The following is a 144,179-nucleotide window of genomic DNA, read 5'->3' as shown; positions in this document are numbered from 1 at the left end:
TTTATCTCGTACAATGGGGGGGCACCGTGCAAATTAGCTTGATAAGACTAATGAATCAGATCTCCAGAAAGGATAATCTCCTTAAAAGATCAAAAATCAGCTTTTAAGACTGATATTACTCAATCCTTGAGATTGACTTTAAAGATTGAGAATTACAAACTCATGGAATTCGATGATATCTAAACTCGAGCTTGAACGAGAAAATATTTTGATCAAAATTACAAACCGATTTGTTTTCTGAAAACCCTATTTTCAATGCGTTCATTACCATTGAACGTAAAATCCTAGAAATTCACCTGGAATTCATTAGGTCACCTGAACCAAATCGGGTGTCAACCGTAAGAATGGTGGTTGCATAGCATGGTCAAAGACAGGACCTTGTGCCAGACCGAAAAATCATAAGGGTGAGCTTTACTATTGCTCCTACCAAGGATAGTAATTGCGTCCGACACGTTATAGACCATAATTAAAAGCATGTCAGGGGACATTGCCTTAACAGTTGCTTGTTCAACGCTTTCCTTTACAACCGGACGGTAGTTTATCGAAAGGTAATATACGGGACAAGTAAACTGGATGTGTTGCTTTCCAAATACAAGGTTAGCAAGTGGGTGACACAAAACCGCAAGTTTTGAGCTAAAATTTTCAAATCTAAAACCCACCAAACCCACAAAAATATTTTGCAAACACCGGTAAAGGGTTATTCCGGAAAACTTATCTAGGGTAAAAGCTAGCTTGAATTTTCAAAAGATCAAATATTTTCATAAAGATCCAATTTCCTTAAGGATCTACATTTTCATAGTCATGTGGGACTGTAAACCGCCTTTCAAATGTGCACTTTGCTTTGGAAACCGAAAGTAAATCGGCTATTTGATTGCAAGTGTCGTTGACCTAAACCCGAGGCAACTGTGGATGACACACCCACCTTTAACCATGGTTCTATCGTTACTATCATTGTTTATACCGCCGTATAGAAATCACTGATGTACAAAGTGTGAAGAATAAAGAAGTGATTCTAGTATTTCAAGACGATATTGCTTGAGGTGTGGGAATATTTGATAATGCTAAAAACGAACATATATTTCATAGCATTATTCCTCAAGAAAGACAAGCTTTTAGTTGCAATTGTTCTATTTACAAGTGATATTCGTTTAAATAATAAAAGGTGAAGACAAAAGACAGATTCGACGAATTGAAGACGCAAACGACCAAAAAGCTCAAAAGTACAAAATACAATCAAAGAGGTTCCAATTATTGATAAGAAACGTCTCGAAATTACAAGAGTACAAGATTCAAAACGCAAAGTACAAGATATTAAATTATACGCAAGGACGTTCGAAAATCCGGAACCGGGACCAGAGTCAACTCTCAACGCTCGACGCAACGGACTAAAAATTACAAGTCAACTATGCACATAAATATAATATAATATTTAAATAATTCTTATAATTATTTGATATATTATATTATTTATAAAACCGTCGGCAGAAGAAAACAACCAAAAATGAGCCTCCCCAGCTGGCCATGCGATCGCATGGCCTGGAAGGCATAAATCCATGCGATCGCATGAGCCCCAGTTCCAGCCCACATGCCTATAAAAATCGAGCTTTGGTGCACCAAAAATATCCATCTATCTTTCTCTTCTCTCCATATATACGTAAAATATATATTTATAATTTATATTTTAATTTTAATTTTAATTATAATTCTAATAATAAGGGTATGTTAGCGAATATTGTAAGGGTGTAAGTCGAAATTCTGTCCTTGTAACGCTACGCTATTTTTAATCATTGTAAGTTATGTTCAACCTTTTTACATTAATGTCTCGTAGCTAAGTTATTATTATGCTTATTTAATCCGAAGTAATCATGATGTTGGGCTAATTACTAAAATTGGGTAATTGGGTTTTGTACCATAATTGGGGTTTGGACAAAAGAACGACACTTGTGGAAATTAGACTATGGGCTATTAATGGGCTTTATATTTGTTTAACTAAATGATAGTTTGTTAATGTTAATATAAAGATTTACAATTGGGCGTCCCTATAATTTACCATATACACTCAATCGGACACGATGGGCGGGGTATTTATATGTACGAATAATCTTCATTTAACCGGACACGGGAATGGATTAATAGCCACTAGAATAATTAAAACAGGGGTGAAATTATGTACAAGGACACTTGGTATAATTGATAACAAAATATTAAAACCTTGGATTACACTCAGTCGACATCCTGGTGTAATTATTAAACAAAGTATTAAAATCTTGTTACAGTTTAAGTCCCCAATTAGTTGGAATATTTAACTTCGGGTATAAGGATAATTTGACGAGGACACTCGCACTTTATATTTATGACTGATGGACTGTTATGGACAAAAACCAGACGGACATATTAAATAATCCAGGACAAAGGACAATTAACCCATGGCATAAAACTAAAATCAACACGTCAAACATCATGATTACGGAAGTTTAAATAAGCATAATTCTTTTATTTCATATTTAATTTCTGTTATTTTATTTAATTGCACTTTTAATTATCGTACTCTTTAATTATCGCAAGTTTATTTTATCGCACTTTTATTATTCGCAATTTCATTATCGTTATTTACTTTACGCTTTAATTTAAGTCTTGTATTTATTTTTAATATTTTACATTTGGTTTTAATTGCGACTAAAGTTTTAAAATCGACAAACCGGTCATTAAACGGTAAAAAACCCCCTTTATAATAATAATATTACTTATATATATATTTGTATTTTTATAAAAGTAAACTAATATAGCGTTAAGCTTTGTTTAAAGATTTCCCTGTGGAACGAACCGGACTTACTAAAAACTACACTACTGTACGATTAGGTACACTGCCTATAAGTGTTGTAGCAAGGTTTAAGTATATCCATTCTCTAAATAAATAAATATCTTGTGTAAAATTGTATCGTATTTAATAGTATTTCCTTGTAAAATTTAATAGTATTTTATACCACTCCGCTACCACATCAAGTATTTTTGGCGCCGCTGCCGGGGACCTCTTAAACGCCAGAAGCGCAACGCTAATATATAAAAAAAAGATTTTTAGTTTACTTTTATTAAAATTCGTTTTTGTAAAAATACGTTTTAAATATTCGAAAATATAAAAAGAAAAACAAAAATATAAATATTTTTAGGAGTTTGATAAATATTTAAGTTTTATAAAGTTTCTTTATTTCCATTTTTTTTTAGTTTGTAAAAATATAAGTTTTATTTAATTAATAAATATATTTTATATTTTACAGCAAAAACAGAAAAAAAAAAAATTTTAATTCGGCCCGAACACTGTAGCAGCCCAGCTTTTGGCCCGAAACCCTAGCCCATGCGATCGCATGGCTGGGAAACTGAGGACTCATGCGATCGCATGAGCCCTGCTGACACGCCAACTGTAGCCCTGAATAAGCATTAATTACGGGTATTATTTATTATTATAATTATAAAACCCTATTTAGTTTTATATTTAATATTAATTAAGTTTAGTTTTATTATTTAATTTATATATTTAGTTTATTTAGTTTAATTAAATTTTAAAATTAATATTTTTATAAAATAAATAATATAAAAATAATATTTTTATAAAAATTATACTTTTTACAATTTTTAGTATATTTTTATATTTTGTACCCTTTTAGCGTAATTTTTGTATTTTTCGCTCGTATTTAGTTTTAAGTCATAGTTTTTGCCATATTTATTTTTATTTCTAGATTTTTAGGATTTGCCGTAAAATCTCTTAAGTGCTTTTTCTTTAAACTAAGATTTAAGTGCTTTAGAATTTTGCGACGCCTTTTTAAGTTTTAGTTTCTTTTTAAGTTAATTCCATTTGGGATATAGTTTTACTTGTAAGCTTTAATATTTTTAGACACCTTTTACCTATGTATCAATTATCATTCCAATTAGTAATCTCAATTTGCGATTATAATTTTAAGTTAGTTGTAGTAATAAGGTTAGGTTAGTCAAGTGTTTTAAGTTTTATAAGTTTCTTTTATTTTTCCGTCACCTTTTATTTTTCAACCATTTTTCTTTTTCGACCTTTTTCGACGAGCTCTTTTTCTTTCTGATTTCTCGCTATTCTAGTTTTAGAACATAGATTTTTATTCTACTTCTATTCTAAATTTCTTAAAATTACGAAAATTTATTTTAAGTGTTTAAATTGATAGACATCAAAATTTTCTGGTTCGTAGTAATAGTTGGATTTGTACGTGGACCGGGTTATTGGAGCCAAACAGTCCTCAATTATATTGAGACCAAACGAATCCTGCCCCTCTGCTGCATCTTTTGGCTATTCGAAACGTGGGCAAAATCAGAAAAGTCTATTGATTGGATAACTTATTATAATTTTTCTTTCCTTTTTAAAACTAATAGGATATTCAGTGAATGCACCGAGCAAGACGTTCACCACCTTTTGTACGTTCACCACCTGTAACTAGATCAAGACATTTAGCAAATATTCCCACACTTGATTTTTCTTTAGAAACGTCATCCAGTCGACCAAGTACTTCAGTTCAAATTTCCAATAATCCATTTTTTGAACCCGACCTCACAATTGAGAATCCGGAGAATATTCAGGAACGATTCGTAGATCCCGAACCACTAAACTTTCCCCCGAAACCACCAATCATTCAAACAGAGATTGTTGAGGAACGAACCATTAAATCAGAATCCTCTAGTGATTCCGATTCAACAAATTCAATTATGGAGAATCTGGAACCTTTAAGTATGGAAGATCGAATGAGAGCTAAACGCACTGGCCAAGGTCACGCAATTACTCATCCAGACATTAATGCGCCAGATTATGAAATCAAAGGACAAATTCTACACATGGTGACTAATCAATGCCAATTTAGTGGTGCGCCGAAGGAAGATCCAAATGAACATCTACGTACCTTTAATAGGATCTGCACACTATTTAAAATCCGAGAAGTGGAGGATGAACAGATATATCTCATGTTATTTCCCTGGACTTTAAAGGGAGAAGCCAAAGATTGGTTGGAATCGTTACCTGAAGGGGCGATCGATACATGGGATGTTTTAGTTGACAAATTTCTTAAACAATTCTTTCCTGCATCTAAAGCCGTAAGACTTCAAGCAGAAATTGTTACGTTTACACAGAAGCCGAATGAAACTCTATATGAGGCGTGGACAAGATATGGAAAGTTATTAAGAGGATGTCCGCAACATGGTTTAGACACCTGTCAAATAGTACAAATATTCTACCAAGGATGCGACATCACTACAAGAAAAGACATAGATATAGCAGCTGATGGTTCTATTATGAAGAAAACCGAAACTGATGCTTACAAAATTATTGATAACACTGCTTCCCACTCACATGAGTGGCACCAAGAAAAAGACATCGTTAGATCATCTAAAGCAGCTAGAGCCGATTCTAGCCATGACTTAGATTCCATTTCCGCAAAGATAGATGCTGTGGAGAGACGAATGGAAAAGATGACTAAGGATATTCACTCAATACTTTGACAAAAGATTGTCTCAGTATTGAATTAACAATGGAACAAAGAGAGAATATTTCATACATAAACCAAAGGCCTGGAAATAATTATCAGAATAATTATCAACCGCCAAGACCGATTTACAATCAAAACCAAAATTATAACCGAAATATTCCATACAACAACCAACAAGGTCCTAGCAATCAACAAGTATCCAATAATACTTACAACCAGCAAAGACCTAATTTTCAAAACAAACCACCACAACAAACCGATGATAAAAAGCCGAATTTAGAAGATATGATGACGAAGCTAGTTGAAACTCAAACGCAGTTTTTCACCTCTCAGAAACAAACTAATGAACAAAATGCTCAAGCATTTAGAAATCAACAAGCTTCTATTCAAAATCTGGAACAAGAAGTAAGTAACCTAGCAAGGTTAATAGGTGAAAGAAAACCGGGAAGTCTACCTAGTGATACAAATGCTAACCCCCGGAATGAAACAGCTAAAGCCATTACCACAAGAAGTGGTACAACACTTAAACCACCTGAAATACCTGTAACTTCTGATGAAACTATTCCTACTCCACAAGAACCACAACCTGATCAAGATAAGGAAAAAGAACCGGTAGTTGAAAAGGTTAATGAAGATAACACAGTTAAGGATAAACCTTATGTTAAACCATACCAACCACTACTTCCTTACCCGAGTAAAATGAAGAAAGAGAAACTTGAAGCCGAGCAATCCAAATTTTTGGATATGTTTAAACAGATAAATGTAAATCTTCCTTTCATTGATGTGATTTCAGGAATGCCTAGATATGCTAAATTCTTGAAAGATCTAATTTCAAATAGAAAGAAAATGGAAGAACTCTCGGCTGTTACTATGAATGCTAATTGTTCAGCAGTGCTGTTGAATAAGATACCAGAAAAATTATCTGATCCAGGAAGTTTCACAATTCCATGTTTTCTGGGTAGTCTTAGTTCAATAGAAGCATTGGCAGACTTAGGTGCTAGTATAAATTTAATGCCGTATTCACTATACGCTAAACTAGACCTTGGAGAATTGAAACCAACCAGAATAAGCATACAACTAGCCGATAGATCAATAAAATATCCTAGAGGGATAATGGAGAACATGCTAGTTAAAGTTGGTAATTTAGTATTTCCAGTAGATTTTGTTGTTTTGGACATGGAAGAAGATTCTCAAGTTCCTCTCATATTAGGAAGACCATTCTTAAACACGGCTAAAGCAATGATAGACGTGTTCGGTAAGAAATTGACCCTAAGTATAGAGGATGAGAGTGTTACCTTTTCAGTTGATAGAGCAATGCAACAACCACAATCTGCAGATGATACATGTTATTATATTCAAACTATAGATGCACATGCAGAATTATTAGAAGAATTTCCAGAATTACAAGGAATAGGAGAATGTTCTTTAGGAGAAGGTAATGAACCAATTGATGAAGCTGAAATGTTAGCTACACATATAGCTAATGGATATGAACCAACAACAGAAGAAATTCAAATGCTAAAAGAAGAAGACAGATATCGATACAAATCATCGATAGAAGAACCTCCGAAATTAGAGTTAAAGCCACTTCCAAACCATTTGGAATACGCTTATTTACATGGTGAATTTGAATTACCTGTAATAATATCGTCTTCTCTTACTGAAAATGAGAAATCACAACTCATTTCTGTGTTGAAAGCTCATAAACCATCCATTGCATGGAAGATTCATGATATTAAAGGAATAAGTCCTTCGTATTGCACACATAAAATCCTTATGGAAGAAGGTCATAAAACGTATGTGCAACGCCAACGAAGACTAAATCCTAATATGCAAGATGTAGTTAAGAAAGAGATTATTAAACTGCTAGACACAGGTCTAATTTATCCAATCTCTGATAGTCCATGGGTAAGCCCAGTTCAATGCGTGCCTAAGAAGGGTGGCATGACTGTCATTACAAATGAGAAAAATGAGCTTATTCCTACTAGGACTGTAACAGGATGGCGTGTGTGTATTGATTATAGAAAATTAAATGACGCCACCAGAAAAGATCACTTTCCCTTACCTTTCATAGATCAAATGTTGGAAAGATTAGCCGGAAATAGTTACTATTGTTTTCTAGATGGATTTTCCGGATATTTTCAAATTCCAATAGCACCCGAAGATCAAGAGAAAACCACATTCACGTGCCCTTATGGTACTTTTGCTTACAAACGCATGCCATTTGGACTTTGCAACGCCCCTGCAACCTTTCAAAGGTGTATGATGGCGATTTTTCACGACATGATAGAAGAATGCATGGAAGTTTTCATGGATGACTTTTCAGTCTTCGGTGATACATTTGAATCATGTCTAGTTAATCTGGAACGAATGCTCCTTAGATGCGAACAATCAAATCTAGTACTTAATTGGGAGAAATGCCATTTCATGGTTAAAGAAGGCATCGTTCTTGGACATAAAATTTCAAAAGAATGAATTGAAGTGGATAGAGCTAAAGTAGATGTAATTGCTAAACTTCCACATCCCACCAATGTTAGAGGAGTTAGGAGTTTTCTAGGGCATGCCGGTTTTTACCGACGTTTCATAAAAGATTTTTCTAAAATTGCCACTCCTATGAATAAACTCCTAGAAAAGGATGCTCCATTCATCTTTTCAGATGAGTGTATCAAATCTTTTAATATTCTTAAATAGAAACTCACTAATGCACCGATCATGATAACACCAAATTGGAATCTACCATTTGAACTAATGTGCGATGCAAGTGATTTTGCAATGGGAGCCGTTTTAGGACAAAGGATTGAAAAACGATTTCAACCTATATATTATGCTAGTAAGACGTTACAAGGAGCACAAACAAACTATACAACTACTGAAAAAGAACTCCTTGATATTGTCTTTGCTTTTGACAAATTTCGATCATATCTCGTTCTAGCAAAAACGGTGGTCTATACCGACCATTCTGCTCTTAGATACCTATTTTCAAAACAAGATGCTAAACCAAGATTAATCCGTTGGATCTTACTCTTACAAGAGTTTGATATTGAAATCCGAGATAAAAGAGGAGCAGAAAATCTCGCCGCTGATCATCTTTCTCGTCTTGAAAATCCCGAATTAGAAGTTCGAAATGAATCGGCCATACAAGACAATTTTCCTGATGAATATCTATTGAAGATAGATTATAAAGAAATCCCATGGTTTGCAGACTATGCAAACTACTTAGTTTGTGGATTCCTTGAAAAAAGATTATCGTACCAAAAACGAAAGAAATTCTTCAGTGATATAAAACACTATTTCTGGGAAGATCCACATTTGTTTAAAAGTTGTCCAGATGGAATAATACGCCGATGTGTATTTGGAGATGAAGCTAGTAAAATATTAAACCATTGTCACACAGGACCAACAGGAGGGCATTATGGGCCTCAACTAACAGCAAGAAAAGTTTATGATGCTGGATTCTATTGGCCTACAATTTACAAAGACGCACACCTTCTTTGCAAATCCTGTGATGCATGTCAAAGGGCCGGAAAAATAAATCAACGTGATGAAATGCCACAAAATGTCATCCAAGTATGTGAAGTATTTGACATTTGGGGTATTGACTTTATGGGTCCATTTCCAAAATCTCATAATAATCTATATATACTCGTAGCTATTGATTATGTATCTAAATGGGCGGAAGCACAAGCTCTCCCAACTAACGATGCACGAGTTGTAGTCAACTTTTTAAAACGTCTTTTTGCAAGGTTTGGAACACCGAAAGCTTTAATAAGTGATCGGGGTACTCATTTCTGTAATAATCAACTTGAGAAAGTTCTTAAAAGATATGGAGCAACTCATAAAATCTCCACCGCATATCATCCACAAACAAGTGGACAAGTTGAAAATACCAACCGAGCTTTAAAACGTATTCTAGAGAAAACCGTAGGATTAAATCCAAAGGAATGGTCCATTAAATTGGAGGATGCACTCTGGGCTTTTAGAACAGCCTACAAAACTCCAATTGGAACCACACCTTTTAGACTTGTTTATGGAAAAGCATGTCATCTTCCAGTAGAAATTGAACACAAAGCGTTTTGGGCTTTGAAGACATGTAATCTTGATTTACATGAAGCCGGACGTCTACGATTAAGTCAACTAAACGAATTAGAAGAATTAAGACATGAAGCATACGAAAATTCGTTAATCTATAAAGAAAGAACGAAGAAATGGCATGATAAAAGAATCAGAAGTTCAAAAGAATTTAAAGAAGGAGACAGAGTTCTTCTTTTCAATTCACGATTCAAGCTATTTCCTGGAAAATTGAAATCAAGATGGTCTGGACCATTCATAGTCAAAAGAGTTTTCCCATACGAAACGATAGAATTAATAAATTCAAATGGGATTGAATTTAAAGTTAATGGTCACAGAGTTAAACATTACATACATGGTCCGATGGAAGTCGACAACGAAGTTAATCACAATTTCGACCCCACAGCTAACTAAGTGTGGGGAGAATCAAGTCTTTAAAGGATAATATGTATTTCTGTTAGAGTTAGATTGTCTGTTTTCGTGTAGTTCTCGAAAATGGAACCCGAATGGTCTTTCCCTATCAGACCCTAAAGAACTAGTCTTCTCCCCCCATTCTGAATTTTTATTTTTTTTAGGTTTTTACGAAATGAAGACTGCCTGTGAACTAAACCATGGTCTAATGCTACACGCTTTGATCACTAAACGTAATAATGACATACTCCCGAGTGAATTAGTATCAGTAATCAGAGAAAGAATGGACGGAGTTAGAAAAGAATCCAGATGCGAAGAAAATAAGTTACAATTTGGTAAAGGAAAATCAAAATCCGCAGCGAAAAGAAGAGCACGACACCTAGAAAGATGTCACAAATGCGGAAAATGGTCACATGGAGGTAAATGTTCAAATAATCAAACCTATTCAAATACCGAATTTGTTACTTTATGCAGAGACGGACCGTTCATATGTTTAGAAGAAAAGACACTGAATGCTCGAGGTTACGCTTATGTAGCTATGGAAAACCAATTAAACCGACTATCTTATGAATGGGATAGATCATATAACTAAGAAATATATTTCACAGGTATGTTTGTACAGTTTTTATTTTATTTTTTTTATTTTTAATCTTTTGATAATAAACGCTAATTTGTTCGCTAAAAAGTATTAAATTGGTATTAAATAAAATTAGGTTTGGCGACCGAAATTATTGATATCATACAAAAATTTATTACATCACTGCGAAATTTAACGTTTATTCTTAAGGTATAAATATCTTTAATCAATCAACTCAAAATATTTCAAAAATTCGTCATGAGTTAAATTAGGTCTTGGAACCGGAATTACTTTACCGAAAAGAGGGGCGCATATTTTTGATAATATTTGATTGATTAAAGTGGGATAAAAAGTCAAAAAGATTTTTAATTTTATTTTTACCATGTTTTTTAAAATTAATATTTAAATCTTAAATTAATATTGTAAACTTTGTAAAAACAATATTTTTAAAATTGTAAATATTTGAATTTTTAAATTAAGTTTGGTGTGAATTTTTAATTTTTAAAATATGAATTTTTAATTTTATGCATTTCAAATTTTAAGTTTGGTGTGAATTTTTAAATATTAATTTTGAATTTTATATTTAAGTTGTGTGAATTTAAAAACAAAAATTTACTTTATCTCATTAAGTTAAAAATATGATTTTTAAAATTCGTCGTAAGTTGAAGACTAGGTCTTTAAACCGAAATTGCTTTACCCGAGGAAGGGACGAGAACTTTTATTATCATTATTTTTAATCTTTTTGAATTAAAGTATGCCAAAAACATTAAAAAACCCAAAAATCTTTACTTCTAAAAAAAAAAAAAAAAAACCGCGCTTTGATTTGACAAATTTTAAAATTTTGTCGAGGGACAGACTAAGACAACGATCCGAAACGCCCTCGCTCCTAAAGGAAACCAAATTTTTAAAATTTAAATAATTATAAGTTTTATAAAGTATAAGGTTTTATAAAAAAAAAAAAAAAAAAAAACCTGAAAACACTGTACCCGGACCCCCATGCGATCGCTTGGGTTTTACACTTCAACTCCATGCGATCGCATGGAGCTGAAATCTAGGCCTGATACATACAGCAGCGGGTCTGCTCTTCATCCACAAAACACACACACATTCACGAACCAACTCCAAAAATTCACCAATTTTCGCCATTTTTTCACCGTAATTCATCAAATTTCTTGCTCTAATCATGCCTAGATTCTCATTCCTCAGCAAATTGGTAAAAATTACACCCCTAAACTCTATAAATTCCTAGTTTTTGTGATAATTACCAATTTTTTACCTAATGCAATTTTGTTAATTTCTAGTGTAATTAGTGTTAAATTGTTAGTATTTTATGCATGTATAACCTAGGTCGATGCTATTTAACATAATTTGAAGCCAAAAACTTCAAAATTTTTAGAAATCTAGGGTTTGTGTTCTTGAGCAATTTGGGGCTTTTTGATATAAACAGGTTATGGCCGATTTTTGTCATGAATTATTGCTAAATTGAGTAGTGTAACATGTTTAGATAGTTAAATGATCCAAACAATGATCCTAAACATGATTTTTGGAGATTAAAGTGGACTTTTTATGTCCAAAATTCATGAACTTGATTTATTTGATATATTTGCCATTTGAGACTTGTTTAATTATTAGTAATGAATATTTTGACATGTTATTTGAGTTAAATGCTTATGAATTTTGTATACATTTTCATATGTGCTTATTTGAAAAGTGTAGAATTGTGAAAAATTGTGAAAATGTGTATAAGTTTAATTTTGATTTAACATGTTATAGTGATTATTTTAAGTTGTTATTTTGCTAACACTAATGCATATTTGGATGCACAATTTGTGTGTTTAATGCATTTTACAGAGAGCCGACACTGGAGGTTCAGGAGCATCATCATCTAGACGACCAGCACCAGCACCAGAACCAGAACCAGAAATGCAACACGAACAAGAACCGCAACAGGAACAACAACAGTCTGATCAGCACATACCTTATTATGATCCAGTACAGTTTGTTGATGAATTCATAGTATTCCCAATGAGGCCGCCAGTAGAATTCCCAATGATTCCTGAGCACACTCTACATCCTAATCTGAGATTTGATAGAAGATGGAGAGATTACGAGACATATCAAAGGAACAAATTCAAATTGGTAACAAAAAATGTAGAGGTGCCAAGGGTAATTGATTGGGCCCCTTTGGAAACGGTCCATCTAGCTGACCGTGTTAGACAGCTTTTAGTTCAAAGGTATGGCAGTTCTTCTTTTACAGATTGGGAACGTCTTTTCACCATTCGTAGACCTGTATATAAGGAATGGTGTGTTGAGTTGATGAGTACTGTATCACTTGATACAAATATAGTTAGGATAGATGATAGAAGATTTCTTAGGTTTATCCTTGGCGGTAGGATGTACAGAATGTCCATGCTGGACATGGTCAGGGCCTTACAGATATATACTCCTGGTGAGTTGCTATTACCCGATTGTACAAACTTGATTCATTATGGTGAACGGGTAGATAGTAACTTTGACGCTGACGCCATTTGGAGGCGTATGTCACATTTTGATGTTTTTACACGAGCAGGAGGACACTCCTATACACATATTGACAGAGCCGAGCTTCATATTATTCATAGATTTTTGGCCAACTCGATTACACAAAGAGGTCATAATAAAGAAAAAATTACCTTATATGATTTATTCTACCTAAAGTGTATTCGGGATCCTAGAAGCTTTGTCAATATCCCTTACTGTGTTGCTTTTTATTTATCTAAAATGGTAGAGGGAATGCAGGACGGGAGTATAATACGAGGAGGTATTTTTGTTACTCTCATTGGAGAGTATTTAGGTGTTGATAGGAACCAAGGGGGTCCATTACAGATTTGTAGAGAACAGGTTGAGCCCTTAGGATTGAAAGTTTATGTGGGTGCTAAGGTATTGAAAAGTAGACGTAACCAGGCAGTACCCTATGAGGGATCTCATCCTCAGGTAGAGAGAGGCTCAGATGAGGAAATGGAGGAGGCGGAAGACATTAGGGATGTCTTTCGAGATGCTATTCTTGACGTCCACGTTCGTATAGATGAGGAAGCAATGACGAACGCGGTAAGACATAGTATGTATGAGCAGTGGAACTCCGAGCGAGTATACGAGGATTATAGGCGACGCCAACACGATAGCTGGTTAGTTCATCAGCACCAAATCATGAGCCAGCTATCATATCAGGTACCAAATAACTATGTACCTACTCGACCTGCTCATTTTCCGCCACATAGCCCCGATATCCGACCACCCTTTAACCGGTATGACTATGACCAAGCCTATCAGAACACCTATAACCAACAATGGAACCCACCTGATGAGATGAACTGGAACCCCTATCCAGACTGATTTAGTTCCATTTGGTTATTTTTATGATTTTTATGTTTTTATCTTTTGACTTTTTCATGTTTAAACTTATGTTATTGGATATATTTGTGTAATTTTTATTATTTTATTATTATTGTGTACTAATATTTCATATTTAGAATTTGAAAGTGAGATATTAAGTCCCATTTCAAATTGCCATGCATGATTATATTTGTATGTATGTATATTGTCGATTGTACAAAACAGGGTAAAACAGCGCATTTTCAAAGACTGGCATTAAGTTCAGCAAAAGCTACTAATTTTGACGACAAGATGACAAATAAATGTGATGTAACAACAGACGAAATGAACAAATGATATGCACCATTTATCATTCAGCAAACAAACGCCAATATGTTTGGAAACTTTGGTAAAATTTAATCATTTCTACGCTAATCACCCTCAATAATTTAAATTGTACTGATTTCTTGCAAATGAGGGCATTGCAAGATCTAAAGTGTGGGAAGGGGTTAAATTCTTTCGGATTTTTAAAATTTTTATCTTTATACACTTGGTTACCATTAAAAATACTAGTAATGTAGTAGTTGTATTAGAATCTAGTGCTCTCTGATAATAAAGAACAGCCCTAGTCTTATATACTGACTACCCAATTCTAGTAAAATTTTTCAAAATTTTCAATTAAATGAACTCAAAATCATGTTTATACATATTTATGAACGATAAAACTAGGTGTTAACACCGAAATTATTGTAACCTCGGAAAGGACATAAATTGAGAAACAAACCAAAATGTTGAAATTCATTTAAAATGGAATAGAGGACGATAAAAAGGAAAATAAAAGCCAAGTGTGGAAAAACTTACCAAGTTATCTTAAACATATGTCACATATATCTGTAACAAATAACTGAAAATACTTTTGCTTTGGACTAAACTAAACCATTTTACCCGATGAAAGAAAAGAAGAGATGGATCTACACGATGAATCAATTCCATCATTAAAAGGAAGTAAAGTCTTCCGAAAAAGACACGCGCTTCTTGATTTAGGTCAAGAAGTTGTCGTCCAGACCAGCTGTAGGTTGACGAAAAATATAGAAAAGTCATCTCTAAAATCAGCAGGAAATCCACGGACCTCAGCATCAAACAGGGTCGCCAAGTGGTCAGATTTATCCTAACCATGAGAAGGATTTATCCCGTACAATGGGGGGGCACCGTGCAAATTAGCTTGATAAGACTAATGAATCAGATCTCCAGAAAGGATAATCTCCTTAAAAGATCAAAAATCAGCTTTTAAGACTGATATTACTCAATCCTTGAGATTGACTTTAAAGATTGAGAATTACAAACTCATGGAATTCGATGATATCTAAACTCGAGCTTGAACGAGAAAATATTTTGATCAAAATTACAAACCGATTTGTTTTCTGAAAACCCTATTTTCAATGCGTTCATTACCATTGAACGTAAAATCCTAGAAATTCACCTGGAATTCATTAGGTCACCTGAACCAAATCGGGTGTCAACCGTAAGAACGGTGGTTGCATAGCATGGTCAAAGACAGGACCTTGTGCCAGACCGAAAAATCATAAGGGTGAGCTTTACTATTGCTCCTACCAAGGATAGTAATTGCGTCCTACACGTTATAGACCATAATTAAAAGCATGTCAGGGGACATTGCCTTAACAGTTGCTTGTTCAACGCTTTCCTTTACAACCGGACGGTAGTTTATCGAAAGGTAATATACGGGACAAGTAAACTGGACGTGTTGCTTTCCAAATATAAGGTTAGCAAGTGGGTGACACAAAACCGCAAGTTTTGAGCTAAAATTTTCAAATCTAAAACCCACCAAATCCACAAAAATATTTTGCAAACACCGGTAAAGGGTTATTCCGGAAAACTTATCTAGGGTAAAAGCTAGCTTGAATTTTCAAAAGATCAAATATTTTCATAAAGATCCAATTTCCTTAAGGATCTACATTTTCATAGTCATGTGGAACTGTAAACCGCCTTTCAAATGTGCACTTTGCTTTGGAAACCGAAAGTAAATCGGCTATTTGATTGCAAGTGTCGTTGACCTAAACCCGAGGCAACTGTGGATGACACACCCACCTTTAACCATGGTTCTATCGTTACTATCATTGTTTATACCGCCGTATAGAAATCACTGATGTACAAAGTGTGAAGAATAAAGAAGTGATTCTAGTATTTCAAGACGATATTGCTTGAGGACAAGCAACGCTCAAGTGTGAGAATATTTGATAATGCTAAAAATGAACATATATTTCATAGCATTATTCCTCAAGAAAGACAAGCTTTTAGTTGCAATTGTTCTATTTACAAGTGATATTCGTTTAAATAATAAAAGGTGAAGACAAAAGACAGATTCGACGAATTGAAGACGCAAACGACCAAAAAGCTCAAAAGTACAAAATACAATCAAAGAGGTTCCAATTATTGATAAGAAACGTCTCGAAATTACAAGAGTACAAGATTCAAAACGCAAAGTACAAGATATTAAATTATACGCAAGGACGTTCGAAAATCCGGAACCGGGACCAGAGTCAACTCTCAACGCTCGACGCAACGGACTAAAAATTACAAGTCAACTATGCACATAAATATAATATAATATTTAAATAATTCTTATAATTATTTGATATATTATATTATTTATAAAACCGTCGGCAGAAGAAAACAACCAAAAATGAGCCTCCCCAGCTGGCCATGCGATCGCATGGCCTGGAAGGCATAAATCCATGCGATCGCATGAGCCCCAGTTCCAGCCCACATGCCTATAAAAATCGAGCTTTGGTGCACCAAAAATATCCATCTATCTTTCTCTTCTCTCCATATATACGTAAAATATATATTTATAATTTATATTTTAATTTTAATTTTAATTATAATTCTAATAATAAGGGTATGTTAGCGAATATTGTAAGGGTGTAAGTCGAAATTCTGTCCGTGTAACGCTACGCTATTTTTAATCATTGTAATTTATGTTCAACCTTTTTACATTAATGTCTCGTAGCTAAGTTATTATTATGCTTATTTAATCCGAAGTAATCATGATGTTGGGCTAATTACTAAAATTGGGTAATTGGGTTTTGTACCATAATTAGGGTTTGGACAAAAGAACGACACTTGTGGAAATTAGACTATGGGCTATTAATGGGCTTTATATTTGTTTAACTAAATGATAGTTTGTTAATGTTAATATAAAGATTTACAATTGGGCATCCCTATAATTTACCATATACACTCAATCGGACACGATGGGCGGGGTATTTATATGTACGAATAATCGTTCATTTAACCGGACACGGGAATGGATTAATAGCCACTAGAATAATTAAAACAGGGGTGAAATTATGTACAAGGACACTTGGTATAATTGATAACAAAATATTAAAACCTTGGATTACACTCAGTCGACATCCTGGTGTAATTATTAAACAAAGTATTAAAATCTTGTTACAGTTTAAGTCCCCAATTAGTTGGAATATTTAACTTCGGGTATAAGGATAATTTGACGAGGACACTCGTACTTTATATTTATGACTGATGGACTGTTATGGACAAAAACCAGACGGACATATTAAATAATCCAGGACAAAGGACAATTAACCCATGGCATAAAACTAAAATCAACACGTCAAACATCATGATTACGGAAGTTTAAATAAGCATAATTCTTTTATTTCATATTTAATTTCTGTTATTTTATTTAATTGCACTTTTAATTATCGTACTCTTTAATTATCGCAAGTTTATTTTATCGCACTTTTATTATTCGCAATTTCATTATCGTTATTTACTTTACGCTTTAATTTAAGTCTTGTATTTATTTTTAATATTTTACATTTGGTTTTAACTGCGACTAAAGTTTTAAAATCGACAAACCGGTCATTAAACGGTAAAAACCCCCCTTTATAATAATAATATTACTTATATATATATATTTGTATTTTTATAAAAGTAAACTAATATAGCGTTAAGCTTTGTTTAAAGATTTCCCTGTGGAACGAACCGGACTTACTAAAAACTACACTACTGTACGATTAGGTACACTGCCTATAAGTGTTGTAGCAAGGTTTAAGTATATCCATTCTCTAAATAAATAAATATCTTGTGTAAAATTGTATCGTATTTAATAGTATTTCCTTGTAAAATTTAATAGTATTTTATACCACCCCGCTACCACATCAAGTATTTTTGGCGCCGCTGCCGGGGACCTCTTAAACGCCGGAAGCGCAACGCTAATATAAAAAAAAAGATTTTTAGTTTACTTTTATTAAAATTCGTTTTTGTAAAAATACGTTTTAAATATTCGAAAATATAAAAAGAAAAACAAAAATATAAATATTTTTAGGAGTTTGATAAATATTTAAGTTTTATAAAGTTTCTTTATTTCCATTTTTTTTTTAGTTTGTAAAAATATAAGTTTTATTTAATTAATAAATATATTTTATATTTTACAGCAAAAACAGAAAAAAAAAAATTAATTCGGCCCGAACACTGTAGCAGCCCAGCTTTTGGCCCGAAACCCTAGCCCATGCGATCGCATGGCTGGGAAACTGAGGACTCATGCGATCGCATGAGCCCTGCTGACACGCCAACTGTAGCCCTGAATCAGCATTAATTACGGGTATTATTTATTATTATAATTATAAAACCCTATTTAGTTTTATATTTAATATTAATTAAGTTTAGTTTTATTATTTAATTTATATATTTAGTTTATTTAGTTTAATTAAATTTTAAAATTAATATTTTTATAAAATAAATAATATAAAAATAATATTTTTATAAAAATTATACTTTTTACAATTTTTAGTATATTTTTATATTTTGTACTCTTTTAGCGTAATTTTTGTATTTTTCGCTCGTATTTAGTTTTAAGTCATAGTTTTTGCCATATTTATTTTTATTTCTAGATTTTTAGGATTTGCCGTAAAATCCCTTAAGTGCTTTTTCTTTAAACTAAGATTTAAGTGCTTTAGAATTTTGCGACGCCTTTTTAAGTTTTAGTTTCTTTTTAAGTTAATTCCATTTGGGATATAGTTTTACTTGTAAGCTTTAATATTTTTAGACACCTTTTACCTATGTATCAATTATCATTCCAATTAGTAATCTCAATTTGCGATTATAATTTTAAGTTAGTTGTAGTAATAAGGTTAGGTTAGTCAAGTGTTTTAAGTTTTATAAGTTTCTTTTATTTTTCCGTCACCTTTTATTTTTCAACCATTTTTCTTTTTCGACCTTTTTCGACGAGCTCTTTTTCTTTCTGATTTCTCGCTATTCTAGTTTTAGAACATAGATTTTTATTCTACTTCTATTCTAAATTTCTTAAAATTACGAAAATTTATTTTAAGTGGTTAAATTGATAGACATCAAAATTTTCTGGTTCGTAGTAATAGTTGGATTTGTACGTGGACCGGGTTATTGGAGTCAAACAGTCCTCAATTATATTGAGACCAAACGAATCCTGCCCCTCTGCTGCATCTTTTGGCTATTCGAAACGTGGGCAAAATCAGAAAAGTCTATTGATTGGATAACTTATTATAATTTTTCTTTCCTTTTTAAAACTAATAGGATATTCAGTGAATGCACCGAGCAAGACGTTCACCACCTTTTGTACGTTCACCACCTGTAACTAGATCAAGACATTTAGCAAATATTCCCACACTTGATTTTTCTTTAGAAACGCCATCCAGTCGACCAAGTACTTCAGTTCAAATTTTCAATAATCCATTTTTTGAACCCGACCTCACAATTGAGAATCCGGAGAATATTCAGGAACGATTCGTAGATCCCGAACCACTAAACTTTCCCCCGGAACCACCAATCATTCAAACAGAGATTGTTGAGGAACGAACCATTAAATCAGAATCCTCTAGTGATTCCGATTCAACAAATTCAATTATGGAGAATCTGGAACCTTTAAGTATGGAAGATCGAATGAGAGCTAAACGCACTGGCCAAGGTCACGCAATTACTCATCCAGACATTAATGCGCCAGATTATGAAATCAAAGGACAAATTCTACACATGGTGACTAATCAACGCCAATTTAGTGGTGCGCCGAAGGAAGATCCAAATGAACATCTACGTACCTTTAATAGGATCTGCACACTATTTAAAATCCGAGAAGTGGAGGATGAACAGATATATCTCATGTTATTTCCCTGGACTTTAAAGGGAGAAGCCAAAGATTGGTTGGAATCGTTACCTGAAGGGGCGATCGATACATGGGATGTTTTAGTTGACAAATTTCTTAAACAATTCTTTCCTGCATCTAAAGCCGTAAGACTTCAAGCAGAAATTGTTACGTTTACACAGAAGCCGAATGAAACTCTATATGAGGCGTGGACAAGATATGGAAAGTTATTAAGAGGATGTCCGCAGCATGGTTTAGACACCTGTCAAATAGTACAAATATTCTACCAAGGATGCGACATCACTACAAGAAAAGACATAGATATAGCAGCTGGTGGTTCTATTATGAAGAAAACTGAAACTGATGCTTACAAAATTATTGATAACACTGCTTCCCACTCACATGAGTGGCACCAAGAAAAAGACATCGTTAGATCATCTAAAGCAGCTAGAGCCGATTCTAGCCATGACTTAGATTCCATTTCCGCAAAGATAGATGCTGTGGAGAGACGAATGGAAAAGATGACTAAGGATATTCACTCAATACGAATTAGTTGTGATCAGTGTGGAGGACCACATTTGACAAAAGATTGTCTCAGTATTGAATTAACAATGGAACAAAGAGAGAATATTTCTTACATAAACCAAAGGCCTGGAAATAATTATCAGAATAATTATCAACCGCCAAGACCGATTTACAATCAAAACCAAAATTATAACCGAAATATTCCATACAACAACCAACAAGGTCCTAGCAATCAACAAGTATCCAATAATACTTACAACCAGCAAAGACCTAATTTTCAAAACAAACCACCACAACAAACCGATGATAAAAAGCCGAATTTAGAAGATATGATGACGAAGCTAGTTGAAACTCAAACGCAGTTTTTCACCTCTCAGAAACAAACTAATGAACAAAATGCTCAAGCATTTAGAAATCAACAAGCTTCTATTCAAAATCTGGAACAAGAAGTAAGTAACCTAGCAAGGTTAATAGGTGAAAGAAAACCGGGAAGTCTACCTAGTAATACAAATGCTAACCCCCGGAATGAAACAGCTAAAGCCATTACCACAAGAAGTGGTACAACACTTAAACCACCTGAAATACCTGTAACTTCTGATGAAACTATTCCTACTCCACAAGAACCACAACCTGATCAAGATAAGGAAAAAGAACCGGTAGTTGAAAAGGTTAATGAAGATAACACAGTTAAGGATAAACCTTATGTTAAACCATACCAACCACCACTTCCTTACCCGAGTAAAATGAAGAAAGAGAAACTTGAAGCCGAGCAATCCAAATTTTTGGATATGTTTAAACAGATAAATGTAAATCTTCCTTTCATTGATGTGATTTCAGGAATGCCTAGATATGCTAAATTCTTGAAAGATCTAATTTCAAATAGAAAGAAAATGGAAGAACTCTCGGCTGTTACTATGAATGCTAATTGTTCAGCAGTGCTGTTGAATAAGATACCAGAAAAATTATCTGATCCAGGAAGTTTCACAATTCCATGTTTTCTGGGTAGTCTTAGTTCAATAGAAGCATTGGCAGACTTAGGTGCTAGTATAAATTTAATGCCGTATTCACTATACGCTAAACTAGACCTTGGAGAATTGAAACCAACCAGAATAAGCATACAACTAGCCGATAGATCAATAAAATATCCTAGAGGGATAATGGAGAACATGCTAGTTAAAGTTGGTAATTTAGTATTTCCAGTAGATTTTGTTGTTTTGGACATGGAAGAAGATTCTCAAGTTCCTCTCATATTAGGAAGACCATTCTTAAACACGGCTAAAGCAATGATAGACGTGTTCGGTAAGAAATTGACCCTAAGTATAGAGGATGAGAGTGTTACCTTTTCAGTTGATAGAGCAATGCAACAACCACAATCTGCAGATGATACATGTTATTATATTCAAACTATAGATGCACATGCAGAATTATTAGAAGAATTTCCAGAATTACAAGGAACAGGAGAATGTTCTTTAGGAGAAGGTAATGAACCAATTGATGAAGCTGAAATGTTAGCTACACTTATAGCTAATGGATATGAACCAACAACAGAAGAAATTCAAATGCTAAAAGAAGAAGACAGATATCGATACAAATCATCGATAGAAGAACCTCCGAAATTAGAGTTAAAGCCACTTCCAAACCATTTGGAATACGCTTATTTACATGGTGAATCTGAATTACCTGTAATAATATCGTCTTCTCTTACTGAAAATGAGAAATCACAACTCATTTCTGTGTTGAAAGCTCATAAACCAGCCATTGCATGGAAGATTCATGATATTAAAGGAATAAGTCCTTCGTATTGCACACATAAAATCCTTATGGAAGAAGGTCATAAAACGTATGTGCAACGCCAACGAAGACTAAATCCTAATATGCAAGATGTAGTTAAGAAAGAGATTATTAAACTGCTAGACGCAGGTCTAATTTATCCAATCTCTGATAGTCCATGGGTAAGCCCAGTTCAATGCGTGCCTAAGAAGGGTGGCATGACTGTCATTACAAATGAGAAAAATGAGCTTATTCCTACTAGGACTGTAACAGGATGGCGTGTGTGTATTGATTATAGAAAATTAAATGACGCCACCAGAAAAGATCACTTTCCCTTACCTTTCATAGATCAAATGTTGGAAAGATTAGCCGGAAATAGTTACTATTGTTTTCTAGATGGATTTTCCGGATATTTTCAAATTCCAATAGCACCCGAAGATCAAGAGAAAACCACATTCACGTGTCCTTATGGTACTTTTGCTTACAAACGCATGCCATTTGGACTTTGCAACGCCCCTGCAACCTTTCAAAGGTGTATGATGGCGATTTTTCACGACATGATAGAAGAATGCATGGAAGTTTTCATGGATGACTTTTCAGTCTTCGGTGATACATTTGAATCATGTCTAGTTAATCTGGAACGAATGCTCCTTAGATGCGAACAATCAAATCTAGTACTTAATTGGGAGAAATGCCATTTCATGGTTAAAGAAGGCATCGTTCTTGGACATAAAATTTCAAAAGAAGGAATTGAAGTGGATAGAGCTAAAGTAGATGTAATTGCTAAACTTCCACATCCCACCAATGTTAGAGGAGTTAGGAGTTTTCTAGGGCATGCCGGTTTTTACCGACGTTTCATAAAAGATTTTTCTAAAATTGCCACTCCTATGAATAAACTCCTAGAAAAGGATGCTCCATTCATCTTTTCAGATGAGTGTATCAAATCTTTTAATATTCTTAAATAGAAACTCACTAATGCACCGATCATGATAACACCAAATTGGAATCTACCATTTGAACTAATGTGCGATGCAAGTGATTTTGCAATTGGAGCCGTTTTAGGACAAAGGATTGAAAAACGATTTCAACCTATATATTATGCTAGTAAGACGTTACAAGGAGCACAAACAAACTATACAACTACTGAAAAAGAACTCCTTGCTATTGTCTTTGCTTTTGACAAATTTCGATCATATCTCGTTCTAGCAAAAACAGTGGTCTATACCGACCATTCTGCTCTTAGATACCTATTTTCAAAACAAGATGCTAAACCAAGATTAATCCGTTGGATCTTACTCTTACAAGAGTTTGATATTGAAATCCGAGATAAAAGAGGAGCAGAAAATCTCGCCGCTGATCATCTTTCTCGTCTTGAAAATCCCGAATTAGAAGTTCTAAATGAATCGGCCATACAAGACAATTTTCCTGATGAATATCTATTGAAGATAGATTATAAAGAAATCCCATGGTTTGCAGACTATGCAAACTACTTAGTTTGTGGATTCCTTGAAAAAGGATTATCGTACCAAAAACGAAAGAAATTCTTCAGTGATATAAAACACTATTTCTGGGAAGATCCACATTTGTTTAAAAGTTGTCCAGATGGAATAATACGCCGATGTGTATTTGGAGATGAAGCTAGTAAAATATTAAACCATTGTCACACAGGACCAACAGGAGGGCATTATGGGCCTCAACTAACAGCAAGAAAAGTTTATGATGCTGGATTCTATTGGCCTACAATTTACAAAGACGCACACCTTCTTTGCAAATCCTGTGATGCATGTCAAAGGGCCGGAAAAATAAATCAACGTGATGAAATGCCACAAAATGTCATCCAAGTATGTGAAGTATTTGACATTTGGGGTATTGACTTTATGGGTCCATTTCCAAAATCTCATAATAATCTATATATACTCGTAGCCATTGATTATGTATCTAAATGGGCGGAAGCACAAGCTCTCCCAACTAACGATGCACGAGTTGTAGTCAACTTTTTAAAACGTCTTTTTGCAAGGTTTGGAACACCGAAAGCTTTAATAAGTGATCGGGGTACTCATTTCTGTAATAATCAACTTGAGAAAGTTCTTAAAAGATATGGAGCAACTCATAAAATCTCCACCGCATATCATCCACAAACAAGTGGACAAGTTGAAAATACCAACCGAGCTTTAAAACGTATTCTAGAGAAAACCGTAGGATCAAATCCGAAGGAATGGTCCATTAAATTGGAGGATGCACTCTGGGCTTTTAGAACAGCCTACAAAACTCCAATTGGAACCACACCTTTTAGACTTGTTTATGGAAAAGCATGTCATCTTCCAGTAGAAATTGAACACAAAGCGTTTTGGGCTTTGAAGATATGTAATCTTGATTTACATGAAGCCGGACGTCTACGATTAAGTCAACTAAACGAATTAGAAGAATTAAGACATGAAGCATACGAAAATTCGTTAATCTATAAAGAAAGAACGAAGAAATGGCATGATAAAAGAATCAGAAGTTCAAAAGAATTTAAAGAAGGAGACAGAGTTCTTCTTTTCAATTCACGATTCAAGATATTTCCTGGAAAATTGAAATCAAGATGGTCTGGACCATTCATAGTCAAAAGAGTTTTCCCATACGGAACGATAGAATTAATAAATTCAAATGGGATTGAATTTAAAGTTAATGGTCACAGAGTTAAACATTACATACATGGTCCGATGGAAGTCGACAACGAAGTTAATCACAATTTCGACCCCACAGCTAACTAAGTGTGGGGAGAATCAAGTCTTTAAAGGATAATATGTATTTCTGTTAGAGTTAGATTGTCTGTTTTCGTGTAGTTCTCGAAAATGGAACCCGAATGGTCTTTCCCTAGCAGACCCTAAAGAACTAGTCTTCTCCCCCCATTCTGAATTTTTATTTTTTTTAGGTTTTTACGAAATGAAGACTGCCTGTGAACTAAACCATGGTCTAATGCTACACGCTTTGATCACTAAACGTAATAATGACATACTCCCGAGTGAATTAGTATCAGTAATCAGAGAAAGAATGGACGGAGTTAGAAAAGAATCCAGATGCGAAGAAAATAAGTTACAATTTGGTAAAGGAAAATCAAAATCCGCAGCGAAAAGAAGAGCACGACACCTAGAAAGATGTCACAAATGCGGAAAATGGTCACATGGAAGTAAATGTTCAAATAATCAAACCTATTCAAATACCGAATTTGTTACTTTATGCAGAGACGGACCGTTCATATGTTTAGAAGAAAAGACACTGAATGCTCGAGGTTACGCTTATGTAGCTATGGAAAACCAATTAAACCGACTATCTTATGAATGAGATAGATCATATAACTAAGAAATCTATTTCACAGGTATGTTTGTACAGTTTTTATTTTATTTTTTTTTATTTTTAACCTTTTGATAATAAACGCTAATTTGTTCGCTAAAAAGTATTAAATTGTTATTAAATAAAATTAGGTTTGGCGACCGAAATTATTGATATCATACAAAAATTTATTACATCACTGCGAAATTTAACGTTTATTCTTAAGGTATAAATATCTTTAATCAATCAACTCAAAATATTTCAAAAATTCGTCATGAGTTAAATTAGGTCTTGGAACCGAAATTACTTTACCGAAAAGAGGGGCGCATATTTTTGATAATATTTGATTGATTAAAGTGGGATAAAAAGTCAAAAAGATTTTTAATTTTATTTTTACCATGTTTTTTAAAATTAATATTTAAATCTTAAATTAATATTGTAAACTTTGTAAAAACAATATTTTTAAAATTGTAAATATTTGAATTTTTAAATTAAGTTTGGTGTGAATTTTTAATTTTTAAAATATGAATTTTTAATTTTATGCATTTCAAATTTTAAGTTTGGTGTGAATTTTTAAATATTAATTTTGAATTTTATATTTAAGTTGTGTGAATTTAAAAACAAAAATTTACTTTATCTCATTAAGTTAAAAATATGATTTTTAAAATTCGTCGTAAGTTGAAGACTAGGTCTTTAAACCGAAATTGCTTTACCCGAGGAAGGGACGAGAACTTTTATTATCATTATTTTTAATCTTTTTGAATTAAAGTATGTCAAAAACATTAAAAAACCCAAAAATCTTTACTTCTAAAAAAAAAAAAAAAAAACCGCGCTTTGATTTGACAAATTTTAAAATTTTGTCGAGGGACAGACTAGGACAACGATCCGAAACGCCCTCGCTCCTAAAGGAAACCAAATTTTTAAAATTTAAATAATTATAAGTTTTATAAAGTATAAGGTTTTATAAAAAAAAAAAAAAAAAAAAAAAAAAAAAAAAAAAAAAAACCTGAAAACACTGTACCCGGACCCCCATGCGATCGCATGGGTTTTACACTTCAACTCCATGCGATCGCATGGAGCTGAAATCCAGGCCTGATACATACAGCAGCGGGTCTGCTCTTCATCCACAAAACACACACACATTCACGAACCAACTCCAAAAATTCACCAATTTTTGCCATTTTTTCACCGTAATTCATCAAATTTCTTGCTCTAATCATGCCTAGATTCTCATTCCTCAGCAAATTGGTAAAAATTACACCCCTAAACTCTATAAATTCCTAGTTTTTGTGATAATTACCAATTTTTTTACCTAATGCAATTTTGTTAATTTCTAGTGTAATTAGTGTTAAATTGTTAGTATTTTATGCATGTATAACCTAGGTTGATGCTATTTAACATGATTTGAAGCCAAAAACTTCAAAATTTTTAGAAATCTAGGGTTTGTGTTCTTGAGCAATTTGGGGCTTTTTGATATAAACAGGTTATGGCCGATTTTTGTCATGAATTATTGCTAAATTGAGTAGTGTAACATGTTTAGATAGTTAAATGATCCAAACAATGATCCTAAACATGATTTTTGGAGATTAAAGTGGACTTTTTATGTCCAAAATTCATGAACTTGATTTATTTGATATATTTGCCATTTGAGACTTGTTTAATTATTAGTAATGAATATTTTGACATGTTATTTGAGTTAAATGCTTATGAATTTTGTATACATTTTCATATGTGCTTATTTGAAAAGTGTAGAATTGTGAAAAATTGTGAAAATGTGTATAAGTTTAATTTTGATTTAACATGTTATAGTGATTGTTTTAAGTTGTTATTTTGCTAACACTAATGCATATTTGGATGCACAATTTGTGGGTTTAATGCGTTTTACAGAGAGCCGACACTGGAGGTTTAGGAGCATCATCATCTAGACGACCAGCACCAGCACCAGAACCAGAACCAGAAATGCAACACGAACAAGAATCGCAACAGGAACAACAACAGCCTGATCAGCACATACCTTATTATGATCCAGTACAGTTTGTTGATGAATTCATAGTATTCCCAATGAGGCCGCCAGTAGAATTCCCAACGATTCCTGAGCACACTCTACATCCTAATCTGAGATTTGATAGAAGATGGAGAGATTACGAGACATATCAAAGGAACAAATTCAAATTGGTAACAAAAAATGTAGAGGTGCCAAGGGTAATTGATTGGGCCCCTTTGGAAACGGTCCATCTAGCTGACCGTGTCAGACAGCTTTTAGTTCAAAGGTATGGCAGTTCTTCTTTTACAGATTGGGAACGTCTTTTCACCATTCGTAGACCTGTATATAAGGAATGGTGTGTTGAGTTGATGAGTACTGTATCACTTGATACAAATATAGTTAGGATAGATGATAGAAGATTTCTTAGGTTTATCCTTGGCGGTAGGATGTACAGAATGTCCATGCTGGACATGGTCAGGGCCTTACAGATATATACTCCTGGTGAGTTGCTATTACCCGATTGTACAAACTTGATTCATTATGGTGAACGGGTAGATAGTAACTTTGACGCTGACGCCATTTGGAGGCGTATGTCACATTTTGATGTTTTTACACGAGCAGGAGGACACTCCTATACACATATTGACAGAGCCGAGCTTCGTATTATTCATAGATTTTTGGCCAACTCGATTACACAAAGAGGTCATAATAAAGAAAAAATTACCTTATATGATTTATTCTACCTAAAGTGTATTCGGGATCCTAGAAGCTTTGTCAATATCCCTTACTGTGTTGCTTTTTATTTATCTAAAATGGTAGAGAGAATGCAGGACGGGAGTATAATAGGAGGAGGTATTTTTGTTACTCTCATTGGAGAGTATTTAGGTGTTGATAGGAACCAATGGGGTCCATTACAGATTTGTAGAGAACAGGTTGAGCCCTTAGAATTGAAAGTTTATGTGGGTGCTAAGGTATTGAAAAGTAGACGTAACCAGGCAGTACCCTATGAGGGATCTCATCCTCAGGTAGAGAGAGGCTCAGATGAGGAAATGGAGGAGGCGGAAGACATTAGGGATGTCTTTCGAGATGCTATTCTTGACGTCCACGTTCGTATAGATGAGGAAGCAATGACGAACGCGGCAAGACATAGTATGTATGAGCAGTGGAACTCCGAGCGAGTATACGAGGATTATAGGCGACGCCAACACGATAGCTGGTTAGTTCATCAGCACCAAATCATGAGCCAGCTATCATATCAGGTACCAAATAACTATGTACCTACTCGACCTGCTCATTTTCCGCCACATAGCCCCGATATCCGACCACCCTTTAACCGGTATGACTATGACCAAGCCTATCAGAACACCTATAACCAACAATGGAACCCACCTGATGAGATGAACTGGAACCCCTATCCAGACTGATTTAGTTCCATTTGGTTATTTTTATGATTTTTATGTTTTTATCTTTTGACTTTTTCATGTTTAAACTTATGTTATTGGATATATTTGTGTAATTTTTATTATTTTATTATTATTGTGTACTAATATTTCATATTTAGAATTTGAAAGTGAGATATTAAGTCTCATTTCAAATTGCCATGCATGATTATATTTGTATGTATGTATATTGTCGATTGTACAAAACAGGGTAAAACAGCGCATTTTCAAAGACTGGCATTAAGTTCAGCAAAAGCTACTAATTTTGACGACAAGATGACAAATAAATGTGATGTAACAACAGACGAAATGAACAAATGATATGCACCATTTATCATTCAGCAAACAAACGCCAATATATTTGGAAACTTTGGTAAAATTTAATCATTTCTACGCTAATCACCCTCAATAATTTAAATTGTACTGATTTCTTGCAAATGAGGGCATTGCAAGATCTAAAGTGTGGGAAGGGGTTAAATTCTTTCGGATTTTTAAAATTTTTATCTTTATACACTTGGTTACCATTAAAAATACTAGTAAGGTAGTAGTTGTATTAGAATCTAGTGCTCTCTGATAATAAAGAACAGCCCTAGTCTTATATACTGACTACCCAATTCTAGTAAAATTTTTCAAAATTTTCAATTAAATGAACTCAAAATCATGTTTATACATATTTATGAACGATAAAACTAGGTGTTAACACCGAAATTATTGTAACCTCGGAAAGGACATAAATTGAGAAACAAACCAAAATGTTGAAATTCATTTAAAATGGAATAGAGGACGATAAAAAGGAAAATAAAAGCCAAGTGTGGAAAAACTTACCAAGTTATCTTACACATATGTCACATATATCTGTAACAAATAACTGAAAATACTTTTGCTTTGGACTAAACTAAACCATTTTACCCGATGAAAGAAAAGAAGAGATGGATCTACACGATGAATCAATTCCATCATTAAAAGGAAGTAAAGTCTTCCGAAAAAGACACGCGCTTCTTGATTTAGGTCAAGAAGTTGTCGTCCAGACCAGCTGTAGGTTGACGAAAAATCTAGAAAAGTCATCTCTAAAATCAGCAGGAAATCCACGGACCTCAGCATCAAACAGGGTCGCCAAGTGGTCAGATTTATCCTAACCATGAGAAGGATTTATCTCGTACAATGGGGGGGCACCGTGCAAATTAGCTTGATAAGACTAATGAATCAGATCTCCAGAAAGGATAATCTCCTTAAAAGATCAAAAATCAGCTTTTAAGACTGATATTACTCAATCCTTGAGATTGACTTTAAAGATTGAGAATTACAAACTCATGGAATTCGATGATATCTAAACTCGAGCTTGAACGAGAAAATATTTTGATCAAAATTACAAACCGATTTGTTTTCTGAAAACCCTATTTTCAATGCGTTCATTACCATTGAACGTAAAATCCTAGAAATTCACCTGGAATTCATTAGGTCACCTGAACCAAATCGGGTGTCAACCGTAAGAACGGTGGTTGCATAGCATGGTCAAAGACAGGACCTTGTGCCAGATCGAAAAATCATAAGGGTGAGCTTTACTATTGCTCCTACCAAGGATAGTAATTGCGTCCGACACGTTATAGACCATAATTAAAAGCATGTCAGGGGACATTGCCTTAACAGTTGCTTGTTCAACGCTTTCCTTTACAACCGGACGGTAGTTTATCGAAAGGTAATATACGGGACAAGTAAACTGGACGTGTTGCTTTCCAAATACAAGGTTAGCAAGTGGGTGACACAAAACCGCAAGTTTTGAGCTAAAATTTTCAAATCTAAAACCCACCAAACCCACAAAAATATTTTGCAAACACCGGTAAAGGGTTATTCCGGAAAACTTATCTAGGGTAAAAGCTAGCTTGAATTTTCAAAAGATCAAATATTTTCATAAAGATCCAATTTCCTTAAGGATCTACATTTTCATAGTCATGTGGGACTGTAAACCGCCTTTCAAATGTGCACTTTGCTTTGGAAACCGAAAGTAAATCGGCTATTTGATTGCAAGTGTCGTTGACCTAAACCCGAGGCAACTGTGGATGACACACCCACCTTTAACCATGGTTCTATCGTTACTATCATTGTTTATACCGCCGTATAGAAATCACTGATGTACAAAGTGTGAAGAATAAAGAAGTGATTCTAGTATTTCAAGACGATATTGCTTGAGGACAAGCAACGCTCAAGTGTGGGAATATTTGATAATGCTAAAAACGAACATATATTTCATAGCATTATTCCTCAAGAAAGACAAGCTTTTAGTTGCAATTGTTCTATTTACAAGTGATATTCGTTTAAATAATAAAAGGTGAAGACAAAAGACAGATTCGACGAATTGAAGACGCAAACGACCAAAAAGCTCAAAAGTACAAAATACAATCAAAGAGGTTCCAATTATTGATAAGAAACGTCTCGAAATTACAAGAGTACAAGATTCAAAACGCAAAGTACAAGATATTAAATTATACGCAAGGACGTTCAAAAATCCGGAACCGGGACCAGAGTCAACTCTCAACGCTCGACGCAACGGACTAAAAATTACAAGTCAACTATGCACATAAATATAATATAATATTTAAATAATTCTTATAATTATTTAATATATTATATTATTTATAAAACCGTCGGCAGAAGAAAACAACCAAAAATGAGCCTCCCCAGCTGGCCATGCGATCGCATGGCCTGGAAGGCATAAATCCATGCGATCGCATGAGCCCCAGTTCCTGCCCACATGCCTATAAAAATCGAGCTTTGGTGCACCAAAAATATCCATCTATCTTTCTCTTCTCTCCATATATACGTAAAATATATATTTATAATTTATATTTTAATTTTAATTTTAATTATAATTCTAATAATAAGGGTATGTTAGCGAATATTGTAAGGGTGTAAGTCGAAATTCTGTCCGTGTAACGCTACGCTATTTTTAATCATTGTAAGTTATGTTCAACCTTTTTACATTAATGTCTCGTAGCTAAGTTATTATTATGCTTATTTAATCCGAAGTAATCATGATGTTGGGCTAATTACTAAAATTGGGTAATTGGGTTTTGTACCATAATTGGGGTTTGGACAAAAGAACGACACTTGTGGAAATTAGACTATGGGCTATTAATGGGCTTTATATTTGTTTAACTAAATGATAGTTTGTTAATGTTAATATAAAGATTTACAATTGGGCGTCCCTATAATTTACCATATACACTCAATCGGACACGATGGGCGGGGTATTTATATGTACGAATAATCATTCATTTAACCGGACACGGGAATGGATTAATAGCCACTAGAATAATTAAAACAGGGGTGAAATTATGTACAAGGACACTTGGTATAATTGATAACAAAATATTAAAACCTTGGATTACACTCAGTCGACATCCTGGTGTAATTATTAAACAAAGTATTAAAATCTTGTTACAGTTTAAGTCCCCAATTAGTTGGAATATTTAACTTCGGGTATAAGGATAATTTGACGAGGACACTCGCACTTTATATTTATGACTGATGGACTGTTATGGACAAAAACCAGACGGACATATTAAATAATCCAGGACAAAGGACAATTAATCCATGGCATAAAACTAAAATCAACACGTCAAACATCATGATTACGGAAGTTTAAATAAGCATAATTATTTTATTTCATATTTAATTTCTGTTATTTTATTTAATTGCACTTTAATTATCGTACTCTTTAATTATCGCAAGTTTATTTTATCGCACTTTTATTATTCGCAATTTCATTATCGTTATTTACTTTACGCTTTAATTTAAGTCTTGTATTTATTTTTAATATTTTACATTTGGTTTTAACTGCGACTAAAGTTTTAAAATCGACAAACCGGTCATTAAACGGTAAAAACCCCCCTTTATAATAATAATATTACTTATATATATATTTGTATTTTTATAAAAGTAAACTAATATAGCGTTAAGCTTTGTTTAAAGATTTCCATGTGGAACGAACCGGACTTACTAAAAACTACACTACTGTACGATTAGGTATACTGCCTATAAGTGTTGTAGCAAGGTTTAAGTATATCCATTCTCTAAATAAATAAATATCTTGTGTAAAATTGTATCGTATTTAATAGTATTTCCTTGTAAAATTTAATAGTATTTTATACCACTCCGCTACCACATCAGTAGCTAATATACAATTCAACTACTACAATTCTATATGAAAAACTGATTATAATAATATTTCGCGTTCAAACTTTTACACAATATTTTACAAACTTACAATACTGCTTATTTTACATATAGCATGAAATATAGCACACAATAAATTTGATACAAGATGGTTGTGAAGATAATTCTAGCTAGTACACAAGTCGTTCAGCAAAGGCAATAAAGACACGTAATTCATACGTCCAGAAACAAGTCATGCATTCTGGTTTTACTAGGATTACTTCCCATCCTTGGTCTTGTGGAACATAACCGTTATGGCCGTTGATAAGACAGCGTGTTGTAACGTCGTCAAAGGGACGAGGGTTACGTAATGTCCAACAGTCACGTAACAATCTAAAAACCTCATTTCTTACCCCAATTACCGACTCCGTCACTTGTGGGAATGTTTTGTTTAATAGTTGTAGCCCGATGTTCTTGTTCTCACTTTGGTGAGAAGCGAACATTACTAATCCGTAAGCATAACATGCTTCTTTATGTTGCATGTTAGCCGCTTTTTCTAAATCACGAAGTCCAATATTCGGATATATTGAGTCAAAATAATTTCTTAACCCATTGCGTAAAATAGCATTTGGGTTCCCCGCAATATATGCGTCAAAGTAAACACATCGTAACTTATGGATTTCCCAATGTGATATCCCCCATCTTTCGAACGAAAGCCTTTTATAAACCAAGGCATTCTTGGAACGTTTTTCGAATGTCTTACAAACTGATCTCGCCTTAAATAGTTGTGCCGAAGAATTCTGACCGACTCTAGACAAGATTTCATCAATCATGTCTCCGGGTAGGTCTCTTAAAATATTGGGTTGTCTATCCATTTTGTGTTTTTATACTGTAAAATAGACAAGAGTTAGATTCATAAAAAAAAAATACTTATTAATACAAGAAATTTTTACATATATCATAAAGCATAAGCACACTATATTACATATATTACACCACACGAATACAACTATCTTATTCCGACTCGCTTGTTTCTTCTTCTTCGGTTTTGGTTCGTTTTTCCAAGTTTATAGGGATATATGATGTTCCCCTAATACGAGCCGTCGTTTTCCACATTGGTTTAGAAAAACCTGGTGGTTTAGAGGTTCCCGGGTCATTGTTACAACTTAAGGACTTCGGGGGTTGACGATACATATAAAGTTCATCGGGGTTGGAATTAGATTTCTCTATTTTTATGCCCTTTCCCTTATTATTTTCTTTTGCCTTTTTAAATTCAGTTGGGGTAATTTCTATAACATCATCGGAATTCTCGTCGGAATTCGATTCATCGGAGAATTGGTAATCCTCCCAATATTTTGCTTCCTTGGCGGAAACACCATTGACCATAATTAACCTTGGTCGGTTGATTGAGGATTTTCTTTTACTTAACCGTTTTATTATTTCCCCCACCGGTTCTATTTCTTCATTCGGTTCCGATTCTTCTTCCGGTTCCGATTCTTCTTCAGGTTCCGACTCTTCTTCCGGTTCCTCTTCGGGAACTTGTGAATCAGTCCACGAATCATTGCAATTTACATTTGACTCTTCATTATTATTAGGTGAGTCAATGGGACTTGTTCTAGAGGTAGACATCTATCACATAATATCAAACGCGTTAAGAGATTAATATATCACATAATATTCACATGTTAAAAATATATAGTTTCCAACAAAATTTGTTAAGCAATCATTTTTCAAGTAAACACGGTCGAAGTCCAGACTCACTAATGCATCCTAACAAACTCGATAAGACACACTAATGCAAAATTCTGGTTCTCTAAGACCAACGCTCGGATACCAACTGAAATGTTCCGTTCTTATTGATTAAAAACGTTCCATATTAATTGATTTCGTTGCGAGGTTTTGACCTCTATATGAGACGTTTTTCAAAGACTGCATTCATTTTAAAACAAACCATAACCTTTATTTCATCAATAAAGGTTTAAAAAGCTTTACGTAAATTATCAAATAATGATAATCTAAAATACCCTGTTTACGCACGACAATTACATAATGGTTTACAATACAAATATGTTACAACAAAATAAGTTTCTTGAATGCAGTTTTTACACAATATCATACAAGCATGGACTCCAAATCTCGTCCTTATTTAAGTATGCGACAGCGGAAGCTCTTAATAATCACCTGAGAATAAACATGCTTAAAACGTCAACAAAAATGTTGGTGAGTTATAGGTTTAACCTATATATATCAAATCATAATAATAGACCACAAGATTTCATATTTCAATACACATCCCATACATAGAGATAAAAATCATTCATATGATGAACACCTGGTAACCGACATTAACAAGATGCATATATAAGAATATCCCCAAAAATATTAGATTTTAAAAGTGGGACTATAACTCACTTTCACAGATTTTTACTTCGTCGGGAAGTAAGACTTGGCCACTGGTTGATTCACGAACCTATAACAATATATACATATATATCAAAGTATGTTCAAAATATATTTACAACACTTTTAATATATTTTGATGTTTTAAGTTTATTAAGTCAGCTGTCCTCGTTAGTAACCTACAACTAGTTGTCCACAGTTAGATGTACAGAAATAAATCGATAAATATTATCTTGAATCAATCCACGACCCAGTGTATACGTATCTCAGTATTGATCACAACTCAAACTATATATATTTTGGAATCAACCTCAACCCTGTATAGCTAACTCCAACATTCACATATAGAATGTCAATGGTTGTTTCGAAATATATATAGATGTGTCGACATGATAGGTCGAAACATTGTATACGTGTCTATGGTATCTCAAGATTACATAATATACAATACAAGTTGATTAAGTTATGGTTGGAATAGATTTGTTACCAATTTTCACGTAGCTAAAATGAGAAAAATTATCCAATCTTGTTTTACCCATAACTTCTTCATTTTAAATCCGTTTTGAGTGAATCAAATTGCTATGGTTTCATATTGAACTCTATTTTATGAATCTAAACAGAAAAAGTATAGGTTTATAGTCAAAAAAATAAGTTACAAGTCGTTTTTGTAAAGGTAGTCATTTCAGTCGAAAGAACGACGTCTAGATGACCATTTTAGAAAACATACTTCCACTTTGAGTTTAACCATAATTTTTGGATATAGTTTCATGTTCATAATAAAAATCATTTTCTCAGAATAACAACTTTTAAATCAAAGTTTATCATAGTTTTTAATTAACTAACCCAAAACAGCCAGCGGTGTTACTATGACGGCGTAAATCCGGTTTTACGGTGTTTTTCGTGTTTCCAGGTTTTAAATCATTAAGTTAGCATATCATATAGATATAGAACATGTGTTTAGTTGATTTTAAAAGTCAAGTTAGAAGGATTAACTTTTGTTTGCGAACAAGTTTAGAATTAACTAAACTATGTTCTAGTGATTACAAGTTTAAACCTTCGAATAAGATAGCTTTATATGTATGAATCGAATGATGTTATGAACATCATTACTACCTTAAGTTCCTTGGATAAACCTACTGGAAAAGAGAAAAATGGATCTAGCTTCAACGGATCCTTGGATGGCTCGAAGTTCTTGAAGCAGAATCATGACACGAAAACAAGTTCAAGTAAGATCATCACTTGAAATAAGATTGTTATAGTTATAGAAATTGAACCAAAGTTTGAATATGATTATTACCTTGTATTAGAATGATAACCTACTGTAAGAAACTAAGATTTCTCGAGGTTGGATGATCATCTTACAAGATTGGAAGTGAGCTAGCAAACTTGAAAGTATTCTTGATTTTATGTAACTAGAACTTGTAGAATATATGAAGAACACTTAGAACTTGAAGATAGAACTTGAGAGAGATCAATTAGATGAAGAAAATTGAAGAATGAAAGTGTTTATAGGTGTTTTTGATCGTTGGTGTATGGATTAGATATAAAGGATATGTAATTTTGTTTTCATGTAAATAAGTCATGAATGATTACTCATATTTTTGTAATTTTATGAGATATTTCATGCTAGTTGCCAAATGATGGTTCCTACATGTGTTAGGTGACTCACATGGGCTGCTAAGAGCTGATCATTGGAGTGTATATACCAATAGTACATACATCTAAAAGCTGTGTATTGTACGAGTACGAATACGGGTGCATACGAGTAGAATTGTTGATGAAACTGAACGAGGATGTAATTGTAAGCATTTTTGTTAAGTAGAAGTATTTTGATAAGTGTATTGAAGTCTTTCAAAAGTGTATAAATACATATTAAAACACTACATGTATATACATTTTAACTGAGTCGTTAAGTCATCGTTAGTCGTTACATGTAAGTGTTGTTTTGAAACCTTTAGGTTAACGATCTTGTTAAATGTTGTTAACCCAATGTTTATAATATCAAATGAGATTTTAAATTATTATATTATCATGATATTATCATGTATGAATATCTCTTAATATGATATATATACATTAAATGTCTTTACAACGATAATCGTTACATATATGTCTCGTTTAAAAATCATTAAGTTAGTAGTCTTGTTTTTACATATGTAGTTCATTGTTAATATACTTAATGATATGTTTACTTATCATAGTATCATGTTAACTATATATATATCCATATATATGTCATCATATAGTTTTGACAAGTTTTAACGTTCGTGAATCACCGGTCAACTTGGGTGGTCAATTGTCTATATGAAACATATTTCAATTAATCAAGTCTTAACAAGTTTGATTGCTTAACATGTTGGAAATATTTAATCATGTAAATATCAATCTCAATTAATATATATAAACATGGAAAAGTTCGGGTCACTACAAGACTGACTTTTTCTGATGAAGGAATCTCATCCAGCCAACGCAAAGTGTCATTAGAATTAATCTCCCCCTCACTTGTGTGTTGGGGGCCATAATAATATTCAGTCTCAAGAAAGTCACAATTCATTGTAGTGAACATGTGACGTCTTTTCGGACTATAACATCTGTATCCTTTTTGGTTAACCCCATAGCCAACAAAGACACATTTTTCAGCACATGGGTCAAGTTTGGTGCGTTCCGCTTTAGGTATATGAACAAAGACAAAACAACCAAATATCCGAGGTTTGAGGGTCAAAACGGAGGGGAGTTCATGAAATTTGGACAGTTCTTGAAGGGGGTTTTGAAGATCAAGAACTCGGGTCGGAAGTCGGTTTATAAGATCCGTGGCCGTGGCAATTGCTTCCAGCCAAAAACTTCTTGGAACATTTGACTCTATTAGTAAAGCTCGAGTAATTTCTAAAATAATACGATTTTTTCGCTCTGCTACCCCATTTTGTTCAGGTGTATGAGCACACGATGTTTGATGGATTATCCCTTTTTCTTGACAAAATTGTTTCATGGAGGAATTAACGAATTCCCCTCCGTTGTCAGATCGTAAAATTTGAATATTTTTTTGAATTGAGTTTGAATCATTTTATAAAATAAAGAAAATTTCTCAAAAACTTCAGATTTATTTGTCAAGAAATAGGTCCATGTCATCCGTGTACAATCGTCAATAAAGAGTAAAAAATATCGGAAACTTTTTCCCCCATTAATCTGAGCGGGCCCCCACACATCTGAGTCAATCAACGAAAAATGAACATTTTTTCTTGTATTATTTGGTTTGAAAGTATTTTTATGACTTTTTGCTAAAATGCATGTTTCGCAAGATAATACGGAATTCGGTGGAAATAATTTTGGAAATAAAAGATTTAAATAACTTGCAGATGGGTGACCGAGCCTTCTATGCCATAACCAAGCTTCCCTCTCAGGTGTTCCGTGTGCTAACATCACGGTACCTTGTTGGTTTACTTCGTCCACATAGTATAACCCTTCCCGCTCAGTGCCACGCCCAATGATCACCCCTGTCCTAATATCTTGTAAGATACAAAAAGTGGGGTGCAGTAAAACAGAACAATTTAACTCTTTTGTAACGTGACTAACTGATAACAGTTTATGAGACAAAGTTGGAATATACAGGCAATTAGACAATTTGATGGTTGGAGTAATTTTAATGGTCCCACCTCCTTCTACTTGGACAACACCTCCATTAGCGGTTTCAATTTTATTTACCCGAGGTTTGGATTCAAAACTAATGTCGGATTTTTCAAAAGTCATGGTGTCGGTAGCACCACAATCAAGAATCCATTCATTACTTTTTATTTTACTTGCAACTACATTTGCTTTTCCTAAAAAATGTTTGTTTTTTAATTCAAGAGGTTTATATTTTAATAGGCTTTTATTCTCAAATGTTTGTCTGGTAAAAATATTAGGCGTAAAAATATTAGATAAAGAGAAGCTAGTTTGCAATATTTGATTATTTAATGTTTATTTGCACCTGTTACATGGTCATGGTCAAATAGCCCTTTACGCAATTTAAAGTGGTCATTATTAGAAGGCCTTTTACGCAATTTAAAATTAATAGGTGTTATTTTTGTGAAAGGTAAACCACAAATGGGACTTATACGCAATATAGAATTTGTATAAGGTGTTGAATAAAAAAAAAGGGAAGAAGGAGGGTTTGAGACTAAACATCTAAACCCTTTACCTGATTTATACGTATGGTCATTTTCGTTTTCACCAGCCGCCATTCTTTTGATATCAACAGCAAGATGAACTTCATCTTTATCATTTTTAGCCACAACCCATCCAACCTCTGCACCACCGTTCACCGTCGATGGAAACCCCAATATTTTGCTTCGATGGTGCCCGCCGCTGCCGGAGACTTTAGAGTTTCCCACGACTGCCGCCGTCACTTTTATTTCGTTAAACTTTTCATGTGATTCGTCGATTTCGAACAGGTTTGGTTTATGGGTTTTGGAATTGAGGTTTGGGTTGCTTATTTTGAGACCGTTATTGGTCATTCTGTTGTTTAGCCCACCGTTTAAAAAGTGAGTATTGGTTGAGCTACCGTCAATTGACATGGTAGCTTGATTTCTGGTAAATGATGATTAAGAGTGGTTGTTTGATCCTTGAATCGTTAACACTGCTCTGATACCATGACAACAATTGAAAATTTGAATACTAATTATTTTATTGAATAATACTGAATTGGTATTTTACAATTACAATTGAAGCACCTTTTATAGTGATAAAAGAGCTAAGTATGGAATGGAGCCTATACATATTTTTGGTAAATATTCAAAAAGATTACTAGCCGTCTTTCTTGCTGTAATCCTATGGAATGTGCTGTCTTCTTGATCTTGGTTCCTTTTATTTTCTAACAATAATATGAGAAGTTTTAATGTAATTGTATTGTATATGTGTATATTATATGCTTTCAAAAGGTTCAGGTTCGAATCCCATATAGATACGGGCAAATATTTAGTGGTGGTTAGGGCTGTTTTTGGAAACAGCCCGAGAGTAATCCTGTTGGGCTGCGTACATCAGAGAATGGGGTCGGATTACTCGCCCTCTCGGGTAGTCCGAACAGGGTAAACTCTTCTACCTTTTTAAGCGTTCAAATGTGATAATTATCTAGACAAATTTCATGAATCGTATAGGGGGACAAGGGGAGCGATGATGAGGGAATACACTATCTTCCACCCTTTACGCCCAGTTTCTGATGAACACTTGCCCCCTAATAGAAAAATATGCAGACATAATTACAAGGACAACCTCTCTAGTATATTTATGTAATAGTACCCAGAAACTGTGTATATTTTGCACATATTACACTGAAAGTCATAAACCCGTTAGAAAATCCCGTTAAATCCACTCACATGCTAGACACGTGAGAGCAAAACCGACAATTTTTCCGTTGTTCACTGATTATTATATGTTTAATGTCAATACCCAAGAACATTTTCATAATCTTGTCCTTACTTAATTGGTTACTGGACAACTAAGATAGATAACAGAACTTAATCACAATCCAACTAGACAAAAAGAACAACATATTCAAGTACTTGATACGCGTTCACGATGACTTGCACAATTTGTGTGCTATAGCCTATAGCAGAGCTTAGAATCCATGAATCTTGATATTTTCCTTCTTCAGTATGCCTGCCTGCAAGAAACAGACTATTCATTTAAATGGACAACAAGTTCTAGCAAAAGTTCATATTGGTGAGTAGTAGACATAGCAATTTCAACCCATTTACAAGTAAATAGGTCTGTTTGTAATGTGTTCTGCCTCAAACGGGTTACATATGCAAAATAAGAATCTAGTTTAAAGAAAAAAGGTTGAAAGACAACGAACTCCAAATTTATGCATACATCCTATGTCTTCTACTCAATTCTTTATACACTTACTGTAATAAACATGGTCTTATCTACCATTTAAGGCATAAAGTTCAAGTAAATGGTGCAATTACTGATATTGAAACACATAGCAACAGAATTACCTGCGTAAGAAAACTAGACACGTTCTTTCTCTGATCACCTTAAAGCTGGATGACCTTCAAAACAACACAAAAATGTGAGAAATACAAATTTAGAAGTAGTTGTTAAAAAGAGACTGCAAGGTTCATGACAAATACCTGGCCTAGTTCAGGGTCCTGAATGAAATGTCCCGTTCATATTGATTATAAATGTTCCATATTAATTGATTTCGTTGCGAGGTTTTGACCTCTATTCAAAGACTGCATTCGATTTTAAAACAAACCATAACCTTTAAAATATTACGACGATTATCAAATAATGATAATAAAAAATATAGCGTTTTCACACGACCATTACATAATGGTTTACAATAATATTACACAACAATATATGTCTTCGAATGCAGTTTTTAAACAATATTATACAAGCATGCTGACTCCAACTCTTGTCCATAAATTAGCATGCAACAGCGGAAGCTCTTAATAATTACCTGAGAATAAACATGCTTTAAACGTCAACAAAAATGTTGGTGAGTTATAGGTTTAGCCTATATATTTATCAAATCGTAATAATAGACCACAAGATTTCCATTTTCATTTCTCAATAACATGCAATCTGCATAAAAATCATTCATATGATGAACACCTGGTAACCGACATTAACAAGATGCATATAGAATATTCCCATCATTCTGGGACTCACATCGGATATGATAAATCGAAGTACTAAAGCATCCGTAACTCGGATGAGGCTTGTTGGGCCAAATAGATCTATCTTTAGGATTTGCGTCAATTGGTGGCAATTATCATAAACACCAATTCTTAGGCTACCAAGCTAAAAAGGGGCATATTCGGTTCGATAATTCAACATAGAATGTAATTTCGATCACTTGTGTCTATTTTGTAAAACATTTATAAAACTGCATGTATTATCATTCCAAAAATAATAGATTTCAAAAGTGGGACTATAACTCACTTTCACGTATTTTCACTTTGTTGAAAAATAAGACTTGGCCACTGGTCCATTCACGAACCTATAACAAATATGTACATATATATCAAAGTATGATCGAAATATATTCACAACATTTTTATTACGTTTTAATGATTTAAGTTTGTTAAGTTAACAGTCCAACGTTAGTAATCTACAACTAGTTGTCCACAGTTAGATGTACAGAAATAAATCAATATATATTATCTCGAATCAATCTACGACCCAGGGTATACAAGTCTCAGGCTAGATCACAACTCAAAGTATATATATTATTTTGGAATCAACCTCAACTCTGTATAGCTAACTCAAGCATTACTGCATATAGAGTGTCTATGGTTGTTCCGAAATATATTATATAGATGGGTCGATATGATATGTCAAAACATTGTATACGTGTCTATGGTATCCCAAGATTACATAATATATGTTAGAATACATGTGTAATACAATATAAGTTAGTTAAGTTATGATTTGTATAGATTTGTTACAAATTTCACGTAGCTACAACAAGCAAAATTATCAAATCTTGTTTTACCCATAACTTCTTCGTTTTAAATCCGTTTTGAGTGATTCAAGTTGCTATGGTTTCATAATGAACTGAAATTTATGAAACTAAACAGAAAAAGTATAAGTTTATAGTCGGAAATACAAGTTACAAGTAATTTTTTTAAAGGTAGTCATTTCAGTCGAAAGAACGACGTTTTGATGACCATTTTGAAAAACATACTTCCACTTTGAGTTTAACCATGATTTTTGGATATAGTTTCATGTTCATAAGAAAAATCATTTTTCCAGAAGTATAGCTTTTAAATCAAAGTTTATCATAGTTTTTAATTATCCAAACCAAAACAGCCCCAGATTTCGCTACGACGGCGTATGTCCGGTTTTACGGTGTTCTTCGTGTTTGCAGGTTTTAAATCATTAAGTTAGCATATCATATAGATATAGAACATGTGTTTAGTTGATTTTAAAAGTTAATTTAGAAGGATTAACTTTGTTTGCGAACAAGTTTAGAATTAACTAAACTATGTTCTAGTGATTACAAGTTTAAATCTTCGAATATGATAGTTATATATATATGAGAGTAATGATGTTATGAACATCATTACTACCTTAAGTTTAGTAGGTAAACCTACTGGAAGTGACAAGAAATGATCTAGCTTCAAAGGATCCTTGGATGGCTTGAAAGTTCTTGAAGTAGAATCATGACACGAAAACAAGTTCAAGTAAGATTTCTACTCGAATTAAGATAGTTATAGTTATAGAAATTGAATCAAAGTTTGGATATGAGTTTTACCTTGAATAAAAAAGATAACCTACTGTAAATAACAAAGGTTTCTTGATCTTAGATAATTACTTGGAATGGATTAGAAAGCTTGGAAGTATATTTGCAAACTTGAAATGATTTTTGAAGTGTTCTTGAAGTGTTCTTCCTATGATGATTATAGCTTGATTCTTGAAGTAGTTTTTGATGAAAATGATGATTTGGTTACTGGAAAAATTCATTCATGGGTGTATGTGTGTGTTGAGAGAGAATTAGAAAGGAAAATGGAAATGAAATGAAGTGAATGGTGAGTGGTGAGTGGTGAGTGGGGTTAAAAGGCGTTCTTGTTAGTTGACTAGTTCATGGTAGAAGTTAAACATGATTAGTCATGCATGACATAATCAAGAGTGGAATCTCATGCTAGTTCCTATTGGTATATACCCATAGTAAGTACGTCTAGAAGCTGGGTATAATACGATTACGAAGACTGAATGAATATGATTAGAATTGTTGATGAAAATGAATGAGAATGTAATTGTAAGCATTTTTGTTAAGTATGAGTGTTTTGATATATGTCTTGAAGTCATTCAAAAGTGTATTAATATAACTTAATACACTACATGTATATACATTTTAACTGAGTCGTTAAGTCACCGTTAGTCGTTACATGCAAGTGTTGTCTTGAAACTTTTAAGTTAACGATCTCATTTAATGTAGTTAACTCATTGTTTATTATATCTAATGAGATGTTAAATTATCATATTATCATGATAACATGGTGTATGAATATATCTTAATACAATATATATATATATATATATATATATATATATATATATATATATATATATATATATATATATATATATATATATAAAACATCGTTACAACGATAATCGTTATATATATAACTCGTTTCAAAACTCTTAAGTTAGTAGTCTTGTTTTACATATGTAGTTCATTGTTAACACACTTAATGATATATTTAATTATCATTTTATCATGTTAAACATAGTGTAACAATATCTTAATATGATTCATATGTATTTAGTAAGACGTTGTTATAACGATAATCGTTATATATATCGTTTCGAGTTTCTTAATTCAATAGTCTCATTTTTATGTATATAACTCATTGTTAATATACTTAGTGTGATACTTACCTATGATAATTCTCATGTTAACTATATATATATATCCATATATTTATCATCATGTAGTTGTTACAAGTTTAAACGTTCGTGAATCGCCGGTCAACTTGGGTGATCAATTGACTACATAAACTCATTTCAATTAATCAAGTATTAACAAGTTTGATTGCTTAGCAACTTGGGTGATCAATTTACTATGTAAACTCATTTCAATTAATCAAGTATTAACAAGTTTGATTGCTTAACATGTTGGAAACATTTAATCATGTAAATATCAATTTCCTTTAATATATATAAACATGGAAAAGTTCGGGTCACTACAGTACCTACCCGTTAAATAAATTTCGTCCCAAAATTTTAAGCTGTTGAAGGTGTTGACGCATCTTCTAGAAATAGGTACGAGTATTTCAACTTCATTTGATCTTCACGCTCCCAGGTGAACTCGGGTCCCCTACGAGCATTCCATCGAACCTTAACGCTCGGTATCTTGTTTTGCTTGAGTCTTTTAACCTCACGATCCATTATCTCGACGGGTTCTTCAACGAATTGTAGTTTTTCGTTGATTTTGATTTCGTCTAAAGGAATAGTGAGATCTTCTTTGGCTAAGCATTTCTTCAAATTTGAGACGTGGAAGGTATTATGTACATTGGCGAGTTGTTGAGGTAATTTAAGTCGGTAGGCTACTGGTCCGATACGATCTATAATCTTGAATGGTCCAATGTATCTTGGATTTAGTTTTCCCCGTTTACCAAATCGAACAACACCTTTCCAAGGTGAAACCTTAAGCATGACCATCTCCCCAATTTTAAATTCTATATCTTTTCTTTTAAGGTCCGCGTAGCTCTTTTGTCGACTCTGGGCGGTTTTCAACCGTTGTTGAATTTGGATGATTTTCTCGGTAGTTTCTTGGATTATCTCTGGACCCGTAATCTGTCTATCCCCTACCTCACTCCAACAAATTGGAGACCTGCACTTTCTACCATAAAGTGCTTCGAACGGTGCCATTTCGATACTCGAGTGGTAACTGTTGTTGTAGGAAAATTCTGCTAACGGTAGGTGTCGATCCCAACTGTTTCCAAAATCAATAACACATGCTCGTAGCATGTCTTCAAGCGTCTGTATCGTCCTTTCACTCTGCCCATCAGTTTTTGGATGATAGGCAGTACTCATATCTAGACGAGTTCCCAATGCTTGCTGTAATGTCTGCCAAAACCTTGAAACAAATCTGCCATCTCTATCAGAGATAATAGAGATTGGTATTCCATGTCCGGAGACAACTTCCTTCAAGTATAAACGCGCCAACTTTTCTATTTTATCATCTTCTCTCATTGGTAGAAAGTGTGCTGACTTGGTGAGACGATCGACTATTACCCAAATAGTATCATAACCACTTGCAGTCCTTGGAAATTTTGTAATGAAATCCATGGTAATGTTTTCCCATTTCCATTCTGGGATTTCAGGTTGTTGAAGTAGACCTGATGGTTTCTGATGTTCAGCTTTGACCTTAGAACAATTTAAACATTCTCCTACGTATTTAGCAATATCGGCTTTCATACCCGGCCACCAAAAGTGTTTCTTGGCGTATATGCTTCGGAGTTTTCGGGGTTTCCTAGTTTTCAACGGTTTCAATCTTTGACGGATCAACCTGAATACCTTCTTTGTTCACTACGTGTCCGAGGAATTGAACTTCTTCCAACCAAAATGCACACTTTGAAAACTTAGCGTACAGTTTTTCTTTCCTCAACAATTCTAGCACTTTTCTTAAATGTTCTTCGTGTTCTTGATCATTCTTTGAGTAAATAAGTATGTCATCGATGAAGACAATGACAAACTTATCAAGATATGGTCCATACACTCGGTTCATAAGGTCCATGAACACAGCTGGTGCGTTAGTCAACCCAAACGGCATAACCATAAACTCGTAATGACCGTAACACATTCTAAAAGTAGTCTTCGGAATATCATCCTCCTTAATCCGCATTTGACGATACCCAGAATGTATATCGATCTTCGAATAAACTGACGAGCCTTGCAGTTGAACAAATAAGTCGTCGATTCTTGATAGTTGTAACGACCCGGATTTTTCCGACCGTTTTATACATATGAGATTAATATCTACATAAATTAAACATTACCAACATGATAAGCAATCTAAATTGTTGAGTCTTGTGTTTTTGAAAAGAGTTTTACACAACGTTTGACCGTCCAATTTGACCGATGATATCACGAACTATATAACATACGATAATTATACGATTGTGTACATATACGTATTTATACATATTTAACATGACCTAAGGATGGTTTAACATATCATTGTGTACTAATAACAATGAGTTATAAGTATACTTTGAGACTACTAACTAAAGTTTTCAAAACGGTAACTATACTTAACGTTCTTTGATATATATACCTATAACCTATAATGCTTATACAAGTATCGTATAAATACGTATTTAATTACTTTTAAAGGGCCTAAATACATAAAAAAATATAAGTATATTCACAAAAGATAGTTATATTTGAATTCTCGTTCCGTTTCCTCAAGATTTTTACACGTATACCTAGGGTATATGTAACCGTATTGTACGCAGCTTCTAGATGTATTTACTAAAGCCATCTTAGAGTCAAAAACATGTGGAACCATTATTTATCAACTTGTATGACTAATGAGCTAAAAAATAAACTTAAGGATTTTTTTTTTCTATATAACAAGTAAATTCGTTTTTATGATTTCACCCCATTTTTCCATTCCATTTTCTCATACTTACACTCCAAATTCTCTCTCAAAATACTCCTAACATCATACTTGATCATCTCCAAGCATTTTCACCATCTTTTAGCTTCATAATCAAGGTAAAACTATGTTTAAACTTTGATTCAATTCATGTAAGTTATTTATCTTAAATCAAGATATAAACTTACTTACAACCTTTGTTTCTTTTCATGATTTCACTTCTTAATCTTCCAAGTCATCAAGAACACGTTCGTATCTTGTTTATTCAGTAACTTTCTTCATCATACTTGAGGTATAACCTTGGTTCATCATCTCGTTCAATTCATATATGACTATCTTACTACGAATATATATAACAACAAGAACATAGTTTGAATGATTTCAAACTTGTTCGCAAACTAAATAGATCCTTCTAACTTGACTTTTAAAACACTTCAAGACCTGTAATATATCATAATGATATGCTAATTTAACAAGATACAACTTGATTTTACAAAGAACACCTTAAAACTGAATCTACGTCGTCGGAGTGCAACCGGGGGCTGTTTTGGGGTGGATAATTAAAAACCATCTTAAACTTTGAATTGGAAGTTTATATTCTGGAAAAATGATATTTCTTATGAATATGTTAATATATAAAAATCTCATGGTGCAACTCAAAGTGTAAGTATTTTTGTAAAAATGATCATCTAGATGTTGTTTTTACGACGGAAATGATCACTTTCATAAGATTCACCAAAGTTTGACCTATAACCTGTGATTTCGAATGCAAACTAACGTATTTACAGTTCATATTCATAAATAATGGCTCGATCCAAGGAAGTGGCAAGTTGAACCAACAAAAACGGAGTTGTATTGAAGAAACTACGGCTAAAACAAAATTGGGTATCCGAAGCTAGTTTAGCTACGAAATTAATTGGAGTAAAACTAAACTAATCATATCTTTGCTAATTAATATGATATTTTATATATATTTACTTATGATTTGATTTTATATATTTCAGGACCACCCGTAAACAACGTGAGAAGATTAATTATAAGACCTCATGATTGTACGCAACACGTCATTTGACAACACGGTACTTTCTGTACGCAACACGTCATTTGACAACACGGTACCATGGCTCAAGATTAATTCTGATCAATACGAATACGATGGGGTCTTTATTTATTTTATTGAACAACTAATTGTGGACCACTAACATCGGACTGCTAACTATGGACTATTAGATATTAAAAGTATTACAAGTATACATGTAACGATTATTTGAAAAGAAAATATGTTGATATATTATATATGGTTAGGTTCGTGATATCTATCGGAGACCAAGTCGTATATCTTCAAGACAAAAGTGAGTATATAGTCCCACTTTTAAACTCTAAATATTTCGGGATGAGAATACATGCATTTTATGATTTACGTTATGGACACAAGTGATTAAAAATATATATTCTACGTTGAGTTGTACCACTGGCATACTTCCCTGTAACTTGGTAACTACTATTTACATGAGGTATTGTAAACGCGAATCCTGTTGATAGATCTATCGGGCCTGACAACCCCAACCGGACTGAACGACCAGTATTCAACGATTGCACAGTACTTCGCTTCCGCTGCATTATGCCGAATTTAAGCAGGATTTGGAGTATGCATATTTGTGTCAAAAATAAAACTGCATATCGGAAGATTTGTAATGTGAAATATGTTGAAAATCGTATTGTTATTATCAAATGTAAAGTTTGTAAAACTAAGATTATTGCTAAACGATAATCATTATTATGCTGTTTGAACCTTTGATTATAATAAAGGTTATGGTTTGTATTATAAAAACGTATGCATATTTTGAAAAATGTCACATTTAGAGGTCAATACCTCGCAATGACACCAATGAGTACGTGACGTTTATGTTCGATATGAACGGGACGCTTCAATAGTGGATAACAGTTCTTGATGGTAAGTTTGTTCAACTCTCGGTAGTCGATACACAACCTGAATGTACCATCCTTCTTTTTGACAAACAAAACAGGAGCTCCCCATGGTGATGTGCTTGGTCGAATGAAACCACGCTCTAAAAGTTCTTGCAATTGGCTCTGGAGTTCCTTCATTTCACTGGGTACGAGTCTGTATGGAGCACGAGCTATCGGTGCAGCTCTTGGTACAAGATCTATTTGAAATTCAACGGATCGGTGTGGAGGTAGTCCCGGTAATTCTTTCGGAAATACATCGGGAAATTCTTTTGCGACGGGAACATCACTGATGTCCTTTTCTCCGGTATTGATTTTCTTGACGTGTGCTAGAACAGCTGTGATGACCCGGAAATTTCTGACCAAATTTAAACTTAATCTTTGTATGATTAACATTTCCGACACGATAAGCAAAGTCTGTAATATTGAGTCACGACAGTTTTGGAACTATATTCATATAATCAATTATTCTTTGACTGTTCTCTATGATTCACGAACAATATATATATAACTTAATGTGCATATATATATATATATATATATATATATATATATATATATATATATGATTTCAAGTTATTTAGTAAACGATAGTAACATTCGTTTGTTAATTCGATTGATATTTAGATAAGTGAATTAAAACGTTTAAAATAAACAAGTAAAACACCAATTTGCTACAGTATTTTCGAATTGCTACATTACCCAAAATGCTACAGTGTTTTCGAAAATTACTATTTGCTACAGTAAAAATTGACTTTGCTACAGTGAATTGCTACAGTAAAAATTGATTTATAGAAGTAAATGACCAAAACACTCGAAACTTTGCTACAGGAAAACACTATTTCAAAATAAATAAAAAATGTATATATGTATATGTATATACTACGAGACGATGATTTATAGAAGTAAATGACCAAAACACTCGAAAGTTTAAGATACACTTTGAGTGATATAATTTAGGGATAATTTAAGGCTATATTTTGACAAATGTACGAGTCACGAAATGTAAAGTGCCAGTTTTCTCAGTGTACGAAAGGACGTTCGAAAAACCAAAACCGGGACATAAGTCGAGTAATGACGTACGACTTATCGGAACAAAAATTTCAAGTCAACTATGCACGTGAATTTAATATAATATATAATTAATTATATAAATTATATATTATATATTAATATAAAAATATGTCGACAAACGTTGAGACAAAAGTTTTGTGAGCTGGAAAAGGACCTCATGTGATCGCATGGGAATCCTTCTACCCAGCCATGCGATCGCATGGCAGTGGGAACCAGGCCAGGTCTATAAAGCTCGCAGTTTTGTTCGGATTTATTTACTTTTTCTCTTCTCAAATCTCTCTGTCTCTCAAATATATATATATATATATATATATATATATATATATATATATATATATATATATATATATATATATATATATATATATTATTAAGATTAATATTATTATTATTAATCTTATTATTTTTATTAGTAATATTATTAGTATTATACATAAAATACTATGACGAGGTTATGTCCAAACGATTTCAAAACGAGTTTACGAGCAAGCTAGAGTTAAGGAAATTATGGGTTATTGCCAAGAAGGTTATGGGTAATGTTCGGGGGTATATTTGTGAATCAAACCTAGTGTTTATCATCTCCGTTACGTCTACGTACTTTTCTACAATATTGAATCTCAATATTGATACGTTGAGATCTACGGTTATTCGATACTCTGAGTTTTGATCACATTACGATGAACGACTTTATATGCTGATAAGGTGAGTTCATTTAATCCCTTTTACTCATTACATTTTTGGGCTGAGAATACATGCAAAATGCTTTATTAACTGTTTTACAATATCTATATGCGTGAGTTTCATTTGCTCCCTTTTTAATTACTTTTGCAATATATATTTTTGGGCTGAGAATACATGCAATTTATTTTAAACGCAAGGGATACAAGTACATACTAAATTCTACACCGAGTTTAAACCGAAAATCCCGTAGCTTTGGTAACTAGTAACTGCCGGTTATAAAAACTGGTAGGCGCGAGTAGTTGTATATGGATCCATAGGGCTTGACATCCCCGTCTGTTCCAGGTATAGAAACCCTAGCCTGAACTATAAAACAGACGTATGCTATTTGAGTTTAGTACACGTTGGTTTGCGTGTATTGTACATGTTGGTTGCATGTATGTTAAAACAGGGGTACTTATTATAACGTTAAAGTTTAGCTACCAGGGTGCTCAATCTTGTAGAATATTTTTATAAACGTTTCTGGATAAAACAACTGAAATCTTGTGATCCACCTTTATAAACAGATTATACGAAATATTAAAACTATGAACTCACCAACCTTTGTGTTGACACTTGTTAGCATGTTTATTCTCAGGTTTTCTAGAAGTCTTCTGCTGTTTGCTTAGATGTTAGACAAGCTATGTGCATGGAGTCTTACATGACATATTTTTCAAGAAAATGTTGCATTCACCAAATCATCACCATGTATCTTATTTTGACTGCATTGTCAACGGATGTACTGTTGTAAACTATTATTTATGGTGATTGTCTATATGTAAAAATCATCAGATGTCTAAAACCTTTGATTTAAATATTCATTTATGGTGTGCCTTTTCAAAAGAATGCAATGTTTACAAAACGTATCATATAGAGGTCAAATACCTCACAATGAAATCAATGAATGACGTGTTCGTCCATATGGATTTGGAGCGATCGTCACAACAGCATAGCAACCTTTTCTTATTAGTTTCTGCACCTTCAAATTACTAATAAGATTTAGCTTCGCGTTGCTCTCTTCTCCGTACACCATTAAGGGTTTTCCTTTTTCTCGTACAATGCGAATTGCATTTTTGTAACAAACGATCTCTGCTTTCACTTCTCTCAACCAGTCTATGCCAATTATCACATCAAAACTCCCTAACTCTACTGGTATCAAATCAATCTTAAACGTTTCGGTAACCAGTTTAATTTCTCGATTTCGACATATATTATCTGCTGAAATTAATTTGCCGTTGGCTAATTCGAGTAAAAATTTATTATCCAAAGCCGTCACTGGACAACTTAATTTAGCACAAAAATCTCTACTCATATAGCTTCTATCCGCACCCGAATCAAATAAAACATAAGCAGGTTTATTGTCAATAAGAAACGTACTCGTAACAAGCTATGGGTCTTCCTGCGCTTCTGTCGCATTAATATTGAAAACTCTTCCGTGGCCTTGCCCATTAGTATTCCCCTGATTTGGGCACGTAGTTTTGAAGTGGCCCTTCTTCCCGCATCCGAAACAAACAATGTGGGCGTTATTTGTTCCTCCAGTCGTTGGTCCGAAAGTTTCACGCTTCGTCGCACCATGACCCGGTATTCTACATTTGGTACATACAACCTTACAGTATTTATCCAGATGATATCCATCACACCTATAGCATGGAGTTTTCTGATTGTTGTCGCCATTGTTGTTATTGAGATTGTTGTTGGGATTGTTGTTGTTGTTATTGGGGCGTTTGTTGTAATTACTGTTGTTGGGACGTTTGTTGTAGTAGTTGTTGGGATTGCGATTGTTGTTGTGGTTGTTGGGATAGTTGTTGCGATTGTGGTTGTGATTGTTGTTGTTGTATTGGTGACTCTTGTCACTGGTTTCTTCCCACTTTCTCTTGACTTGCTTCGTTTTGGCCTCTTCGGCCGCCTGCTCTTTAATCCTACCCTCAATTTGGTTCACTAGTTTTGTAAAGACCCGTCCTAATCCATCCGGATGAAGTCCATATCGATTATAAACGATTCACAACAGTTGATTACATCGCGAGGTACTTGACCTCTATATGATACATTTTACAAATATTGCATTCGTTTTTGAAAAGACAATCTTTCATTTCATCGAAGGTTGACGGCATGCATACCATTTCATAATATATCTAACTATAATTGACTTAATAATAATCTTGATGAACTCAACGACTCGAATGCAACGTCTTTTGAAATATGTCATGAATGACTCCAAGTAATATCTCTAAGATGAGCAAATGCACAGCGGAAGATTTATTTCATACCTGAGAATAAACATGCTTTAAAGTGTAAACCAAAAGGTTGGTGAGTTCATTAGTTTAACATAAATAATCATTTCCATCATTTTAATAGACCACAAGATTTTCATTTTCAGTTCTCATAAATAAACGTCCCATGCATAGAGACAAAAATATCATTCATATGGATTGAACACCTGGTAACCGACGTTAACTTAATGCATAGAATATCCCCAAAACAGAACCTCTCGTCTGTATAATAATAATCTCGAAGTACAAAAGCATTCGTACCCCGAATGGGACTTGTCAAGTGTAGTGACCCGAACTTTTCCATGTTTATATATATTAATTGAGATTGATATTTACATGATTAAATGTTTCCAACATGTTAAGCAATCAAACTTGTTAAGACTTGATTAATTGAAATATGTTTCATATAGACAATTGACCACCCAAGTTGACCGGTGATTCACGAACGTTAAAACTTGTAAAAACTATATGATGACATATATATGGATATATATATAGTTAACATGATACTATGATAAGTAAACATGTCATTAAGTATATTAACAATGAACTACATATATAAAAACAAGACTACTAACTTAATGATTTTTAAACGAGACATATATGTAACGATTATCGTTGTAAAGACATTTAATGTATATATATCATATTAAGAGATATTCATACATGATAATATCATGATAATATAATAATTTAAAATCTCATTTGATATTATAAACATTGGGTTAACAACATTTAGCAAGATCGTTAACCTAAAGGTTTCAAAACAACACTTACATGTAACGACTAACGATGACTTAACGACTCAGTTAAAATGTATATACATGTAGTGTTTTAATATGTATTTATACACTTTTGAAAGACTTCAATACAATTATCAAAATACTTCTACTTAACAAAAATGCTTACAATTACATCCTCGTTCAGTTTCATCAACAATTCTACTCGTATGCACCCGTATTCGTACTCGTACAATACACAGCTTTTAGATGTATGTACTATTGGTATATACACTCCAATGATCAGCTCTTAGTAGCCCATGTGAGTCACCTAACACATGTGGGAACCATCATTTGGCAACTAGCATGAAATATCTCATAAAATTACAAAAATATGAGTAATCATTCATGACTTATTTACATGAAAACAAAATTACATATCCTTTATATCTAATCCATACACCAATGACCAAAAACATCTACAAACACTTTCATTCTTCAATTTTCTTCATCTAATTGATCTCTCTCAAGTTCTATCTTCAAGTTCTAAGTGTTCTTCATATATTCTACAAGTTCTAGTTACATAAAATCAAGAATACTTTCAAGTTTGCTAGCTCACTTCCAATCTTGTAAGGTGATCATCCAACCTCAAGAAATATTTGTTTCTTACAGTAGTTTATCATTCTAATACAAGGTAATAATTATATTCAAACATTGGTTCAATTTCTATAACTATAACAATCTTATTTTAAGTGATGATCTTACTTGAACTTGTTTTCGTGTCATGATTCTGCTTCAAGAACTTCGAGCCATCCAAGGATCCGTTGAAGCTAGATCCATTTTTCTCTTTTCCACTAGGTTTATCCAAGGAACTTAAGGTAGTAATGATGTTCATAACATCATTCGATTCAAATATATAAAGCTATCTTATTCGAAGGTTTAAACTTGTAATCACTAGAACATAGTTTAGTTAATTCTAAACTTGTTCGCAAACAAAAGTTAATCCTTCTAACTTGACTTTTAAAATCAAATAAACGCATGTTCTATATCTATATGATATGCTAACTTAATGATTTAAAACCTGAAAACACGAAAAACACCGTAAAACTGGATTTACGCCGTCGTAGTAACACCGCGGGCTGTTTTGGGTTAGTTAATTAAAAATTATGATAAACTTTGATTTAAAAGTTGTTATTCTGAGAAAATGATTTTTATTATGAACATGAAACTATATCTAAAAATTATGGTTAAACTCAAAGTGGAAGTATGTTTTCTAAAATGGTCATCTAGACGTCGTTCTTTCGACTGAAATGACTACCTTTACAAAAACGACTTGTAACTTATTTTTCCGACTATAAACCTATACTTTTTCTAATTAGATTCATAAAATAGAGTTCAATATGAAACCATAGCAATTTGATTCACTCAAAACGGATTTAAAATGAAGAAGTTATGGGTAAAACAAGATTGGATAATTTTTCTCATTTTAGCTACGTGAAACTTGGTAACAAATCTATTCCAACCATAACTTAATCAACTTGTATTGTATATTATGTAATCTTGAGATACCATAGACACGTATACAATGTTTCGACCTATCATGTTGACACATCTATATATATTTCGGAACAACCATAGACACTCTATATGTGAATGTTGGAGTTAGCTATACAGGGTTGAGGTTGATTCCAAAATATATATAGTTTGAGTTGTGATCAATACTGAGATACGCATACACTGGGTCGTGGATTGATTCAAGATAATATTTATCGATTTATTTCTGTACATCTAACTGTGGACAACTAGTTGTAGGTTACTAACGAGGACAGCTGACTTAATAAACTTAAAACATCAAAATATATTAAAAGTGTTGTAAATATATTTTGAACATACTTTGATATATATGTATATATTGTTATAGGTTCATGAATCAACCAGTGGCCAAGTCTTACTTCCCGACGAAGTAAAAATCTGTGAAAGTGAGTTATAGTCCCACTTTTAAAATCTAATATTTTTGGGATGAGAATACATGCAGGTTTTATAAATGATTTACAAAATAGACACAAGAACGTGAAACTACATTCTATGGTTGAATTATCGAAATCGAATATGCCTCTTTTTATTAAGTCTGGTAATCTAAGAATTAGGGAACAGACACCCTAATTGACGCGAATCCTAAAGATAGATCTATTGGGCCTAACAAACCCCATCCAAAGTACCGGATGCTTTAGTACTTCGAAATTTATATCATATCCGAAGGGTGTCCCGGAATGATGGGGATATTCTTATATATGCATCTTGTTAGTGTCGCTTACCAGGTGTTCACCATATGAATGATTTTTATCTCTATGTATGGGATGTGTATTGAAATATGAAATATTGTGGTCTATTATTATGATTTGATATATATAGGTTAAACATATAACTCACCAACATTTTTGTTGACGTTTTAAGCATGTTTATTCTCAGGTGATTATTAAGAGCTTCCGCTGTCGCATACTTAAATAAGGACGAGATTTGGAGTCCATGCTTGTATGATATTGTGTAAAAACTGCATTCAAGAAACTTATTTTGTTGTAACATATTTGTATTGTAAATCATTATGTAATGGTCGTGTGTAAACAGGATATTTTAGATTATCATTATTTGATAATCTACGTAAAGCTTTTTTTTAAACCTTTATTGATGAAATAAAGGTTATGGTTTGTTTTAAAATGAATGCAGTCTTTGAAAAACGTCTCATATAGATGTCAAAACCTCGCAACGAAATCAATTAATATGGAACGTTTTTAATCAATAAGAACGGGACATTTCAGTTGGTATCCGAGCGTTGGTCTTAGAGAACCAGAATTTTGCATTAGTGTGTCTTATCGAGTTTGTTAGGATGCATTAGTGAGTATGGACTTCTACCGTGTTTACTTGAAAAATGATTGCTTAACAAATTTTGTTGGAAACTATATATTTTTAACATGTGAATATTATGTGATATATTAATCTCTTAACGCGTTTGATATTATGTGATAGATGTCTACCTCTAGAACAAGTCCCATTGACTCACCTAATAATAATGAAGAGTCAAATGTAAATTGGAATGATTCGTGGACTGATTCACAAGTTCCCGAAGAGGAACCGGAAGAAGAGTCGAAACCGGAAGAAGAATCGGAACCGGAAGAAGAATCGGAACCGGATGAAGAAATAGAACCGGTGGGGGAAATAATAAAACGGTTAAGTAAAAGAAAATCCTCAACCAACCGACCAAGGTTAATTATGGTCAACGGTGTTTCCGCCAAGGAAGCAAAATATTGGGAGGATTACCAATTCTCTGATGAATCGGATTCCGACGAGAATTCCGATGATGTTATAGAAATTACCCCAACTGAATTTAAAAAGGCAAAAGAAAATAATAAGGGAAAGGGCATAAAAATAGAGAAATCTAATTCCAACCCCGATGAACTTTATATGTATCGTCAACCCCCGAAGTCCTTAAGTTGTAACAATGACCCGGGAACCTCTAAACTACCAGGTTATTCTAAACCAATGTGGAAAACGACGGCTCGTATTAGGGGAACATCATATATCACTAGAAACTTGGCAAAACGAACCAAAACCGAAGAAGAAGAAACAAGCGAGTCGGAATTATATAGTTGTATTCGTGTGGTGTAATATATGTAATATAGTGTGCTTATGCTTTATGATATATGTAAAAATTGCTTGTATTAATAAGTATTTTTTTTATGAATCTAACTCTTGTCTATTTTACAGTATAAAAACACAAAATGGATAGACAACCCAATATTTTAAGAGACCTACCCGGAGACATGATTGATGAAATCTTGTCTAGAGTCGGTCAGAATTCTTCGGCACAACTATTTAAGGCGAGATCAGTTTGTAAGACATTCGAAGAACGTTCCAAGAATGCCTTGGTTTATAAAAGGCTTTCGTTCGAAAGATGGGGGATATCACATTGGAAAATCCATAAGTTACGATGTGTTTACTTTGACGCATATATTGCGGGGAACCCAAATGCTATTTTACGCAATGGGTTAAGAAATTATTTTGACTCAATATATCCGAATATTGGACTTCGTGATTTAGAAAAAGCGGCTAACATGCAACATAAAGAAGCATGTTATGCTTACGGACTAGTAATGTTCGCTTCTCACCAAAGTGAGAACAAGAACATCGGGCTACAACTATTAAACAAAACGTTCCCACAAGTGACGGAGTCGGTAATTGGGGTAAGAAATGAGGTTTTTAGATTGTTACGGGACTGTTGGACATTACGTAACCCTCGTCCCTTTGACGACGTTACAACACGCTGTCTTATCAACGGCCATAACGGTTATGTTCCACAAGACCAAGGATGGGAAGTAATCCTAGTAAAACCAGAATGCATGACTTGTTTCTGGACATATGAATTACGTGTCTTTATTGCCTTTGCTGAACGACTTGTGTACTAGCTAGAATTATCTTCACAACCATCTTGTATCAAATTTATTGTGTGCTATATTTCATGCTATATGTAAAATAAGCGGTATTGTAAGTTTGTAAAATATTGTGTAAAAGTTTGAACGCGAAATATTATTATAATCAGTTTTTCATATAGAATTGTAGTAGTTGAATTGTATATTAGCTACTAAGTATGAACTTAACGGGTAGGTACTACCCGAATTTAAACTTATAAAACGCTAATATGAAGAAAAAGCTTTTATAAATGAGTTCATATTATGCTACGAAATACTATTAACTACTCTTAATATTCTGTATGATTAACTTGTTCCATTTGACTATTTTGAAGGAAATGGCACCGACTACTCGACACACCGTGAATATGAATGAAGAGGAATTCCGTACTTTTCTAGCTTCAAACATAGCCGCAGTACAGGCTGCGCTACATACCAACAATAACCTTGGATCTAGCAGTACAGGAAATCGTGCAGGATGCACCTACAAAGAATTCACTGCCTGCAAACCTTTGGAATTTGATGGAACCGAAGGACCGATCGGATTGAAACGGTGGACCGAGAAGGTCGAATCGGTGTTTGCCATAAGTAAGTGTACTGAAGAGGACAAAGTGAAGTACGCTACGCATACCTTCACAGGTTCTGCGTTAACATGGTGGAATACCTATCTAGAGCAAGTGGGACAAGACGATGCGTACGCACTACCGTGGTTAGCATTCAAGCACTTGATGAACGAGAAGTACCGTCCCAGAACCGAGGTCAATAAGCTCAAGACAGAACTTAGAGGGTTACGAACCCAAGGATTTGATATTACCACGTACGAAAGACGATTCACAGAATTGTGCCTATTGTGTCCGGGAGCATTCGAAGATGAGGAAGAGAAGATCGACGCGTTTGTGAAAGGATTACCGGAAAGAATCCAAGAAGATATAAGTTCACACGAGCCCGCCTCCATACAACAGGCATGTAGAATGGCTCACAAACTAGTGAACCAGATTGAAGAAAGAATTAAAGAACAGACTGCTGAAGAGGCCAATGTGAAGCAAGTCAAAAGAAAGTGGGAGGAAAATGGTGATAAGAATCACCAATACAACAACAGCAATTACAACAATAATCGCAACAATTATCCCAACAATCGCAACATCAATCGCAACTACAACAAACGGCCCAACAACAACAACAACAACAACAACATCAGCAACTACAACAATCATCTCAACAACAATAATAACTGCAACAATAACAACAATCAGAAGCAGCTATGCCAAAGGTGTGAAAAGTATCACTCGGGGTTCTGCACCAAATTTTGCAACAAGTGTAAAAGAAATGGTCATAGCGCGGTGAAGTGTGAGGTCTACGGACCAGGGGTTAATAGAACGAAAGGAACAAATGGTGTCGGAACGAGTAATGGCGGAGCAAGTAGTGTCGGAGCAAGTTATGCCAATGTAGTTTGTTATAAATGTGGAAAACCGGGCCACATTGTTAGAAATTGCCTGAACCAGGAGAACATGAATGGACAAGGCCACGGAAGAGTTTTCAATATTAATGCGGCAGAGGCACAGGAAGACCCGGAGCTTGTTACGGGTACGTTTCTTATTGACAATAAATCTGCTTACGTTTTATTTGATTCTCGTGCGGATAGAAGCTATATGAGTAGAGATTTTTGTGCTAAATTAAGTTGTCCATTGACGCCTTTGGATAGTAAATTTTTACTCGAATTAGCAAATGGTAAATTAATTTCAGCAGATAATATATGTCGGAATCGAGAAATTAAACTGGTTAGCGAAACATTTAAGATTGATTTGATACCAGTAGAGTTAGGGAGTTTTAATGTGATAATCGGTATGGACTGTTTGAAAGAAGTGAAAGCAAAGATCGTTTGTTACAAAAATGCAATTCGCATTATACGAGAAAAAGGAAAACCCTTAATGGTGTACGGAGAAAAGGGCAACACGAAGCTACATCTTATTAGTAATTTGAAGGCACAAAAACTAATAAGAAAAGGTTGCTATGCTGTTCTAGCACACGTCGAGAAAGTACAAACTGAAGAAAAGAGCATCAATGATGTTCCCATTGCAAAAGAATTTCCCGATGTATTTTCGAAAGAATTACCGGGATTACCCCCACATCGATCCGTTGAATTTCAAATAGATCTTGTACCAGGAGCTGCACCAATAGCTCGTGCTCCTTACAGACTCGCACCCAGCGAGATGAAAGAACTGCAAAGCCAATTACAAGAACTTTTAGAGCGTGGTTTCATTCGACCAAGCACATCACCGTGGGGAGCTCCTGTTTTGTTTGTCAAGAAGAAAGATGGTACATTCAGGTTGTGTATCGACTACCGAGAGTTGAATAAACTTACCATCAAGAACCGCTTCCCACTACCGAGAATCGACGACTTATTTGATCAACTACAAGGCTCGTCTGTTTATTCAAAGATTGACTTACGTTCCGGGTATCATCAAATGCGGGTGAAAGAAGATGATATTCCAAAGACTGCATTCAGAACACGTTACGGTCATTACGAGTTTATGGTCATGCCGTTTGGTTTAACTAATGCACCAGCTGTATTCATGAACCTTATGAACCGAGTGTGTGGACCATACCTTGACAAGTTTGTCATTGTTTTCATTGATGACATACTTATTTACTCAAAGAATGACCAAGAACACGGTGAACATTTGAGAAAGGTGTTAGAAGTAATGAGAAAGGAAGAATTGTACGCTAAGTTTTCAAAGTGTGCATTTTGGTTGGAAGAAGTTCAATTCCTCGGTCACATAGTGAACAAAGAAGGTATTAAGGTGGATCCGGCAAAGATAGAAACTGTTGAAAAGTGGGAAACCCCGAAAACTCCGAAACACATATGCCAGTTTTTAGGACTAGCTGGTTACTATAGAAGGTTCATCCAAGACTTTTCCAGAATAGCAAAACCCTTGACTGCATTAACGCATAAAGGGAAGAAATTTGAATGGAATGATGAACAAGAGAAAGCGTTTCAGTTATTGAAGAAAAAGCTAACTACGGCACCTATATTGTCATTGCCTGAAGGGAATGATGATTTTGTGATTTATTGTGACGCATCAAAGCAAGGTCTCGGTTGTGTATTAATGCAACAAACGAAGGTGATTGCTTATGCGTCTAGACAATTGAAGATTCACGAACAAAATTATACGACGCATGATTTGGAATTAGGCGCGGTTGTTTTTGCATTAAAGACTTGGAGGCACTACTTATATGGGGTCAAAAGTATTATATATACCAACCACAAAAGTCTTCAACACATATTTAATCAGAAACAACTGAATATGAGGCAGCGTAGGTGGATTGAATTGTTGAATGATTACGACTTTGAGATTCGTTACCACCCGTGGAAGGCAAATGTGGTAGCCGATGCCTTGAGCAGGAAGGACAGAGAACCCATTCGAGTAAAATCTATGAATATAATGATTCATAATAACCTTACTACTCAAATAAAGGAGGCGCAACAAGGAGTTTTAAAAGAGGGAAATTTAAAGGATGAAATACCCAAAGGATCGGAGAAGCATCTTAATATTCGGGAAGACGGAACCCGGTATAGGGCTGAAAGGATTTGGGTACCAAAATTTGGAGATATGAGAGAAATGGTACTTAGAGAAGCTCATAAAACCAGATACTCAATACATCCTGGAACGAGGAAGATGTACAAGGATCTCAAGAAACATTTTTGGTGGCCGGGTATGAAAGCCGATGTTGCTAAATACGTAGGAGAATGTTTGAGGTGTTCTAAGGTCAAAGCTGAGCATCAGAAACCATCAGGTCTACTTCAACATCCCGAAATCCCGGAATGGAAATGGGAAAACATTACCATGGATTTCATCACTAAATTGCCAAGGACTGCAAGTGGTTTTGATACTATTTGGGTAATAGTTGATCGTCTCACCAAATCAGCACACTTCCTGCCAATAAGAGAAGATGACAAGATGGAGAAGTTAGCACGATTGTATTTGAAGGAAGTCGTCTCCAGACATGGAATACCAATCTCTATTATCTCTGATAGGGATGTCAGATTTATTTTAAGATTCTGGCAGACATTACAGCAAGCATTAGGAACTCGTCTAGACATGAGTACTGCCTATCATCCATAAACTGATGGGCAGAGCGGAAGGACGATACAAACGTTTGAAGACATGCTACGAGCATGTGTTATTGATTTCGGAAACAGTTGGGATCGACATCTACCGTTAGCAGAATTTTCCTACAACAACAGCTACCATTCAAGCATTGAGATGGCGCCGTTTGAAGCACTTTATGGTAGAAAGTGCAGGTCTCCAATTTGTTGGAGTGAAGTGGGGGATAGACAGATTACGGGTCCGGAGATTATACAAGAAACTACCGAGAAGATCATCCAAATTCAACAACGGTTGAAAACCGCCCAAAGTCGACAAAAGAGTTACGCTGACATTAAAAGAAAAGATATAGAATTTGAAATTGGAGATATGGTCATGCTTAAAGTTGCACCTTGGAAAGGCGTTGTTCGATTTGGTAAACGAGGGAAATTAAATCCAAGGTATATTGGACCATTCAAGATTATTGATCGTGTCGGAACAGTAGCTTACCGACTTGAGTTACCTCAACAACTCGCGGCTGTACATAACACTTTCCACTTCTCGAATTTGAAGAAATGTTTTGCTAAAGAAGATCTCACTATTCCGTTAGACGAAATCCAAATCAATGAAAAACTTCAATTCATTGAAGAACCCGTCGAAATAATGGATCGTGAGGTTAAGAGACTTAAACAAAACAAGATACCGATTGTTAAGGTTCGATGGAATGCTCGTAGAGGACTCGAGTTCACCTGGGAGCATGAAGATCCAATGAAGAAGAAATACCCGCATTTATTTCCAGAAGATACGTCAACACCTCCAACTGCTTAAAATTTCGGGACGAAATTTATTTAACGGGTAGGTACTGTAGTGACCCGAACTTTTCCATGTTTATATATATTAATTGAGATTGATATTTACATGATTAAATGTTTCCAAAATGTTAAGCAATCAAACTTGTTAAGACTTGATTAATTGTAATATGTTTCATATAGACAATTGACCACCCAAGTTGACCGGTGATTCACGAACGTTAAAACTTGTAAAAACTATATGATGACATATATATGGATATATATATAGTTAACATGATACTATGATAAGTAAACATATCATTAAGTATATTAACAATGAACTACATATATAAAAACAAGACTACTAACTTAATGATTTTTAAACGAGACATATATGTAACGATTATCGTTGTAAAGACATTTAATGTATATATATCATATTAAGAGATATTAATACATGATAATATCATGATAATATAATAATATAAAATCTCATTTGATATTATAAACATTGGGTTAACAACATTTAACAAGATCGTTAACCTAAAGGTTTCAAAACAACACTTACATGTAACGACTAACGATGACTTAACGACTCAGTTAAAATGTATATACATGTAGTGTTTTAATATGTATTTATACACTTTTGAAAGACTTCAATACAATTATCAAAATACTTCTACTTAACAAAAATGCTTACAATTACATCCTCGTTCAGTTTCATCAACAATTCTACTCGTATGCACCCGTATTCGTACTCGTACAATACACAGCTTTTAGATGTATGTACTATTGGTATATACACTCCAATTATCAGCTCTTAGCAGCCCATGTGAGTCACCTAACACATGTAGGAACCATCATTTGGCAACTAGCATGAAATATCTCATAAAATTACAAAAATATGAGTAATCATTCATGACTTATTTACATGAAAACAAAATTACATATCCTTTATATCTAATCCATACACCAACGACCAAAAACACCTACAAACACTTTCATTCTTCAATTTTCTTCATCTAATTGATCTCTCTCAAGTTCTATCTTCAAGTTCTAAGTGTTCTTCATATATTCTACAAGTTCTAGTTACATAAAATCAAGAATACTTTCAAGTTTGCTAGCTCACTTCCAATCTTGTAAGGTGATCATCCAACCTCAAGAAATATTTGTTTCTTACAGTAGGTTATCATTCTAATACAAGGTAATAATCATATTCAAACTTTGGTTCAATTTCTATAACTATAACAATCTTATTTCAAGTGATGATCTTACTTGAACTTGTTTTCGTGTCATGATTCTGCTTCAAGAACTTCGAGCCATCCAAGGATCTGTTGAAGCTAGATCCATTTTTCTCTTTTCCAGTAGGTTTATCCATGGAACTTAAGGTAGTAATGATGTTCATAACATCATTCGATTCATATATATAAAGCTATCTTATTCGAAGGTTTAAACTTGTAATCACTAGAACATAGTTTAGTTAATTCTAAACTTGTTCGCAAACAAAAGTTAATCCTTCTAACTTGACTTTTAAAATCAACTAAACACATGTTCTATATCTATATGATATGCTAACTTAATGATTTAAAACCTGGAAACACGAAAAACACCGTAAAACTGAATTTACGCCGTCGTAGTAACACCGCGGGCTGTTTTGGGTTAGTTAATTAAAAATTATGATAAACTTTGATTTAAAAGTTGTTATTCTGAGAAAATGATTTTTATTATGAACATGAAACTATATCCAAAAATTATGGTTAAACTCAAAGTGGAGGTATGTTTTCTATAATAGTCATCTAGACGTCGTTCTTTCGACTGAAATGACTACCTTTACAAAAATGACTTGTAACTTATTTTTCCGACTATAAACCTATACTTTTTCTGTTTAGATTCATAAAATAGAGTTCAATATGAAACCATAGCAATTTGATTCACTCAAAACGGATTTAAAATGAAGAAGTTATGGGTAAAACAAGATTGGATAATTTTTCTCATTTTAGCTACGTGAAAATTGGTAACAAATCTATTCCAACCATAACTTAATCAACTTGTATTGTATATTATGTAATCTTGAGATACCATAGACACGTATACAATGTTTCGACCTATCATGTCGACACATCTATATATATTTCGGAACAACCATAGACACTCTATATGTGAATGTTGGAGTTAGCTATACAGGGTTGAGGTTGATTCCAAAATATATATAGTTTGAGTTGTGATCAATACTGAGATACGTATACACTGGGTCGTGGATTGATTCAAGATAATATTTATCGATTTATTTCTGTACATCTAACTGTGGACAACTAGTTGTAGGTTACTAACGAGGACAGCTGACTTAATAAACTTAAAACATCAAAATATATTAAAAGTGTTGTAAATATATTTTGAACATACTTTGATATATATGTATATATTGTTATAGGTTCGTGAATCAACCAGTGGCCAAGTCTTACTTCCCGACTAAGTAAAAATCTGTGAAAGTGAGTTATAGTCCCACTTTTAAAATCTAATATTTTTGGGATGAGAATACATGCAGGTTTTATAAATGATTTACAAAATAGACACAAGAACGTGAAACTACATTCTATGGTTGAATTATTGAAATCGAATATGCCCCTTTTTATTAAGTCTGGTAATCTAAGAATTAGGGAACAGACACCCTAATTGACGCGAATCCTAAAGATAGATCTATCGGGCCCAACAAGCCCCATCCAAAGTACCGGATGCTTTAGTACTTCGAAATTTATATCATATCCGAAGGGTGTCCCGGAATGATGGGGATATTCTTATATATGCATCTTGTTAGTGTCGGTTACCAGGTGTTCACCATATGAATGATTTTTATCTCTATGTATGGGATGTGTATTGAAATATGAAATCTTGTGGTCTATTATTATGATTTGATATATATAGGTTAAACCTATAACTCACCAACATTTTTGTTGACGTTTTAAGTATGTTTATTCTCAGGTGATTATTAAGAGCTTCCGCTGTCGCATACTTAAATAAGGACGAGATTTGGAGTCCATGCTTGTATGATATTGTGTAAAAACTGCATTCAAGAAACTTATTTTGTTGTAACATATTTGTATTTTAAACCATTATGTAATGGTCATGTGTAAACAGGATATTTTAGATTATCATTATTTGATAATCTACGTAAAGCTTTTTTTTAAACCTTTATTGATGAAATAAAGGTTATGGTTTGTTTTAAAATGAATGCAGTCTTTGAAAAACGTCTCATATAGAGGTCAAAACCTCGCAACGAAATCAATTAATATGGAACGTTTTTAATCAATAAGAACGGGACATTTCATCAAGGTCCATAGATCTATCTTTAGGATTCGCGTCAATCAGGGGCCATTTCCCTAAATTCTTAGGTTACCAGACTTGAAGGGCGATATTCGGTTAATAATCCAACCATAGAATGTAAATTTAAGTACTTGTGTCTATTTCGTAAAATATTTATAAAAGCAGCGCATGTATTCTCCATTCCAAAAATATATATTGCAAAAGCATTTAAAAGGGGAGCAAATGAAACTCACCTAATGTATTTTGTAGTAAAAATACATATGACTATATTGAACAACTGAACAATGCAGAGTTGGCCTTGGATTCACGAACCTATATCATTTGTAGATATATTAAAACGTATCCTTGTAATCGAACAATTATATGTATATATATTATTTTTTAATGATATAATTTTTATATTAGTAGCTTATGTATTTCATCATTAATATATATATATTCATTTTTATATATGAAAATATAGATTTATGTTAAGTTACATATATTAATATATATATATATATATATATATATATATATATATATATATATATATATATATATACTTTATTTATATGTATTATAACTTAAATTTTATGTTATATATCTATTTTATATATTTATATTCATTTAAAATGATTTTTATATTCGTTTTGTTATATTAGTATATTTATAAATATATGTTTAGTACTTTATTTAGAACCGATAGTTTGCTATAAGTAGATATTTTTATAAGTAATGGTCATAATAATAATACTAACCTAAATGAAATTTTAATAGATATAATAACTTTAATAAAGGAAAATGTTAATTTTTTTTTTTTTGATAAAAGATAGTTTTAATAAAAACAGTAGTAATAATCTTATTAATGACAATAAGGATAATATTGCTAATAATACTTATGGTAATAATAATAATATTAATGATAATAACTTAATACTATTATTAATACTAATGAAATTAATAATAACTTGTATTATTTTCATAATAATAATAATAATAATAACCCTAGTCATAATAATACTTATATCAATATTGCTAATACTAATAATAATAATTATTATAATACTAGTAATAATGACGGTAGTAATAATACAAGTAATAATATTAGTAATGATAATACTAATAAGTTTTGAATTATAATTATAGTACTCATAATAACAATGATAATAATAATAATAATAACATTTGTAAATATAACGATATTACTAATATTTAATAGATATTAGTATGTTAGCAATCATAATAGTTAACTTAACAATAGTAATAATAATATTCAAATTTGTAACTATAATTACAATGATATAATAATGATAATTAATACTTGTATTTGTAATAATAATAATAACAATATTAATGATTATAATACTAATAATAATAATAATAATAACTAATGATAACAATACTAATAATAATAATAGTAATACTTACTAATAATAACATTAATAACTAAAAACAATAACAATAACAAAAACAAAAACAACAATAATAATAATAATAATAATAATAATAATAATAATAATAATAATAATAATAATAATAATAATAATAATAATAATAATAATAATAATAATCATAAAAAGAACTACCTTCAAGAAAATCGCCCAAAAATATATTTTTCTGCCTCCCAAGAGTCTCGAACCCAAGACCTCCCGCTAACCCAAAACAACACCCTGCCACTCCTCCATTATATTATATATGTTTTAGTTTCTACTTGTAAATATATAACTTGATCGATACCTATCTCCTATATCTTCTTCTTCTTTTTCACAAATCACACGACTCAAATCGACTACACCCCTTTTATTCTTAATAATCATTACAAAAACGATTTTTAGTATCTAATATCTCTCATAGGATCAACAATTTATGATTAATTGAATTGAAAAAAAATATATAAAACTGCTCGTCGCTGCAGTTTTAAAAAAAAAATTTGATTTCAAGTTTTGTAAATAATTGGACAATTGTTTCAACACAAAATTTGTTTCTAAACACTCTTATAATCTGTTGGAATTGTCATTTTAACTTAAAACTTAAAAACGAAATCGAATTTGATTCAAGAACAAATGTTGACTTTTTTGTAAAATAAGTTTGACTTCAAAATTTATAATCAATTGGAAAAATTAAGGTATGAAAACTTACAGAAAGTTTAAGCGTATGATTCCCAACAAGATTGCATTATTACATTTTGGAAATTGATTCGAAATCGAAAAATGATAAAATTTATCTAGAACGGAGGTTTTGCTGGAAGAGAAAAAAATAAAAAATAAAAAATATCTGCTTCATTAATTCAGATCGTCGAGTGGTTTATATCATGTTGCTCAAAAAGATTGATTCCACAGAATAAATAATTGATCGAGGTCTTATGGTAGGGTTGCTCACAGTCGACATCTTCACGGATGTAACAGAAAAAAAATAATAGAAGAGAGAAAAGAAAAAAATAATAATCAGATGGTGATATAAAATAAATACGCGTATGAATCTGTTTATATATAACTAGTCTTCAATATCCATATATATATTTGCATCTATCTGTATTTGTATACATATCAGTATATCTATATATCTGTAAATCTATAACCGCATATGTATGTATATATAATCTGTTTTTATATCTGTTAGTTTATATAATTAATTATTAAATATCTTAGTAATAATAATATTTGTTAATATTAATAGTAGTAATTCTCATAATTATGCTAATAATAATAATAATAATTATATTAATAACTAAAATCATAATTATAATAATAACAATAATAGAAATAACAATATTAATAATTAATGTTAGTTTTTTTTTTTATAGTAATACTTATATTAACAATAAAAATTAAATACTATTAATAACAATGTTAATAATAAAATTCTTAATAATAATAATATAAGTAATAATATTAATATTAATAGTAAAGTAATAATAACAACTTTGTTTTACATTGTAATTAAATTTAATAATTTAATATCACCTATTATTATTTAAGTGATATGTATATATATAATATAACATATACAGAATATTTAATATCATTTTATATATAATACAATATTCATATATCATTAATTATGTACATAAGTCACATATATATATATATATATATATATATATATATATATATATATATATATATATATATTATATAAATTCATAAAAGTTTACTTATTTTGTATCTTATTTTACGTTTTTAATTTCAATTGATTAAAGTGCATTTTATTAATTCAAAATATTATATATACACTTATATTTATATTTATATCTATATATTTCTATATTTATTTATTTACATATTTATTTACACACAGTGGTTCGTGAATCGTTGGAAATGGTCGAAGTCAAATGAATCTATGTGAACAGTTCAAAAATTCTTAAGACTCAACTTTTCAAACCTTGCTTATCATGTCGGAATCATAGTAAGATTAAGTTTAAATTTGGTCGAAAATTCCCGGGTCATCACAGTACCTACCCGTTAAAGAAATTTCGTCCCGAAATTTGAGTGAGGTGGTCATGGCTAACAATAAAAATGTTTTCATGACGAATATGAGTTGATAAATTGAGTTTTATCATCATTGAGTAATATGGATAAAAATAATTCGATTATTCGAAGAGTACGAATGAAGCTATCACCAAAGAGTGAAATAGGAAAGTAAAGATTCATCTTAACTTTTGACAGAGTCAGGGTTGAATTTAGAAAATAAGGTGCGTCTTATCTTTTGACGTCGTCTTGGTTGAATTCCAAAATTCAAGGGATTTAAAAGAAAATCTTTGGAAATCTATAAGATCTGATTCTTCGGCGAATAAGGAAAATCAGGATCTCTCTAATTAAATGTGGAGATCTGACTTGATTACTCTGTCTGGCATTTCCATTATAAATTAAACTCTTCTGTTCCATTATTCTCACCATCCCTATACTTTCTTTCTTAGTTCGTACATCCAAAAGATTGTGAAAATGCTTAATCCCGTTCTAATACTTGATATTTTCCTAATTATCATTTCTGTCATCCTTCTTTTCAATATTCCACTAGAAGAATCTGTTTACTTCTACTATTACCTTGGGGTGATACTATTCTTAATTATACCGTATCTTTATATTGCTATTCATATTAATATCTACGGTTTGTAACCTCCGTGTTGTTATTGGACTTTATATTTTCTCTTATATTTCGATGTCCCTGCTTCTGTCTCCTATAATCATTGTTATCCACGGTTAATGCTCTATCCTATTTGCTGTGATTTATACCCCCATTTCTATTTCGGAGCTTCATGCTTTTGTTTTCTTTTCTCAAGTAATGGTCCAGAATTCGTAGATATGGAGTTTCGAATGAACTTAATGTTCTAACCAAGAAAGAATGAAATCGTACGATTTGATTAGTCAAATTATTAGAATCATTGAGAATAGAACTATCAAGAATATACTTTCTTGATATGTTCAGAAGTTAAGCAGAATGAAAGAGTCATGTAACATGGCACATGATGACGTTATGATCTGTGAATCATCACGTTTCATTAGAAACTCAGCATGACTTACTGTAATATAATCACGTTGATCAAGTGTCATTATATTATACTAACTCATGCTTCCGTTCCCAACACTACTTCAAATACATTCATACTTTAAATCCGAATTTTAAAGAAATTTAGAAACAAAAATAGTTTCCTTTATGATGTAATATAGATAGTAGGACGAGATAAATAATTTCGGACAAGAATATTTATGAAAATATCCTCAAAAATATCGAAGATATTTATGATGATATTTTAGAATTTCTAAGTTCGAAGGTTGATGAAGAAAGATTTTCCGCAAGATTTTTACATGACTTCGGAGTAGGATATTCTCTAAAGATTTCATCGGATACAGAATCATCTGGATTCTTTGAATATAGGGTATGGTCCTTGTATTTGTCCTTGGTCTCCTTCGTGGTTAGCTCAATCTGTTTTTCAGTTCCACTTTTTATGAGCTTTTCCAACATACTATTATTTATCATTAAACTTCTGATGATTAAGGTCGTTTACGGTTGTCTACAGTTTCTGCTGCTTCATTCAGCTTTTTCAACATTCAGAGTATTGATTTGTAGACTGAGTGCTGTTCAAAATTTCAGAATGACAGACCATAATTCTAAGAGATAAATGTTATACATATAACTGTTGATGTATATATGCTGTGAGTTTTCAAAGTACTGATTGCTGATTCCCGGTAATTGGTATGGAAGATATTGTTACAAGATGCGGATGAGTATATGATAGGGTTTCAATGAATAAATATAATGATTTATCGGAGAGATTTAAACCAAGAAACAACGAGGTTGCCGGTATGTCTGCTGGTAATATGGTCGAATATGAAAGGTTCCTCGGTAAAAATAAAAGATCACACATATATATCAAAGTGTTAATAAGGTTGTTTAGAACGAAAAGTCGAAGTTGACTTGCTGGAGCTGTGACAAAATTGGCTAATTTGAAAAGAAATTGCAAAGTTATTTTCGATAATAACAATGCCAAAGGAGCTAGCACAGATACGTTTTAAACGCTTACTCAGGTTCCGAGTGTTATCAGGTGCATAACTATATGCATAAATCTTTCTTTCCGTAGATGAGATGTAGTTGGTCCATTCTCCCGATTAAGGTGTTTTCAAAAATCATGAAAAGTTTGAACGCAGATTGTAATTATCAAGATACAAATGAGGTTAAGATGAAATCAAGTGGCAAACTTGAAGAATTGTTTAGTTTCATATGTTATAATCAATATTTTAATTCATTTTAATTGTCCAATGTTGATAGTCCACAGTTAACAGTCCAATAATTCATATATAGTTTAATATATAATATTCGAATTAATTAATACGTATCGTGACCCGTGTACATGTCTCAGACTCGATCACAACTCAAATTATATATATTATTGTAGAATCAACCTCAACCTTGTATAGAGAACTCGATCATTACTGCATATAGAGTGTCTATGATTATTCCAAATAATATATATAAATGCGTCGATATGATATGTCAAAACCTTGTATACGTGTCCCGATATTTAAAGTGCGTAAAATAAATAACAGAAATTAAATAACGATAAATAAAGTGCGTAAAGTAAATAACAGAAATTAAATGACAATAAATAAAATTGCGAGAATGTAAATTGCGATAATTAAATTGCGATAAATAAAATGTAATTAGTTAGCTAGGAGTAATTAGCTAGGAACAGTTAGCGTGGATTCTTAACAAAATTTCTCATAGTTAATTTGTTTGTTTCTAACAAATTTTATTTTGTCAAATGTTTTCTTCATTATGCCACTTGTTGGATTCTGATAAATCAAAATCCAAATATGAAATTGGATGAAAATGGTTATTCTGTGGTGAACGGATTAGTATATCGGTGGATGTAAGTAAGATAGTAAATGACTGTTGAATCGAATTCGAAGATTGTACAGTGTAACTTATTAATGTGAAATCTAAATATTCCCCGAGTATTACCTACCCGTTAAAATATTTTCACCATTAACAGTTTGTACGAAAGAATTCTTTTCAATTACACTCTTTATGAAGAATTCTTTTCAATTACACTCTTTATGAAAATATACTTACATATATATTTTCTTTAGATGTAATATGTAACAACCCAAACCAACCCTCGACCAAACCCCGTGAAAATACAAACAAAATTTTTTTTTGCTGTACAGTGACCCCGCGCGCCGCGCCCCCTATCTGGCGCGCCGCGCCAAAATGGCCTGTCCCCGGGCTTTTTAAATGCGAAAAAGATAGACTCGTTCCCGACACTTTCAGACGAAACGCTTTTTACAACACATTAATATAAGTAAAACTAACATGATTAATTAATTAAAACGAGCTTTACATCGCGGGGCCCACATATGCCCAAATACCCCTTTTAATACAAAATACAACTTCGACCCAATGAGTTTAAGTTCCAACAAACTACGAGCATGATGTTGGGGATAAACTACCCAATCCTAGGTCGAATCCAAGCAAGCATCAAAATGGGAAAATCATCTAATCCCGAGCATACCCTTGCCACGTCCGCCTTCGAACCTAAAAATGTAAACAACGAGAGGGTAAGCTAATGCTTAGTGAATGCAATACTTATACGCATACATACATAATCCAATTACTTGCATACACCTACACAACAACACAATAACATTAGCAAACCGCAATAACAAATAAACGATTAATCGTACGTACAACAAGTCAACATCATTAGCATAGAGATCTCAACAATAATACATGCCAAAAACGAATACGTACAATGCTAATAAAATTACACATCCCAATATACCCAATGTCGACATTCGACTCGATGGTGGCCGACGAAGAGTAGTAGGTCAAAATCGTTAACTACTCACCACCCATCGCACACGTAAGTGGCCGACGAAGAGTAGTAGGTCAAAATCGTTAACTACTCACCACTACGCACCATGAGGCCGACGAAAAGTGCAACCGAAACGTTAACACTTACCTCAATCACAAGGATGGCCGACGAAAAGCGGAACCGCTTACCATCCCACGATAAGTGGCCAACGAAGAGCGGATCCCGAAACGGATAACACTCACCACTTACCCCAACACACATATGTGGCCGACGAAGAGCGATAGGTCAAACATTAATCACTCACCACATATCTAAACATACACATGTAGCCGACGAAGAGTGATAGGTCAAACGTTAATCACTCGCTACATGCCCAAACACACACATGTGACCGACGAAGAGCGATAGGTCAAGCATTAATCACTCGTCACATAACCAAACACACACATGCACACGTGGCCGACAAAGAGCGATAGGTCAAACGTTTATCACTCGCCACATACGCCAAACAAATATAGTCAACGAAGAGCTATCCACGCGGATATCACTCACTATATTTTCCAGCCCAATTGTGGTCCCCGAAAAGTGAGTCCTAACGGATGTCACTTACCACACCGCACGCAAGCAACCAAATTATATACATAAGCGTATAAATATTCCACTCACCTTGGACACTTGAAGAACGTATCCGCGATCTTACTTCTTCCACCGACTTCACGAAAATCACCTACGCAAAGTTTCAATGCAAATAAGCTACACGAAATGCTTATCCGACTCAAACAACACTTATGTTCTTCTAGAACATCCTATTGACCAACTTTGACCAAAGACCATTTTTCGCTCGAAAACCTTCATAATCACAAATGACTTGTGATTATGCCTCAACAACATCATTTAAACATGGTTTGGTTATTCGATCACTCATTTAAACACACGACCCGCCCATTTGGTCCTAAAGTGTGTTTTACACCCTATTAAGCATAAAACAATACTCACAAGTCCAAAACTTATGAAATCACTTCCCGCGTTCCCGAAATAGCTAATCTTAACTCTTTTAGCCATTAAACGCCATTTATAGGGTTGTTTACTCAAAAACCCATTTTGACCTAAAACTAGTCAAAACACCAAATTGTAAGTTTACACCCCTAATCACCAACAATCCAAGTAGCTAGTGATTTCATCAACTAATTTAGTTTTACAAACCCACAATATCATCATCCAACCCTAGACCCAACAATATTAGGGTTCTTGCACTAAAACTTAACCCGTTTACCCCAAACTTCCAAGAAATGGGTTTTACATCTACTTTAACACAAACCCTAGCATAATAAACGAATTAACACAACTAAATCCAAATTAGGGTTTTACCTTTTGAAGAAAACGAAGCTAGTACAACAACAACACAAGTAATGAGCTTAAACTTGAAGAATCCAAGCTTCTTCTTCCTCTTCTCAAGCCTTCTCACTCTACTCTCACTCTAGAACTTCAGGTTGAAGATGAGAGTGTTTGTGGACTTGAAAATGATCCAAAAGTGGATCTAAAACTGATCTAAAAGCCACAAATCCGTCCACAAGTGAAAGGACCATAATACCCTTCATTTAGACACTTAAAATGCTGAAAAAACGCATCAGACCCATTCGGCGCGCCGCGCCAAAAGGTCGCGCGCCGCTCCACACTGCAGGTCAGATTTCAGAAACTTGTTTTGGCCATAACTTTTTGACCGTAGCTCCGTTTTCGATGAACCAAATATCGTTGGAAACGTAATAAGATATTCTTTCCAATGGTAAGGCTTTGAAACATCAACTCAAACTTTATTTGGGGTTGAAAAGATACGTACACACTTTGTACCTCAAACAACGTCCAGTTTTCTTCGACGTTCGAGCAAGCAACACGTACCTGCTTCGTACACTTCGTATACGCATCGTACACCATAAATACATTATGTACAATAAATATTTGGGTCTTACAACTCTCCCCCACTTAGAATCGATCACGTCCTCGTGATCCTTGTCACTTAAATTAGCAAGTACCAAAATCCATGGTCCTTCGACATACGTCCAAACTCGATGTCCACAACATTTCCCCCAAATTCGAAGATTTCATACAAATCCTTTAGGCGACCTTACACAAAGTTACCTTTCTGTTTAGAATCATCCTCCGTGATTCACCAATTCTACCAAACCGAGTACTAAGTCTCGCTTCGTCCCCAAACCGGGACAAACTCATGCCTCGACCGCATGACATAAGTAAGCTAACGTTCCATACCTCGTATCAAGTTAGTAACCCCTTTAGCGTACCCTTATCATGTACATCGCTAAAATAACAACACACCAATAATATGGCCAACAAACAATACAATGGAGCCAACGAAAAGTGAATCCTCACGATTGGATACCACTTGCCCCATATCCTCACGCGTACGTGGCCGACGAAAAGCGGTAGATCAAACGTTAACCACTTACCACTACGCAACAAGAGGCCGACAAAAAGCGCATTCTTACGGATCACACTTACCTCTCCTCACATATGGCTAAACAAAAGCGATTCCTAACGGAAAACGCATGCCACACACCAATAAGTAGCCAACGAAAAGCGAATCCTAACGGATAACACTTACTACTTATCACACTCAAACCGTGGCCAACGAAAAGTGAATCCTCACAATGGATAACACTTACCACAATACATACAAACAAACTAAGTATATGCGCATACTTAGAATCATTCCATACCGTCTGGAATTTCCGCACACGAAATGTCCACACCCGCGAACATTGCTTAACACAATCGAGCAAGAACTACCTATAGCGCACATAGGCACAAAACAATAATCCTCTAGAAGAGAATTTGACACGCACACTCCTTAACCGGGGATTTCCTTGCTCGTCAAACACGTCCATTATCTCTCAACGAGATTTCCCACATTACCACCTCGAGTAGTAATTCACATCCAAATCAATAAATACAATTCAACCAAAATTGTATTCCACCACAAATCAACCAATCTAGGCCTCGACACCAACTCCGGATCTAATCATGAGCATTATCCGAAATTTTCACACCAAAACCTCCTCGTGCGGGAGTGTAACTCCCCCACTTGGAACTACGTTCCATAACTGCATCTTGCACAACCGTACAATGCTACCAAAGGTAGACTTTACCAACAATTGGGTTCACACGACCCATCACCATATCTTGCTCCAACCTTGAGCATACTAAGGATCTTAACATACCCTTAAACACTTCGAACGAAGAGTTCATCACAAATTACCCAACTTCGTTCTTGCAATCCCACGATTGCCACAACTTGTTAAAGTTCCACCTAGTCACTCATGTACCTAAGGGTTTCTCTCCGGTACCCTAAGTACAATGTAACCACAATACCGTCGGAGTCGAATGTTATGCTTGCAGGTATGAAAGAGGCACCTGACATCGCGTCACATAGACTCCACTATCAACATTCATCGAGACCGAAAAACTCAACCTCGAGGGTTCCATTCATCCGATGTCACCCATCACAACACTAAAGTGACCTTAAGTCATCCGTACCCGACGAAACTTATGTTTCATCAATTACGACACAAAAGCGACTACGCGCTACCAAAACAACACCAAAGCCCGTTCTCATGGCTTGGTAAAATCTTTCGCCCAACACTAAGGAATGCTTGGAATCACCAAGTCTTACGCCCTTAGCTCGTCAATCCGACCATCGTCATAGGGTACTTCCATAAGGAACGCTGCCCCTCATCACACTATGCACTAACACAAAATGCATTTAAACAAAGTCATAAGTACGTTTCAATAAGATAATCAAAAGGTACCTGAACATCGCCGTCAGGTTCATGCATTACCAACCAAATCCGGACACGCCGACTTTCGGTGTCCCTCCTTTCGACAATTAAAACACGTAACCTTGTTAGACTTCGCATTCGTACATTCACGCGACAAATGACCTCGTTCGCCACAATTATAACACGTGGGCATAAAACCACCGGTGCCACTCCTTTTCATGCTCCCGCGGCCCTCGGAAATACTCTTACTTTTCTTGTTCGAATGCATCGTAGTCTCGGACTTCCGTTTACTAACATCAGACACACTTGGCTTCGACACCTCCGGTTCGAAACCCCGAGCCAATTCGAATAGCTCCTCAAAAGACTTAGCCATTCCCCGACTAATTTTACCCTTCAATTCATCATTCATCGTACGGTAAAAATCTTTCATCAACTTGTGATCGTCACCAACATACTCCGGACAAAAACGAGTCTTTGCCAAGAAGGTAGACTTGAGAGTAACCAAGTCCATCGAACCTTGTCGCAAATTGTGTAACTCGTCCCGGATGTTATCAAGGTCGGAAGAAGTTCGGTACTCGTTAAAGAACTCCTCTTTGAACTCATCCCATGACAAGCTCATACATTGTTCCTCGCCATACAATTGAATCTTGTCATCCCACCACAACTTGGCTTCTTCACGTAACATGCTAGACCCGTACCTCGTTTTCTTCTCGGGAGGACATTCACTAGTACGAAAAGCCCCCTTGATATCGGAAACCCAACATGTACTCTTCAACGGATCCCTCACCCCATTAAACATAGGAGGTTGAGCATCCTTGAAGTTCTTGTAATGGAAGTCCCGCCTTCCATGTCCACCGTTACCATCGCTCCCTTCACCACGAGGGTAAATGTTTCTAGCCTCGAATGCCTTTTCGATCGCGGCATCCACTCGTTTGTCGATTAGTTCGGTTACTTGCCCATCAACCGATTCCTGGAACACCTTTCTAACATCCTCGAGAGACTCCACTTTATAACGTTTAATGATGGCCTCAACCTTAGCCGTGAACTCGGAGTCGTCGCTTTGATCACCATTATCATGTCCGTTCCTCGTCTTCATTCTAAGAAATGAACTTGGTTAGGAACGCAACACAAGTAAATCACATACACCACCACGAACAATAATCACATCACATAAGTATGCCAACGTTCGTGCATCCCATCTAGTCCAATACTTGTTGTACATCACTTGCATGACTTGGCTCGCAACCGTAATAATGTTCGCGACGCATTATTACGCTCACACGCCGTGCCGAACTCATGAATACAACAACCATTTCGCTAGATATTCAACACATAGTTAAAGCACCTATTCTCAAAGGCACTAACTAGAAACCCGAACCGACCCGTAATCCTACAAGTCCCCATAATAGCACACACAAAAGTCTAAGTCTAGGCGCCTATCTCAAGTCACCTAAATCCCTTAGACCATGCTCTGATACCACTTGTAACAACCCAAACCAACCCTCGACCAAACCCCGTGAAAATACAAACAAAAAAAAATTTGCTGTACAGTGACCCCGCGCGCCGCGCCCCCTATCTGGCGCGCCGCGCCAAAACGGCCTGTCCCCGGGCTTTTTAAATGCGAAAAAGATAGACTCGTTCCCGACACTTTCAGACGAAACGCTTTTTACAACACATTAATATAAGTAAAACTAACATGATTAATTAATTAAAACGAGCTTTACATCGCGGGGCCCACATATGCCCAAATACCCCTTTTAATACAAAATACAACTTCGACCCAATGAGTTTAAGTTCCAACAAACTACGATCATGATGTTGGGGATAAACTACCCAATCCTAGGTCGAATCCAAGCAAGCATCAAAATGGGAAAATCATCTAATCCCGAGCATACCCTTGCCACGTCCGCCTTCGAACCTAAAAATGTAAACAACGAGAGGGTAAGCTAATGCTTAGTGAATGCAATACTTATACGCATACATACATAATCCAATTACTTGCATACACCTACACAACAACACAATAACATTAGCAAACCGCAATAACAAATAAACGATTAATCGTACGTACAACAAGTCAACATCATTAGCATAGAGATCTCAACAATAATACATGCCAAAAACGAATACGTACAATGCTAATAAAATTACACATCCCAATATACCCAATGTCGACATTCGACTCGATGGTGGCCGACGAAGAGTAGTAGGTCAAAATCGTTAACTACTCACCACCCATCGCACACGTAAGTGGCCGACGAAGAGTAGTAGGTCAAAATCGTTAACTACTCACCAATACGCACCATGAGGCCGACGAAAAGTGCAACCGAAACGTTAACACTTACCTCAATCACAAGGATGGCCGACGAAAAGCGGAACCGCTTACCATCCCACGATAAGTGGCCAACGAAGAGCGGATCCCGAAACGGATAACACTCACCACTTACCCCAACACACATATGTGGCCGACGAAGAGCGATAGGTCAAACATTAATCACTCACCACATATCTAAACATACACATGTAGCCGACGAAGAGTGATAGGTCAAACGTTAATCACTCGCTACATGCCCGAACACACACATGTGACCGACGAAGAGCGATAGGTCAAGCATTAATCACTCGTCACATAACCAAACACACACATGCACACGTGGCCGACAAAGAGCGATAGGTCAAACGTTTATCACTCGCCACATACGCCAAACAAATATAGTCAACGAAGAGCTATCCACGCGGATATCACTCACTATATTTTCCAGCCCAATTGTGGTCCCCGAAAAGTGAGTCCTAACGGATGTCACTTACCACACCGCACGCAAGCAACCAAATTATATACATAAGCGTATAAATATTACACTCACCTTGGACACTTGAAGAACGTATCCGCGATCTTACTTCTTCCACCGAATTCACGCAAATCACCTACGCAAAGTTTCAATGCAAATAAGCTACACGAAATGCTTATCCGACTCAAACAACACTTATGTTCTTCTAGAACATCCTATTGACCAACTTTGACCAAAGACCATTTTTCGCTCGAAAACCTTCATAATCACAAATGACTTGTGATTATGCCTCAACAACATCATTTAAACATGGTTTGGTCATTCGATCACTCATTTAAACACACGACCCGCCCATTTGGTCCTAAAGTGTGTTTTACACCCTATTAAGCATAAAACAATACTCACAAGTCCAAAACTTATGAAATCACTTCACGCGTTCCCGAAATAGCTAATCTTAACTCTTTTAGCCATTAAACGCCATTTATAGGGTTGTTTACTCAAAAACCCATTTTGACCTAAAACTAGTCAAAACACCAAATTGTAAGTTTACACCCCTAATCACCAACAATCCAAGTAGCTAGTGATTTCATCAACTAATTTAGTTTTACAAACCCACAATATCATCATCCAACCCTAGACCCAACAATATTAGGGTTCTTGCACTAAAACTTAACCCGTTTACCCCAAACTTCCAAGAAATGGGTTTTACATCTACTTTAACACAAACCCTAGCATAATAAACGAATTAACACAACTAAATCTAAATTAGGGTTTTACCTTTTGAAGAAAACGAAGCTAGTACAACAACAACACAAGTAATGAGCTTAAACTTGAAGAATTCAAGCTTCTTCTTCCTCTTCTCAAGCCTTCTCACTCTACTCTCACTCTAGAACTTGAGGTTGAAGATGAGAGTGTTTGTGGACTTGAAAATGATCCAAAAGTGGATCTAAAACTGATCTAAAAGCCACAAATCCGTCCACAAGTGAAAGGACCATAATACCCTTCATTTAGACACTTAAAATGCTGAAAAAAACGCATCAGACCCATTCGGCGCGCCGCGCCAAAAGGTCGCGCGCCGCTCCACACTGCAGGTCAGATTTCAGAAACTTGTTTTGGCCATAACTTTTTGACCGTAGCTCCGTTTTCGATGAACCAAATATCGTTGGAAACGTAATACGATATTCTTTCCAATGGTAAGGCTTTGAAACATCAACTCAAACTTTATTTGGGGTTGAAAAGATACGTACACACTTTGTACCTCAAACAACGTCCAGTTTTCTTCGACGTTCGAGCAAGCAACACGTACCTGCTTCGTACACTTCGTATACGCATCGTACACCATAAATACATTATGTACAATAAATATTTGGGTCTTACATAATATAGATTTAATGAGTTAATATGATATTAATCTCATTTGATTTTTCGGTTGAAACTAGAATAAATAATCTCTAAAACTTTAGAGATTACTTAATCGTTATGTAGAACGAAGATGAATAATGTAGAATGATTCGTAGAACGATGATTAAGTTCGAGGTACAGAATGAGATGTTGAGGCATGTGATGTTGAAACTTGAGTTGTTGGTGGTACTAGTGCTGTTACTGATGGTACTGTTGGTGCCGATGATGTTGCTGAAGCTGGTAAATTTTGCACCATATTCTCCAAAAATCATTACTCAGGCGCGAAGCTCGTTGACTTCTTCGATTACTCCTGGATGATTGTCGGTAAGAACGAGCGAATGAATGCGGTTTAGAATCTGAGGTATTATATAATCATGACGAGATATTCGGGAAAATGAGATTGAAAATGGTATTACGGACAGGTTCGCGGTAAGTGCTTCAGGTTCTTCACCAAGAGGGCAATGTGGTGGATGAAAAGGATCACCTTCTTCTTGTCTCCAATGATTGAGGAGGTTACGAACCCATCCCCAATTCATTCAGAATAGATGATGGCTGATTGGTTGATCCATTCTGATCACACTGCTTTCGGAGCTTGATTGGGATTCCATTTCGGAATCCGAAGGACTTGAACTGATGACGAATTCCATTTCGTACGATTGATTAAAGGATTTTTCGATATGAAAAGATTTTCGATTATCGGATGGTATTCTAATTATATAGAATATCTATATATATATAGAACAAAAGATTTCGTAGATTACGGAGGAATTTACGGGATATACTAGGCAAAATTTACAGTAACAGATACGCTAAGATACGAATTAGCAGATACGCTAAGATATGAATTTTTTTCTATACACTATTCATGCAATCAATGCAGTAAGATGTGTCTAGACTAAGAATGATAAGCAGGTAATTTCCTATGGATGATAAGTATGTAATTTTTGACACGAAATGATAAGCAAAACTTTTGACATGTAGACACGATCGAAGTCCAGACTCACTAATGTATCTAAAAAACTATCAGTTAGACACACTAATGCAAGACCTGGTTCGCTAAGACCACCGCTCTGATACCAACTGTAAAGACCCGTCCTAATCCATCCGGACGAAGTCCATATCGATTATAAACGATTCACAACAGTTGATTACATCGCGAGGTACTTGACCTCTATATGATACATTTTACAAACATTGCATTCGTTTTTGAAAAGACAATCTTTCATTTCATCGAAGGTTGACGGCATGCATACCATTTCATAATATATCTAACTATAATTGACTTAATAATAATCTTGATGAACTCAACGACTCGATTGCAACGTCTTTTGAAATATGTCATGAATGACTCCAAGTAATATCTCTAAGATGAGCAAATGCACAGCGGAAGATTTCTTTCATACCTGAGAATAAACATGCTTTAAAGTGTCAACCAAAAGGTTGATGAGTTCATTAGTTTAACATAAATAATTATTTCCATCATTTTAATAGACCACAAGATTTTCATTTTCAGTTCTCATAAATAAACGTCCCATGCATAGAGACAAAAATATCATTCATATGGATTGAACACCTGGTAACCGACGTTAACTTAATGCATAGAATATCCCCAAAACAGAAGTTCTCGTCTGTATAATAATAATCTCAAAGTACTAAAGCATTCGTACCCCGAATGGGACTTGTCAAGGTCCATAGATCTATCTTTAGGATTCGCGTCAATCAGGGGCCATTTCCCTAAATTCTTAGGTTACCAGACTTGAAGGGCGATATTCGGTTAATAATCCAATCATAGAATGTAAATTTAAGTACTTGTGTCTATTTCGTAAAACATTTATAAAAGCAGTGCATGTATTCTCAGTCCCAAAAATATATATTGCAAAAAACTTTTTAAAAAGGGAGCAAATGAAACTCACCTAATGTATTTTGTAGTAAAAATACATATGACTATATTGAACAACTGAACAATGCAGGGTTGGCCTTGGATTCACGAACCTATATCATTTGTATATATATTAAAACGTATCCTTGTAATCGAACAATTATATGTATATATATTATTTTTTAATGATATAATTTTTATATTAGTAGCTTATGTATTTCATCATTAATATATATATATATATATATATATATATATATATATATATATATATATATATATATATATATATATATTCATTTTTATATATGAAAATATAGATTTTTGTTAAGTTACATATATTAAATATCTTATATATATATATATATATATATATATATATATATATATATATATATATATATATATATATATATATATATATATATATATATATATATATATATATATATATATATATATATATATATATATATATACTTTATTTATATGTATTATAACTTAAATTTTATGTTATATATCTATTTTATATATTTATATTCATTTAAAATGATTTTTATATTTGTTTTGTCATATTAGTATATTTATAAATATATGTTTAGTACTTTATTTAGAACCGATAGTTTGCTATAAGTAGATATTTTTATTAGTAATGTTCATAATAATAATACTAACCTAAATGAAATTTTAATAGATATAATAACTTTAATAAAGGAAAATGTTAATTTTTTTTTTGATAAAAGATAGTTTTAATAAAAATAGTAGTAATAATCTTATTAATGACAATAAGGATAATATTGCTAATAATACTTATGGTAATAATAATAATATTAATGATAATAACTTAATACTATTATTAATACTAATTAAATTAATAATAACTTGTATTATTTTCATAATAATAATAATAACAATAACCCTAGTCATAATAATACTTATATCAATATTACTAATACTAATAATAATAATTATTATAATACTAGTAATAATGACGGTAGTAATAATACTAGTAATAATATTAGTAATGATAATACTAATAAGTTTTGAATTATAATTATAGTACTCATAATAACAATGATAATAATAATAATAACATTTGTAAATATAACGATATTACTAATATTTAATAGATTTTAGTATGTTAGCAATCATAATAGTTAACTTAATAATACTAATAATAATATTCAAATTTGTAACTATAATTACAATGATATAATAATGATAATTAATACTTGTATTTGTAATAATAATAACAATATTAATGATTATAATACTAATAATAATAATAATAACTAATGATAACAATACTAATAATAATAATAGTAATAATTACTAATAATAACATTAATAACTAATACTACCTCCGTCTTATTCCAATAGGCCATTATTCTATTTTGGGCTGTCCCATTCTGATAGTCTACTTTCATAAATAGAAGGAAAAGAAGATATTTCATTAGTGGATTTGGAGAGAGAAGATATTTCATTGGTGGAGAAATGAAGTTAGTGGGATTCCTAAAACTGCGTGTTTTTTGTCTGTGGACTATTGGAATGAGACGGAGGGAGTAACAATAACAATAACAAAAACAATAATAATAATAATAATAATAATAATAATAATAATAATAATAATAATAATAATAATAATAATAATAATAATCATCATAAAAAGAACTACCTTCAATAAAATCGCCCAAAAATATATTTTTCTGCCTCCCCAGAGTCTCGAACCCAAGACCTCCCTCTAACCCAAAACAACACCCTGCCACTCCTCCATTCTATTATATCTGTTTTAGTTTCTACTTGTAAATATATAACCTGATCGATACCTGTCTCCTATATCTTCTTCTTCTTTTTCACAAATCACACGACTCAAATCGACTACACCCCTTTTATTCTTAATAATCATTACAAAAACGATTTTTAGTATCTAATATCTCTCATAGGATCAACAATTTATGATTAATTGAATTGAAAAAAAAAATAAAAAAAAATAAAAAACTGCTCATCGCTGCAGTTTAAAAAAAAAATTTGATTTCAAGTTTTGTAAATAATTGGACAATTGTTTCAACACAAAATTTGTTTCTAAACACTCTTATAATCTGTTAGAATCGTCATTTTAACTTAAAACTTAAAAACGAAATCGAATTTGATTCAAGAACAAATGTTGACTTTTTTGTAAAATAAGTTTGACTTCAAAATTTATAATCAATTGGAAAAATTAAGGTATGAAAACTTACAGAAAGTTCAAGCGTATGATTCCCAACAAGATTGCATTATTACATTTTGGAAATTGGTTCAAAATCGAAAAATGATAAAATTTATCTAGAACGGAGGTTTTGCTGGAAGAGAAAAAAAAAATATCTGCTTCATCAATTCAGATCGTCGAGTGGTTTATATCATGTTGCTCAAAAAGATTGATTCCACCGAAGAAATAATTGATCGAGGTCTTATGGTAGGGTTGCTCACAGTCGACATCTTCACAGATGTAACAGAAAAAAATAATAGAAGAGAGAAAAGAAAAAAAAAATTAATCAGATGGTGATATAAAATAAATACGCGTATAAATCTGTTTATATATAACTAGTCTTCAATATCCATATATATATTTGCATCTATCTGTATTTGTATACGTATCAGTATATCTATATATCTGTAAATCTGTAACTGCATATGTATGTATATATAATATGTTTTTATATCTGTTAGTTTATATAATTAATTATTAAATATCTTAGTAATAATAATATTTGTTAATATTAATAGTAGTAATTCTTATAATTATGCTAATAATAATAATAATAATAATAATTATATTAATAACTAAAATCATAATTATAATAATAACAATAATAGAAATAACAATATTAATAATTAATGTTAGTTTTTTTATATAGTAATACTTAAAACAATAAAAATTAAATACTATTAATAACAATGTTAATAATAAAATTCTTAATAATAATAATACAATTAATAATATTAATATTAATAGTAAAGTAATAATAACAACTTTGTTTTACATTGTAATTAAATTTAATAATTTAATATCACCTATTATTATTTAAGTGATATGTATATATATAATATAACATATACAGAATATTTAATATCATTTTATATACAATACAATATTCATATATCATTAATTATGTACATAAGTCATATATATATATATATATATATATATATATATATATATATATATATATATATATATATATATTTATATAAATTCATAAAAGTTTACTTATTTTGTATCTTATTTTACGTTTTTAATTTCAATTGATTAAAGTGCATTTTATTAATTCAAAATATTATATATACACTTATATTTATATTTATATCTATATATTTATATATTTATTTATTTACATATTTATTTACACACAGTGGTTCGAGAATCGTTGGAAATGGTCGAAGTCAAATGAATCTATGTGAACAGTTCAAAAATTCTTAAGAATTAACTTTTCAAACCTTGCTTATCATGTCGGAATCATAGTAAGATTAAGTTTAAATTTGGTCGGAAATTCCCGGGTCATCACAAGTTTATGAGCCATTCGACTTGCCTTTTGTATGGAGGCGGGCTCGTGTGAACTCACATCTTCTTGAATCCTTTCCGGTAACCCTTTTACAAATGCGTCGATCTTCTCTTCTTCGTCTTCGAACGCTCTGGGACACAATAGGCACAACTCTGTGAATTGTCGTTCGTAAGTGGTGATATCGAAACCTTGCGTTCGTAATCCTCTAAACTCTACCTTGAGCTTATTGACCTCGTTTCTGTGACGATACTGCTCGTTCATCAAGTGCTTGAATGCTGACCACAGTAGTGCGTAAGCAGCATCTTGTCCTACCTGCTCGAGATAGGTATTCCACCATGTTAACGCAGTACCTGTGAAGGTATGCGTCGCGTACTTTACTTTGTCTTCTTCAGTACATTTACTTATGGCAAACACCGATTCAACCTTCTCGGTCCACCGTTTCAATCCGATTGGACCCTCAGTTCCATCAAATTCCAAAGGTTTGCAGGCAGTGAATTCTTTGTAGGAGCATCCTACACGATTTCTAGTGGCGTTAGATCCATTGCTAGTTTCAGAGTTATTGTTGTTATTTCACATTGCAGCCTGCACTGCGGTTACATTTGCAGCAAGAAAAACACGGAAGTCTTCCTCGGTCATATTCAGAGTATTTCGAGTAGTCGGTGCCATTTCCTTCAAAAATAATCAAATGAATCAAGTTAATCATACATAATATTAAGAGTAGTTAATAGTATTTCGTAGCATGATATGAACTCATTTATAAAAGCTTTTTCTTCATATTAGCATTTTATAATTTATAATTCGGGTAGTACCTACCCATTAAGTTCATACTTAGCAGCTAATATACAATTCAGCTACTACAATTCTATATGGAAAACTTATAATAATATTTCGCGCTCAAACTTTTATACAATATTTTACAAACATTTAATACCGCAATTTTACATATAGCATGAAATATATCACACAATAACTTTGATACAAGGTAGTTGCAAAGACAATTCCAGTTAATAAGCAAGTCATTCAGCAAAGGCAATAAAAATACGTAATTCATAGGTCCAGAAACAGGTCATACATTCTGGTTTTACTAATATTATTTCCCATCCTTGGTCTTGTGGAAAATAACCGTTGTGGCCGTTGGCTAGGCAGCATGTTGTAACGTTGTCAAAAGGACGAGGGTTACGTAATGCCCAACAGCCCTGTAACAATCTAAAAACCTTGTTTCTCACCCCAACTACTGAATCCGTCACTTGTGGGAATGTTTTATTTAACAGTTGTAATCCGATGTTCTTTTTCTCAATTTGGTGAGAAGCGAACATTACTAATCCGTAAGCATAACATGCTTCTTTAAATTGCATGTTTGAAGCTCTTTCTAATGCACGAAGTCCTATGTTGGGATAGGTTGAGTCAAAATAGGTTCTCAACCCGTAGCGTAAAATTGCATCTGGGTTTCCCGCTCTAAATGCCTTAAAGAAAACTCGGCGTAACTTAAAGTCTCCCCAATGTGATATACCCCATCTTTCAAAGGAAAGCCTCTTATAAACTAAGGCATGCCTGGAATGTCTTTCAAACGTTCGACAAACTAATTTCGCCGTAAATAATTGTGTTGATGAATTCTGCCTGACTCTAGACAAGATTTCATCAATCATATCCCCTGGTAGGTCTTCTAAAATTTTTGGTTGTCTATCTTTAACGTCCATTTTTGTTTTTATACTGTAAAATAAACAAGGATTAGATTCGTAAAAGATAATTAACAAACAATACAAGCAATTTTTACATATATCTTAAAAGTACAAGCACACAACAATACATATATTACACAGCATGATTACAACTCTTTATTCTGACTCACTCGTTTCTTCTGCTTCAGACTTAGTTCGTTTGGCTAATTTCCTAGGGATACATGGTGATCCTCTAATACGAGCCGTCATTTTCACAAATGGTTTAGAAAAACCTGGTGCCCTAGATGTTCCCAGATTATTGTTAAAATCTAAGAAATACGGGCGTTTACGATACACATAAAGTTCATCAGGGTCGAAATCAGTTTTCTCTATTTTGATGCCCTTTCCCTTATTATTCTCTTTTGCCTTATTAAATTGAGTTGGGGTAATTTATATAACATCATCGGAATCCTCGTCGGGATCCGATTCATCAGAAAATTGGTAATTTTCCCAATATTTTGCTTCCTTGGCGAAAACACCATTGACCATTTTTAACTTTGGTCCATTGGTTGAAGATTTATTTAATCGTTTTACTGTAGGTATTAATATTTCTTCCTCCGGAACCTCTTCTTCTTTCGGTTCCTCTTCTTCCGGTTCCTCCTCTTCCGGTTCCTCTTCTTCCGGTTCCTCCTCTTCCGGTTCCTCTTCGGGAATTTGTGAATCTTCCCAAAATATATTCGACTCTTCATTATTATTAGGTGAGTCGATGGGATTTGTACTAGAGGTAGACATCTATCACACAATATCAAACACGTTAAGAGATTAATATATCACATAATATTTTACATGTTAGTAATATGTAGTTTCCAACAAAAAGTGTTAAGCAATCGTTTTTAAAGAAAACACGGTCGAAGTCCAGACTCACAAATGCACCTTAACAAACTCAGTAAGACACACTAATGCAATTTCTGGTTCTTTAAGACCAACGCTCGGATACCAACTGAAATGTCCCGTTCATATTGATTATAAACGTTCCATATTAATTGATTTCGTTGCGAGGTTTTGACCTCTATATGAGACATTTTTCAAAGACTGCATTCGATTTTAAAACAAACCATAACCTTTAAAATATTACGACAATTATCAAATAATGATAATCTAAAATATAGCGTTTTCACACGACCATTACAAAATGATTTACAATAATATTACACAACAATATATGTCTTCGAATGCAGTTTTTAAACAATATTATACAACCATGGTGACTCCAACTCTTGTCCATAAATTAGCATGCAACAGCGGAAGCTCTTAATAATCACCTGAGAATAAACATGCTTTAAACGTCAACAAAAATATTGGTGAGTTATAGGTTTAGCCTATATATTTATCAAATCGTAATAATAAACCACAAGATTTCCATTTCCATTTCTCAATAACATGCAATCTGCATAAAAATCATTCATATGATGAACACCTGGTAACCGACATTAACAAGATGCATATAGAATATCCCCATCATTCCGGGACTCACATCGGATATGATAAATCGAAGTACTAAAGCATCCGTAACTCGGATGAGGCTTGTTGGGCCAAATAGATCTATCTTTAGGATTCGCGTCAATTGGTGGCAATTATCATAAACACCAATTCTTAGGCTACCAAGCTAAAAAGGGGCATATTCGGTTCGATAATTCAACATAGAATATAATTTCGATCACTTGTGTCTATTTTGTAAAACATTTATAAAACTGCACGTATTCTCATCCCAAAAATAATAGATTTCAAAAGTGGGACTATAACCCACTTTCACGTATTTTCACTTTGTTGGAAAATAAGACTTGGCCACTGGTCGATTCACGAACCTATAACAAATATGTACATATATATCAATGTATGATCGAAATATATTCACAACATTTTTATTACGTTTTAATGATTTAAGTTTGTTAAGTTAACAGTCCAACGTTAGTAATCTACAACTAGTTGTCCACAGTTAGATGTACATAAATAAATCAATATATATTATCTCGAATCAATCCATGACCCAGGGTATACAAGTCTCAGGCTAGATCATAACTCAAAGTATATATATTATTTTGGAATCAACCTCAACCCTGTATAGCTAACTCAAGCATTACTGCATATAGAGTGTCTATGGTTGTTCCAAAATATATTATATAGATGCGTCGATATGATATGTCAAAACATTATATACGTGTCTATGGTATCCCAAGATTACATAATATACGTTAGAATACATGTGTAATACAATATAAGTTAGTTAAGTTATGATTTGTATAGATTTGTTACAAATTTCATGTAGCTACAACAAACAAAATTATCCAATCTTGTTTTACCCATAACTTCTTCGTTTTAAATCCGTTTTGAGTGATTCAAGTTGCTATGGTTTCATAATGAACTGAAATTTAGGAAACTAAACAGAAAAAGTATAAGTTTATAGTCATAAATACAAGTTACAAGTCTTTTTTGTAAAGTTAGTCATTTCAGTCGAAATAACGACGTCTTGATGACCATTTTGAAAAACATACTTCCACTTTGAGTTTAACCATGATTTTTGGATATAGTTTCATGTTCATAAGAAAAATAATTTTCCCAGAAGTATAGCTTTTAAATCAAAGTTTATCATAGTTTTTAATTATCTAAACCAAAACAGCCCCGGTTTTGCTACGACGGCGTATGTCCGGTTTTACGGTGTTCTTCGTGTTTCCAGGTTTTAAATCATTAAGTTAGCATATCATATAGATATAGAACATGTGTTTAGTTGATTTTAAAAGTTAAGTTAGAAGGATTAACTTTGTTTGCGAACAAGTTTAGAATTAACTAAACTATGTTCTAGTGATTACAAGTTTAAATCTTCGAATATGATAGTTATATATAAATGAATCGAATGATGTTATTAACATCATTACTACCTCAAGTTTAGTAGGTAAACCTACTGAAAATGACAAGAAATGATCTAGCTTCAAAGGATCCTTGGATGGCTTGAAAGTTCTTGAAGTAGAATCATGACACAAAAACAAGTTCAAGTAAGATTTCTACTCGAATTAAGATAGTTATAGTTATAGAAATTGAATCAAAGTTTGGATATGAGTTTTACCTTGAATAAGAAAGATAACCTACTGTAAATAACAAAGGTTTCTTGATCTTAGATAATTACTTGGAATGGATTAGAAAGCTTGGAAGTATACTTGCAAACTTGAAAGGATTTTCGAAGTGTTCTTGAAGTGTTCTTCCTATGATGATTATAGCTTGATTCTTGAAGTAGTTTTTGATGAAAATGATGATTTGGTTACTGGAAAAATTCGTTCATAGGTGTATGTGTGTGTTGAGAGAGATTTAGAAAGGAAAATGGAAATGAAATGAAGTGAATGGTGAGAGGTGAGTGGTGAGTGGGGTAAAAAGGAGTTCTTGTTAGTTGACTAGTTCATGGTAGAAGTTAAACTTGATTAGTCATGCATGACATAATCAAGAGTGGAATCCCATGCTAGTTCCTATTGGTATATACCCATAGTAAGTACGTCTAGAAGCTGGGTATAATACGAGTACAAAGACTGAATGAATATGAGTAGAATTGTTGAAGAAAATGAATGAGAATGTAATTGTAAGCATTTTTGTTAAGTATGAGTGTTTTGATATATGTCTTGAAGTCTTTCAAAAGTGTATTAATATAACTTAATACACTACATGTATATACATTTTAACTGAGTCGTTAAGTCACCGTTTGTCGTTACATGTAAGTGTTGTCTTGAAACTTTTAAGTTAACGATCTCATTTAATGTAGTTAACCCATTGTTTATTATATCTAATGAGATGTTAAATTATCATATTATCATGATAACATGGTGTATGAATATATCTTAATACAATATATATATATATATATATATATATATATATATATATATATATATATATATATATATATATATATTAAAACGTCGTTACAATGATAATCGTTAAATATATAACTCGTTTCAAAACTCTTAAGTTAGTAGTCTTGTTTTACATATGTAGTTCATTGTTAACACACTTAATGATATATTTAATTATCATTTTATCATGTTAAACATAGTGTATCAATATCTTAATATGATTCATATGTATTTAGTAAGACGTTGTTATAACGATAATCGTTATATATATTGTTTCGAGTTTCTTAATTCAATAGTCTCATTTTTATGTATATAACTCATTGTTAATATACTTAGTGTGATACTTACCTATGATAATTCTCACGTTAACTATATATATATATATATATATATATATATATATATATATATATATATATATATATATATATATATATATATATATATATATCATCATCATCATATAGTTGTTACAAGTTTAAACGTTCGTGAATCGCCGGTCAACTTGGGTGATCAATTGACTACATAAACTCATTTCAATTAATCAAGTCTTAACAAGTTTGATTGCTTAACATGTTGGAAACATTTAATCATGTAAATATTAATTTCATTTAATATATATAAACATGCAAAATTTCGGGTCACCACACTGAAAAAGGGTGCCATTACAGCAAAACTCTTTCTTGAGGTCCTTCAAAATCTTGTTGTAGCTATAATCTTTTCTTAACCCCGGAACAGTTGTCAAACTTTTACGATCATTTCGCTGCTGAACACGAATATGTATGTACTCTTTCGACCCAGCACCAGAGTCCTCAGTACTGTTGGAAATATGTTCTCGGGTTGGCTACGGTTCGACCGTGGTTTGACCGTGGTACATATATTCCGAAGATATGCCCATGACATTAAATAATAAAAGTCTATTTATCCTATTCGGTCACACACAAAGGCCAATCGTAAATTGTTTGATATACCTTCTAATCGGAAATTAATTTATTAATCATTAGTTAATGGTTTAATAAATTAAGTAAGTTTTTTTATGTGTATACATATACTTACAAATCTAAATATGTAGAGATTTGATTAGATTTTGTAAATCATATTTTATATAAGATATAAGATTTGATTTGATTTATAAAATATGATTTGATTTTGTAAATCTTATTTTATATAAAGATTTGATTTTGCAAATCTTTCCAAATCTTTATTTATTATTTTTGTACTAGATGTATTATTGTATCAATTATGTAATATATAATACCAAGTCTTGGTATTAGAAATGATATACTAAAGATACAAAACACACATACAAAAATGCTATTTTCTTTCTCATTTTCAAGTAACCAAAATACTTGAAATCTATAATTGGGTTCGGTTTTTGGTGGAAATAAGGAAGAAGAAAAGATCTGTTAAGTAGAAGGTATAGATCGAAGCAAGGATGGAACTTTGGGTGTCTATCGTTTAGAGGAACTCTTCTTTGAGTTTTTAAATTCGATCTTCAAAAGGCTACAAAGGTTGTATTCTAATCTTCTCTTGTTCGGTTTAGTTAATTTGTTTTGTTTGCTAAAGTTTTGTACAATGATCCGTGGAAGAGTATGATTTTGTAAAGATTTAAAAATGCTTCCGCTCGCTTTGAATTTGTATCATACTCTAACAGTGGTATCCGAGCCATCTTGTACAAGTTTTAGCAAACTTTTCTTATGATATTTAGTTTTGATGGATGCGTTGTGCATGATTCTTAGAGATGTCATGCATAACAAACATGCAAAACAAGTATCATGATTTATGTTTTATGTTTCCTAAATACTAATTTGAATCTTGGATTTTGGCAAAATGTAAAATGGGTTAAACTCATTTTTTTCATTTAAGAATTTTTTTTTCAGCTTGGACAGTCAGTCTTTGATGGACTGTTACGGGGCTTTAAACTCAATATTATTGTATGAGACCAATTGCATTTGAAAGCTAACTGAAAGAACTTAAATTTGAAAAAACAATTCATCGAAAATGGACTAGAAATGAGTAAGATATGACCATCTGAAGTAGCATGTATGAATCTGCCAAAATCCAAAAATTTGATAAGGTAACTTGCATGTTGACTAAAAGTGATTCAAAGTTTAGGAAAATAAAGTACATAAATTATATTCATGTTTTACATGAAATGAGAAAATTAAAATTGTTAATTTTAGACTTCATGCTTTGTTAAAGTGGATAAATCTCCAACATGTTTTAATTCACTTAATATGTTTGTTTGGATGGTTTTGGCATGAAAACCATACTTACAAAATATGAAGTGGGTTTACATACATAAGTTATGTAAACAAGGATAGATATTTGTTATGTGCCATTAAGTGTTGTTTAAATCAATCCTTATCGAAACATGTTTCATAAAATGGATGTTTGGCACTCCATTTGTAATGTATATGATTGTTGTATGAAATCGATAGTATTTGCCTCTATAAGACCCTTGTGTGAATGTTTGGTTGTGTGATTTAATTTATTATTTATTCGGGATGAATGTAATAATTTATTAAACGACTTGCATGTCATCTTTCTTATTTATTCGGGATGAATGTAATAATTATTAAACGACTTGCATGTCGTATTTCTTTTTCATATTGTATTTGTAGTAGTATAGAAAATAGAATAATTATTTTGTAAAATAATGCAACCAAGATTGGAATCACGAAGATGATGTTCACAAGGCTGCCCATCCGAGCATATAATGGAGATGACGGTTTTAGTGGGAGCCAATTCTCACACAAGGTTATGTCCCTAGTTGACCAAGTTTTTCCGTGTGTTGGCTCACCGGAAAAACGCATAGGACTCGAGGCATACTACCGATAATTGCGTGTCATGATTATTATTGTGTTCTTATTTGTCTATGCCATGCTAGCTAGAAAATTAGTATAGAAACAAAAGACAATAATCAATTAAAATGGTTTGGTTAAAATTAGTTTAACAAACGCAACATGCAATACATAATTAGCAAATGTTTTGAAATGGAATAAACTACTTTTTCTAAAAAAACAAAACCCCATTTTAAATGTAAAGTTTACGCTACCCATGAGTAGTACACACATTCGAACCTTCTACCTGTTAGAGTTCGCGATACCTGAGACTCTTGGGCCGGACTTTAATTGGGTGTTGGGAAGGGTGAGGTGAATTTCGCGATACCCGAGAGTCTTGGGCCGGATTTCACGTGTATCTATCACCGACGGTTTACAATCTGAAATTGTGGTTTGCGGCAAACCCGCCACTAGGAAGGATTAGCGTAGAAGGGATTAAACATGCCAAGTGAAATAATTGATTATCACTAAATCCCGCAGAACCTAAGAATTTCATAATGGATGAAATTGGTAATATAGTTACCTACCTAAATAGCTTATGATTGGCGATCCGCGGTAAACCCGTCGTTACCATAAGTGAAATATGGATCTTAGCCTTGTTAATTATAATTGTTTGAATATTGAACACACTTGGGTAATTATCTTAACAAGGATTAAACATATCAAACTAACTAATACAACTTACTTTAAAAATATGATAGATGTCTACAACAAACACAAATCCTACTCCGTCATCTATCACTAATTTCTGCCTTAAAGGGCTCCTCGAAAAGGACAAGCTTACGGGCTTGAACTACATGGACTGGCTTCGCAACCTAAGAATTGCTCTTAGGATGGAAGGAAAGATCAGGGCAATTGGGGAACCCTTACCGGCAGAACCCGGATCGAGAGCTACTCGGCAACCACGTCTCCAGAGCTCCAAAAGGGCATGGAGAGCTTAGGGTCGTACGACATGCTTAACCAACTAAAGGACATGTTCCAACAACAAGCAAAGCAAGAAAAGTTTAACACCGTGAAAGCTCTCGTATCTTGCAAAAAATGGCAACGGGAAGTAGCGTTAGTGTCCATGTACTACAAATGAAAGGGTACATAGACCGGCTGGAGCACCTTAGTTTTTTCATAAGTCAAGAGCTTGCAACGGATTTTATCATGAACTCGCTGACTAGTGCATATGAAGGATTCATTATGAACTATAATATGAACAATATGGAGAAAACAATCATGGAGCTCCATGGCATGTTGAAAACAGCTGAGGCTAACATGGCCAAAGCTAAACCCACAACTACCGTCCTAGCCATTCGTGAAAGTGGGATCAAGAAGAAGAAAAACAAAGCAAAGGGCAAGAACAAGGGCAAGGGTAAGGTTGGCACGTCCAACTTTAAACCTAAACCTAAGGGCATTTCTAACTCTTCTACTTCAATGATCCAGCAAACCAAGTCTCCTGAAGAAGCAATATGCTTCCATTGTGGGGATAAAGGACATTGGAGGTGCAATTGTACTAAGTACTTGAAGGAACTTAATGAACTACGGGCTAAGGGTGTCACTGTACCTTCATGTTTGTTCATGATTGAACTAAACAATACTACTATTTCTAATTCCTGAGTATTGGATACAGGATGTGGTACTCACATTTGTACAAATGTGCAAGGACTCACAAGAAGTAGGAAGCTAAAGACCGGAGAGCTCAATCTAATCATGGGGAATAAGAACGTTGCCTTTGTTGATATGATTGGAGAATATAAGCTCACTTTTGATTCTGGTCTATGTATTATTTTGTCTAATGTTTGCTACAGTGTCGAAATGGCAAGAAACATTATATCGTTTGATGCTTTATTTAATGATGATTTTGATTTTAGTTTTGATAATGGATCAATACTTGTTTACAAGAATGGAATATTTTATTTCAATGCTAGTCCTTGTAGAGGTATCTTGGAAACAACAATAAAGCTAAATAATAGTTCAGTCTATAATGTTGATTCATCCAAAGATGGTTTGGATAAAACGTATCTATGGCATTGTCGTTTAGGCCATATAAACAAGAAACGCATAGCAAAATTCCAGTCAGATGGAATTTTAGAATCATTTGATGTTACATCATATGACGATTGTGAATCTTGCTTGTTAGGAAAAACGACAAAAGCACCTTTCACAGGAAACTGTGAAAGGGGTAAGGATCTGTTGGAGTTGGTACACACTGATGTGTGCGGTCCATTCTGATCACCTACTAGACATCAGAAACGATACTTCGTTACATTTACTGATGACTTCAGTAGATATGGTTATGTTTATTTAATTAAAAAAAAGTCTGAAACTTTGGGAGTGTTCAAGGCATACCAAAATGAAGTAGAAAATCAACTGAACAAAAGAATTAAGATTCTCCGATCTGATAGAGGTGGTGAATATCTTAATGATGAATTTCGTGATCATCTACGGGGTTGTGGGATAATCTCACAATTAGCTCCTCCTAGAACACCATAACATAATGGTGTGGCTGAAAGGAGGAATCGAACATTACTTGATATGGTTCGATCCATGATGAGCCGCACAAAGCTTCCAATCAGTTTTTGGGGTTATGCCCTACAAACTGCCGCAAGGATCCTGATGTACGAAGCGGAGGTATACGAAATACTATTATTGTTTACTACGAAATACGACGAAATATTACACAAGTTTTATTAATTTATGGATGGAATATACCTAAACCTTGCTACAACACTATAGGCAGTGTACCTAATCGTAGAGTAGTGTAGTTTTTAGTAAGTCCGGTTTGTTCCACAGAGAGCTAGTGATTACGTACTATATTTTTAACAACTATATTTATATAAAAAATATATAATTATATATAGTAATATTATTATTATAAAAGGGGGTTTTACCGTTTAATGACCGGTTTGTCGATTTTATATTTTAAGCGTAAAGATAAATGACAATAATTAAAGTGCGTAAAATAAATAACGATAAATAAATGACGATAAATAAAATTGAGAATAATAAAATGACAATAATTAAAAGTACGATGAGAAATACAATAAAAGAATTATGCTTATTTAAACTTCCGTAATCATGATGTTTGACGTTTTGATTTTAATTTATTATTCTGGGTTAATTGTCCTTTGTCCTGGAATTATTTGAAACCTATCTGGTTTTTGCCCATAATAGTCCATCGGTCATAATTATAAAATTCTCGTCAAATTAACCTTATTCCCGAAGTCAAATATTTCAACTAATTTGGGATTCAAACTGTAACAAGGTTTTAATACTTTGTTAATAATTACACCAGGTTATCGACTGTGTGTAATCCAATGTTTTAATACTTTGTTAACAATTACACCAATTATCCTTGTATGTAATCCACCCCTGTTTTAATGAGATATGAATATTAATTTACCCACTTGATCAGTTTGAATAATCAATTACCCAACCCGAATAATTAATTAAATGATTGTAAAAGATGTCTTATAAACGTCACTAAATAGGACATACATAATCATTTAATAATTATTAGATTAACTAATTTGAAGATAGGTTTGACATATTCCAATGAATTGTCATTCGATTAGACAATACCCCCCATCTATTACTAGTCCATAGTCCAATGTCCACAAGTGTCGGTCTTTTGTCCAAACCCCAATTATGGTACAAAATCCAATAACCCCGTCTTAATATTTAGTCCAACATCACGATTACTTCGACTTAAATAAGCATAATAATAACTTAGTTACGAGAAATTAATTTAAAAAGGAAGAACATAGCTTACAATGATTATTAATTTCATAGCGTCGCACGGACAGAGTTTCGACTTTAAAACCCGTAAAACATTTCTTACAATAACCCAATTATTATTAATCTTAAATTAAACTTAATATTATAAATATAAATATAAATATAAATATAAATTACAGAGAAAGAAAGAAAGTGTGTGAAAAGGTGTTTAATTCATCTGAATTCGTTGGCTATTTATAGCACTTGGCCTGTCTCTTTATCTCATGCGATCGCATGAATAACACTCTTCCTGGCCATGCGATCGCATGGCCAGCAGTTCCAGCTCACAAGATGTTTAAAACGTGGGCGGCTCTGAATTTTAATAATATATAATATAATATATATAATTATATAATATATATAATTATATATATTATATTATATTCTTGTGCATAGTAGACTTGTAATTTTAGGTCCGTTGACTCGCGCGTTGATGCTCGGCTTATGTCTCGGTTTCGGATTTTCGAATGCCTTTTCGTATACTTTAATATCTTGTACTTTATGTTTCGCAATTTGTAATTTGCACAAAAAATTATTTTCCTTAACTCCCAAAATCTGCGCAAGTCTTTAACTTTTAGTGGCACTTTTGAGTGCACTATGGCTTTAGTGGCACTTTTCAGGCTTTAGTGGCACTTTTTCTTCAATTCTTTAATCTTCGTGCTTCGTCTTCACATTTATTTATTTAAACGATTACAACTTAAAAATAGAATAATTACAACTAAAAACTTTACATATTGGGATGATATTGCGACTAAATATATGTTCATTTGGAGCACTATCAGATCCTTAACCTCATCTCAACCAAGAAAGTTTCTAAAACACCTTATGAGATATGGTATGGTAAAACTGTGTCTCTCTCATATCTAAGAATCTGGGGTTGTGAGGCTTACGTTCGTCGTGAAGCTCAAGATAAACTTGAACCCAGATTCGAAAAGTGTTTATTTGTTGGTTACCCGACTGATTCTTTTGGATATTTTTTTTACAACCCTACTGAGAACAAAGTATTTGTGTCTCGAAGGGGAGTCTTCCTTGAAAAGGATGAAATGTCCCGTTCATATTGATTATAAACGTTCCATATTAATTGTCTTTGCAGCGTAAACTCCTGCTAAATGAATGCCTTTGCTTTGGCTTTGAAAGTTTTTCTGTTCGACTGCATTCATTTTTAAAACAACCATAACCTTTATTTTATCGACAAAGGTTTAAAAAGCATTACGTAGATTATCAAATAATGATAATCTAAAATATACCGTTTACACACGACCATTACATAATGGTTTACAATAAGAATATATTACATCAAAAATAAGTTTTTTGAATGTAGTTTTTACATAATATCATACAATCATGGACTCCAAATCTTGTCCTTATTTTAGTATGCAACATCGGAAGCTCTTAATAATCACCTGAGAATAAACATGCTTTAAACGTCAACAAAAATGTTGGTGAGTTATAGGTTTAACCTATATATTTATCAATCGAAATAATAGACCACAAGATTTCATATTTCAATACATCCAATACATAGAGATAAAAATCATTCATACAGTGAACACCTGGTAACCGACATTAACAAGATGCATATAGAATATCCCCATCATTCCGGGACACCCATCGGACATGATAATTTCGAAGTACTAAAGCATTCCAAATTCCAGAATGGGACTAATTGGGCCCGATAGATCTATCTTTAGGATTCGCGTCAATTTGGGGGCCTGTTCCCAAATTCTTAGGCTACCAAGCTAAAAAGGGGCATATTCGGCTTCGATCATTCACCCATATAAAGTAGTTTCATTTACTTGTGTCTATTTCGTAAAACATTTATAAATTTGCATGTATTCTCATCCCAAAATATTAGATTTTAAAAGTGGGACTATAATTCACTTTCACAGATTTTTACTTCATCGGGAAGTAAGACTTGGCCACTGGTCGATTCACGAACCTATAAAAAATATGTACATATATATCAAAGTATGTTCAAAATATATTTACAACATTTTTAATACGTTTTAATGTTTTAAGTTTATTAAGTCAGCTGTCCTCGTTAGTAACCTACAACTAGTTGTCCATAGTTAGATGTACAGAAATAAATTTATATATTATCTTGACCCAATCCATGACCCAGTGTATACACGTCTCAGGCTAGATTGCAACTCAAAGTATATATATTTTTGGAATCAACCTCAACCCTGTATAGCTAACTCCAACATTACTGCATATAGAGTGTCTATGGTTGTTCCAAATAATATATATAGATGGGTCGATATGATATGTCAAAACATTTGCATACGTGTCTATGGTATCCCAAGATTACATAATATATTAGAATACATGTATAATACAATATAATTTAGCTAGGATATGATTAATATAGATTTGTTACCAATTTTCACGTAGCTACAACAAGTAAAAATATCCAATCTTATTTTACCCATAACTTCTTCGTTTTAAATCCGTTTTGAGTGAATCAAATTGCTATGATTTCATATTAAACTCTATTTTATGAATATAAACAGAAAAAGTATAGGTTTATAGTCAGAAATATAAGTTACAAGTCATATTTGTAAGAGGTAGTCATTTCAGTCGAAAGAACGACGTCTTGATGACCATTTTGAAAAACATACCTCCACTTTGAGTTTAACCATAATTTTTGGATATAGTTTCATGTTCATAAGAAAAATCATTTTCCCAGAAGAACAACTTTTAAATCAAAGTTTATCATAGTTTTTAATTAACAAACCCAAAACAGGCCGCGGTGTTACTACGACGGCGTATGTCCGGTTTTACGGTATTTTTTGTGTTTCCAGGTTTTAAATCATTAAGTTAGCATATAATATAGATATAGAACATGTGTGTAGTTGATTTTAAAAGTCAAGTTAGAAGAATTAACTTTTGTTTGCGAACAAGTTTAGAATTAACTAAACTATGTTCTAGTGATTTCAAGTTTAAACCTTCGAATAAGGTAGTTTTATATATATGAATCGAATGATGTTATGAACATCATTAATACCTCAGGTTTTGTGGATAAATCTACTAGAAATGAGAAAAATAGATCTAGCTTTAAAGGATCCTTGGATGGCTTGAAAGTTCTTGAAGCAGAATCATGACACGAAAACAAGTTCAAGTAAGATTTCTACTCGAAAGGATGTATATGAATCAAATAAGATTTCCACTCGAAATAAGATTGGTGTATGGATTAGATATAAAGGATGTATAATTTTGTTTACATGTAAATAAGTCATGAATGATTACTAATATTTTTGTAATTTTATGAGATATTTCATGCTAGTTACCAAATGATGGTTCCCACATGTGTTAGGTGACTCACATGGGCTACTAAGAGCTAATCATTGGAGTGTATATACCAATAGTACATACATCTAAAAGCTGTGTATTGTACGAGTACGAATACGAGTGCATACGAGTAGAATTGTTGATGAAACTGAACGAGGATGTAATTGTAAGCATTTTTGTTAAGTAGAAGTATTTTGATAAGTGTCTTAATGTCTTTCAAAAGTTTATGAATACATATTAAAGCACTACATGTATATACATTTTAACTGAGTCGTTAAGTCATCGTTAGTCGTTACATGTAAATGTTGTTTTGAAACCTTTAGGTTAATGATCTTGTTAAATGTTGTTAACCTATTGTTTATTATACCTAAAGAGATGTTAAATTATTACATTATCATGATATTATAATATATTAATATATCTTAGTATGATATATATACAGTTAAATGTTGTTACAACGATAATCGTTACATATATGTCTCGTTTCGAAATCATTAAGTTAGTAGTCTTATTTTTACATATGTAGTTCATTGTTAATACACTTAATGATATGTTTACTTATCATAATACCATGTTAAATATATATATATATATATATATATATATATATATATATATATATATATATATATATATATATATCCATATATATGACATTATATAGTTTTTACAAGTTTTAACGTTCATGAATCACCGGTCAACTTGGGTGTTCAATTGTCTATATAAAACCTATTTCAATTAATCAAGTCTTAACAAGTTTGATTGCTTAATATGTTGGAAACACTTAATCATGTAATTATCAAATTCACTTAATATAAATAAACATGGAAAAGTTTGGGTCACTACAGTACCTACCCGTTAAATAAATTTCGTCCCGATATTTTAAGCAGTTGGAGGTGTTGACGTATCTTCTGGAAATAAGTGCGGGTATTTATTCCTCATCTGATCTTCTCGTTCCCAGGTGAACTCAACTCCTCTACGAGCATTCCATCGAACCTTAACAATTGGTATCTTGTTTTGCTTAAGTCTTTTAACCTCACGATCCATTATTTCGACGGGTTCTTCGATAAATCGAAATTTTTCGTTAATTTGGATTTCGTCTAACGGAATAGTGAGATCTTCTTTAGAAAAACATTTCTTCAAATTTGAGACGTGGAAAGTGTTATGTACAGCTGCGAGTTGTTGAGGTAACTCAAGTTGGTAAGCTACTGGTCCGACGCAATCAATAACCTTGAATGGTCCAATATACCTTGGGTTTAATTTCCCTCCTTTACCAAATCGAACAACACCTTTCCAACGTGCAACTTTAAGCATGACCATCTCTCCAATTTTGAATTCTATATCTTTTCTTTTAATGTCAGCGTAGCTCTTTTGTCGACTTTGAGCGGTGTTCAACCGTTGTTGAATTTGGATGATCTTCTCGGTAGTTTCTTGTATTATCTCCGGACCCGTAATCTGTCTATCCCCCACTTCACTCTAACAAATCGGAGACCTACACTTTCTACCATAAAGTGCTTCAAACGGTGCCATCTCAATGCTTGAATGGTAGCTGTTGTTGTAGGAAAATTCTGCTAACGGTAGATGTCGATCCCAACTGTTTTCGAAATCAATAACACATGCTCGTAGCATGTCTTCAAGTGTTTGTATCGTCCTTTCGCTCTGCCCATCAGTTTGTGGATGATAGGCAGTACTCATGTCGAGACGAGTTCCTAATGCTTGCTGTAATGTCTGCCAGAATCTTGAAATAAATCTGCCATCCCTATCAGAGATAATAGAGATTGGTATTCCATGTCTGGAGACGACTTCCTTCAAATACAGTCGTACTAACTTCTCCATCTTGTCATCTTCTCTTATTGGCAGGAAATGTGCTGATTTGGTGAGACGATCAACTATTACCCAAATAGTATCAAAACCACTTGCAGTCCTTGGCAATTTAGTGATGAAATCCATGGTAATGTTTTCCCATTTCCATTCTGGGATTTCGGGTTGTTAAAGTAGACCTGATGGTTTCTGATGCTTAGCTTTGACCTTAGAACACGTCAAACATTCTCCTACGTATTTAGCAACATCAGCTTTCATACCCGGCCACCAAAAATGTTTCTTGAGATCCTTGTACATCTTCCCCGTTCCAGGATGTGTTGAGTATCTGGTTTTATGAGCTTCTCTAAGTACCATTTCTCTCATATCTCCAAATTTTGGTACCCAAATCCTTTCAGCCCTATACCGGGTTCCGTCTTCCCGAATATTAAGATGTTTCTCCGATCCTTTGGGTATTTCATCCTTTAAATTTCCCTCTTTTAAAATTCTTTGTTGCACCTCCTTTATTTGAGTAGTAAGGTTAGTGTGAATTATTATATTCATAGCTTTTACTCGAATAGGTTCTCTGTCCTTTTTGCTCAAGGCGTCGGCTACCACATTTACCTTTCCCGGGTGGTAACGAATCTCAAAGTCGTAGTCATTCAACAATTCAATCCATCTGCGCTGCCTCATGTTTAGTTGTTTCTGATTAAATATGTGTTGAAGACTTTTGTGGTCGGTATATATAATACTTTTGACCCCATATAAGTAGTGCCTCCAAGTCTTTAATGCAAAAACAACCGCGCCTAATTCCAAATCATGCGTCATATAATTCTGCTCGTGACTCTTCAATTGTCTAGACGCATAAGCAATTACTTTCGTTCGTTGCATTAATACACAACCGAGACCTTGCTTTGAGGCGTCACAATATATCACAAAATCATCATTCCCTTCAGGTAATGTAACGACCCGTCAAAATCGCTATTGACGCGGTACGTTAATCATTGATTCCATAGTGAGGTTTTGACCTCTATATAATACGTTTTGATAAAATATTGCATTCATTAAAATAAGTGACTTTCTAAACAAAGAAAGTTATAAACATGTGGGCGAGTGCTTAGGTATAAGCAAAACCCCGAAATACATAAGTATTTAATTTACAGGTTGACATCACAGTCCAATTATTTATTACACAACGCAGTTTTATTTTGAATGCAATAAACTTTGTACAAAGCATGAGAGACTCCATGCAGGCAACAAGCACATCAAAGCGGAAGCATTCTAAGGACCTGAGAATAAAACATGCTAAAAAGTTAAGACGAATGTTGGTGAGTTATAGGTTTAATTGCTCGAGTCATAAACATATATAAAGATAGACCACAAGATTTCATCAAAAGTTTATCAATAGAATCTACGTAATAGAGCACCCTGGTAACTAAACTTAATGCTATAGTGATAATTACCCCATTCATTTTAATACACGCAAACCAACGTGTCTTAAACTCAAATAACATACGTCCGTTAAAAGGCTAGCGCTCTAGCTCGGACGGGGATGTCAAGCCCTATGGATCCATATACAATTATTCGCGCCCACCAGTCCATATCCTATGTACTGGCAGCTACTAGTTACCAAAGCTAAGGGATTTTCGGTTTAACTCAGTGTAGAATTTAGTATGTACTTGTGTCTTATTGCGTTTAAATAAATTGCATGTATTCTCAGCCCAAAAATATTTAAAGTATTTAAAAAGGGAGACTATAAACTCACTGTTCAATATTGAGACTCAATATTGTAGGCAAATTGCATAGACGTAATGATGGTAGACGACTGTATGGTTGACCTTGGATTCAAGAACAATACCCCGTACAATACCCAATATTTCTTTAGCTTAAAGCGGTTTGAAACCCGAATTAAAAACACCCCCGTATATACCTTATTATTATTAAATTTAAATTTAAAATTATAATTATAATATAAATATAAATAAAGATTATAGAAGAAGAAAAAGTGTGAGGATTTACGTCGAGCAAACTGACCTTTTATAATACTTTTGCATTTACTGTAGCTCATGCGATCGCATGAGTTTTCAGTGTTTTTGCCATGCGATCGCTTGGCCGCCTTTTCCGTTTTTGTTTGCTAGTTCGTCGACATCAAATAGTGTTTTACTGTAGCAAATAGTGTTTACTGTAGCAAATAGTGTTTACTTTAGCAAAGTGACCACGTGCGGGTTCTTTGTTCTTCTCCTTATCAGGGCATTGATTTATAAAGTGACCAGACTTCCCGCATCCATAACATTTCTTGACATCGGTCGATTTTGTCTTTACTTCAGAAACGGTGGCATAACAATCTTTCGCCACATGTCCTTTCTTGTTGCACTTATCACAGACCACTTGGCAATAACCTGCATGATGTGTGTAACATCTTTTGCAGAACGGATGGGGTCCCTTATAGTTTGGACTTGCAGTTGCCCCATCTTGTTTACCTTTAAAAGTTTCTTGTTTCTTCAGGTGAGTACTTTTGCCCTTATAGTCTTCCCATTTCCTTTTTCCTTCAGTTGTCTTGACTTCGGTAATTGGTACCTTAATCGAACTCTCTGTGATCTGGTCCATGAGTTGGTGTGCCATTGTCATGGCTTCCTGCATCATATTTGGTTTGGACGATGTAACATTTCCTTTGATATTGATCGATAAACCGTCAATATACATTTCTATCTTTCGTTTCTCGTTTGGCACCAATTCGGGACACAGCAAGGCTAGTTCCATGAAACGCTTTTCATAGTTATTGAGATTCGCGCCGATAACCTTCAGATTACGTAACTCAGATTCCATTTTTCTGATCTCGTTTCGAGGACAGTACTCCTCGATTAGCATCTTTTTCAGTTCTTCCCAAGAGATTTCATATGCAGTATCTATTCCTTCTGCTTTAGCATAATTGTTCCACCAAGTAAGTGCACCATCTTGCAACGTGCACGAAGCATACTTTGACTTGTCTCTGTTTGCACAATTAATGATTTTGAAAACGGACTCCATCTTTTCAAACCATCGGGTTAGACCGACTGGTCCCTCGGTTCCACTAAACATCTGTGGTTTGCATCCTTGAAAAGTTTTGTATGAGCATCTGTTTCGTGAGTTTGTGTTTACGGCTGCTGCTTTGGCTGCTGCTTCAGCCATTGCTTTTGCTGCCTCGGCTGCAGCAATTCTTTCATTCACACGTTTCTCGACTAGTTGCTCAAACTCAGCATCCAACATTTGAGACATTTTTCTTCAATAAACACAACAGATATAATTTAATCATATAGAATATTATAGGTAAAATGAGTTGTCAATAGTTAATCGTAGCATATTAATAATATGAACCGATTATTATAAAAGCCTTTTCTTCTTATTAGCATTTTATAATTATTTCTAGGGTATTACCTACCCGTTAAGTTCATACATAATAGCTAGTACAAGGAATTAACTACTAAAATCCTAATAATATTCCACTATGAAAAATTATAGCGAGTTACTACATTATTATGTAATAATAATAATAAGAAGTAGTAATAATACAAATAATCATTCCTTGCATTTATTATTAATAAACCAAAATAATACAATACCATACAATACTGATATTTTACATATGCTTATTTTACATAACAAGATAGAGTAGCACACATAAGTAATAGAATAGCGCATGGAAGATTTATGGTTGCGAGGTCGTTTATTCAGAACTATCAGAAACTTCTTCCCATTTGGTTCTCTCTGCCAATTGTTTGTGTGCACATGGTCCGACAGACATTCTGGCAGTGTATTTTATTTTTAGTTGGGGTTTTAAGGTTCCCGTTGCCTCAGTGGGTTTAATACAATAAGGGTGGTTACGGATCGAATGGTTCTGTTCCTTTTTAATAATTAAGGACATTTTATTATTGTGGTTGTTTTTATTATCTATAGCAAGTTGGAATTTCTCCTTAGTGATCTCTTTAATTTCATTAGCGAAATCCTCCTCTTTACTGATCTCGTCTGATGATGAACTGTCTGAGTCATGTGTAGGAGAATATGATGATGAACTGCGAGAATGTGTACCGGTGGTCATGAACCGAAATCTGCCAGGCGTAATCGGCACAACCCGCCCGTCGGTGGTATATCTGGACCAATGTCCATATTTGTTTAGAAATGGACGATCCTCGTTTACTCCAGAGATCATGGGTCCATGCCAACGATACTGTTTCTCCGGAAAACTAAAGCTGGGTGGAGCTGGAACCTCCTCTGGGTTTACCGGGAGTTGAGATTCCCCGGCTAACACAATTTCTTCTTTAATAGGTATTGGAACGCCCTTTTCAGTTATGGATAGAATAGATTCAGTGTCCGATTCCGAGTTGTACAAAATGATAGGATTAGAAGAAGTCATCTATCACATAATTGAAACAACAAATACGTTAGCATATAAATATATCACATATAATGTTTTTGACCAAATAATAAGCAAAAATCAGTAAAAACAGATATGGTCATAGTCCAGACTCACTAATGCATCCTAACAATTACCAGTTAAATACACTAATGTAATTTATGGTTCCCTATGACCTCAAGCTCTGATACCAACTGTAACGACCCGTCAAAATTGCTATTGACGCGGCACGTTAATCATTGATTCCATAGTGAGGTTTTGACCTCTATATGATACGTTTTGATAAAATATTGCATTCATTAAAATAAGTGACTTTCTAAACATAGAAAGTTATAAACATGTGGGCGAGTGCTTAGGTATAAGCAAAACCCCGGAATACATAAGTCTTTAATTTACAGGTTGACATCACAGTCCAATTATTTATTACACAACGCAGTTTTATTTTGAATGCAATAAACTTTGTACAAAGCATGAGAGACTCCATGCAGGCAACAAGCACATCAAAGCGGAAGCATTCTAAGGACCTGAGAATAAAACATGCTAAAAAGTCAACACGAATGTTGGTGAGTTATAGGTTTAATTGCTCGAGTCATAAACATATATAAAGATAGACCACAAGATTTCATCAAAAGTTTATCAATAGATTCTACGTAACAGAGCACCCTGGTAACTAAACTTAACGCTATAGTGATAATTACCCCATTCGTTTTAATACATGCAAACCAACGTGTCTTAAACTCAAATAACATACGTCCGTTAAAAGGCTAGCGCTCTAGCTCGGACGGGGATGTCAAGCCCTATGGATTCGTATATAATTATTCGCGCCCACCAGTCCATATCCTATGTACTGGCATCTACTAGTTACCAAAGCTAAGGGATTTTCGGTTTAACTCAGTGTAGAATTTAGTATGTACTTGTGTCTTATTGCGTTTAAATAAATTGCATGTATTCTCAGCCCAAAAATATTTAAAGTATTTGAAAAGGGAGACTATAAACTCACTGTTCAATATTGAGACTCAATATTGTAGGCAAATTGCGTAGACGTAATGATGGTAGACGACTGTATGGTTGACCTTGGATTCAAGAACAATACCCCGAACAATACCCAATATTTCTTTAGCTTAAAGCGGTTTGAAACCCGAATTAAAAACACCCCCGTATATACCTTATTATTATTAAATTTAAATTTAAAATTATAATTATAATATAAATATAAATAAAGATTATAGAAGAAGAAAAAGTGTGAGGATTTACATCGAGCAAACTGACCTTTTATAATACTTTTGCATTTACTGTAGCTCATGCGATCGCATGAGTTTTCAGTGTTTTTGCCATGCGATCGCATGGCCGCCTTTTCCGTTTTTGTTTGCTAGTTCGTCGACATTAAATAGTGTTTTACTGTAGCAAATAGTGTTTACTGTAGCAAATAGTGTTTACTGTAGCAAATCACTGTAGCAAAGTCGTTTTCACTGTAGCACTGTAGCAAAATAGTGTTTTACTGTAGCAAAGTCATTTTTACTGTAGCAAATAGGGTTTTACTGTAGGAAAGTCGTTTTTACTTGTACATATATATATATATACATACATATAATTGTTCATGAATCGTCGAGAGTAATCAAAGGTAATTGTATATATGAAACAGTTCTAAAATTTTGAGACTCAATCTAACAGACTTTGTTTAACGTTTTAAAATAATAAATCGTATAGAGAATTGGTTTAAATAAGTCAAAAAAAATTTCGGGTCATCATAGGTAATGACAATATAGGTGCTGTAGTTAACTTTTTCTTCAACAATTGAAACGCTTTTTTTTGTTCATCCTTCCATTCAAATTTCCTCCCTTTATGCGTTAACGCAGTCAAGGGTTTTGCTATTTTGGAAAAATCTTGGATGAATCTCCTGTAATAAACAGCTAGCCCTAAAAATTGGCGTATGTGTTTTGGAGTTTTCGGGTTTCCCACTTTTCAACGGTTTCAATCTTTGCTGGATCCACTTGAATACCTTCTTTGTTCATTATATGACCGAGGAATTGAACTTCTTCCAACCAAAATGCACATTTTGAAAACTTAGCGTACAGTTTTTCTTTTCTCAGCAACTCTAGCACTTTTCTCAAATGTTCTTCGTGCTCTTGATCATTCTTCGAGTAAATAAGTATGTCATCGATGAAAACAATGACAAACTTGTCAAGATATGGCCCACACACTCGGTTCATGAGGTCCATGAACACAGCTGGTGCGTTAGTTAATCCAAACGGCATAACCATAAACTCGTAATGACCGTAACGTGTCCTAAAAGCAGTCTTCAGAATGTCATCCTCTTTCACCCGCATTTGGTGATATTCAGAACGTAAATCGATCTTCGAATAAACCGACGAGCCTTGTAGTTGATCAAATTAGTCGTCGATTCTCGGTAATGGGTAACGGTTCTTGATGGTAAGTTTGTTCAACTCTCGGTAGTCGATACACTACCTGAATGTACCATCTTTCTTCTTGACAAACAGAACATGAGCTCCCCATGGTGATGTACTTGGTCGAATGAAACCACGCTCTAAAAGTTCCTGTAACAGACTTTGTAATTCTTTCATTTCGTTGGGTGCGAGTCTGTATGGAGCACGAGCTATTGGTGCAGCTCCTGGTACAAGGTCTATTTGAAATTCAAAGGATCGGTGTGGGGGTAGTCCCGGTAATTCTTTCAGAAATACATCAAAAAATTCTTTTGCGATGGGAACATCACTGATGTTCTTTTCTTCAGGTTTAACTTCCTCGATGTGTGCTAGAATGACGTAACAACCTTTTCTCATTAGTTTTTGCGCCTTCAAACTACTAATAAGATTTAACTTCGCGTTGTTCTTTTCTCCGTACACCATTAAAGGTTTTCCTTTTTCACACATAATGCGAATCGCATTTTTGTAACAAACGACCTCTGCTCTTACCTTCTTCAACCAGTCCATGCCAATTATTACATCAAAACTCCTTAACTCGACTGGTATTAAATCAATCTTAAACGTTTCATCACCCAGTTAAATTTCTCTATCCCGACATATATTATCTGCTGAAATTAATTTACCATTTGCTAATTCGAGTAAAAATTTATTATCCAAAGGCGTCAATGGGCAACTTAACTTAGCACAAAAATCTCTACTCATATAGCTTCTATCCGCACCCGAATCAAATAAAACATAAGCAGATTTATTATCAATAAGAAACGTACCCGTAACAAGCTCCGGATCTTCCTGCACTGCTGCCGTATTAATATTGAAAACTCTTCCACGGCCCTGCCCATTAGTATTCCCCTGATTTGGGCAATTACTTCTAATGTGGCCCGGTTTTCCACATCCATAACAAACAAATGCGGCATTACTTGTTTCGCCACTATTTGTTCCTTTAGTTCTGTTAAACTTTGGTCCGTAGACCTCACACTTTTTCGCACCATGGCCAGTTCTTTTACACTTGGTGCAAAATGTCGTACAGAACCCATTCTGGTGGTACTCTTCACACCTTTGGCATTTTTGGTTTTTGTTGCCGTTGTTGTTATTGAGGTTGTTGTTGGGATTATTATTGTTGTTGGAACGGTTGTTGTAGTTGTTGTTGTTGTTGGGACATTTGTTGTAGTTATTGTTGGGATTGCGGTTATTGTTGCTATTGTTGTTGCGGTTGTGGTTGTAATTGTTGTTGTTGTTGTATTGGTGACCCTTGTCACTGGTTTCTTCCCACTTTCTCTTGAGTTGTTTCGTGTTGGCTTCTTCAGCCGCCTGCTCTTTAATTCTTCCCTCAATCTGATTTATGAGTTTATGAGCTATTCGACTTGCCTTTTGTATAGAAGCGGGCTCGTGTGAACTCACATCTTCTTGAATCCTTACTGGTAACCCTTTTATAAACGCGTCGATCTTCTCTTCTTCATATTCGAACTTTCCTGGACATAATAGTCACAACTCTGTGAATCGTCGTTCATATGTGGTAATGTCGAACCCTTGTGTTAGTAACTCTCTAAGCTCCACCTTGAGCTTATTGACTTCGTTTCTAGGACGGTACTGCTCGTTCATCAATTGCTTGAATGCCGACCACGGTAGTACGTAAGCAGCATTTTGTCCTACATGTTCAAGATAGGTGTTTCACCATGTTAACGCAGTACCTGTGAAGGTATGTGTAGCGTACTTAACTTTGTCCTCTTCAGTACACTTACTTATGGCAAACACCGATTCGACTTTCTCGGTCCACCGTTTTAATCCAATTGGTCCTTCAGTTCCATCAAATTCTAAAGGTTTGCAGGCAGTGAATTCTTTGTAGGAGCATCCTACACGATTTCTTGTGGAATTAGTTCCACCGCTAGATCCAGAGTTATTGTTATTTTGCATCGCAGCCTGTACTGCGGCTATGTTTGTTGCAAGGAAAACACGGAAGTCTTCCTCGCTCATGTTCAAATTCTGACGAGTCGCCGGTGCCATTTCCTTCAAAAATAGCCAAAAGAATCGAGTTAATCATACAGAATATTAAGAGTAGTCAATAGTATTTCGTAGCATAATATGAACTCATTTATAAAAGCTTTTTCTTCATATTAACGTTTTATAAGTTTAAATTCGGGTACTACCTACCCGTTAAGTTCATACTTAGTAGTTAATATACAATTCAACTACTACAATTCTATATGAAAAACTGATTATAATAATATATCACATACAAATATTCTTCAAACTTACAACTTCGCTATATTACATATAACATGAAATATAGTACACTTTGATACAGGACAGTTTTGAAGAAAAATCTAGTTAATACGCAAGTTGTTCAGCAAAGGAAATAAAGACATGTAATTCATAAGTCCAGAAACAAGTCATGCATTTTGGTTTTACTAAGACGACTTCCCATCCTTGGTCTTGTGGAAAATAACCGTTATGACCATTGGCTAGGCAGCATGTTGTAATGTCGTCAAAAGGACGAGGGTTTCGTAATGTCCAACAGCCCCGTAATAATCTAAAAACCTTGTTTCTCACCCCAACTACCGAATCTGTCACTTGTGGGAAGGTTTTATTTAAAAGTTGTAACCCGATATTCTTTTTCTCACTTTGGTAAGAAGCGAACATCACTAACCCGTAAGTATAACATGCTTCTATATGTTACATGTTAGAAGCTCTTTCTAACTCACGAAATCCTATGTTAGGATATGTTGAGTCAAAATAGGTTCTTAACCCGTAGCGTAAAATTGCATTTGGATTCCCCGCATTTAACGCTTTAAAGAAAACACGGCGTAACTTACGGTCTCCCCAATGTGATATACCCCACCTATCAAAGGAAAGTCTTTTATAGACTAAGGCATTTCTGGAAAGTCTTTCAAATGTTTGACAAGTTAATTTCACCATAACTAAATGTGCTGATGAATTCTGACCGACTCTAGACAAGATTTCCTCAATCATATCCTCTGGTAGGTTTTCTAAAATATTCGGTTGTCTACTCTTAACGTCCATTTTGTTTTTATACTGTAAAATAGACAAGGATTAGATTCGTAAAAGATAATTAACAAACAATACAAGCAATTTTTACATAGAACATAAAAGTACAAGCACACTACAATACATATAATACACAACATGATTACAACCCTCTAATCTGAATCACTGGTTTCTTCTTCTTCGGACTTGGTTCGTTTTCCTAATTTTCTAGGGATATATGATGTTCCTCTAATACGAGCCGTCATTTTCCACAATGGTTTAGAAAAACCTGGTGGTTTAGAGGTTCCCGGGTTATTGTTACAATTTAGGAAATACGGACGTTGCGGATACATATAAAGTTCATCGGGGTTGGAATCAGGTTTCTCTATTTTTATACCTTTTCCCTTATTATTTTCTTTTGCCATATTAAATTGGGTCGAGGTAATTTCTATAACATCATCGGAATCCTCATCGGAAAATTGGTAATCTTCCCAATATTTTGCTTCCTCGACGGAAACACCATTGACCATTATTATCTTTGGTCCGTTGGTTGAGGATTTTCTTTTATTTAATCGATTTACTATAGATATCAATATTTCTTCCTAGAGAACCTCTTCTTCTTCCGGTTCCTCCTCTTCCGGTTCCTCCTCTTCCGGTTCCTCCTCTTCCGGTTCCTCTTCTTCCGGTTCCTCCTCTTCCGGTTCCTCCTCTTCCGGTTCCTCTTCTTCCGGTTCCTCTTCGAGAATTTGTGAATCTTCCCAAAATATATTCGACTCTTCATTATTATTAGTTGAATCGATGGGATTTGTACTAGTGGTAGACATCTATCACACAATATCAGACACATTGAGAGGTTAATATATCACATAATATTTACATGTTAATAATATAGAGTTTCCAACAAAAGTGTTAAGCAATCGTTTTTAAAGAAAATACGGTCGAAGTCCAGACTCACTAATGTATCCTAACAAACTCGATAAGACACACTAATTCAAATTTCTGGTTCTCTAAGACCAACGCTCGGATACCAACTGAAATGTCCCGTTCATATTGATTATAAACGTTCCATATTAATTGATTTCGTCGCGAGGTTTTGACCTCTATATGAGACGTTTTTCAAAGACCGCATTCATTTTTAAAACAACCATAACCTTTATTTTATCGATAAAGGTTTAAAGAGCATTACGTAGATTATCAAATAATGATAATCTAAAATATACCGTTTACATACGACCATTACATAATGGTTTACAATAAGAATATATTACATCAAAAATAAGTTTCTTGAATGCAGTTTTCACATAATATCATACAAGCATGGACTCCAAATATTGTCCTTATTTTAGTATGCAATAGCGGAAGCTCTTAATAATCACCTGAGAATAAACATGCTTTAAACGTCAATAAAAATATTGGTGAGTTATAGGTTTAACCTATATATTTATCAATCGAAATAATAGACCACAAGATTTCATATTTCAATACATCCCATACATAGAGATAAAAATCATTCATACGGTGAACACCTGGTAACCGACATTAACAAGATACATATAGAATATCCCCATCATTCCGGGACACCCATCGGACATGATAATTTCGAAGTACTAAAGCATTCCAAATTCCAGAATGGGGCTTGTTGGGCCCGATAGATCTATCTTTAGGATTCGCGTCAATTTGGGGGTCTGTTCCCAAATTCTTAGGCTACCAAGCTAAAAAGGGGCATATTCGGCTTCGATCATTCACCCATATAAAGTAGTTTCATTTACTTGTGTCTATTTCGTAAAACATATATAAATTTGCATGTATTCTCATCCCAAAATATTAGATTTTAAAAGTGGGACTATAACTCACTTTCACAGATTTTTACTTCGTTGGGAAGTAAGACTTGGCCACTGGTCGATTCACGAATCTATAACAAATATTTACATATATATCAAAGTATGTTCAAAATATATTTACAACATTTTTAATACGTCTTATTGTTTTAAGTTTATTAAGTCAGCTGTCCTCGTTAGTAACCTATAACTAGTTGTCCATAGTTAGATGTACAGAAATAAATTTATATATTATCTTGACCCAATCCACGACCCAGTGTATACATGTCTCAGGCTAGATCACAACTCAAAGTATATATATTTTTAGAATCAACCTCAACCCTGTATAGCTATCTCCAACATTACTGCATATAGAGTGTCTATGGTTGTTCCAAATAATATATATAGATGGGTCGATATGATATGTTAAAACATTTGCATACGTGTCTATGGTATCCCAAGATTACATAATATATTAGAATACATGTATAATACAATATAAGTTAGCTAGGATATGATTAATATAGATTTGTTACCAATTTTCACGTAGCTACAACAAGTAAAAATATTCAATCTTCTTTTACCTATAACTTCTTCGTTTTAAATCCGTTTTGAGTGAATCAAATTGCTATGGTTTCATATTAAACTCTATTTTATGAATCTAAATAGAAAAAGAATAGGTTTATAGTCAAAAATATAAGTTACAAGTCATTTTTGTAAGAGGTAGTCATTTCAGTCGAAAGAATGACGTCTTGATGACCATTTTGAAAAACATACCTCCACTTTGAGTTTAACCATGATTTTTTAATATAGTTTCATGTTCATAAGAAAAATTATTTTTCCCAGAAGAACAACTTTTAAATCAAATTTTATCATAGTTTTTAATTATCAAACCCAAAACAGCCCGCGGTGTTACTACGACGGCGTATGTCCGGTTTTACGGTGTTTTTCGTGTTTCCAGGTTTTAAATCATTAAGTTATCATACTATATAAATATAGAACATGTGTTTAGTTGATTTTAAAAGTCAAGTTCGAAGGATTAAATTTTGTTTGCGAACAAGTTTAGAATTAACTAAACTATGTTCTAGTGATTTCAAGTTTAAACCTTCGAATAAGGTAGTTATATATATATGAATCGAATGATGTTATGAACATCATTACTACCTTAGGTTTTGTGGATAAATCTACTAGAAATTAGAAAAATAGATCTAGCTTCAAAGGATCCTTGGATGGCTTGAAAGTTCTTGAAGCAGAATCATGACATGAAAACAAGTTCAAGTAAGATTTCCACTCGAAATAAGATTGTTAGAGTTATAGAAATTGAATCAAAGTTTGAATATGAGTATTACCTTGTATTAGAAAGATATATTACTGTAAATAGGAAAGATTTCTTGAGGTTGGATGATCACTTTACAAGATTGGAAGTAAGCTAGCAAACTTGGAAGTATTCTTGATTTTATGAAACTAGAACTTATAGAATTTATGAAGAACACTTAGAACTTGAAGATAGAACTTGAGAGAGATCAATTAGATGAAGAAAATTTAAGAATGAAAGTGTTTGTAGGTGTTTTTGGTCGTTGGAATATGGATTAGATATAAAGGATGTGTAATTTTGTTTACATGTAAATAAGTCATGAATGATTACTAATATTTTTGTAATTTTATGAGATATTTCATGCTAGTTGCCAAATGATGGTTCCCACATGTGTTAGGTGACTCATATGGGCTGCTAATAGCTAATAATTGGAGTGTATATACCAATAGTACATACATCTAAAAGCTGTGTATTGTACGAGTACGAATACGGGTGCATACGAGTAGAATTGTTGATGAAACTGAACGAGGATGTAATTGTATGCATTTTTGTTAAGTAGAAGTATTTTGATAACTGTCTTGAAGTCTTTTGAAAGTATATGAATACATATTAAAACACTACATGTATATACATTTTAACTGAGTCGTTAAGTCATCGTTAGTCGTTACATGTAAATGTTGTTTTGAAACCTTTAGGTTAACGATCTTGTTAAATGTTGTTAACCCATTGTTTATTATATCTAAAGAGATGTTAAATTATTACATTATCATGATATTATGATATATTAATATATCTTAGTATGATATATATACAGTTAAATATTGTTACAACGATAATCGTAACATATATGTCTCGTTTCGAAATCATTAAGTTAGTAGTCTTATTTTTACATATGTAGTTCATTGTTAATACACTTAATGATATGTTTACTTATCATAATACCATGTTAACTATATATATATATATATATATATATATATATATATATATATATATATATATATATATATATATATATATATATATATATATATATATATATATATATATATATCCATATATATGACATCAAATAGTTTTTACAAGTTTTAACGTTCGTGAATCACCGGTCAACTTGGGTGGTCAATTGTCTATATAAACCTATTTCAATTAATCAAGTCTTAACAAGTTTGATTGCTTAACATGTTGGAAACACTTAATCATGTAATTATCAAATTCACTTAATATAAATAAACATGGAAAAATTTGGGTCACCACAAAGGATCTCATATCAAAAGGAACCTCTGGGAGCAAAATTGACCTTAAAGAAATTCAAGAATCAACCGACATGGAAACCGATATTAGAACCGATTCTCCTCAAAAGGCCGACGAGCCTGTACTTGAAAGAGAAACTGACCTACAGCCACCACCCATACGTAGATCTGATAGAGTGCGTCGAACACCAAAGAAATATAGTTTACACATATTTGAGGGTGATGACGAAAATATAGATTCTGATGAACCTATTACCTATCAGGAAGCGATGACAGGCCCCGAGTCTGTCAAATGGAAGGAGGCTATGGACAACGAGATCCAATCCATGCATGATAATCAAGTCTGGACCTTGATTAGTCGTATACCAGGTACTAAAACCATTGGGTGTAAGTAGGTCTTCAAGAAGAAGATCGATATGGATGGAAATGTACACACATTCAAAGCCAGACTGGTGGCTAAGGGTTACACGCAACAATATGGTGTAGACTATGATGAAACTTTTTTACCAGTAGCTATGTTGAAATCCATTAGAATACTTCTTGCCATAGCTGCATTTTATGACTATGAGACATGGCAAATGGATGTAAAAACAGCCTTCCTTAATGGTAAGCTAACAGAGGATGTGTTTATGACACAACCAGGGTTATGTACATCCTAAGTATCCTAATAGTGTGTGCAAGCTTCAAAAGTCCATTTATGGACTTAAACAAGCTTCTCGTAGCTGGAATCTTTGCTTTAATGAGAAAATCAAAGAATTTGGTTTTATTAGAGGTGAAGATGAGCCATGTGTCAATGTTAGGTCTAGTGGGAGTGTTGTAGTCTTCCTTATATTATATGTCGATGACATATTACTCATGGGAAACGATACCCCGACATTGAAAGATGTCAAAGCTTGGCTAGGGAAATGTTTCTCCATGAAAGACATAGGAGATGCATCATATATTTTGGGAATAAAGATTTATCGAGATAGGTCAAGGAGATTAATTGGGCTAAACCAAAGTGCATATATAGATAAGATACTGAAGAAACTCGGTATGCATAACTCCAAGAAAGGGTGCGCTCCTATGAACCCTGGAATGATATTGAGCAAGTCTCAATGTCCTAATTCTGACTTGGAGTCAGCTACCATGAGTCGGACTCCATATGCTTCAGCTATAGGATCGATCATGTATATAATGATATGCACTAGGCCTGATGTGTCGTATGCACTAAGCATGACTAGTCGTTATCAGGCCAATCCTGGTGAAGCTCATTGGATAGCAGTCAAGAACATTCTAAAGTATCTTAGGAGGACTAAAGAAATGTTCTTGGTCTATGGTGGGAATGACGAGCTGAGCGTCAAAGGATACTTTGACGCTAGTTTCCAATCAGATAGAGATGATTGCTCTTCACAATCAGGATTTGTATTTATGTTGAATGGTGGAGGCGTCACATGGAGAAGTGGTAAGCAAAGTACTATTGCTGATTCTACGACAGAAGCTGAGTATATAGCAGTAAATGAAGCTGCTAAAGAGGCCATGTGGGTAAAGAAATTCATCGGGGATCTGGGTGTGGCTCCTACAATCCATGATCCTGTTGAGATTTTCTGCGACAATGTGAGTGCGGTTGTCTTGGCTCAAGAACCGAGGTCACAAAAGCGTACACGGCACATACTCAGAAAGTACCATTACATCCGTCAATTTGTAGCAGAAAATGACATATTATTAAGTAGAGTAGACACGACTAAGAACTTGGCTGATCCTTTCACCAAGCCTTTGCCTCAGACTAAGCATGATGCTCATAGCATGTCTATTGGCATTCGTGTCATTGATGATAAAGTTTGATTGTATTTTTTATGTTAAGTTTGAAACTTTAAACATTGGGTAATAATATATGTTGCAATTGATCTGATGATTAATATATTGAGATTATATTATACGCACGATGCGGTCATTTCATTGTATATTGCCATGTTTCATTTTGCATGTTTTAACTTCCAATGAATATTATTTCATAAACTTCCACAGTCGGTCATTCTCTAAGAAAGAGAGAATTGAATTAAGGCTGCTATAAAGTGTAGTAATATAGGCTTATATGAAACTACATTCATGAGGAACTTGATAGTTGATTCAAGGTTCTGGAATGACCACACTTAGACATTACTTCATTGTTTTTAAGTCAAAAGGTAAGCTCTAAGATTGCAACATCATTTATCCTAGAGTCGATATGTATGAGAAATCCTGAGACAAACTATGTTATACAAACTATGCACCATCATTAATCGTAAATTGTTTGATATACCTTCTAATCGGAAATTAATTTATTAATCATTAGTTAATGGTTTAATAAATTAAGTAAGTTTTTTTATGTGTATACATATACTTACAAATCTAAATATGTAGAGATTTGATTAGATTTTGCAAATCATATTTTATATAAGATATAAGATTTGATTTGATTTATAAAATATGATTTGATTTTGTAAATCTTATTTTATATAAAGATTTGATTTTGCAAATATTTCCAAATCTTTATTTATTATATTTGTACTAGATGTATTATTGTATCAATTATGTAATATATAATACCAAGTCTTGGTATTGGAAATGATATACTAAAGATACAAAACACACATACAAAAATGCTATTTTCTTTCTCATTTTCAAGTAACCAAAATACTTGAAATCTATAATTGGGTTCGGTTTTTGATGGAAATAAGGAAGAAGAAAAGATCCATTAAGTAGAAGGTATAGATCAAAGCAAGGTTGGAACTTTGGGTGCCTACCATTTAGAGGAACTCTTCTTTGAGTTTTCAAATTCGATCTTCAAAAGGCTACAAAGGTTGTATTCTGATCTTCTCTTGTTCGGTTCGTTAATATGTTTTGTTTGCTAAAGTTTTGTACAATGATCCGTGGAAGAGTATGATTATGTAAAGATTTAAAAATGCTTCCGCTCGCTTTGAATTTGTATCATACTCCAACAAGTATTAGTTTCAGCAAACGGGTCTAGTAAACAAGTTAAAAAAATAGTATTAATTACAATATTCATTAGTTCACCAGTATGTGCATTACTTGATCAACTAAATGTGAAAAGTCCCCCTCTGATAAGGTTGAAAAGAATTTCACTGTTTGCAATCTATGCAATAGATACTCACCAAAAGCAGACGGGATCTGAAGGTCGAGTTCAGACATGAAAATTAGCTGGTGAAGTGGGACGACAACCAAACGTTCCTTGATAGAAGTGTTGCTCAGATCTGAAATAAAAGTACCCATGTTTAAAGTAACAGAAAAAGACCACATTATAACATGAACTCCTATTATAGAATGGTAATATTCAGATACTCGAAAAGAGCTAAACTTGTGGAACTGTACAGACACTATGTACTTACCACCCTAAGTTAATACAATATTTTTATCAGTCTACAAAAACTACTAAACTAAAACCACTCTGAAGATCACTAGAGATCAACTGATAAGATATCCTAAATTACAATTAGTCTGTGCTTAATGTTAAAAGACCAGCAAGTAGATCTATCTTGTAATATCCGTTCACTTCACTTCATACTAATTTTTCATGACCCGTCCTAATCCATCTGGACGAATACATTACATTTGGTGACATCACGAGGTACTTGACCTCTATATGATACATTTTACAAACATTGCATTCGTTTTTAAAAGACAATCTTTCATTACATCGAAAGTTGACGGCAGGCATACCATTTCATAATATATCCAACTATATTTGACTTAATAATAATCTTGATAAACTCAACGACTCGAATACAACGTCTTTTGAAATATGTCATGAATGACTCCAAGTAATATCTCTAATATGAGCAAATGCACAGCGGAAGATTTCTTTCATACCTGAGAATAAACATGCTTTAAAGTGTCAACCAAAAGGTTGGTGAGTTCATTAGTTTATCATAATCATTCATTTTCATAATTTTAATAGACCACAAGATTTTCATTTCTGTTTCTCATAAATATACATCTCATATCAGGCATTTCGCAAACTGCATAGAGATAAAAATCATTCATATGGTGAACGCTTGATAACCGAACTAACATGATGCATATAGAATATCCCCATCATTCCGGGACTCTCATCGGACATGATAATCGAAGTACTAAAGCATTCGTAACCCGAATGGGACATGTCAAGGTCCATAGATCTATCTTTAGGATTCGCGTCAATTAGGGTCCATTTCCCAAATTCTTAGGCTACCAAGCTAAAAAGGGGCATATTCGATTCGATAATCCAACCATAGAATGTAGTTTCGATTACTTGTGTCTATTTCGTAAAACATTTATAAAAGCAACGCATGATTCTCAGTCCCAAAAATATATATTGCAAAAATATTTAAAAAGGGAGTAAATGAAACCCACAATACTGTATTTTGTAGTAAAAATACATATGACGACATTGAACAATGCAGGGTTGACCTTGGATTCACGAACCTATATCATTTGTATATATATTAACATACGTAATTGTGATCGAACAAATATATATATATATATATATATATATATATATATATATATATATATATATATATATATATATATATATATATATATATATATATATATATATATATATTATTAGTGATATAGTTTTATATTAATAACTTTTATTTATTTTATAATGTAAAAATATTAATTTTGTTATGTTATATGTAGTAAATATATATATATATATATATATATATATATATATATATATATATATATATATATATATATATATATATATATATATATATATATATATATAAATATATATATATATATATCATTTGTTTGTTAAAACAATATTTTAATAATACTAGATAATATTTGAAATGATAACATTAATGATAATACTAGTATTAATAATAATGATATTAGTATGATAATATTAATGATAGTTTTTATAATAAATCTCATGATAATGATAATATCAGTAGTTTTTAATAAATTAAATAATTTAATAATAATGATAATGAAAATTATACTTTTTGATATTAATACTTAGTATTTAGTAATAATAATTGTATCAACCTTATTATTTATGGTAATTTTTAATAGTAATACTTTTATTAATAATAATGATTCTAAAATAATACTAATACTAATATTAATAAAAATGATACTTTTAGTATTAGTGGTCACTATAATAATACTAATAATAACCTAATTGATAATACTAGTAATAATACTTGTAATAATAATATTAATAATAATTATGATACTTAGTTTAATGGTAATAATCTAAACCATATTAATGATAATAATAAGAGTCGTGATAATAATACTAACATAACAATAACAACAACAATGATAATATATTAATAATAATAATAACAATATTCTTAATTATAACTGTAATCGTAATAATAACAATGATAAGGGATAACTAATACTTATTAGCAATAATAATAATTAAAATCTATAATATTTAGTGTTAATAAAAAAAATTAATAATAACAATATTAATAATGACATTAATAATAATAATAATAGTAGTAATAATAATAATCATAACGATAATAATCATGTTAATAATACTAATAATAATAATTAATATTAATAAGTAATAATAATAATAATAATAATTATCATAATAAAAATAATAAATAAATAAATAACATAGTAAGGACTACCTCATAAGAATGAACTCCAAAAAAATAGCCCGTGCCCAGGTTCAGGTTCGAACCCTCAACCTCTCGTTAACCCAATCCGCATTCAAACCATTGATCTGCTTCAGTTTTTCTGTTTCAATTCGTAACATAAATTTATTTAACCATTACCTCTGACTTCTTCTTCTTCCTCCTAATTCAGTCGACCCGATACCATGTACCATTCATAAAAGTAAGTTTACAGTTTGGTTTAAGACTCGAATTTGAGCCAGAATAATCAAGTGGGGGATATATTATTTGACAGGAAGGAAAAAAAATTAAAGCAGCTGCAACAAAAGCTCGATGAACACTATGAACTTCAATTGTTGATTTTAAAATCTAGACCGTTTTAGTTTACGATTAAAACATGAAATACATCTTAAATCATTTACAGAAACTTATGAAATTATCAATTTAAACGGAAATTACCTCTAAACCTTCAATTCGATCGAAGAACAAATGTTTGACCTTTTATTTCAAAATCTTTGACCTTGAAATTAGAACTCGATTTCGCGAATTAACACTTGAAAATATGTAGATAGTTTGAGTACACGGTTCCTAACACGACTGCAATTCTAGTTTTTGTAATTGATTCATGATTTAAGCTTTTGCAAAAAATCCCACGAACAGAGGTATTAGAGTTTTTATTTCTTCTTTTTTTTAATCGATCGGATAAAAGAGTGTAGTAATTATAATTGATAAACATTTGAAGGATGATAAAAGTTGACGGATTTTTCTGTAAAACATGAGTTGATTGATTTTGTGTAATACTCCTGGTGTCGACCAAATATCACAGACGAACAGAGAAAGAGAAGAAAAAAATATATAATAGATCAGATAGTGATAACAAGTAATAACACATTTTTATCTGTCATATATGTAATACAGATTAACTTATATTAATTATTAATAGTTATATTAATAAATAAAATTCCATTAATATTAGTAATAATTATAAAAAAAAAACTAACAATACAATAATAATAATATTAATGATAATATTAATAATAATACTAATAAGGATATAATAATTAAAATATCGATAATAATAACTTTTAAATTTATGGCAATAACATTATTATTATTATTAATACTAATAATATTACTAATTATAATAATACTATATGAATTTATATATATAACAATTTCATATTTATAGATTATATATGTAAAATAATAATATTAATAACACTAGTAATGATATTAATATTGAAAGTAATAACAATATTATTTTAACAACTATATTTATAATTAAATTTAATATATTAGTAATAACAATAATTAATAATACTTATAATAATAATTATTAATGATAATAATTATTGATTATATTGTTAATAATGATTTTAATATTAATGATAATAATTAATAATAATACTAGTAATAACAAGTTACATGTTTCATTTTTCATGTCTATCTTATATATGTTATAATATAATAATATTAATAATATTAATAATACAAATAATAATACTAATATTAATATTAATATTAATATTAATATTAATATTAATACTAATAATGAGAGTACTACTAATAATATTGATATAACAATTTATGCTTACAAAATCTCATTTTTATATATTATGTATTAAATTAATGATATTAATAATACTGATATCAATGTTAATAATGCAAGTAATTTTCATTAATATAATAATTACATTTTAACTTGTATTTATATTTAATAGATTAACATTACCTATTATTAATTATGTAGTATTCATATAACTTATTCGAATACTTAATACAATATACATAGTGTATTAATTGTGTACAAAAATCATATATGTATATATATATATATATATATATATATATATACACACACACACACACACACCATTGTTCGTGAATCGTCGGGAATAGTCAAAGGTTAACAGAATTCATGTAAACAGTTTTCAACATTTTGTAACTCAACATTACAGATTTTGTTTATCTTGTCGAAATCATAAAAGATTAAGTTTAAATTTGGTCGAAAATTTCTGGGTCGTCACAGTACCTACCCGTTAGAGAAATTTCGTCCTGAAATTTGAGTGAGGTCATCATGGCTAACAATAAAAATATTTTCATGACGAATATGAGTTGATAAATAGAGTTTTATCATTTATGTAGATAAAATGATTCGATTATGTGAAACGTACGAGTGAAGCTGTCACAAAAAAGTGAAATGAAGTAAAATAAAGATTCGTCTTAACTTTTAACATAGTCACTGTTGAATTCCGAAATTCAAGGAATTTAAAGAAATTCGTTGAGATCTGAAAGATTTGATTCTTTGGTGAATAAAATCTCTTCAATTAAATGCGATTATCTGACTTGATTTCTTTATCAAATATTTCACTATAAATTAACTTCTTCCGTTCCATTACTTTTATAGCTCCTATACTCAATTCCCAAATTCAAAAGATTGTGAAAATGCTTAATCCAGTTCTAATCCTTGTCCTTATCCTTACTATCGCAACAATCATTCTCCTTTTCCAACTTCCACCGGAGGAATCTGTTTTCTTCTATTTCGCCCTTGGGGTTATAGTGTTTTTAATTCTCCCGTGTCTTTATGTTGCGATAAACATTGATATACACGGTTTGTAATTTATGTGTTGTTATCGGGCTTTATATTTTCTCTTATATTTTTATGCTCTTTGCCTTTCTATTCTCTTCTCAATCTCTAGTAAAGCGAGTAATGGTCCAGAATTCGTAAGTATGGAACCTCGAATGAACTTAATGTTCTAAACAAGAAAGAACGTAATCGCACGATTTGATTTGTCAAATTACCTGAATCACTGAGAATAGAACTATCAAGAATATACTTTCTTGATATGTTCAGAAGTTAAGCAGAATGAAAAAGTTATGTAACATGGCACATGATGATGTTATAGTCTGTGAATCATCAAGTTTCATTAGAAACTCAACATGACTTACTGTAATATAATCACGTTGATCAAGTGTCATTATATTATACTAACCCATGCTTCAGTTCCCAACACTACTTCAAATCATTCATATTTTAAATTCGAATTTTTCTGAATTTCGAAACCAAAACAGTTTCCTTTATGATATAGCACAGATAGTGCGGAGAGATATTGAATATCGGACAAGAATATTTATGAAGATATCTTCAGAAATATTGAGGATATTTATAATGATAGATACAATGATATCTTAGAATTTCTAATATCGATGAATGATGAAGAAGATTTGTCCGTAAAGGTTTAGAATTAGGAGCAAGATTTTCGTTAATGACTTCAGCAGATACTAAATCATTTGGATTCTTTGAAGGCAGGTTTAGTTTTTGTGATTTATCCACAGCCTCCTTCATGGTTTGCTCAATCCGTTTTTCAGTACCAATTTTTTTTTGAACTTTTCCAACGTATCCTTCTTTATAATCAAACTTTTGACTGTTAAAGTCATCTATAGTTTTTGCTGCTTCATCAGTACTTTCCAAAAATTCGGAGAACTATTTCGTAGTTTGGGATGTTTTTCAGAAGTTCACAATTGAAGTACGTAAGTCTAGGAGATAGTTGTTATATGTATACATATAACTATTGATGTAAAAACTTTACGAGATTTAAAATACTAATTGTTGATTCTCGGTATTTGGTATGGCAATTCTCGTTATAAGATACGGATGAATATATGATAAGGTTTTAATGAACAAATATAATGGTTCTTCGGAGAAACTTAAGTCAATGAGTAACGAAATTGCTGGTAAGTTTAATGCTAATGTAGTGGAAATGAACGGTTCTCCGGTAATGATGACGAAAAGCAAACTTATATATCAAAGTTATAGTAGAGTTCATTCGAATAAAAAGTCGAAATTGATTTGCTGAAGCTGTGACACAATTGACTAATTTGAAAAAGAATTGCAATGTTATTTTTGGTAATAACAATGTCAACAGAGCTAGCACAGATACGTGTTAAACGTTTACTCAGGTTTTGAGTGTTTTCAGGTGCATAACTATACGCATCAATCTTTTCTTCCGTAGATGAAGTGCGGTTGGTTCATCCTCTCGATTTAGGTGTTTTCAAGAATCATGAAAAGTTTGTACGCAGATTGGAATTGTCAAGATACAAATGAGGTTTAAGATGAAATCAAGTGGCAACTTGAAGAATTGTTTAGTTTCATATGTTATAATCAATATTTTAATTCATTTTAATTGTCCAATATTGGTAGTCCACAGTTAGCAGTCCACAGTTACTAATTCAATAATTCATATATAGTTTATAATATTCGAATTAATTAATACGTATCGTGACCCGTGTACATGTCTCAGACTCGATCACAACTCAAAGTATATATATTATTGTGGAATCAACCTCAACCCTGTATAGCGAACTCGAGCATTACAACATATAGAGTGTCTATGGTTATTCCAAATAGTATATATAGATACGTCGATATGATATGTCAAAACCTTGTATACGTGTCCCGATATTTAAAGTGCGTAAAATAAATAACAGAAATTAAATAACGATTAATAAAATTGCGAGAATATAAATTGCGATAATTAAATTGCGATAAATAAAATGTAATCAGTTAGCTATGAAAAGTTAGCTAGGAACAGTTAGCGTGGATTCTTAACAAAATTTCTCATAGTTAATTTATTTGTTTCTAACAAATTTTATTTTTGTCCAATGTTTTCTTCATTACGCCACTTGATGGATTCTGATAGGTCAAAATCTAAATATGAAATTGAATGAAAATGGTTATTCTGCAGTGAACGAATACGTATATCTGTGAGTGTAAGTAGGATAGTAAATAACTGTTGAATCAGATTCGAAGAATGTACAATGTAAGTTATTAATGTGAAATCTAAATATTTCTTGGGTATTACCTACCCGTTAAAATATTTTCACCATTAATCGTTTATACAAAAGAATTTTTAATTACAATCTTTATGAAAATATACTTACATATATATTCTCTTCAGATGTAATTATGGATTTAATGAGTCAATATGATATTAAACTCATTTGATTTTTCGGTTTGAGCTAGAATAAATAATCTCTAAAACTTTTAAAAACCACATATTCTTCGCAGAATATTTCTTCAATGAAGTTATGAATTAATACTTCATCGTTCATTGTTGTTGGTACTCCTTGGTATCTATGGTGCGTATGACGTTGATGTTCGTGTGACAGATTGTGAAGTTGAGGTTTGCGATGCGGTTGTTGTTGGCGGTGGTAATGGTACTGTTGGCGTTGATGATGGTGGTACTGGTTATGCTGCTGATGCTGCTGCTGGTGTTTGTAACCTTTGCACCATATTCTCCAAAGCCACTACCCGAGCGCGAAGCTCGTTGACTTCTTCTATTACACCGGGGTGATTGTTGGTTCGGACGAGCGGATAAATATGATCTAGAATTTGGTATAGTATATAATCATGACGAGATACTCTGGAAATGAGAGAGAAAATGGTGTTTCGGACAGGTTCGTCGGTAAGTGCTTCAGGTTCTTCGCCAAGAGGGCAATGTGGTGGATGAAAAGGATCACCTTCTTCTTGTCTCCAATGATTGAGGAGGCTACGAACCCAACCCCAATTCATCCAGAATTGATGATGGCTAATCGATTGATCCATTCCGATTACACTGCTTTCGGAGCTCGAGTGAAAATCCATATCGGAATAGTTATCGGCATCCTACGAACTTGAACTGGTTGCGGAATTCATCTTGCACGGTTAGGTAAAGGATTTTATGAAATGATTTTCGAATATCGGATGATATTCTAATTACATAGAATATCTATGTATAGTACAGAAGATCCCGTAGATTACGGGGGAAATTAAGGAAACGTGTCAGACAAATTCTACAGTAACGGATACGCTAAAATCTGAATTTTGTCTCTACACTATTCATGTAATCAATGCAATAAGAAGTGTCTAGACTAAGAATGATAAGCAGGTAATTTCTTAAGGATGATAAGTAGATGATTTTCGACACGAAATGATAAGCAAAACTTTTGACATGCAGACACGGTCGAAGTCCAGACCCACTAATGCATCTAAACAACTATCAGTTAGACACACTAATGCAAGACCTGGTTCGCTAAGACCACCGCTCTGATACCAACTTTCATGACCCATCCTAATCCATCTGGATGAATACATTACATTTGGTTACATCGCGAGGTACTTGACCTCTATATGATACATTTTACAAACATTGCATTCGTTTTTAAAAGACAAACTTTCATTACATCGAAAGCTGACGGCAGACATACCATTTCATAATATATCCAACTATAATTGACTTAATAATAATCTTGATGAACTCAACGACTCGAATGCAACGTCTTTTGAAATATGTCATGAATGACTCTAAGTAATATCTCTAATATGAGCAAATGCACAGCGGAAGATTTCTTTCATACCTGAGAATAAACATGCTTTAAAGTGTCAACCAAAAGGTTGGTGAGTTCATTAGTTTATCATAATCATTCATTTCCATAATTTTAATAGACCACAAGATTTTCATTTCCATTTCTCATAAATATACATCTCATATCAGGCATTTCGCAAACTGCATAGAGATAAAAATCATTCATATGTTGAACGCTTGATAACCGAACTAACAGGATGCATATAGAATATCCCCATCATTCCGGGACTCTCATCGGACATGATAATTGAAGTACTAAAGCATTCGTAACCCGAATGGGACATGTCAAGGTCCATAGATCTATCTTTAGGATTCACGTCAATTAGGAGCCATTTCCCTAATTCTTAGGCTACCAAGCTAAAAAGGGGCATATTCGATTCGATAATCCAACCATAGAATGTAGTTTCGATTACTTGTGTCTATTTCGTAAAACATTTATAAAAGCAGCGCATGTATTCTCAGTCCCAAAAATATATATTGCAAAAGCATTTAAAAATGAGCAAATGAAACTCACAATACTGTATTTTGTAGTAAAAATACATATGACGACATTGAACAATGCAGGGTTGGCCTTGGATTCACAAACCTATATCATTTGTATATATATTGACATACGTAATTGTGATCGAACAATATATATATATATATATATATATATATATATATATATATATATATATATATATATATATATATATATATATATATTATTAGTGATATAGTTTTATATTAATAACTTTTATTTATTTTATAATGTAAAAATATTAATTTTTTTATGTTATATGTAGTAAATATATATATATATATATATATATATATATATATATATATATATATATATATATATATATATATATATATATATATATATATATATATATATATATCATTTGTTTGTTAAAATAGTATTTTAATAATACTAGATAATATTTGAAATGATAACATTAATGATAATACTAGTATTAATAATAATGATATTAGTATGATAATATTAATGATAGTTTTTATAATAAATCTCATGATAATGATAATATCAGTAGTTTTTAATAAATTAAATAATTTAATAATAATGATAATGAAAATTATACTTTTTGATATTAATACTTAGTATTTAGTAATAATAATTGTATCAACCTTATTATTTATGGTAATTTTTAATAGTAATACTTTTATTAATAATAATGATTCTAAAATAATACTAATACTAATATTAATAAAAATGATACTTTTAGTATTAGTGGTCACTATAATAATACTAATAATAACCTAATTGATAATACTAGTAATAATACTTGTAATAATAATATTAATAATAATTATGATACTTAGTTTAATGATAATAATCTAAACCATATTAATGATAATAATAAAAGTCATGATAATAATACTAACATAACAATAACAACAACAATAATAATATATTAATAATAATAATAATAACAATATTCTTAATTATAACTGTAATCGTAATAATAACAATGATAAGGGATAACTAATACTTATTAGTAATAATAATAATTAAAATCTATAATATTTAGTGTTAATAACAATAATTAATAATAAAAATATTAATAATGACATTAATAATAATAATAATAATAATAATAATAATAATAATAATAATAGTAATAATAATAATCATAACGATAATAATCATGTTAATAATACTAATAATAATAATTAATATTAATAAATAATAATAATAATAATAATAATAATAATAATAATAATAATAATAATAATAATAATAATAATAATAATAATAATAATAATAATAATAATAAATAAATAACTTAGTAAGGACTACCTCATAAGAATGAACTCCAAAAAAATAGCCCATGCCCAGATTCAGGTTCGAACCCCCAACCTCTCGTTAACCCAATACGCCCTCAAACCATTGATCTGCTTCAGTTTTTATGTTTCAATTCATAACATAAATTTATTTAACCATTACCTCTGACTTCTTCTTCTTCCTCCTAATTCAGTTGACCCGATACCATGTACCAATCATAAAAGTAAGTTTACAGTTTGGTTTAAGACTCGAATTTGAAACAGAATAATCAGGTGGGGGATATATTATTTGACAAGAAGGAAAAAAAAAATTAAATCAGCTGCAACAAAAGCTCGATGAACACTATGAACTTCAATTGTTGATTTTAAAATCTAGACCGTTTTAGTTTACGATTAAAACATGAAATACATCTTAAATCATTTACAGAAACTTATGAAATTATCAATTTAAACGGAAATTACCTCTAAACCTTCAATTCGATAGAAGAACAAATGTTTGACCTTTTATTTCAAAATCTTTGACCTTGAAATTAGAACTCGATTTCGCTAATTAAGACTTGAAAATATGCAGATAGTTTGAGTACACGGTTCCTAACACGACTGCAATTCTAGTTTTTGTAATTGATTCATGATTTAAGCTTTTGCAAAAAATCCCACGAACAGAGGTACTAGAGTTTTTATTTCTTTTTTTTAATCGATCGGATAAAAGAGTGTAGTAATTATAATTGATAAACATTTGAAGGATGATAAAAGTTGACTGATTTTTCTGTAAAACATGAGTTGATTGATTTTGTGTAATACTCCTGGTGTCGACCAAATATCACAGACGAACAGAGAAAGAGAAGAAAAAAAATATAATAGATCAGATAGTGATAACAAGTAATAACGCGTTTTTATCTGTCATATATGTAATACGGATTAACTTATATTAATTATTAATAGTTATATTAATAAATAAAATTCCATTAATATTAGTAATAATTATAAAAAAAATACTAACAATACAATAATAATAATATTAATGATAATATTAATAATAATACTAATAAGGATATAATAATTAAAATATCGATAATAATAACTTTTAAATTTATGGCAATAACATCATTATTATTATTATTATTAATAATAATATTACTAATTATAATAATACTATATCAATTTATATATATAACAATTTCATATTTATAGATTATATATGTAAAATAATAATATTAATAACACTAGTAATGATATTAATATTGAAAGTAATAACAATATTATTATAACAACTATATTTATTATTAAATTTAATATATTAGTAATAACAATAATTAATAATACTTATAATAATAATTATTAATGATAATAATTATTGATTATATTGTTAATAATGATTTTAATATTAATGATAATACTTAATAATAATACTAGTAATAACAAGTTACATGTTTCATTTTTCATGTCTATCTTATATATGTTGTAATATAATAATATTAATAATACTAATAATACAAATAATAATACTAATATTAATATTAATATTAATACTAATAATGAGAGTACTACTAATAATATTGATATAACAATTTATGCTTACAAAATCTCATTTTTATATATTATGTATTAAATTAATGATATTAATAATACTGATATCAATGTTAATAATGCAAGTAATATTCATTAATATAATAATTACATTTTAACTTGTATTTATATTTAATAGATTAACATTACCTATTATTAATTATGTAGTATTCATATAACTTATTCGAATACTTAATACAATATACATAGTATATTAATTATGTACAAAAATCATATATATATATATATATATATATATATATATATATATATATATATATATATATATATATATATGTATGTATATATCTACACACCATTGTTCGTGAATCGTCAGGAATAGACAAAGGTTAACAGAATTCATGTAAACAGTTTTCAACATTTTGTAACTCAACATTACAGATTTTGTTTATCTTGTCGAAATCATAAAAGATTAAGTTTAAATTTGGTCGAAAATTTCCGGGTCGTCACATAATTGCAATTGTATTTACGTAAAACACTTATCAAACCCAACAAAGTCAAATGTCGACGCAAATCGACAAACAAAACAAACCAAAACATGAAGTTACCATTCCAAATATTGACACAATATATATATATATATATATATATATATATATATATATATATATCTATGTATTTGAAGAAAGCTTTTAGAAATCAACACGGAAAGATACTGAAACATATATTACACAAATACAAATATGTTTGTTAAGAGATTTAGCATGTCATATACCCATACTATCTTGAATCCATCCATAATATCTTAAAAATAGTATTTTTTATTAGGTTGCTGAATAACTTTATACTTTATGTATATATGTTTTGATTAAGGATATAAAAATCAAAGACTGTATACTCATTGTTATTCATTGTTATTTGATTTACTGATTTTGTATGTATTACTGATTCTGTATGTATTACTGATTCCATGATCAGTAATACAAAATCATGGAATCAAATAACAATGAATATAAAGAAATAAAGGGCAAATTGCCCAAAAAGGTAATATAAATGTCACTTTTTCTCAATAAAGGGTATATCCGTTTTTTTTACTCATAAAGGAGTATGATTTCAATTTAGTGCGTAAAAAGGTGTCTGACTGAAAAATAGCGTCAATTGTGGTAATATCTGACACGTGTCATTGTATTATATTATTTTATGCTTAGATGTATATTCGATGTCAATATTTAAAAACTAATTTTTATTTTTATTGCTTATGTGTATATTTCATGTCAACTAAATCATCATTAATATTTCAAGTATGATACTTTCATTGCCACATCATTAATATTATTTTATTCAATTTTAATTTATTACAAAAAAAGAAAAAAAGAAAAAAATAAAAGTGGTCAAACAAGGATCCAATACCCACATCTGTAACTTCATCAAAATTCAACCATCATCTTCATCATCCTTCTTCCCCAAATTAAAAGATAAAATTCATAAATACAAATTCAAATCACATAAATTAAACCATCACTGGCCATTAGATACTGTTTAGTTTAGCTGTGACCACTTTCACGTGTCAAACTCACTAACTCAGCTTCAACTTAGCTATTACGGAGTACAATTTAACTTGTAAACACCAATTTAATTCAGATGATAAATAAATACTGTAAAGTCTAATATACAAAATATGCATCAAATATTAAATTATTAAAATTAAATTTAAATCAAGTATTAAAAAAAGCAACTTACATAGATATCACCTCCCACGGGTGCTTTATGTAGTGACTCGTCCTAATCCATCTGGACGAAGTCTTCAACAGTTAGTCCCATTGTGAGGTTCTGACCTCTATATGCCATGAACGACTCCATGTAATATGAGCAAATGCACAGCGAAAGATTTCTTTCATACCTGAGAATAAACATGCTTTAAAGTGTCAACCAAAAGGTTGGTGAGTTCATAAGTTTATCATAAAACAATAAAAATTCATCATTTTGATAGACCACAAGATTTAAATCCTGCATGGTACAAATGGGCCCGAATCTTATACCCACCTGTAATGTACATGCGATATCTTTTAAATACAGTACACCTTTCTCGTGTACGAAATCATCTTTCATAAATCCTAGTAACCGTACACATATCTTGTGCACAAAAATAACATACACATAACCTGTGTCTAAAATCATTCTCTCGATACATAACATTCACTTTTCATTGCTTTCATAACTTGGCTTGGTAACCGACCTTAACATATAATGCGCATAATAATATCCTCAAAACAGAACATCTCGTCTGTATAATAATCATAGAAACTTCGAAGTACTAAACACCATGCCCACTAGCCCTTCCGTCTAGTAAACATTCTGGATGGGAGTGTTAAACCCGGTAGCTACCTTTAGGATTCGCGTCAATTAGGCGTGCACTAATTCTCAAAATTAGTGATGTTCCCTAATTCTTAGGTTACCAAGCAATAATAATCAGGGAAAATATATTCATATCAATTGTGGCAATTATCACGTCCACATAATTCATTCGAGGAATGTTTTGCTTGTGTCTATCTCGTCAAACATTTATAAAAGCATTTCATGTATTCACAGTTCAAAATATATTTCAAAAGCATTTAATAAAGAAGTTGTAAAAAAACAGCGCATGTATTCTCAGTCCCAAAAATGTAAAGAGTAAAAGGGAATCAAATGAACTCACTATACTGTATTTTGTAGTAAAAATACATATGACGTCATTGGACAAGTGTAGGGTTGGTCTCGAATTCACGAACCTATATCATTTATATATATTAACACATATAATAAACATATAATGGTATTCAACTTAGTTTATATATTTTAATTTTTATGATATATTTCTTATTTAAAATAGAAATGGATTTATTATTTCAAATTTTGTATATACCTATATATGTTATTTTTTTATATCAAAATAGTAAATTAGATATACTTATGATATATATAATAACTATACTTTTTTTTATATAAATATCTTTTATTTGTTAAAATAATAATTATGATAATACTAAAATAATGATAGTGATACTAATAGTAAATTTTAATAATGATATATAATAATAATTTTGGTAATAATATTAGTAAGTTTATTTGTAGTATTAATAATAGTAATAATAGTAATAATAGTAATAATAATAATAATAATAATAATAATAATAATAATAATAATAATAATAATAATAATAATAATAATAATAATAATAATAATAATAATAATAATAATAATAATAATAATGAAAATACTACCTTGAAGAATAAGCTTTAAAAAAAAGGAAAACGCCACTGCCCGGATTCAAGGGGTGGTGGTGAATAGGGAGATGGAGTGTTGAAATGGAGATACTATGGAAGAATCCTAGTCACTAACTAAATTGTAAAAATCAAGAAAATGATAAAATGCTAGTCATTAAATGAAATATGACATGTAAATACACATCATCAATAAGAATTATAAAAAATAAAATTCACGGTGTCACATGTTACCCCAATTGACACTATTTTTCAATCAGATACCCTTTTACGCACTAAATTGTAATCAGACTCCTTTGTGGGCAAGAAAAAAAAAACGGATATACCCTTTATTGGGAAAAAGTGACTTTCATGTTACCTTTTTGAGCAATTTGCCCAGAAATAAATAACCCTGAACAGTATTCAATACCGAAATTAAACACTGCATAATCATTAATACATTCAAATTAAATAATAGTCAGAGATTAAAGGTTTAATCTATCTACAAAAAGGAAACCCTAAAAATTTGGGCAAACACCCTAAATCATTTAAGGATTAAAATCATGATATAATTTTGAGTAACAAACGAATTTACATAGTAAGAAGATTATACCTGACCGACGATTAAGGTTTAAAATGAATAGTGGAAGATAGTCGAAAACCTACCGACAAATCCGAGCAGACGAAAGTGTATAGATAGATATAATGGTGTTGGAGCAGAAGGTATCATAGTTCATTTTGAGTGTACATTTCAATGTTCAAAAGGAAGGACATGGAAATTCGAAATTCGAAATTAGAAAATAACCTAGAATATGTAATAAAATTCGTCGAATTACATATTCTAATAGACCATAAATGTTCAGCTAAATTGGATCGTAAAATTTCGTGCACTTATCTATCACGTAGCTCTCTTGTTCGAAATTAGATTGTGGGTTTACATTTAAAATATACCAACGGTCGATATTTTTTTTAGAGCAAAAAAAAACATGGATATTACTCAATCTAAAAACGATAAATCAAGTAAAAGACATGTAAAGAACATATTAAACAAAATTTTCAATCTATTTCTTGTCCATAAAGGATGCAATATAATAAAACTGTAAATGTGTAGTAAGAAATAGAAAAAAATGAGTCAACGTTTATAATTTGGAGATGTACGTGCGGACAATTAAGTTGGGACATCTTGAAATAGGATACTGAACAATAGATTTGAGACGAATGAATTATAAGATAGACAAAACTTCAAGGACAGTCCATTTGTTTTGTCGAAAACAAATTAAAGTTTCGTCTTGAAGCTTTCTTTTTTTTTTTTTTTTTTAATATCATAGGTAGTCATTGAATAGTCATATGGTTTCCACTTCAACCAAAGATATTTCCTTATACATTATTTTATCTTTTATAACCGAAATAATGAAGTCCGTTAGAGCTAGTCTTAAGCCTTAGCCTTAATGACTAAGCTTGCTCCCTGTCGACGAAGAATGTTTTTCGAAAGCTGTCTAAAAATCTTGATGGGTTAACTTCGCTTTTTCCTTGACTTTTGAGAGGAATGGTTTCCGATGATGTAGATCACATGACTATTCATGAAAATATAATAATTAGACGCAACTTGATATTTTCGGCAAAGCACATAAATTATCCTTCAAATTTTCTTTATAAATTAATTTAATCAATGTAATCATGATTAATTAATCCTCGTAATGATTTTGACTTAAAAATCTAAAATCTTACAAAAGAAATACTTCACTACATTTATTTCGAGCATTGCATTCTAGTTCCAGGTTAATTCAAATTCAAATTTAAAATCTAAAATCGAGTTAGACTTTAGTTGACATCTAATTCCATCATAAGCCTTCCTTCAAACAAGACAAAAAAATATAGTACATCTCATGTACACTTCAAAACCATCATTCCACTTGGTTCAGTATGCATGAAAAAAACTCGTATACGTGTCTCATCACAACTACAAATGTCAACAGTTATTACATCCACCTCTCCACGTATTCAAACCCATGCAAATTCTCGATCGACCCAAACCCACCATAAATACAAATCTCGATCCACCCGGCCAGATCACCCAAAACACAATATTATACCTATACCATCTTCTTTCTCAATGGCAAAACTACTTGTTCTCGCACTCGCCTTCGCAACCCTAGTAGCCTTTGCTACCGCCCACACAACCATCGTCACCACCACTATCGAGGACGACAATGGTACACCTTTTCCTTGGATTTCGGCAGATTTGGACGTATGTCAACAATACCTCAAGCAGAGTATCCAGAGTCCATATGAAAACTATCAGCCCGGTCAAAGCCTACAACAACTGTGCTGCCAACAACTCCAAAACATCGACGAGCAACGCCAATGTCAGGCCGTGAAGCAAGTGTTCCAGGATGCCCTGCGAGGACAACAAGGTGGACGTTTTGGTGCTCAACAAATCCGACAGTTGAGGCAAAAGGCTCAACAACTTCCTAACCAATGCAACCTTCAAACCAGACGCCAATGCGATCTTGGTAACATCCGAACCGTCGTCACCACCCTCACCGAGGAGGACAACTACTCCCGCCGAAGCTCACGTAGCTCTCAACAATGCAGTGAAGTCCAAGGACGACAGTTCAACCAATGCCAAAGGTATAATAATAATAATTATACTTATAATATAACAATAATACGAGCTAGTTTAATGTTGAAGACTATAACTTCTCAACAACTTATATATGTATGTTCGTAGGTACATCCAACAGCAACAACAAGGTGGCTTAATTTTGATGAGCATCAACAGGCAGGGACAACAACAACAGGAACTGAGAAGCTGCTGCAACGAGCTCGAGAACGTGCAACGTGAGTGCCAGTGCGAGGCCATGCAGGAGGTTTATGAGCAGGCCATGAGACAACAACAACAACAACAACAAGGAAGGAGACAAAGCAGTCGACGTGCAGGTGTGGAGCCACAGATGGTGCAGAGGGCGATTCAGAACTTGAAGAATGAATGCAACTTGCAAGTGCAACAATGCAGGGTCCCATCTGCCATGTTTTGAAGTGGCTAGGTCGAACGTACCAAGTGATCAATGTGTAATGAATAAAGGGTTCCACATCTCTAGTTATTTATGGCTTTGAGATCGATGGGATTGAGTAGTTTAATTCCGTAATGAAAATAATACGAAACACGTGTGTAAATATGAATCTCATGTGTAATCATGATGGTTTCATCATATCTCTACGAATAAAAATAAAACGAGTCTTATTATCATTTTCTTAAGACGCTCTTCATTTTTCATTGTAATAACCAAGAGCACTGGGAGTGGTGACCGAGGTAACTTGGCATGTCAGGCGTGATTTGTTGAGTCAGAAAAAATGGAGAGTGGGAGGTATGTCAGTTAGTGTGTTAGTTGGTGTGTTAAAATAATATTTTTATTATATTTAATAAGAATATTTCATGGAAAAAGAAAAGAAAAATAAAATAAATTGGGAGTATGTTCCGTCACCTACACGACTGACATGGGGGGACGAGAACTTGCGACGGGGTGGGGGAGTGGTGGAACTTGCGACGAGGCCGGCGACGAAGTGGAGACTTGCTCCCACTCCCAGCGCTCTAATTATAATGAGTTCTATTTAAGAGACAACTTGAGACAACTTGAGAGTATGAGCTGGGGATCTACTCAAAACTTTGTTAAAGTAATTAAATTTTTTGAGAGTGAGAACGTGAACCGCTCAAAACTTTATTTAAGTATTTAAATTCTAGTCGAAGCACCTTATCTTGAATTGAGTTGATTCATTACCATTTTTTGGCATTGATTTGTTTTGTCTCTAATGATACCGCAACCTGCGTGCGCAATGAGTATGTATGCGGGCACTCGCTAGCATGCTTATGCGTGCACTTGTATGCGGCATGCGGTATGCGGATTCGTATCAAATGCCTTTGTTCCCAGTACAGCGGTTACTTGGTCATCAAGTAAATATCTTTGTCATAATTATATCCGTGATTCAGGGGAGTTTGTTATGGACAGGATTATCACGATCTTAGACGGTTTTAGAATGAGGGTTTGCCTATATATACTAACCCTAATTATCATTATACACACGATCACATTACGTAATCATCGTTTACTACACGTTTTACGTTATCAGCATCATCTCTCGTTTTCTTAAGGTTAACAGGTTAGTTCTTTATTAAACTAGCACCTACAACCTTATTTGGGACCTTCTGATCAGCGACCGCTATCGAAGGTGGACTTAATCACTTGGCCACCACACCGATATCATCATATCGGCCAGGGTTATTCACGGTAGCCGGACCGGAGAGCCTTGTTCTAAGATCCTTAAACCCCCCTTTACGTATTGAACATGCATATTAACCATATGGTAAAAATATGCATGATCAAGTGGTGCTTTCATTGAGAATCGAACTAGTTCAAGACTTGTTTAATTGTTTTTTCTTTTAAAGATTTGAATTATAAGGCTTATTATTCACAAATTTTCTGAATTTTTTCTTTATAAGGCTTTCATTGAACAGGCTAAATCTTTCGCATGGCAAAAAGTTGATAAAACAAAAAACGCCGACTTAACCATTAATATGGTCGACGCAGAGAAAGTTAGCCAACGGAGAAAGTACAATGATCACCAGGACTGGGAACTTCTCCCAATCACATTTCCTCCTGTAATGTCAATCGACACAGTTAACGAGCCCATTATCATTAAGTGTCGCATCCCTACTTGTGGTGTACAAATTAAACGCATGCACGTTGACACCGGAAGTGGCGTTGACATTATGTACGAGCATTGCTATCGTTTCCTCCCTGCAGAAGTTAAAACGCAGTTACGCCAGTCTGATATTACGTTATCTGGGTTTTCCGGAGAAAGCTCATGGCCGCTAGGCCGGATAGAGCTAATAGTAGAGCTCGCAGATGATAAGAATCCGCAGTTAATCAGACAAGAGTTAGTTGACTTTTATGTGGTTCGTTCAACTTCGCGGTACAATGCGCTGCTTGGGAGAAATTTCATACGACGTTTTAACATTATACCATCGGTGGTGCATGGCTTGATTAAGTTTCCTACAAAGGGAGGGGTTGCCACAATTGCGTCACATCAAACAACCGAGTTGTGTGGTTCAGTTGTGCCCGTAGACATTCCCAGCATGGGAAAACAACTTGCAAGCAGTGCGGTCATAGCTAATCGATTGCATCCGGACAAGCGTATCAAAATCGGCGCAGGCTTGTCAGCTGAAACCAAGGCTAAGTTACATGGAATATTATCCTCAAACGCAGATATTTTTGCATGGAAAGAATCAGACATGACTGGGGTTCCGCGTGATATTGCGGAACATAAGTTGAATGTTAATCCATCACTCACACCCGTTAGACAAAAGAAGCGACATATGGCTCTTGAGCGCAATGATTGGTTATGCACAGAAGTAGATAACCTTGTCAAAGCAAACATTCGACGAGAAGTGCGATATCAGACATGGGTCGCTAATCCTGTGTTGGTGAAAAAGGCCGACGGTAATTGGCGGATGTGTGTTGAATTTAAAGATATTAATAAAGCATGTCCCAAGGACAACTACCCTCTCCTGGAGATAGACTGGAAGGTGGAATCGTTGTCAGATTTCCGGTACAAGTATTTTCTAGATGCATACAAGGGTTATCACCAAATTTTAATGGCTACGGAAGATGAGGACAAAACTGCTTTTCATACGCCGCAGGGTATTTATTGTTATACGAAGATGCCTTTCGGATTAAAGAACGCAGGCGCAACTTATCAGCGCGTAATTGACGCAGCCTTCAAGCACCAAATTGGTAGAAATCTTGAAGCATACGTCGACGACTTGGTAATTAAAAGTAACACCGAAGAAGAAATGCTCACGGACATCCTAGAAACGTTTGCGTCTCTACGCAGAATTAACATGAAGCTTAACCCGCTCAAATGTAGTTTTGGGGAAGAGGAGGGCAAGTTTCTAGGTCATGTAGTAACGGCGCGAGGAATCAAGGCGAATCCCAAAAATATTGAGGCCATTGATAGTTTACCATCTCCAAGGACAAAGAAATATGTGCAGAGTATAACCGGGAAACTTGCGGAAATCACGCGGTTTTTATCAAAAGCTGCAGAACGACAGTTGCCATTCTTCAATACTTTGAAGAATTGCTTGAAGAAAAAGGACTTCGTATGGACTCAGGAAGTAGAATCAGTCTTTCAGGAGATGAAGAAGGTGCTCTCTGAATTACCAACACTCACCGCACCAGTATCAGGAGAAACGCTTACGCTGTACCTCGCGGCATCGAAAGAGGCTATCAGCTCGGTTCATATCGCAGATTGCGGAAAGGTAAT

The 144,179-nt window shown here is 33.0% G+C and overlaps 2 protein-coding genes across 2 annotated transcripts; one reads left to right on the top strand and one right to left on the bottom strand.

The window, feature by feature from the left end:
• Positions 1–41,148: 41,148 nt before the first annotated feature.
• On the bottom strand, positions 41,149–138,660 carry LOC139853482 (uncharacterized). Its single transcript, XM_071842875.1, has 5 exons — positions 138,525–138,660; positions 122,416–122,514; positions 122,250–122,266; positions 94,036–94,210; positions 41,149–41,279 (listed from the first exon to the last, which is right to left on the bottom strand). The coding sequence occupies exons 1-5, from the start codon at positions 138,586–138,588 to the stop codon at positions 41,149–41,151; spliced, it is 486 nt and encodes a 161-aa protein (XP_071698976.1). The 5' UTR covers positions 138,589–138,660.
• Positions 138,661–139,971: 1,311 nt separating this feature from the next.
• On the top strand, positions 139,972–140,896 carry LOC139851863 (2S seed storage protein-like). Its single transcript, XM_071841044.1, has 2 exons — positions 139,972–140,489; positions 140,590–140,896. The coding sequence occupies exons 1-2, from the start codon at positions 139,972–139,974 to the stop codon at positions 140,894–140,896; spliced, it is 825 nt and encodes a 274-aa protein (XP_071697145.1).
• The last annotated feature ends 3,283 nt before the right edge of the window (positions 140,897–144,179 follow it).

Source organism: Rutidosis leptorrhynchoides, chromosome 6 (assembly GCF_046630445.1).
Source record: "Rutidosis leptorrhynchoides isolate AG116_Rl617_1_P2 chromosome 6, CSIRO_AGI_Rlap_v1, whole genome shotgun sequence".
Taxonomy (NCBI): domain Eukaryota; kingdom Viridiplantae; phylum Streptophyta; class Magnoliopsida; order Asterales; family Asteraceae; genus Rutidosis; species Rutidosis leptorrhynchoides.
This window is presented reverse-complemented; position numbering and strand designations above follow the sequence as displayed.

Coding starts and splice junctions, on each gene's coding strand:
- LOC139851863 (XM_071841044.1), top strand. CDS start 139,972: ATGGCAAAACTACTTGTTCTCGCACTCGCCTTCGCAACCCTAGTAGCC. Junction 140,490..140,589: donor CAGTTCAACCAATGCCAAAG/GTATAATAATAA, acceptor GTATGTTCGTAG/GTACATCCAACAGCAACAAC.
- LOC139853482 (XM_071842875.1), bottom strand. CDS start 138,588: ATGATACCTTCTGCTCCAACACCATTATATCTATCTATACACTTTCGT. Junction 122,515..138,524: donor TCGTCTGCTCGGATTTGTCG/GTAGGTTTTCGA, acceptor CTTTTATTTCAG/ATCTGAGCAACACTTCTATC. Junction 41,280..94,035: donor TGGCACCCTTTTTCAGTGTG/GTGACCCGAAAT, acceptor TGTTTCTTGCAG/GCAGGCATACTGAAGAAGGA.